Source organism: Mytilus trossulus, chromosome 8 (genome assembly GCF_036588685.1).
Source record: "Mytilus trossulus isolate FHL-02 chromosome 8, PNRI_Mtr1.1.1.hap1, whole genome shotgun sequence".
In the NCBI taxonomy this organism is placed as follows: domain Eukaryota; kingdom Metazoa; phylum Mollusca; class Bivalvia; order Mytilida; family Mytilidae; genus Mytilus; species Mytilus trossulus.
Genome location: NC_086380.1, coordinates 10,500,150 through 10,644,328, shown reverse-complemented (window position 1 = coordinate 10,644,328; position 144,179 = coordinate 10,500,150). Strand labels below are relative to the sequence as shown.

The following is a 144,179-nucleotide window of genomic DNA, read 5'->3' as shown; positions in this document are numbered from 1 at the left end:
ATTCACCAGTATTTGCTAGTATTGACAACTTATTAAACTAGGGTACTAAATACCACCAGTAAATACAGGGCTGTATGCAATGCTCAACCTTCACTTGATTGGGTGTTGATGAAAACATTAATATATTCATCTGTCCACAGTGCATGTTCTTATGGAAACTCAAACAATGAATGAACTAATCATTTATTTAAATTTAGTTAAAAGAGTAATAGATATTTAACAAATGAAAATCAGCAAAACTACATGATTTGTTCAGAAGCTTGAAAAAAAACCAGTGATAAACAAATTAATGGAAGGGAGATAAAAATGTGGGATTTGAAATTTAGACAAGTAAGTAACTGAAAAAAATTTATATTGAATAATTTCTTGAAAACAAAAGTCTAAAATATTTAATATCAAATCATATTTTTGGATGAATAAGGAAAACAGACTAGAGGCTCTAAAGAGCCTGTGTCGCTCACCTTGGTCTATGTGAATATTAAACAAAGGAAGCAGATTGAAAATTGACTACAAAGGTCAATAACTCCTACTGGGGTCAATTGACCATTTCGTTCATGTTGACTTATTTGTAGATCTTACTTTGCTGAACATTATTACTGTTTACAGTTTACCTATATCTATAATAATATTCAATATAATAACCAAAAACATCAAAATTTCCTTAAAATTACCAATTCAGGGGCCGCAACCCAAAAACAGGTTGTCCAATTCATCTGAAAATTTCAGGGCAGATAGATCTTGACCTGATTAACAATTTTACTTCATGTCAGATTTTCTCTAAATTATTTGGTTTTTGAGTTATAAGCCAAAAACTGCATTTTACCCCTATGTTCTATTTTTAGCCCTGGCGGCCATCTTGGTTTGATGGCCAGGTCACTGGACACATTTTTTAAACAAGAAACCCCAAAGATGATTGTGGCCAAGTTTGGATCAATTTGGCACAGCAGTTTAAGAGAAGAAGATTTTAGTAAAAGATATATAAAATTTACGAAAAATGGTTAAAAATTGACTTTAAAGGGCAATAACTCCTAAAGAGGTCAACTGACCATTTTGGTCATGTTGACTTATTTGTAAATCTGACCTTGCTGAACATTATTGCTGTTTACAGTTTACCTATATCTATAATAATATTCAATATAATAACCAAAAACAGCAAAATTTCCTTAAAATTACCAATTCAGGGGCCGCAACCCAAAAACAGGTTGTCCAATTCATCTGAAAATTTCAGGGCAGATAGATCTTAGCCTGATTAACAATATTACCCAATGTCTGATTTGCTCTAAATGCTTTGGTTTTTGAGTTATAAGCCAAAAACTGCATTTTACCCCTATGTTCTATTTATAGCCATGGCGGTCATCTTGGTTAGTTGGCGGGGTCACCGGACACAATTTTTAAACTAGATACTCCAATGATGATTGTGGCCAAGTTTCAAATAATTTGGCATAGCAGTTTCAGAGGAGAAGATTTTTCTAAAAGATTACTAAGATTTACGAAAAATGGTTAAAAATTGACTATAAAGGGCAATAACTCCTAAAGTGGTCAACTGATCACTTTGGTCATGTTGACTTATTTGTAGATCTTACTTTGCTGAACATTATTGCTTTTTACAGTTTATCTCTATCTAAAATAATATTCAAGATAATAACCAAAAACAACAAAATTTCCTTAAAATTACCAATTCAGGGGCAGCAACCTAACAACGGAATGTCAGATTCATCTGAAAATTTCAGGGCAGATAGACCTTTACCTGATTAACAATATTACCCCATGTCAGATTTGCCCTAAATGCTTTGGTTTTTGAGTTATAAGCCAAAAACTGCATGTTACCCCTATGTTCTATTTATAGCCATGGCGGCCATCTTGGTTAGTTGGCGGGGTCACCGGACACAATTTTTAAACTAAATACCCCAATGATGATTGTGGCCAAGTTTGGTTAAATTTGGACTAGTAGTTTCAGAGGAGAAGATTTTTGTAAAAGTTAACGCAGGACGACGACGACGGACGCCGGACGCCAAGTGATGAGAAAAGCTCACTTGGCCCTTTGGGCCAGGTGAGCTAAAAATGTGAACATATTGAGGCTTTTTAAAAATTGTAAATAGTAAATTAAGGATTATTAAGAAAATAATGAACAGTCAATCCACAGTACACTACATTATATCACTCAAAGAATAATTAACAACATAACACCACACAAGGCACAACACATAACATTATACCATAACACAAGGAACAATTTTATAACACAGCACAATCCATTACAGCATATCACACACAGTATAATTATCAAATTACATAAGGCATGCACAATCCATAAATACATAACATTATACATGTTATATCACAAAAAGCAATTGCATATGATTAAATAGACAACACCAGAAATAAGAGTACATAAAAGTACATTACAAAAAGCACAATTCATCACATAAAATCTGAGAGGGCATAATACCACATATATATAAAAAAAAAATTAATTCAATTTATCTCAGAATATTATTTCGAAGGTTGTAGTTTGTCTTTTTGACATTATGTCATAGATAACTTTTTTTTGTTCAGTGTAATATGCTTATATGCTTTTGTTAATATTTTTTTGACTGGGTTAATAAAAGCCATTTCAATTGATATTTCAAAGTGTATCTTTCTATGTTGTAATGTCACACTATCTTTCTAGCTCCTGTTTGAGTAAAGGTTGGCAATTTTAAAAACACAAGTTTAATCCGCTGCATTTGTTTGCGACAAAAAAATTGAGTTTTTCTCTTTGAATTTAATTTGATTTACACAAGCATTTTTTGTGTCCACCATAGCTTGCTGGTGTGAGCAAACATTAGCTGGTTCAAGGGAGGAGGGGTCGTACACCCCCTTTACTTGCACTTTTTTGATTTATTTTATGTGAGTTAAACAAAATAAGGTAACAAAAAAATTCGACATAAAATTATATATACACAAGGAAATTCAATATAATTATATTATTTCGTTTGAAATTGGAATTTTCCCGATATATAGATGGGAACTAGGGTAAATAGTTCTGCAACAGTACGCTCTATTTAAAAAGTTTGATGCAAGTGGCATAAGGCATGAGAAAAGTTTTGGCCGTTTCTACGGGTGGGGTTTTATGGTACAATATAAAGTTTGGCATTTAATGTATTAGTATCAAAGGTGTTCGCATATACGAAGTTAGTCACATTGGTATATACAGTTGCTGCTATGCTTATTACATGACTTTTTGTACTTATATGTTGATTGAATTGAAGAAATCTGTGCTATAAACTATAAAGCTGAATAAAATATTGTATCGCCTAAGGGTTATTGATTTCTTGTTTAGTAAATTTCTACTTTTACTAAAATTGAGAATGGAAAGGGGGAATGTGTCAAAGAGACAACAACCCGACCATAGAAAAAACTAGAATGCATTCCACGAATAATTTGAATGTCCAATTTTTAATGGAGATTAACAAGTTGAGGACCTCAGTCACTGATTAAACTGAACTTAATTTACTGATTCTGTGTGAAAAGTAATGAACATATACAATTGGTTGTAGTACATGTGTCAAATTCAAATTCAAGTAATATCTTGGAACTCCTCAGTGTTTTTATTTTGATTTAGAACTGAATGTTAATTGAATTTTGCTAAGTATATGCGAGAGCCATTACAAATAAAGCATGAAGTCTCATCATGTTTAAAACAAATACATTCAAGAACGTTCAGTCCAGCATCCTCACTAATCAGTACTTTACTATTCTGTCCATCTTTTGATATTACTATTATTCTATTAGAAGCCCGGTCTGCTACAATAATGTTACCATAATTATCGGTACAAAGTCCTAGTGGCCCTTTTATATCCTGAGTATATTTCCAGATCTGTTTACCTGATTCATCAACACAGCATACTTTTTGTCCTCCGAAGTCACTGTAGATAACTCTGTCATTGCAGTAAAGAATATTGCACAGTGGTGATTGGCTTTGAACTGGTATTGACTTCAGTAGATTTCCCTCCACGTCTATAATGCGTATTTCCTTGCTCAAACCTACAGCAAGAGAGTTGTTGGAGAATGATAAACCATAGCATTGTTTGTCTAATGTGATAAATTTGGTGACAGTTTTGTTCTCCATATTAAAGATCTTAATGGCTTTCTCTTCATAATTAGTTATGGCAATAGTGTCCTGATTGATCTGTGCTACACCGAAGGATCTGCCAGGAATAGGTAATTGTTTCTGTAGCTTGTGTGAAGTAAGTAGACTAACCTTACCGTCATATTCCACTACTATAAATCTCCCATCCATTAAACAAATCATACCACGAACCGAGTTACCCATCTTGATCGCTACCTTTGTCTCCATATTCATTGTCATGCTGTTTATGTTGGAATGTTCTTGTGATTCTACTTGTGCTTCCCTTCTCAAATTTGTTTCTCTGTTCAAGTCTGTTTCTGTTTTGACAGCCATTACCTCTCCCAAGGATTCTAATGATCCTAACTTACTTAGAATGCTTTCTATCTCATCATTTTGCTTCATTCTGATGCCAAAATCTTTAGCCCCATCATTTTCTTCTAAATCGTCAGCATATCGTTGATATTGATGCACTTGTTGTTCAATTTGGTGTATTCCTAGAAATGATTGCAGTTTTGAGGTACTTAAAATTACAGTATGTAATTGTTCCTGTATTTCCTTTAAGTTTTTCTGTTTTTCTTCAATTTCAGCTATTAAACCTGTTGCTTCTGATTTTTCCTGATTAAATATGGTTTTTGTCTCATTGCATAACTTGTTCTCCAAGTTGGTTAAATGATTGTTTACTTTCTTGCGAATTTTTAAAATAAATTCGTGAATGCTTTCACAATCTTGTTCACCTCTGCTAATGTTTTTAGATTTGTTATGAATTAATTTATCCAGAAAATGTAAGATTGAGTCAATTTGTTTTTCCGAGGACTGTATGGACTTTTCAATTTTTGTTTTTTCCACTACACTTGCTAAAGTTTGTATTGCTTTACATTTTGAATGACTAGTAGAAATACATTCATCACAGCAAGGCATTAAATGAATAGGACAGTACAAATGAAGCTGTTGACCATGTTTGCCACATTCTGTTTTAATAGCTTGGGTGGATGGTTTGTAACTTTTAATATCAATGGTTTTATGATCACGGGTTCCTTTTGATCTTTTATGATGACCGGAACATGTTGAGCATAATCCTTCTTTGCAGTTGGGACACCATAATTCAGCTTTTATATTTACGTTTTCTTCTTGACAAGGTCCACATGGTATAGGTTTAGTGGATGCCATGACCTAGACATATATAAGATATAAGTTATGTTGCCTTCATGTCAAGGTCAAAATTAAGTGACGATTATAAAATGAGATATTGTCTAATAAACAGGAATTTAACAACATTACAATTCTAGAGGTCAACACACTATTAGCAACAATGTATAAGTGTAATAATATACTAAATTCAAAGCTTGAATGGAATAAAGATCCTCCATCAACATCAAGCTTAAGATTTTTTTTCGTTTATTGTTGGTTCATAAATCAGACCTTTACATTTTGAGTTTGAAGTTGTTTGATATTTTTCATATTGGGACACCATAATTCAGCTTTAGTGTTTACTTTTTCTTCTTGACAAGGTCCACATGGTATAAGGTATAGTGGATGCCAATGAACTGGACATAATGAGTCTTTTATAGGTTTAAATAATGCCACGATATAGACGTGTTGGGTCTTTTATGAGTTTTGCTTATTGTTGAAGGCCATACAGGGACTGCTTACATCTTTGTTATTTTGTCTCATTGGCCATCTCACAAATAAAAGCACATTTTCTTATTTGTATATATTTCAGTTATTTATTCATGGTAGCTTTATATACTTGAATTGCTGATAAGAAAACATGCCTACTACACTGTAATATAGGCCACTGTGTGTTTAGTTAATTTCATACAACAAAATAAAATAAAATTGAATATTTTAAAACACACAAACTTAGGTAAAAATGGAAAATTTCATAATTGATGATAATTTTAAGTTGAAAAATAACCCTTTATGTTGCAGTCATGTATTCACAAATCTAACTTATGGCATAGGGAAATATTCAGTATGCAATTTATACATTATCAATTGGAAAACTAATGACTTTTTGAAATGAGATTATTCCTCATCATCTTTAGAGACGACTATTTGTGTTCAATACTGTCACCAACCATTAAAGTTTCAGTCTATGGAAGAAGCGTATCGATAAAAACTTTTCTTATATCAATGAGCGATATTGTCTAATATCAATTGTAAATATGCAGACATTCCATGCGGAAAATGTTGTTTTCGGCAACGAGAAATTAAGAAAATACTAACTTTAAAACTTATTGTTCAAGTATAAACAACAATTGAGTCTAAAGATACATTCAGAAGTTAGTTAGAAGCTAAAGTTTATGTCCGTGTAAAATTTGAAGTGCTGTGTTTTTCTTATATACAAAAATAAACAATGCGATGCTTTTAAAATATCAATGCGATACTTTTAAAATATCAATGCGATACTTTTAAAATATCATAGCGGTGTTTTTGTAATAGTGATATTAGTAATTATTAGTTTTAATATTTGACTGCTGTATCCATATTTTGACAATTTTACCTATTATGTCTGTTTTGTTCATGCATCGTTGTAAATAGGACAGAATTTGATGATACTGTCATACACGTGACAGGTTTAGCGCAATATAACCAGGTTCAATCCACCATTTTCAAAAAATGCCAGTACCGATGGGTTTTTATAAACAATGTCGTAATCAAATAGCTCAGTATCAATATCATTGTTCACATATATATAACATTTAGAAAATTTATAATGAACTCACCGAAATAATATGTATCAGATATGCTCGTTGAACGCATGCATGGAAGACTTTCTTTATTGAAAACAATGAAACTAACTTTTGACAAAGATGAATCATACTGTCCTCGTTAAGATTGATTCGACAAAATTTGGCCTGTGCATTTTTGAATCTCCTTTTTTTTATATAAATTAGACTGTTGGTTTTCCTGTTTGAGTGGTTTAACACTAGTATTTTTTTGGTTCCTATATAGCGTGGTGTTCGCTGAGAGTCAAGGCTCCGTGTTTAAGGCCCTACTTTGATCTATAATGGTTTACTTAAATCAAACTATTACTTTGATGGAAAATTCTCTCATTCGAACTCATGCACCATCTTCTTAATATATCTGTTAATCTTATATCAGATAAACCCCTAATAAATAACTGCTTTCCTGTCCTTCAAAGCGTCATTTGGGTGCTGAATCTTTTGTTAAGTGCAAACACACTTCTAAAGATTTAAAGGTATCGACCGTTATGATGGTACAAGACCGATTACGTCAATAAAAATACCAAATAAACAGCACTGAACGATCTAAATGTATAAATATAGAAAACATAATATACACATTTCTAACGTCAACAGACATTTAGATCTTATTCATTTGTTTTCTCAACATTTTTTTTAGTATTCCTTGAAGAAATGAATTTATAACAAGCGATACGGATTGTTATTTATACGATCGATTACTAGTCAAAAACGCAAGTCAAATCTCTGTGGTAACAAAGCAACGGAATGCCCTCACGGTCATCGCGATGTAAAAGAGCGTCCAGGCGGCGAGCTGATTATGTTCATAGTGATATAGATTTACCAACGGGGAAAGTCTTTGATATAAAAAAAAAAAAGAACTGTTTTCCTTCTCAATACTATTTCTATGTTAATAATAAATACATTTTCTGTTTGACAAGATTTTTGATTTTCGTTGTATCTGAAGTTGTTCAACTTATAGTCTGAGGCTACTCAGTAGGTATCTTCAAAGTTCGGGACATCAGCATTTGTACATTTTAATTTGTTTGGAATATTTATTCTAGCATTTGAATATTCATTGTTATTTGGAGCTGTATTGGATTGGACTGTTTAAAAGAATGTTTTTTTTAAGTCGTGATATGTATGGTCCGCAACCAAGTTGTCGTTGCCATATAGCTTTACCCTTGTTCGAAATTCCGTCATTCCGAAAATCCGTAATTTCTAAATTCCGTCATTCTGAAATTCCATCATTCCGAAAATCCTTAATTTCGAAATTCCGTCATTCTGAATTCAATCATTCCGAAAATTCGTAATTTCGAAATTCAGTTATTCTGAAATTTCGTAATTCCGTAACAAACCATTATACGGAGTTTTTTTGTTTAAACGCCCTAATATATTGGGCTTATTTTTGTTATGTGAGTTAACCATGATGAGTTACAGATCAAGTTTATTAAGTTTTGTTCTGCTTGGCTAATTTTTGCCGAAATTACGGTCTATGGACTTTGCTAAATTGTTGAAAATCTCAGTTATACAGACTTTTTTTCTAAATTCTTTCAGATATTGCACTGATTTTTTTTTTTGTATGTGAGCTAACTATGATGATTTAGATTTTTTTTGCTCCGCTAATTTTGGCCAAAATAAAGGGTTAACAACTTCAAGAATTGTTGAAAATCACACGTTATCACGGTGGGTATGGTTGTCCTGCGAGAGAACGTACTGTGCTGGTAATTCGGTCCTGACGGGTGCTGGTGGGTCCTGATTCTGTGCTGGTGGGTTTGTTTACATTGTATCAGAACGGCAATAAAACGACTGTTTTGTTGCTTAATCTTTCTCTGATGCGTCACAAGTACCATGCAAAGTATATTACAACATTATTATATTGCAAAAGTCGTGCAAGTTCGTTTAACGGAATTGTCCTGACGCGGTGCTGGTGATAAGAAAAACGGTCCTGGTTCTGTGCTACGATGTCCTGGTTCTGTGCCTTTATATTTTAGTTAAAAGTGGCATATATTCAAGATCATTGATGCTGTACTGTTATTGACTAATTAACTGTTGCCTGCTTTCTTCAAATTGATATTGTTTTGAATCCGTTTACTGTTATTATGCAAGAAAAAATACCCCTATTTTTTTTATTTTTTTTTAAATTAACTGTAATCTTATTTATTGGCCTGTTAATGGAACCCTTCTTGTCCCCTTTTAAGATAGAAAAATATGTTTACGATTTTCGGGATTACGATCATTTTGCAAGATCACCAAAATACGTTGTAATTTATACAATACTTATATAAAGTAGATGATGTGGTATGTTTGTTGTCAATGGACAAGTTTCCTTAAGAAACCAAAGGAAGTATGTGTTAATAACCATACGTCATCGTAATACCTTTAACAATAACCCATTAAATAAAAATGTAAAAGGTTACCGTTTTGCATAAAAATGGAGAGAAAAAATATAGAACAAAGAACTTTCTGAGCGTTTGAATCATATGTCTTTAGCAGCTTAAATCACATTTTTATGTGAACAATTGAGTGCTGACTATAAGAATAACGATAATATTGCGGGTTTGTTTGGGGGTTTTTTTTTGGGAAGGGGGGGATAAGTAAGAGCGAGGTTGCAGTAAAAATTTTAAGCTTGGGATAGTTTCCCGTAAGATTAAAAAGTTGTATTTTAAAAGAAAAATGTATCTTATAGCCATTTAGAATCATTTGCTGTATCTGTAAGATTTTTTCAACATAACTATTTTGTCTGAACGGTTATCAGGTTTTTTTTTCGAAAGTTCGATAGAACACTAAAACAAATCACTATTTTATGAAAGGGCAGACTAGAATATATCAGAGAATGAAGACGAGATAACCTAGAGACCACTATAAACAAAACTAAGATTTCTAAGCTTTTTCATTTCAAAATTCCAAAACAAATAAATATTTTTGATAAAGAATTAAGGGGGAGGAAGTGAACAATGTGTCCTACTTTACTATATTCAAATACTTTTATGAATAAAAATCAAATGTGCCTTAATTATAATTGAAAATGAGTAAATGGAAAAAATAATTAACTAAAATACACTTTTATTTTAATATTGGTTATATCACTAAGCTTTTAAGTTTTGTGTGTCAAACACACCATCTCTGTAGTAATGACTCCATACTAATTTTTTCACTTCATCCATTTTTTTTCTGCATCTTTTTATATTGTGAATTCTTAGTATTATTATATTTAAATGTAGCCTTAATTTATATTTAAAAAAAAACGAATCTAAAGCCAGATATATCAAACATTTTTGTTTCCATCTTTCCGTTTTCAGGACAGTATCAATCAACGTAAACACGCCTGGAAAGTAAAATGCGTACTCGGCTGTCTGTAATCGATCATTTTTAGACACCCTCTAAAAAACAAACCGGGGTGGGGGTTCAGAGATGCAAATTAAGTACTCAGATCAATATTTTATCTTTTCGTGTATGGTTTATGACCCCTTCTGTGGCTTGTCAATTACGAAATGTGCAAACTGCAAAAGTATCAAAACAGCACAGACAATGAATAATAGAGACATAATTTTGTACATATATCAAGGGGAAACTTCTTGCAAAGCATTATTATTTATAGTTCATTACTGTTTTTAGCAGAAAAAGAGAATTTGGTGGAAAGAAAATCACTATTTTTGTAGAAAATTCACAGACGTTTGTAAAGAGATTTTTGTTATGTTTAGCATTGGATCAACGCAAGGGTACATTATCCTTAAAAATCTATTTAAAAGTATTTGAAACTAACGTTTGCTTTGTTAATTGTGCATTTCGAAATTCCCCAAGGGTTATTGGAAAATAGAAATATGGTCACTTGGTCTTCTCCTGACCGGCAGTAAAACGCTTGCCGAAGTGGGGCGTCCGTTTGGCTGTGCGGGATGTATCAAGTTCGCAGTCGCGTCCGGTCAGAATGGGGACGTTAAATCCGATGTCTCGTGTAAAGAGAGTGCCACGCTCTTTGCACGTTAATAACCCTTGCAGCAACTCTTTGAGGGGTCCGTAGGTGGCCTGCTGCAAGGCAAAATTTCGGTTCCACGACTAATGGCCTCTTTTATGACAAGACCTACCTATTGCATTTATTGTGAACTTGTTCTCGTCCTGAATATGCATGACATATTTGCCACTGGACGTTAAGCAACCAACAATCAATCAATCAATAGCTTCATACTACCAATTGAGTTTAAAAAAGAAATTCTTAGATTAAACACCTACATTTAACTTTAAAAGGTCATAACAGTTTAAAACAATACAAATCTACACACACACAAAAACTGGCTTAATTTCAAATTGTTATCAACCTGAATCGCTATAAGATCATATATAAGCTCACCTGTGTCGAGGGGTCGTGTGAGGTTCATGTATTAATCTTTTTTGAAATTACTTGACCAAATGTTACCAAATGATTTTTCAAGAGTGAATCTAGGAAAAACAATATTCATCAACAAACATGACCACTGTCTGTTAAAATGTATTCGAGTTTTTAGTTTCAGCCGTTTCCATCGAGTATATAGGCAAACATAATATCTTTTGTTAGCTTGCTTGTAAGCTAAACCGTACCCTCCTTTCGAAGTAGCCTGGTCCTACAGACAGAAAGATGTGTCATTTGTCGGACTAGTATACTCTTAAAGTAGGGTAGTTTACATAACCTAACAATGACTTTTCTGTTCATCAAGCAATATAACCAAAGATATTTCCTTTGTATTCACACTCATTGAAATCGGCTTTAATATTGCAAAAGTTCAAGCAATTAGGGCAAAACTTTCCGATTAAAAAAAATCAAAATGTCTTTCCACCTTGCACATTTCAGAACATTCAGATCAGATAACGAAACTGGGTCCAGCAACATTTATAAGCAATTTAAGATTTTGACCCTCACAGTTTCCATTCACCTTCCATTCTGAACTGTAAAACATTTCTTGGTACCTTCTTAATTCCTTTATAGGTCTTATGTAAACATAATTATGACAATAACTGTTGTGAGCACAAGATTCACTGCACACTTTTAAAGTTCTGCTTCATCAAACATTAAAATGTAAACTTAAGTTTTGAGACTTTTAATCGACACGATTGAGATTTTTGTATATGAGAACATGGTTTATCTATTAGTTGAAAATGCGGCTTTGAACTAGCTTGCAGTACCTGCGAGCATTCGTTGTTCAATAATGTGTGTCTTTGTGTAATTATTTAATGTGATAAATTGTTGTGTTGGTACACCACTGTAACAATGAAGGAGGAAATGAGGAGGGTTGGTTAGGTGGAAGTGGGGAAGGGTGTGCGGAGCGCTGACAAACATGTCTATGCGGCATGGGCTTTGATCATTGTTGAGGCATCAATGTAAGGGGCATTTAATATCTTAATAAAACTATTCTTATTTTAGATACTATATATTGTTCTCTGATATTGGACGAAAGATGTTGCCCTTTTATGTAATTATGTTATACAAGTTACGATTATTTGAAAACACATATTAAACAGCCAAATGGATGCACAAGAGCTAAATAGAAGTAATAGATCCTATTGACAACAATTAGCTGCCCAATTTTATTGATTTTGTAACATTTGTTTCAAATATGACCAACTTCTAATCCAAAATCACCAGCACCGTATCAGGACCCACCAGCACAATGACAGGACCCACCAGCACAATGACAGGACCCACCAGCACAGTATCAGGACATGAGTAAATTGAGAAAATGCAAAATTTTCTTAAATTGCAATGTTTTTTTTACAAAATAGTTTTGTCGTGTGGATTGCGGTATAGAAAGCGGACTCAATGAGCATTTTTGTTTTATTTTTTCAGTTCGAGATTTTCTGAAAATAAGCATTTTTGTGTTACGCTTACTGAAACAGTTTAGAGGGTCAACTTTTCAATTGTTTATATATGAACCCATAAGAAACAAAATTGAAAAATCTCAACTGTTTTCTTCCATTTTTTATTAGTGAAAACGTCAAAAATCATCATTTTCGTCTTTGTTTACATTTTTTCATTGACCACCAGCACCCGTCAGGACCGAATCACCAGCACAGTACGTTCTCTCGCAGGACAACCATACCCACCGAGGTTATACTGACTCTTTTTCTATACGCCTCTAGATTTTGAGCTGATTTTTGACATGTGAGACTATCATCATGTTTGTGTCCACATTTGTTATTGAAATTGCAGATTTTTCAACATTTTAAGACGGGACAATTCGTGTTGCTTTGACTGTTTGACATATCTAGTTTTTGTCTGTTTCGATATTACCCATGTGGATAGGCTATAGCAGTATGACCTCAAGGGCAGATTCAGCCGTTTTCAAAAGGGGGTTCCAAACCTAGGATAAGGGGGTGGGGTTCAACCATATGTCCATATTCAAATGCATTGATCGGCCACTTGACCTATATTAGAATCTAATAGGTTAGTAGTCTATTTACAACCGCATTTAGATTCCACCATTGCATCATCACTTCAAACAGAATTAGTCGGTTAAACCATGTGATTGAAAACAATAGACTGAACAGGTTGTTAACACTTTTAAATATCAATAGGGTCAAGCAACATTTTAAAATGATAAGATCGTGTAAGCGTTAATTTTGTTACATGTACGAAGTTTTAGTGATATTGATCCCCAAACTTTAAGCCGGTCATGAACTAAGTTTGTGAATTATGTTTGCGGTTCTTTTGACATGCATTGTGACGTGTCATCGTATTAATTTTATATTAGAAAACTATAGTAGTTATATTAGAAAAGTATCGCATTCATAATTTTTTTATATTAAAAAAATATCGCTATGATATAAGACAAACATCGCATTGATATTTTAAAATATAGCATTATTTTTGACTTATAGGCGATTTTGGCTTATCCAAATATTGAATTCATCTCAATTGCATTCCACATAGTTTGCTACATGACATTAATTGAATTTGTACATCTACAAATGATTAAACGTGCATTTATGTCTCATTTATTCAACAATTCAATTTTCTCGTTTAAATACACCTTGCTTGGTATAACTTGAAATAATTCATGGAAATTATACAGCAGACGTATGTCTTGTTAAATGTCAGCCTGTTTTAAGAATAGAATCATAACTTTATACTAAAAAATCTTCGTTTCTTCATAAAAATGTAAACATTCGTCTGAGATTTCCCACAATGCAGCTCGTTGATATAAGACAATATCGCTCATTGATATAAGAAAAGTTTTTATCGTATCGCACCTTCCATAGACTGAGTTTTCAGTCCTATAAAGTTGGTATAATTAACATCCGTGATAATTTACCCCAAGTTTATTAAATAATCCTCAGTCAATAAGGGATATCAGGAACATATAAATTAACGTTAGATATACTGTTCCCAGGGGATATTAAGGGACTGAGTTCCTATCAAATATTTGAGAGAACAAAATATTTGTAATCTACTTTTATAATTTGTGTTGATGACCCTGTTACAATGAATGAAAGTTGCATGTTCATATATCTATAATACTAAAATTACGAGGTCCAATTTGTCAGCCGTCATCGGGTAAAAACGACAAATCAAAGAATTCGACTTTATATATATAACTAATATAGGACAATGGTGAAGTTTAAAAATTACACCACTCAAGACCCTTTTGTTTTCCAAACAATTAATATTGCCAATAATTAACAAGTTCCGGGTCGAATCCGACAATCAGCAAGATTTTCTAAGATAACTAATATAGGACAATGCTGTTGATTAAAAATACTCCATTCCTGGATAGCCAGAACCTTTTGCTTTCCAAATAATTAATATTACCAATAATTGATAAGTTCTAAGTCGACGGGTTCAAACAGAACGATTTGTAAGCAGAGAAAACTATGTATCTTATAATCGACATGACTTTATCAGATGACAATACCAATTACTAAAACAAGGCTTATATATATATATATATAATTAGGCATAGTTATATACTTTAAATCAGTCACGGACTCGCGATATCACGGGTGTGTACTTGTATATATATATATATAAAAGCTTTTAAATCCAAATAAGGAAAACTCTGTCACACAATTAAGGATACTTAAGGTAGATGGGGTGTCTAAATTATAATCCATAGAATTTCTTAATAATTTGCCAAAATGTAGTTTTATCCTGCTTGTTTAAGAACATTAATAAAAAGAATGGGTCACTAGACTTATTTTCACACTACAGGTTGTGCAAAATTGTCAAATTTTGTATAGATTATGCATGGAAAACCCAATTTTCGGTCATAAAACGAAATCTACACCATTGAATTTTGAGATAAAACATGAGAAGATAGCTCAATTATTATTCTTTCAGATAAAAAGAAGAAAAAATGGGGTCACCGGACTCGTTTTCTTGGTACATAATAAAATGGGTAAATTCCTAACACATTCTATTGTAAAAGTTACACTATCTGAATTATCTACCCTTGCATTTGAGTTGTCTCCCCTTATTTGGCAAATTTGAAAAAAAATGAATCAAACAAAAGTATTTGTTTTTGGTAAAATACAACCATAAATATGATAAAACATAGCATTTTCTATATCATAATGGAAAATCTTGCACATGAATTACCTACAAATTTCAAAATTTGCACATTTTATCAAAAATCTAGACCTTGTTTTCTTGTATTTCAAAATCCAAAATGGAGGACTGGTTTCATTGAGATGATGGGTGTATTCTTTTGTATCCTACATACAGTACACACCCTATGGATCTTTAAATAAACAAGAGGATCTTAAGAGCCTGTGTTGCTCATCTTGGTGTATCTGCATATTAAATAAAGGAAACATGAATTCATGACAAAATGTGTTTGTAGATCATACATTACTGATCATTCTTGCTATTTACAATTTTCTCTATCTGTTTGAACTTGGACCTTTAGTTATAGAGGAAATTATTTTGTAAAAACTTTACCAAATTCATGAAAATTGTTAAAAAAAAATAACTATAAAGGGCAATAATTTCTAAAGGGGTCAACTGACCATTTTGATAATGTTGACTTATTTGTAGATGTTAATTTGCTGAACATTATTGCTGTATACAGTTTATCTCTATCTATAATAGTATTCAAGATAATACCCCAAAACAGATAAATTTCTTAAAAATTATATACAGTTTATCTCTATCTATAATAGTATTCAAGATAATACCCCAAAACAGATAAATTTCTTAAAAAAATTACCAATCAGGTGGGGGGGGGGGGGGGAAGCAACCCAACAACCAGTTGTCCAATTCATCTGAAAATTTGAGGGCAGATAGATATTTACTAGATAAACAAGTTAACACCTTGTAAGATTTGCTTTAAATGCTTTGGTTTCAGAGTTATAAGCCAAAATCTACATTTTACCCCCATGTTCTAATTTTAGCTATGGCGGCTATCTTTGTTGGTGAGCCGAGTCACTGCACACACTTTTTTAAACTAGATACCCTAATAGTGATTGTAACTAAGTTTGGTTAAATTTGGTTCAGTAGTTTTAGAGGAGAAGATTTTTTAAAAGATTACAAAAATTTACGAAAAATTGGTAAAAAATTACTACTAAGGGCCATTACTTCTTAAAGGATCAACTGACCATTTTGATCGTGTTGTCTTATTTGTAGATCTTACTTTTCTGAACAGTATTGCTGTTTACAGTTTATCTCTATCTATAATAACTTTCAAGATAATAAGCGAAAACGGACAAAATTTCCTTAAAATTATCAATTCAGGAGCAGCAGCCCAACATTGTCCGGTTCATCTGAAAATTTAAGGGCAGATAGATCTTGACTTAATAAACAACCTGTCAGATTTGCTCTAAATACTTTGGTTTCAGAGTTATAAGCCAAAATATTCATTTGACCCATATGTTCTATTTTTAGCCATGGCGGCCATCTTGGTTGGTTTGGCGGGCGGGTCACCAGACACAATTTTTAAACTAGATACTCTCATGATGATTGTCGCTAAGTTTGGTTAAATTTAGACCAGTGGTTTCAGAGGAGAAGATTTTTGTAAAGGGGCCAGGTGAGCCAAAAATAAAATAAAACACGGCAGTGAATACCTATGAAACATTAAATAAAGAATTCATTCTTTTACATAAATAATGCCGTTAGTTTTCTCGTTTGAATTGTTTTACATTGTCTTATCGGGGCCTTTTAGAGCTGACTATGCGGTATGGGCTTTGCTCGTTGTTAAAGGCTGTACAGTGACCTACTATAGTTGTTAATGTTTGTGTCATTTTGGTCTTTTGTGGATAATTGTCTCATTGGCAATTATAACCACATCTTCTTTTTTATATAGTATGTGTATATGTGTATTGTTAAATTAAAAAAGAAGGTAAAATTTGATAATCAATGCAAATACCTGCTATTTGTATGATTCCGATGTTTTCCTTCTTAACACAAACCAGGAAGTTTATTTGGACATGTTGATACCTGATTCAAAAATTTTTAATGACCTGGTGACGTGACGGAATATACCTGACCGAGATTATGAAATTTGATAATAATATTTCTATATTTAGAGGGATTTAATTTTCTAATACAGAAAATCGGTAATATGTATATGTATACAATAATTGTTCTGAACACAGAAAATTCATTTTTAAGTAATCTGGCCGTTTTCAACTTTAAAATTTGTTTTTCAGCTGCATGATAAGTTGCTGTTGTAGATCAAATTGCTTTGTCTCTATACATAGGCGAATCCGGGGCCCTAGGGCCTGCCCTCTCCCCCTTTTGTGGGAAGATTGATTATACAGAATTATTGAAGCATGACTGGAGCCCCCTTAGGTCAGTCATTGTCCCATTGAAAAAAGTTCTGGATCTGAAATATAGCATATATTTCCTGATCTTTGTGACGATGAGGGGTATGACTGGATCTTAATCTTGTGTTAGCGAAGATTTTCTTTTTGATAGACAATTCAGCTATCGATGTAGCTGCTGATTTTTTTATTTTTTTTTATCGCAGTCCATATGTAGATACAATATTTTCATTGCAATAAACTTTGTTTCGGTTTATGAATCATAATAAATCGTTAGCACGTAGCTTCACTACTAAAAAACAAGGAAACTTTTCTTTTGTAAAACAATATATTTATGTTTTACATTATACCGCAGTCCCAATAGGCCACGATCACAGTCCCAATAGGCCACGATCACACTATGAAAAATGAAAACTTTGACGATTGTAGTGCGATCGTGTAGACAAGATAAAGATAAAGATATTTTATTTCCTAATCATAGGGCTCATAACAAGCATTTAATAACACAAAGTAAAAATAAAAAGCCTTTCTCTCCCACTCCCATACACTCACACATACAACTATCGTTCTGATTAAGTACAACATGTAAATGAAAAAAAAAAATGCATATATAAAAATACCAATTCAAATGATTTTTTTTATGAGGAAAGTCAGTTGCCTACATTGTATATATGGAACGAAGGATAACTCTTACTGGCCAGAAAAGAACAATTCAAGTACATGTATATATAATCATAATGTTGCAATGAACTGGTGAAGTCTATAAATATTAAATAAGTTTTATAAGTTTCAATTAAGTAAATATTTAGTTTCTCAATGTGCAGTAAGGTCGTGGTAAGATCGCTGTACCATCGTAGAAATAGCGAAAGTGCGATTCTTGTCTTGGAGACTGTGCTATTATCTTACAGCGACTTTACTACATCACTACGACCATCACGTTCTTACCGCGACACAAACACGCTTCCAATACGACTATACCACGTTTATACCACGATTTTAAAGATCAACATCTATAATGGATCTGGTGAAGGTTCGTCAAGTGTAGGAACAATAATTTGACGTGATCAGAGGTGCAGTCTTATTTTTTTATTTTTGTCTCGCCTGCTCAACCATCTTTGAAAAAGGTTTTGTTTTTCTGTTGATGTGTTTGATGGCAGTAGAGGTTGTAAACTGGTATATTTTTCAAATAAAATTTAATAAAATTTTTACTTTGATATCCTTTGATAATTCAATTTTGGATGTAACGCGTCTTCTGATTGGCTTACGTTATTTTGTTATCAGCCCATAGACATAATTAAGTCATGCGACCGTGGCGTTTTTTCGAGGTTTTATACGGTTTAAAATGGAGAATTGAATTATAAGAAATGACTGTAATATTTTTTCTGTCTATTCGAATTAACATAAACACATTGAATGTGGTCCACACTGTTAAATAACCCACCACGCGCGTTATTCAGTGTGCACCACATTTTTTATGTTATTTCTCCATAGACACTCACAGAAAAAAATATTACAGTCACTCCTTAAATAATACACTGTTTTGAGGATAAGTTATCTACGTTACTATTCTGAAGCACAAATCGGACCGCACCCTGTTTTGGTAGAGTCTTTTTTTCACTTTTGCACAACCTTATTAGTGTTCTAAAAAAATTATGAATTGTGATCATGTATGAGCTGTATCCAAATAGACTCATTCTAAAGGAGATGTAAGTATAAAGTAAAATCACAAAAATACTGAACTCCGAGACAAAAATCAAAATGGAAAAAATCAAACAATACAACATGCATCTAACGAATCGACGACAACTGTCATACTCCTGACTTGGTACAGGCATTCTGAAATGTAGAAAATGGTGGATTGAACCTGGTTTTATAGCTCTTAACCTTTCACTTGTAGCGTCAATTTCAATTATATTGACAATACTGCATGAAGAAAAATAGGGTCACAAAAACAACATGATATCAGCATCACTTTGGAGTCATACTGGAATCTCAGGATCATAACCCTTAAAACATAAATATAGAGAACATATGCATGCATGATACCATACTAGTCTAATAGCACTAAATGCTGTACAACAATAAATAAAATGAATGTTTGTATGCGTCATAGACAGACGCCCAACGACACTAAATAATAAAGGAACTTTGTCAGAAGGAAAACTCATATCTGCAGTGAAAAAGATATTACAAGAAAGATATGGAAATTTTTTTTTCATCATGTTTGACAGGTGAAAAGCAAAACAAACTACGCACATATTACAAGTTAAAAGAGGAATATAAACCTGAGACTTATACAAAGTTAAATATCCCAAAACAATATATTAGACAATTATGTAAATTAAGAATTTCTAACCACAATTTACACATTGAAAAAGGCAGATATAATAAAACGCCTTTGGATCAAAGAGTATGTAAACATTGTATGGATAACAAAATTGAAGATGAGTTTCATTTTATATGTGAATGCAACCTCTATCACGAGGAGAGAGAAAAGTTTTATGATGACATTGTTAATATTATACCATGTTTTTGCAATTTAGATAATTTTGATAAATTTAAATATTTAATGAACTGTTCGGAGACTGATGTTCTCACCAGATTTCTTATATATATAGACAAATGTATTTTGATTAGACATTCATCAGTGGGAATAATTGCATAATATTGAAGTTTGAGTTCTGTCTCTTGCTTGTTATATGTGTCAAAATTATTGGCTGTTATGTTTTATTGTTGTTTTGTTTTGTATATGTTTTTTATATGTGTTCACATGTTTCAGCGATGATCCTTTTGTACTTGATTTTAAACTGAATAAAATTAGTTAGTTAGTTAGTTTTACAAAGCCTTACGGTCACGGTAGAGATCAACATATTCTGTAGTATCCAACAACCGAATAAACATCAATCTAATTAAAATATTGATCTCTGATTACGTTATACTACATGTAGTGTAACGTAATCAGAGATCAATATTTTAATTAGATTGAATAAACATATGTCTACACCAAATTGCAATCTTTAATTGTCTCGACTCCAGAAAAACTTTAAATAAATTTACAGTGTATGTAAAGTGCGGATCCTAAAATATAATTTTTACTGTATATGCCATAAATGTCTAATGTAGAATGATAAATAAACAGACGAACTTTTTTTAATTATTGAAGAAAATGAAGAAAATTAGCTCAAATGTGTATGTTCAGAAATACATAATACTAATAAAAACAAAGTTAGGGGTGCGAGCGGGGTTTTATTGCGCCTAAAGCCATCCAGCTGTGAAATATATACCAAAATAGGTGAATATTTAGGACATTTCACGAACAGATCGTGCAGGTGCTTTATAACTAACAGGTGAGATGTTGTTGCAGTAAAAAATATTCATTTTAATACAATTATTAAAGTTGTATAACGTAGAATATGTTTTGTCATTTAGTTTCTTCATATTTTACTAAATTCCACTATGATGATTTCGTAATGCTAGTCATGTTTACTGTCGAATAATGATACTATTCTTTCATTTTCACTGTGGAGCGAATCATTAGTATTGTATATGCGGTGCATTTTAACTGTATAATTTTTTTTTTATCTATTACAGCTCATTTCTTTAAGCATGTGGAGCAAGACTTTAGTTGATTTGCTTGCTTTTTTTATTGGATAATCCAAGGATCTATACAAATCCTTGGATAATCATTATGATAACACCCAATTTTATTCAAATATTATAAATATAGGTTAAACTATGCCTATTCATATTGTTTAAAAATGTCAATCTTATTTACAAAGTTTGTATAAACAATTATACAAACAAAGCAAGCAAGCCATCCAAAGTTTTGCTTTTAGCCGACTTGCTCAAACAATAGATAAAGTAAGAGAAAGATTTGATAAAATTTAACTTACGGAGGAAAGTTTGGTTTTAAAACACTCTAATAAATTCAATAGAAATAACATTTATTTCAAATGTATTCCATTTAGTTTCTTATAAAGCGTATAGGGATCTTTATCCTTATTTTTTTTATCCATTTCCATGACACTTCACCACTTGTTACGTACATCTTGATATAGATTGCACCTTTGTTTTCCCGTTTAAAAGGTTTTACACTGGAACCCTTTATAACTTGCTGTTCGGTGTGAGCCAAGACTCCATGTTGAAGACCATATTTTGACGTATTATAATGGTCTACTTTTATAAATTGTGACTCGGATGGAGAGTTGTCTCATTATCACATACGACATCTATAGATGGCTCAAAACGAAACGAGACGGGATAAAAAGGGATAAAAAAATCTACGCTACTTTTTTAATATATTTATAATGGGCTTAATATGAGTCAAAATAGAGTAAAATAGTGGGTCACATTTGGGTATAAGCGTCACGCCGGATTGCCGATTTTTTGCAATCGTGACAGGTGATAGTCAAATGATTGTGTAGTGAAAAACGGGAAATGAAGTCTAGCGGGACACGGATAATTACAAAAAATTAGAACTGCATAGTATAAGCGGGATACGGGAATCTGACAAAACAATAAGCGGAATACGGGAATGTGCCAAAACAGTAAGCGGGATCCGGGATCAGAACCCCCCCCCCCCCCCCATGAGACCCCAGAATAAGATATTTTTGAATATTCATCCTATTGTTACAGTCATGCCTTCAATAACAAATGTATCCGATGCATGCATTTTTTTTTATATTTTTGGTCCCTTTTTCAATTTTGTGGGGTCCAAATTTATAGACAAAAGTCCTTTAATATAGATATTTGGCATTCGTTGACATGATGAATCTAACCGTGTATCTAGTTCGGGGATTTTTTGCCTAGTTGCTGAAATAGCCCACATAGAGTTCCAAAGGGTCTAAAATCAACAAACATGAATTGTAGCATGCATTTCGTGTACAATAACCCAAATGTGCATGGTCTTACCTCTGCGGTAGTATCCATTCGCGGATCTAGAATTTTTCACAAGTAGGGCCCACTGACTGCCTAAAAGGGCCCGCTGCTGTCACGCTCCAGTGATCCCCTATATAAGTTAAAATCAAGGAGAAACGTAATCTGAAGAATACAATATGACATTTTGAGAATCGCTTTTGTTACAAGTTTGAAAAGCTATATATTTGATGAGGAATGAATGAGGAGTTTGTATTTCAATTTGAAAATACATGTATCATAAATCCTACAGTCATCAACTAAGTTTTTTTGTCATTTGTTGCAAGTGCATTTATCACATAATTCTACAATAAAAATTCCTCGCATCTTTGAAAATTCTACATTAATAATGACTGCACTAACAGTGATAATTCATCGCATCTATAGTTAAAATGGATCGCTTTCAATAATCGATATGCTATATTATAATGCTTTTATAACACTTATTTGAACTTTAATGCTATGTTTGTATATTATAAAGACATATCACAATGAAAATATGTTAAAACTTAACTTAAAATCCTTTAACTTGATATTTTCAAAACGTAAACAAATACAGTTTTCCCATGATCCTTTATTCTACAATAGACATACCCGCATATAACAGTAAAAATTTGTAAGGGTTCCGCGGAACCCAGTGTCTCGCCTACTTTTGCTGTAAATCGCAGGCTCAACAAAAATGAGGAAAAAATCAATACAAATATTCTTCTTGATACTATCTTATGATTGTAAGAAGCTTCTGTCCAAGTTTGGTAAAAATCTATGATAGTTAAATGAATATAATAAATGTTTTAAAAACTTTAACTGCAGACTGTATGTAATGTTACCCCGCAGAAAAACTAAGTCCATTTAAAAGTAAAATACCGAAAAAATGGATTTATTTTTTAACAAAATTTACCTCTTGATACTATCTAATGATCATAAACAAGCCTCTGTCCAAGTTTGGTACAAACCAAGCATAGTTTAAGAAAGTTATTAAAATTCTAAAAACTTTAACCACAGAGTGAATGTAATGTTACCCCGCAGAAAAACTAAGTCCATTTAAAAGTAAAATACGGAAAAAATGGATTTAATTTTTAACAAAATTTACCTCTTGATACTATCTTAAGATCATAACCAAGCCTCTGTCCAAGTTTGGTACAAACCAAGCATAGTTTAAGAAAGTTATTAAAATTCTAAAAACTTTAACCACAGAGTGAATGTAATGTTACCCCGCAGAAAAACTAAGTCCATTTAAAAGTAAAATACAGAAAAAACAGATTTATTTTTTTACTAAATTTACCTCTGGATACTATCTTAAGATCATAACCAAGCTTCTGTCCAAGTTTGGTACAAACCAAGCATAGTTTAAGAAAGTTATTAAAATTCTAAAAACTTTAACCACAGAGTGAATGTTATGTTTCCCCGCAGAAAAAACTAAGTAAAATACAGAAAAAACTGATTTATTTTTTTACTAAATTTACCTCTGGATACTATCTTAAGATCATAACCAAGCTTCTGTCCAAGTTTGGTACAAACCAAGCATAGTTTAAGAAAGTTATTAAAATTCTAAAAACTTTAACCACAGAGTGAATGTTATGTTTCCCCGCAGAAAAAACTAAGTCCATTTATGAGTAAAATACGGAAAAAATTGAATTTTATTTTTACAAAATTTACTTCTGGATACTATCTTATGATCATAAACAAGCTTCTGGCCAAATTTGGTAGAAATACAGTACAGTTTAAGAAAGTTATTAAAATTTCAAAAACTTTAACCACAGAGTGAATATTTGTGGACGCCGCCGACGACGACGGAATGTAGGATCGCTTAGTCTCGCTTTTTCGACTAAAGTCGAAGGCTCGACAAAAATGAACTAGCTGGATTCGCACTTTATATACACTGAATTTAACAGACTAACAAAAAAAATAGATACGCAAATATATGAAAGCTCCAATTTTTTTTAAGAATACACATTAAAAATACAACTGCAGTGGAGACAAATGTAGATGTAAAGGGTTAATACCTGGATAGAAAAAACATACAGTCATAGGGTAATATGTCCCTCCTATTCATTTACACCAAATCTGGACTGAGTTTTTATCTTAAAAGCTAATTTCTATAAGTTTTACTTACATGTATAAATCCTGAAAATTTAATAGAGTAACTGAAATTTAAATGTCAATTTATCAATTACAGCAAAACAAGCATGATTTGGATTTAGATATAAACAAGGCAGAAATTACATTCAGCCCTTTAAATGAGTTTCCAAACTTTATCATTAGATATAAAGAAGCTGAAAACTGAAAAAAAAATGTTCAGTAATACATTTTTAGCTTATCAGTTCTATGTGAGCTTATGCACTTGGTGTCCGTCGTCTTTCATTGTAAACTATTTCAAAAATTGTCTCCTCTGAAACTACCAAGCCAAGTACCTTCAAACTTTATATAAATGTTTCTTAGGGTATCTAGTTGTATCCAAAGTTTTGATCCATCGATAATCATGGCTGTCGTGGCCAAATTCAAAATAGAACATATAAGTCAAATAGAGTTTTTGGCTTATCTTTCAAAAAATTAAGCTATTATATATCTCAAAAACTAAACTATAAGAGCAAATTTGATATGGGGGTAAAATTGGTCAATTGTTTCAAGATCTATCAGCTCTGAAATTTTCAGACAAATCGAACAACCCATTATTGGGTTGCTTATGGCAATCCGTTCTCGTCAAACCTATGTTTAAACCATTTTTTCGAGAAAAAATACACACTGTGATTTAAAAACCTAAAATAACACACTGAGAAATCAAAATTACACACTGAGATTTAAAAAAATAAAAAAAACACACACGGAGATTTAAAAATTACACACTGAGATTTTAAAAAGACACACTGAGATGAAATAAATTGAAAACCACACACTGAGAATTGTTAATTACACACTGAAATTTCAAAAATACACACTGAGATTAATATGCAAATTAATAGTGAATATTCATGAGATGAATATTTCAACAGATTAATATCTTGATCTCAAGAACTCTTGTCATCATATTGCTATGCGATCTCTTTAACCAACATTCGTAATAAATTTCAAGACTTAACATCGCTCATATTCACAAGTTTGTTGCCTTTAATTCAGATCATTACTAAACGAGTTATGTCCCCTAGTTGTTTTAAGCTTGTAATAGATTCAGATTAAGTATGCTATTTAGACATTTGCGCATAAAAAGTGCGCACAAATCTCAGTGTGTAATTTTCAATTCTCAGTGTGTAATTTCAAATTCTCAGTGTGTGTTTTCAGTTTATTTATTCTCAGTGCGTCTTTTTGAAATCTCAGTGTGTAATTTTCAATTCTCAGTGTGTGTTTTCAGTTTCATTTATTCTCAGTGTGTCTTTTAGAAATCTCAGTGTGTAATTTTCCATTCTTAGTAGTGTGTGATTTTCTCAGTGTGTGTTTTCCATTTTTGTAATCTCAGTACGTCTTTATGAAATCTCAAGGTGTAATTTTTAATTCTCAGTGCGTGTTTTGAAGTTTTTAAATCTCACTGTGCTTTGTTGTAATTCTCAGTGTGTTAATTTTTCGAAAAATGGTTTAAAGATAGTTTTGACGAGTCTCAGAACGGCTTGCCATAGTTGCTGCCACTAAATTGGTAGTTTTAACGAAATTTTGCAGTTTTTTGTTATTATTTTGAATGTCATTATAGATACATATAAACTACAAATAGCAATTATATTCAGCAAAGTAAGATCTTCAAAACAATTAATATGACCAAATTGTCAATTGACCCCTTTATGAGTTCTTGCCATTTAAAGACAGTTTTACACAATTTGTTCATCAAGTTTGCTTACATCTAAAAAATCTTGGACAGTTCTCCTCTGAAAAACAGATAAGTGATTCAGGCTTTTGAGAGACTCTTGTTTAGAATAAATAGAAATCTTAGTCATAAATTATATCAAGCCTAATGTTGGAGAGTGCATGGTCATTTTTTGAAAAATGCATTTCAACTTTTAAGTGCAAGTAAACTACACAGACTCTTAATTGCCTTTAATAAATAAGTTTAGAATAACTATCGATTAGTGAGAAGAAAAAAAAACGATTTAACAAATACACAATTAAAGTTAAAACAATAATGAACAATAAGTATTTACAAAAAACATTAAATTTACTAAATGCGATATTTGTTTTGTGGCTTTATGACGCATGGCCATTATGTTGACTTCAATACATGAAAGAGACTTCCAGGCATTTACATGTATCTATTTTAAAAGGCATTTTAAAACAGATTCATTGAGAATCATTTTGATAAAAGACGTACTCAGCAATTATGGATTTAGATTCATGGAATCCTTATTGCATGTTTGTTTTAGACGATAACTAATTGGATTACTAAATCATGTAAATGTAACTTTAGGAGCACACGCGAACGGAAATTCTAAAGGCAGTGGCTATTCGTCCGGCTAGCCGGACAAATAGTCATAAATGTCTATTCATCCGGCAAGCCGGACAAATAGCATTTTTACGGTTTTTCGCTATTTGTCCGGCTAAAAACATAATGATGAAGATATATATAGCTTTGTGTTTTGAATGTTTTAAATAAAGCACGAGTTGTTTAAAAAAAATTGTCTAACATCGTTTTATGAAAAAGAACTCATTCTAATTAAAAAAAACAAAAAAAAATATACATTTGATTCAGATTTTTTTATTCTAATATTCTAAATGAATTTGGGTAGGAGGGGGGATGATTCTCTCTTTTGAAGTAATGCCTATGGATTTCATGTAAGGTAAATAGTCAGGCCTATCATTGGCTTTAACTATGATTCCAAAAGATCCTGAATTTATTTTTTCTGTGAAATTTGGTTAAAGGAAGGTCCCCATATGATTATGCACGATTCTTCATTTAAATTGTTCGGCGATTTTTAATTCATGGGATATTAGAGAAAAGGGCAGGCACGTGACACCTGTCCCCAAAAGTTGGATTTTGTTTTCGATAAGATTGTTTTAGAAAAAAATGTGTATTAGATACAACAGAAAAAAAAGGGGGGTGTACCTAACTCTGGTGTCTTATTCACAGTCAAGGCATATCAGAATGTTCATATATCTCCGTTGTATTAGAACTTGAAAATAATGCATCCAAGCAAGTTTGATATAATATTTTTCATTCAAGCAAGTTTGATATAGTATTTATTTTCCGAATGCGTTTTGCCTCCATAAGGTAAATGGGGGTAAATCATCAATTTCACTTCGATTTCAGGCTTATTCCTCACAGTTAACATGTACACGCTATTGTTCTGGAATCACTCCTATAAACATTTGTTTAAAGCAATCACATTCTCTCAGGTTTTCTCTATGACATCTTTAAATATAAGTAACGATCTCCAATTCTCAAAACGTCCATTGCATACGCGCGTGTTTTCCGACACAGCGTGTGTTATCCGACACCTCATCCGGGACACTTTCCGCGTCACATGACACTTTTGTTGATATTGAAGATTTGCGAATCCGCAGACGGATGGCCAGACGAATAGATATTTTTAACTATTCGTCCGGCTAGCCGGACGAATAGACACTCCGAATTCTAAACAACTTCGTCATAGAGAATTTGCGTCTTTTTCAGCATGTATACACACATGCTGAATGTGAATGGGATATTTTTGTCTGGAGTGGGTGGGTTCGAAAATAGAAAACTTATCCATGAAATGAGGTCGAGGTCACATAATAACTATCATACGAATATTTACAACTTGCTGCAGGAATCCCACATACTCAAAAAAAGTCAGGGACAATGAACAAACAAACACTATAATAGATTAGACCGTCGCATGGTTTCCCTGTTTGAATGGCTTTACACTAGTAAATGTTGGGGCCCTTTATAGCTTGCTGTTGGGTGTGAGCCTAGGCTAATTTTTAAATACCGTAACTTGACCTAAATGGTTTACTTTTTTTAAATGTGATTTGGATGGACAGTTTGTCTCATTTGCACTCATACCACATCTTCCTTTATCAAATATCAGTGTATATAAAGTGCGAATCCAGCTAGTTCATTTTTACTGTTATATGCGGGTATGTCTATTGTAGAATAAAGGATCATGGGAAAACTGTATTTGTTTACGTTTTGAAAATATCAAGTTAAGTGATTTGAAGGAAAGTTTTAACATATTTTCATTGTGATATGTCTTTATAATATACAAACATAGCATTAAAGTTCAAATAAATGTTATAGAAGCATCATAATATAGCATATCGATTATTGAAAGCGATCCATTTTAACTATAGATGCGATGAATTATCACTGTTAGTGCAGTCATTATTAATGTAGAATTTTCAAAGATGCGAGGAATTTTTATTGTAGAATTATGTGATAAATGCAATTGCAACAAATGAAAAAACTTAGTTGATGACTTTAGGATTTATAATACATGTATTTTCAAATTGAAATACAAACTCCTCACTCATTCTTCATCAAAAATATAGCTTTTCAAACTTGAAACAAAAGCAAAATGAAAAATTCTAGATCCGCGAATGGATACTACCGCAGAGGTAAAACCATACACATTTGGGTTATTTTACACGAAATGCATGCTACAATTCATTTTTGTTGATTTTAGACCCTTTGGAACTCTATGTGGGCTATTTCAGATCCTAGGCAAAAAATCCCCAAACTAGATAGACGGTTAGATTCAGCATGTCAACGAATCCCAAATATCTATATTAAAGGACTTTTGTCTATAAATGTGGACCCCACAAAATTGGAAAAGGGACCAAAAATATAAAAAATGCATGCATCGGATACATTTGTTATTGAAGGCATGACTGTAACAATAGGATTAATATACAAAAATATCTTATTCTGGGGTCTCATTGGGGGGTTCTGATCCTGGATCCCGCTTACAGTTTTGGCAGATTCCCGTATTCCGCTTATTGTTTTGTCAGATTCCCGTATCCCGCTTATACAATGTTGTTCTCATTTTTTGTAATTATCCGTGTCCCTTTAGACTTCATTTCTTGTTTTTCACGACACAATCATTTGACTTTCACCTGTCAAGCTTGCAAAAAATCGGCAATCCGGCGTCACGCTTATACCCAAATGCGACCCACTATTTTACTCTATTCTGACTCATATTAAGTCCATTATAAATATATTAAAAAAGTAGCGTGGATTTTTTTATCCTTTCTTTATCCCGTCTCGTTTCGTTTTTGAGCCATATATAGATGTCGTACATGTATGTGACAATGAGACAACTCTCCATCTGAGTCACAATTTATAAAAGTAGACCATTATACGTCAAAATACGGTCTTCAACATGGAGTCTTGGCTCACACCGAACAGCAAGTTATAAACGGCTTCAGTGTAAAACCGTTCAAACAGGATAACAGAGGTTCAATCTATATCAAGATGTACGTAATTAGTGGTGAAGTGTCATGGAAATGGATAAAAAAAAATAAGGATAAAGATCCATATACGCTTTCAGTGGCGTAGCTTGCATACATATGCTCAGATGCTCAAGCATCCACATCATTTATAAAAATATAAATAAAGATATGTTCGCAGCAGTTCAACTCTGAGGTATCCGTATGAATCAAGGGTTAGGATATGAGGATAACATCCAATTATTTCCGATGAAGTATGCATGGTGTTTTATTAAGGACAATTTAGTTCATGTAATAAAACTAGATGAATAAATCGCAGAAAAGTCTGATTTTTTTTCGTAAAAAGATTACGTTGTCGGCTACAACAAGTGCAGAGGACAATGCACAGATCCTGGGACATGTTTCATCTGAAATTGAGCCTAGTGGAGCGATGGCTTCTACAACTGACTAACAACATAACTGACAACTAAACCACCATATCCTAATATTGTCAAGTTCCGGTGACATGGAAGACGACGTGAAAAAAAACTCATCTATAATAGAGTTTGATCATTCAATTCAAGGTTCTTTCTAGGTCCACATATTAATTTTATTTTCAATAAAAGAACAAAGTTCGTATGTCCCCTGCATTGCACATATTTTATGTAACCAAGGAACAATAACTAAAAAAAAATGATGTTTTTCCTTTTCCTTTTATTATTTTTATAGAGAAATAAAAGCTTCAGAGAAAATGCAATGGGATTACCGTTATAATTTATATTTCAAAAGGTCAAAGCTTTAATAGGACTTATTTTCGAAATTGTCATTGCTGATGATATAAAGATCTGGCAAGAATTGTACATATGAGAGTGCAAACAACACAAGACTGGATGTTTCGATGGTGTCCCCTGCGATGCGTTAATGGGATCACTTCAGTTCCCATATTCCGAAGTGCTGCTGTCATGGGGCCGATTTTTTAGAAATGCTAGGAAAAGGGATCACTTCAGTTCCTTTATAAAGAAGTGCTAGTGTGATGGGACCGTTTATGAGATGTCAAATATAAGATTGGTGGAAAACTTTTACATCAAATAAATAAATTTTGAATTACATCGAAAATTTCGAAAAAACATTAAAATTTTGTTTGAAATATGATTATATGGATTGGTGGGTATTTTCAAATTAAACAAAAATCAAACCAGTGTTAGATTCGGGGGGGGGGGGGGGGGGGGGGGTACATGTGCTTAAAAGAACAATTTTTTTTTTTAAATATGATTTTCTGCATAAAATAGTCCCAAAAAAAAAATTCTCGCTCCGCTCTGCGAAGGCATGCACATCAGTTAAACCCTGGCTACGCCACTGGCTTTATAAGAAACTAAATGGAATACATTTGAAATAAATGTTATTTCTAGTAAATTTATTAGAGTGTTTTAAAACCAAACTTTCCTCCGTAAGTTAAATTTTATCAAATCTTTCTCTTACTTTATCTATTATTTGAGCAAGTCGGCTAAATTAGGGCTTTACAGCTAATTTCCTAATGCATGTAAAGCAAAACTTTGGTTGGCTTGCTTACTTTGTTTGTTTAATTGTTTATACAAACTTTGTAAATAAGATTGACACTTTTAAACAATATGAATAGGCAAAGTTTAACCTGTATTAATATTATTATTATTATTATTATTATTATTACAATTTTTCTATAGCGCTAAATCTAAAACAATATTACTCAAAGCGCTTTACATCACATGTTAAACGAAATATACACACAGACAGTGATAAAAATATAAAACATGAACACACAAAATAAATATTTGAATTAAATTGGGTGTTATCATAATGATTATCCAATAAAAGAAAAGCAAGCAAGTCAACTAAAGTCTTGCTCTACATGCTTAAAGAAATGAGCTGTTATAGATGGAAAAAAAAAATGATTATACAGTGAAAATGCACCGCATATACAATAATAATGATTCGCTCCACAGTGAAAATGAAAGAATAGTATCATTATTCGACAGTAAACATGAATAGCATTACGAAATCATCATAGTGGAATTTAGTTAAATATGAAGAAACTGAATGACAAAACATATTCTACGTTATACAACTTTATTAATTGTATTAAAATGAATACTTTTTACTGCAACAACATCTTACCTGTTAGTTATAAAGCACCTGCACGATCTGTTCGTGAAATGTCCTAAATATTCACCTATTTTGGTATATATTTCACAGATGGATGGCTTTAGGCGCGATAAAACCCCGCTCGCATCTGTTTCTTTGTTTTATTAGTATTATGTATTTCTGAACATAAACATTTTAACTAATTTTCTTCATTTTCTTCAAAAATTAAAAAAAGTTCGTCTGTTTATTTATCATTCTACATTAGACATTTATGGCATATACAGTAAAAATGATATTTTAGGATCCGCACTTTACATACACTGAAATATGACAAACCGTTGGTTTTCCCGTTTGCACCTATAATGGTTTACTATTATGAATTGTTTCTTAAATGTTAAGGTGTCATAGTTGCACTCATATCACATCTTCCTATATCTATAAACCTCGGAACACAGGGTCTTCTATCTCTGATATAAAGCTTTACAGAATTATAGTTAACACCGTCGACATCGCCAACGTCGATTGATTAGAAGCCTTGTCGTGCTTCAGCAAAAGAAAAATATATATTTGAAATTAGTCCGAGATTAATCTGACGTCCGACGGCTGTTTTGCCAGACAAGCTTAGTCCCACGGCCCCAGCTTGTCTGGCAAAACAGCCGTCGGACGTCAGGGTAATCTCGGACTAATTTCAAATATGTATTTTTTCTTTTGCTGAAGCACGACAAGTCCCACGGCCCCAGCTTGTCTGGCAAAACAGCCGTCGGACGTCAGGGTAATCTCGGACTAATTTCAAATATGTATTTTTCTTTTGCTGAAGCACGACAAGTCCCACGGCCCCAGCTTGTCTGGCAAAACAGCCGTCAGACGTCAGAGTAATCTCGGACTAATTTGAAATAAGAATAGAAACGTTTCGATCATTGGATTGGAAAACAATAAGATATCAAAAGGGCAGCAACCTACCGATATATCATAAAGAGTCTTGGGGTAAATTTAAGTTCAAAAGCTCAAAGTATCTATGTTCATATAAATTAGATAAATTAACAAAAACAAAGCACGTCATTTTTATTTTCTTTTACAAGGAAACTGTTGCCATATTTCCCGTCTGAATTGCCTACTCATGGCTATATAAATAACAACATTGTGTAAATAAGAGCTGGCTGTGAAAAGCTCACAGAATGTCTGCCCTGTTCGTGACAATAACCAAATATCATCACGTGACTTACCATAAACCATTTCCAAAGTAAGATATATACAGTTTGGAATTTCTCCTGTTAAAATACTAAACATAACTAAAGCTAATAATATTGTTTTCTTTCTATGAGACGTCAGCATTGTTTCAACTCTACGAGATTGCAACTTAAATATTTTTGTATTACGTACAGTGAGAAGACAGAATCCCATACAAAATGTAATTGTAATGCTTGGGATAATATGGAGAAAAATTATTCGCCAGAAAAGAAAAACCTGTAATATTTTTCCTGACAGCATTATTGAAGAAACGCATACAGCTGTATAATCTGTTACGTCAGAGAAAGTTTCCTCCGATAACGTTTTATTATTTAATGCTGAGCAACTCCCTTCCTCAATATCAAAGTCAGTGAAACTTCTATTATACCATATAGAACCGTTTCCAAACGAATCCATATTTGAGAATGTAACTTTACGTAATGTATGCAGTCCATATATATTTGGACTCATAAATCCTATTGGAAGTATAAAGCTGATAGTTATCAACCCAATCTGTAGTTTCTTGTTACATATTCGCCGGCCTCTAAAAGGGAATGCACAAACTACAAAACGCTGCAACGCTAAACTCATGGTCACTAGTACCGAAATCGAATGAAACAAGCCGGATAGTACATGACTCAGCTGGTAAACTGGACAAAACGAACCATTATTCCATTCGTTGCTGGTAAATCCAGTTAATGCATGTGTTGTCGCACAGACAATAGATAGTACGTCGCAAATAGCCAACAGAGAAAGGCACATTGTCACCGCTGAACGGTTCGAAGGTTTTATCCATATTATTAGCACGACGGTGTCAAAAAGTAGCACTACAATCGTAAACATGATATAACGGATAACTTGTGGTAAACCTGGTACAGAGACATCCGAACACAACATTGTGTGTTATGTATCCTTAACAGAGGTCTAAAAATAAAAATATGCAATACTAGTTTATGATTAACCATGGTAATAATAATTATTTGCTTTTAAAAAAAAGGTAGTGAAATTTTCAATTTTATACAACATCTACTTAATTTATGTTCACAAACGTTTTCTTAGTTCTGCATAGAAAAAAAGTTTTACTAATTAAAAATAATACTATTATATATAAAAAGCATATTTAATATTTTCAGCGAAATAATATGTCTAATTTTAAACTTACAAAATACCCAGGACTTGTTTCTCCTATATATATCGTGTTTCCTCGGCGTGACAACTAACGTTTCAGACTGAAACTTCGATCATTGCCTGTCTGGTAGATAGATCCACCCTCTCTTAGTGACTCCAAATGGGATTTAATTTTCCTGAACACTCACAACATAAACTGATATACTTTCATGAAAACACTGGCAGATAAAGTTCAGACTTTATAGATTAAATCAATGATTAAATCTCATTGAAAAATAATATCCAACTCTGTATATTCAAATTTGTGCGTTTTGTATGCATATCTGAGAACAATGTTTTATAACGCATTCAAATTATCTAAGATTGTTGCTTTTCGATATGTTTTCTATTTGCCTAATCTTTCTAAATGATGAATCTCAAGCAATCTCTACAATTTCAATATAGTTATTGCAAAAATCCATTAGAACACTCTGTGAATACTTCTAAATGTGTCAACAGCCATCCGCATCTCATCAATTAGTTGTCGTTAATTACTCAGAAAATGCTCATAGTTTGTACAATTTAACAATATCCACTTACTAACACTCTAACGGCACGTTTAGAGTATTAAAAATGAAAACATTAATTAATATGAAGGAATTGTACTTTTAACATGTATATATAGAGAATAGGTTAGAAAGTTTATCGATTGTAAATCGTCATTATCAGATTTTAATTTGAAATATTAATTGTACAACTTGTACCTGATATTCTAGAGGGTACGTTTCTATAGATACAAACGTACAAATATTGTTATCATTCACATCCATCTTGTAACAGCAGCAGACACTGGACGCATGTTACATATGTAAAGGTAAACAATTGATGAGATCTTTACCAAGAAATAAGCCATGATTGTCAGTCTGTACCTGGATAAATAGCACGTGAAAACTTCATGATCAAAGTAGTATTATAAGTAAATATTGTTATATTCTGGACATGGTAAAGGCATTTCCTTTAAGTAGAAAATTGTTGATTATTTTATTGATTAAACATCTATTGTAGCTAGCTATATCTCTCACTTGAATGACAGTCGCATTGTTACGCTCGGAGCTAAAAAATTGAAATAATAAATAGTTTTATAGAAACTGGGGTTATAACCAATAGGACTTTATATAACAATTAACTAATCTTGTTAATGTACTTAATGTTTGGAACCTATTTTAGTTAGAAAAACTACACACTACAAAGAGTATGTTTAAATCACAATTACCGAAACATTATGTTGTTGTTACTCTCATATAGTAAAATATAGTTATCCAAACACAAATATCTTTGAGTCCTAGTCCAGGGTTCTCGAAAACATTCTGATCTCTAAAACCTTAAAAAGTTAGTAAAATTCACATCCACGTGTCAATCTTGAAGGCCACACGAAAAGCTATTATCCACATGACTAATATCCACATGACAAGCTATTATACACATGACAAGCTACTATCCACATGACAAGCTATTATCCAAATGATAAGCTTTTATAAACATGACAAGTTACGATCCACATGGCAAACAACTACATTCACAAGACAAGCTCCTATCCACATGACAAGCTCCTATCCATATGATAAGCTCCTATCTATAGGACAATCCCTTATATACATGACAAGCTCATATCCATTCCACGTGTCAAGTTCTATATAACTGTATACAAAAAGCTTACTAAAACACTAATCACATGAAATTTTCATAATTGCAAAAGGAAAAGCACACACTGACTACATGACATGTTCGAATAAACCACACGATATGTTCTGATTAACCACATGACAGGTTCTGATTAACCACATGACAGGTTCTAATAAACCACATGGCAGGTTCTAATAAACCACATGGCAGGTCCTGAAAAACCACATGACAGGTTCTGATAAACCACATGACAGGTTCTGATTAACCACATGACAGGTTCTGATTAACCACATGACAGGTTCTGATTAACCACATGGCAGGTTTTAATAAACCACATGACAGGTTCTGACCTCACGACAGTTTCTGATAAACCACATGACAGGTTCTGATAAACCACACGATAGATTCTGATTTACCACATCAAATATTTCAGCTAACCACATAACAGATTATAACTTACCGTATAACAGGTTTCTACTAATCAATTTAAAGATGTCCTTCAAATAACATGAAAGCTTTCTTTATCAACCACTTGACAAGTTCTAACTAACCACATGACAGCTTCTAACTTACCACACGACATGTTTTAACGAACCAAGTGACATGTTCCAACTAACCACATGACAGGTACTAATTAACCACACGTCAGGTTCTTACTAACTTCACGTCAGGTTCTAACTTACCACATGATAGGTTCTGGCTAACCACATGACAGGTTCTATCTAACCACACGCCAGGTTCTAACTAACCACATGACAGGTTCTAACTAACCACACGTCAGGTTCTAACTAACCAAACACCAGGTTCTAACTGAACACACCTCATGTTCTAACTTACCACATGACATGTTCTTACTAACCACATGACAGGTTCTAACTAACCACACGTAAGGTTCTTACTAACCACATGTCAGGTTCTGGCTAACCACATAACAGGTTCTAACAAACCACATTTCAGGATCGTTACTAACCACATGACAGGTTCTAACTAACCACACGTCAGGTTCTTACTAACCACATGTCAGGTTCTAACCACATAACAGGTTCTAACAAACCATGTGTCAGGTTCTTTACTTACCACATGACAGGTTCTAACTAACCACATGACATGTTATATATAACAACACGTCTTGTTTTTACTAACCACTTGACAGCTTATATATAACCGCACTTCAGGTTCTAACTAACCACATGTCAGGTTCTAACTGACCACATAACAGGTTCTAACTTAGCACATAACAGTTTCAAAATAAACATAAATCATGTTATAACGAGCAAAATGCCAGGTTCTTTATAATTACATATCATTTTCTAATTTTTCACTTCAAAGATTATACATGACAGATTCTAACTTACCAGATAACAGGTTTCTACTAATCACTATACTGGTAGGTTTTTAAAAAAAACATAAAGGTTTTAATTTTCAAAGTAACATGTTCCATCTAACCAAAAAGCAGGTTTTAGATGACTATATGACAGGTTCCAATTAACTACCTGCGGGGTTCAAACTGACCATAGAACAGGCTACAACAAACCACATAATAGATTAAGTTGACCACATGACAGGTTCTAACCTAATTAACAGGTTCTAACTAATCACAAAACAGGTTAATACTGACAGGTTTAAACCACATGACAGGTTCTAACTGACAACAGTAGAAGTTATATAACAAACCACATAACATATTCTAAGTAGCTACATGACAGAATCTCAAGGTCTATTGAACACTTCCAAACAGCATTTTCACCATAAAATATATCTATACACCAAATATAGTTGACCTATTGAATTTTGCATATAGTATCCGATAAACTGATAAAACCATAAAAACTTTACACTGAGAAATGAACAATGAAAATGATAATGAGGTCATATGAAACCTGTCTGACAGATATGTAAACCCTACAATCATTCCATACACCAAGTTAAGTGAACCTATTGCTCAAAGTATCTTAGAATAGACCAAACTACAATGTTTTAATATTTTTATTATGCCCCACCTACGATAGTAGAGGGGCATTATGTTTTCTGGTCTGTGCCTCCGTTCGTCCGTTTTTCCGTTCGTTCGTCCATTCTTCCGTTCGTTCGTCCCACTTCAGGTTAAAGTTTTTGGTCGAGGTAGTTTTTGATGAAGTTGAAGTCCAATCAATTTGAAACTTAGTACACATGTTCTCTATGACATGATCTTTCTAATTTTAATGTCAAATTATAGTATTGACCCCAATTTCATGGTCCACTGAACAAAGAAAAAGTTAGTGTGAAGCTCAGGTTAAAGTTTTTGGTCAAGGTAGTTTTTGATAAAGTTCAAGTCCAATAAACTTGAAACTTAGTACACATATTAACTATGATATGATCTTTCTAATTTTAATGCCAAATTAAAGTATTGACCCCAATTTCATGGTCCAGTGAACCTGTAAAATGATAGTGCGAGTGGGGCATACGTGTACTATGGACACATTCTTGTTTGCTCTAAGAAATAAGGTCAAAGTCTAATAAAACCTGCCACACAGATATGTACCTCTTGCAATATACATCATGACATGCATCATATACTGTTACAGCTGATCTATTGCTTATAGTATCAGAGAAACTGACCAGAGCACCTAGATATAAATTTGACCAATGAACCAGGAAAATGAAGCAAAGGTCAGTATAAACAGCTGCGCCATGAGTGCATGATACGCCTGTCGCCTTGTGTAGAATTTTAATGCAAAATCATAAATAGTTTCTGAGAAAGTTTTAAGCAATATCCATATATTGTTTTTGAGATACGGCGGTTCATGTGAAACCCCTCCTGGTTTTTTTTTTACAAAAAACTAAATATCACTAAATTAAAATTTTGAATGAAAACCAAAAAGTATACAGATCTTTAGATAAATATAACAAAGGAGTGTGTAAAGTTTTAAGCAATAATCCTAAATTATTTTTGAGATACGGGGCGACAAGTAAAAAAAAACTCCATTGTTTTTACAAAATACTCAATTACTCAAAAATAAAATTTTGAATCTTCATCAAAAAGTATATAGATCTTAAAATTAATTTTATTAAAGAAGTGTGTAAAGTTTTAAGCAAAAATCATAAATCATTTCTGAGATACAACCCAACATGTAAAATTAAACCCCTCCCCCTTTTTTACAAATTACTGAATAACTCAAAAATGAAATTTTGAATCATCATGAAAAAGTATACAGATCTTAAGATTAATATACCTAGGAAGTGTGTAAAGTTTTTAAATAATAAAAAAAAAAATTTTGAGAAAATGCTGGCCTGTGAAAAAAACACAACCCTGTTTTAGTTACAAAGTGCTATAACTCGAAAAGTTTTAATCTTATTTTTACCAAAAAGTATACAGATTATTTGACCATCATAAGAAACAACTATATAAAGTTTCATGAAATTTGGATAAGTCGTTCTCAAGTTACAATGTGACATGTTTAAGCCGGGCAGACAGACAGACCAACTGACAGATGGACAGACACCAGACATTTATATACCATAATACACCCCGTCAAAATTTTGACAGGCCTATAAAAACATTCATTCTGGACATTAACACCTTACTATAAATCCTTTTGTTCAAGCAGTCAAAGCACAATTAAAATGAGATAAAGCATAATGATCATATGGCAGACAAAAACTTCATAACATAAGGTATATCAGGCATTCTGTGATTTCCTTTGTAGGGAAGATAAAATAAACAACAGAAGCATGTAGATCAACTATAGTTAATATGTAAGGTTTGTGATTTTCAACTCTCATACCATAGAGAAGAAACAGCTGTATTTGTTGCAATTTTATTACACTGAATAAATAAATAAATGGTCACATGATAGCACCAAACACTCTGAATAGAATGTGCACAGCTAGAGACAATTTATCCCAGGAATGTCTGTAAACCTTAGTATCAATCTTCATCAGTAAGCATCATCTTTACCAGTTCTTCATTGGCACACTGTTCTTCTTGTAGTCTCTGTGGCTGTTAAAAAAATAATAATCATAAGTTGTAATTTAGGATATTTGCTTCTCTGTTTTAAAATACCAAGCTTTTTAAAAGACTGTTATGAATTGATGGTATATAAATAAAGAAACTGGAAAAGCAGAAAAGAATAATAGGTCCGTGTGCTTGTATTCGAGATATAAGCCATAGAAAATTTGGCAAGAAATTATTCTCTCTAGATTTTTCATATATTTAACATTGGCACCCTTTTTCTATCAAAAACGATGAAAAAGTAACAAGGAATCAAAAAATTTTCAAAGATGACATGTAAAACTATATTTAATCAAATTATGGAAAAAAAGTAGGGGTTAGTAGGTAAATTTTTAAAATGCTAGTACATGGATAAAACCAGAGGATTTCGAATATCTGGCAAAAACTCAAAAACAAGAGGAGCAAACATCCCCTAAATTATCAGCACTAATTTTGTTAGTGAATTAAGTGTTCTGGATTAGATTTCACAAAGAAACTTATGACTAAGATTGATTGTTAGTATACTGATTTGTTCATGACTTGAGACCAATCATTGTCATAAGTAGTTTTGTAAAACGACTCCCTGTCAGTTGAAACCTGACTGTTTTTCCTGAGCATTCTTCTTAAATCTGGTCTTCCTTAAGAATTGCTTATTTTTTTGCCATTCAGAGGCTTATTATACATGTTGATGTTTAAGGTGGTACCTAACACTACAGGGAGATAACTCTGTAAAATCAGCTAAACGTTTTCAATTTTGTTGTGTTGTTAAAGGGGCACTAGCTACGATATATATAAAAAAATAAAGTATGATTTTTTTTAGATCAATCATTAATCAAATTGGAATAATGAAATAATAATTTGCTTTTAGCAATCAATTTCCTTTAATTTTGTTGAAATAAGCGATTAAACATAATTTTTGACTGATTCGCTTGCAAGTGAAAACGTCATCATCATTCTAACCGGTATTCATGTGAACTTCAAGTTAACCCCTAGCTAGAGATTGACAACGCATGCATTGTACGTGTACTGGTTATTTAATAAAAAGAATGTCAACAATGAACGTGAAACTACGGTAAATCATTTGATTACTAATTCGATGCACATAAAATCATTCTTATATGGTTAAAAACAATTAGAAACATCTATTTTTAATCTATAAAATAAAATCAAACAGACCTATAAAAATGCAATTGCACGTGTTGTTTTAATCTATTCGTATCTTTATTTTTGTTTACATCGCTTATATGGTCATCTGAGGTCAAATCGATAGTTAATTAGATGGCGTCTGGACTAAAATACACACGAAACGAACCTATATATTATCTACCCCATGCTCTGTAAACTGTTTATTTTAGACTTTTGATAGTTTGGATAAATGTTTTACATTGTTATAAACCAAATATGAGAATTTGAGTCAAATTGGTTACAATGAATTTGACAGCTAGTGCCCCTCTAAGGGAATATTAAGCTTCTGAATGCTCAAAATTGGTGTTTGTCAAACTGTTTTATAGCCAGTGTAATTTTTCTGATAAATAGGTCATGTAGGTTGGCTCAAATTTTTTGAAATTTTTATAATTTTTTCAAAGGGTCAAAATTAATACTTTGGCAAAGGTTTATGAAAATTAAAACAAACCAAATTAATTCAAGTGAATGTGTTGTGTAACACTTTAAGCTTATATTTACTGTTCTTAACCTTTACTCTTCATTGAAGGCTGAACTGTTCACTGTTGTTTTTTCATAGTATTTTTTTGTAGGTGGATACTTTTCCAATTGAAAATATATAGGGTTTGATTGACACAATTGAGCAAGTATTGTTTCCCTACATCACTGTTGTGGAAGTCTAAGTGCTCAAATTTCTTTAAAAATCAGCCAAATTTAACTTATTAACATTCTAGAAAAAGTCATTTTCAGATCAATTCAAAGTTTTTCAAGCATTGCTTGATTCAAAATTAAGACAAATTTAGGATCATTTTTCAGATTCATTTGTGCTGCATGTTTCAAGTTGGTTAGTCCAATCAGAAAATCCAACATTTACATCTCCACAATGATGGTCAAGGGGAATAACTGTAACTCAAATTAAATCCTATTGAAACCTACCTATAATACCACATTTAATTTCCGTATATTTCTGTTTACAATCTAATGTACAATGTAATTTAGGAGAAAACTATATTGTATTTTAAGCTGGTGATTTGATGGTTGCAAATTAAGTTTACTAGCATTTGCGACCATCAAATCACTTATTTATGCTGTCTAAGCTTTACAACGTACAATATTGTTATCTGACCTACCAAATTAAGACTATTTACCAGATTTGTTATCATATAAGCAACACGGCGCGTGCCACATGTGGAGCAGGATCTGCTTACCCTTTAGAAGCACCTGAGAGATCACCCCTAGTTTGTGTTGGGGTTCGTGTTGTTTTTTCTGTAGTTTTCTATGTTGTGTCGTGTGTACTATAGTTTGTCTGTTTGTCTTTTTCAATTTATGAGTTTTACTGTCCCTTTGGAATCTTTCGTCCCTCTTTTATCAAATTCTAATGAGACTGGCAGAAAACAAGGTCAAATCATATATTTAAAATTTGCCATACATCTATCTGTGCTTGCACATAAATTTTCATAGCATCATTTGTGAACTGATGCCATGAGAATTAGTGCATGAAATTATCCAATTAAAATGAATGTTACAAACAATGTTGCATTAGAATGAACAATATCACTGTAGAAACAATGTTTACCTTGCCAACAACCATTAGTGTAGGAACACTTTTTAATTTGAGATCAGGATCTGTTCTAAACCCATTTGATTGGTCCTTCCAGCTTAAAGTAAAAAATCACATGATTAAAAATCTGGTTTAAACAGTTACAGGTTTAAAGTTACATTTGCCCAGTCTAAAACTTGGTGTTTTTCTTGTTCTGTTTTTTCTTCTTCCGTATACCAACTGTAATGTGTGCACATATTTGTTATATCAAATTGTTCCAAAATGGTGTGACCAATTAAAATAATATAACTACATGCATGTCTTGTATTATTTGAACATAAGTTAGTGTTATGAAAAAATAATTGCACTAAATTCAGTTTGACAAACATCATGAACATGTATTACACAAAATTCTACAAAATAGTATATGAAGCTTTTAATAAAAAGTAATCAAGCAATTTAGGCAATCATTCTCAAAGTTCCTGTTATTAATATGCATAGGACTTTATAAATAAATAAATTTACAATTACACTCCAATATGCCAATGATCTCTCACAAAATATAAGATATTAGTCATTCTAGTCAGTACTTACAAAGTTCTGTCCCCTACACCACAATGGATAAACACTGCATCAGCAGGTGCACTTGATAAACATTTCTTTATAACAGGGTCAGCTAACAAAAAATAATCAAAGAAATAAAAAAATTATAATCATACTATCAAACAGTCATGACAGTTACTTATTTAACATTCATATGCATGCAATGTTTATATTACATGTGTTAAAAAAAATTTCATATCAGCATGATCAGGAAGACATCAAATGGTCAACAAATTAAAAAAAAAAACAGAAAAGAGCACATGGTTTCTGATGTCAAAAATTGTAAATAAAAATTCTCCCTTGTAATTATCATAAGAAATTAACCCTGCATTTCAATGCAAAAAAAATCTGAGGCATAAAACAGACATGTACATCTAAACAGTCTTTGGTGTTCTCAAGCAATTTTTTTTTTTATTTGATGTTTCAATAAAATAGTTTAAAAAATAAAAATGACTTGCTTACTATAAAAGCATGTACATGTACTTTAAAACAAAGAAAACAAGTTGAAAAGTTGCTCAGTGTTATTTCAAATGACATGAATGAAGGTTATTTTCTCTTGGAACATATGTGAAATTTTCAATTCAGTACAGGTACATGTAGGGATAAAACTTTATTCATGGAATATGTTTCTTTAACTGAAAATGTTGAAACAAAAATAAATTCTGTACAAAAAATGTTAGACATCATAAAAAAATTGTGAATGGAAATGGGAAATGTGTCAAAGAGACACCAACCTGACCATAGAACAGACAACAGCAGAAGGTCACCAACAGGTCTTCAATGCAGCAAGAAATTTGCTCAACCTGAGGCGTACTTCAGCTGGTCCCTAAACACATGTTTTTTTTAAAACCGTTTTTTTTTCTAAAGTGAATATTGATCAATGTTTTCGAAGGGTTAAATACTTCTCAGTGATGTCTTCTTGCCATGGCTTTGTTTGAATTTGGTTGTTAGATTTTTGGTCATGAATGTTTGTCTCTAATATTTAATTAACTGTGCATTTGTATTCAGATATCGCAGATAAAATTTATTCGTTCATTGTGTAATCATACGTTTTTTGATTGAGTTAAGTCTTCCAATTGATATTTTAGCGTGTGTTTTTCTATGTTGTGATGTTATGCTATTGTTTCAGAAAAAGGGAGAAGGTTTGGATCCATTAAAACATTTAATCCCGCTGCAAATTTTTGCACCTGTCCTAAGTCAGGAATCTGATGTACAGTAGTTGTCGTTTGTTTATGTAATATATGCGTGTTTCTCGTTTTGTTTATATAGATTAGACCGTTGGTTTTCCCGTTTCAATGGTTTTGCACTAGTAATTTTGGGGCCATTTATAGCTTGTTGTTCGGTGTGAGCCAAGGCTTTGTGTTGAAGGCCGTACTTTAACCTATAATGGTTTAATTTTTAAATTGTTATTTGGATGGAGAGTTGTCTCATTGGCACTCACACCACATCTTCCTATATCTATATATATACTAGTTCAGTGATAATGAGCGCCATTCTAAACTCCAAATTGTACACAATAAACTTAAATTAAAAATAATACAAGACTGCCTCAAAGGCCCTGAGAATCTCCTGACTTGGGACAACACAAGACAAGTGCAAAAATGTGGCGGGGTTAAACATGTTTATGGAATCTCAACCCTCCTCCTATACCTATAGGCAATGTAGAAAAGTAAACGCATAACAATACGCACATTAAAATTCAGTTCAAGAGAAGTCTGAGTCTGATGTCAGAAGAATATATGTCATGACATATTTATAAATCATGACCATGATGACATCACACCTCCAAATAATAATATAACCAGGACCCCCCCCCCCCTTTTTTGGACCATCAATGTATTTGAATGGGAGCATATAGTTGGAACCCCCTTTTTAAAATGACTGGATCTGCCCCTGAGTTAATGATGTGTGCATGAAATAACTCTCCCCCTTTTCTGATGCTCACCTGCGACACAATCTGGACACCAATTTTTGCCTTCTGAATCCGTTGATCCAGAAAACTGGGCAAAGATTACTTTTCCTTTATGTTCTTCTATTTTTTTCTTGTACTCTTCCAAGCCTTCAACGTTTACTTCAACAACCATGATTTCGTTACAATGGGCAGGTGTCTTTCTGTTAACAGGAAATAAAGAGACACTTCCGGTTAAAGTGAAAGTAGAAAGTGAAAATAGGAAAAATGTAAACAACACGATATTGAGATAAACAGGGACATATTGAAAGGTTGGTATTCAGCTCAGTGATAGATTTTTTTTTAAAAGTTATCACTCGATTTTTCATGAACATTAAGAATTTTCCTAGATTATCAATCTGCTTATAGCCACTACGTTGGGAACAAACTTGGCCTCTCTATCATATGGTGTTTTTGTTTAGACTGGATTATAAACGGCCTTAGTAAATATCATTTTTTTCAAAACCACATAACAATGGAAATTATTTACCAAAATAAATTGTACATCAAACTGTTTTTTACCAAAATTAATCGTGTAGAAGTCATCATGTTAATGTTTTATTATTTTTTTATGTTTTTATTTCTTACAATTGTGACAATATTAATATACTTTTTCAGGCTTTATTTACTCTTTAAAAACGTTAACTATACTATTCCATTTCCATTTCCATTTCCATTTCCATTTCCATTCCATTTCCATTTCCATTTCATTCCCATTCCCATTCCCATTCCCATCCCCATCCCATTCCATTTCCCATTCCATTTCATTTCCCATTACATTTCCTTTCATTTCCCATTCCCATTTCATTTCCCATCCCATTTCCCATTCCATTCAAATTCAAATTCCCATACCATTCCATTTCCCATTCCATTTCCCATTCCATTTCCCATTCCTTTCACCAATCCCATTCCATTCCATTTTCAATTCCATTTCCAGTCCCATTTCCATTCCGTTTCCATTCCCATTCCATTCCCATTTCCAATTCCATTTCCAATTCAATTTTCATTTCCAATTCAATTTTCATTTCCCATTCCATTTCCATTTCCCATTCCATTTAGTTTCTAATTTCCATTTCCCATTCCATTTAGTTTCTAATTTCCATTCCATTTTCCATTCTGGACAAATCCCATTTTCAATTCCTATTCCATTCCATTTCCCATTCCATTCCCATTCCCATTTCCAATTCCATTTCCAATTCAATTTTCATTTCCCATTCCATTTCCATTTTCCATTCCATTCAGTTTCTAATTTCCATTTCATTTCCCATTCCATTTTCAATTCCTATTCCATTCCATTTCCCATTCCATTTCCCATTCCATTTCCCATTCCATTTCCCATTCCATTTCCCATTCCATTTCCCATTTCATTTCCCATTCCATTTCCAATTCCATTTCCATTCCCATTTCCAATTCCATTTCCATTCCCATTTCCATTTCTATTCCCATTTCCGTTTCCATTTCCATTCCATTCAATTCAATTCTATTTTAAAGCGTCCCAGAAAAAATAGCCTTGCCAGACGTCATAATTATTTGGACTATACTGATACCAGGTCTTTCCACTGTTGTATGTCCTTTGCAATCTTCTCCATTTCACCCAAGTCTTTCCCATGCTTTTAAATTCACTATCAATTGTCTTTCCCCATGTTTCGTTGGTCTTTTTCTGTTTGTTTCACCTTCAGATGATGTCCATTTTAGAGCTTTTTTGGTGATGTTATTCTGTTTTTTTCTTCGGGCGTGTCCAAGCCATCTGAATCTTCGTTGTTTTATGGCGGTCATTAGATCTTTTAGTCCTGTTCTTTTGTACAGTTCTTTATTTGATATCTTTGATGGCCAATATATCTTACATATTTTCCTCATACATTTGGTGTGGAATCCTCCATCATTCTGACCATACAATAAGACAGAAAGCAATTCTGGTACTTTATTATGTTTTTCACTTGTGTTGCCTGTCCGCCACATTTTATTAAGTTGAAAAAAAAATGTTCTGGCCTTTTGGACACTTTTCGTGTTATATAAAGGTTTATATAGGAAAAAAATAGCTGAGACGAGTGCCTTTGGAGTCTGTTTGAGATGTCTTTTGGAGTCTGTTTGAGATGTCTTTTGGAGTCTGTTTGAGATGTCTTTTTCTGTTGCTTTGTTTTTGCTGAGAATGCTGCCCAAATAGATAAAGTCATCTACTTCTTCTAGTGGTTCACCTTCTACTTTAATTGCACTGAAACTCCTGCTCCTGCCCAAGTTTTATTGTTTTTGTTTTCTTCATGTTGATGTTTGATCCAATTTGGTGTGTGTATTTGGCTAGATCGTAGGTTTTCTTAATTTTGTAGATGGTCAGCATTGCTTGAAAGTAGGGATATATCGTCTACAAATTCAAGACCTTCAAGCATTGATGTATAGTTCAACCTAATTTCTCATTTTTTTATTCATTACTCAACCAATAGCGACAAGGAAAGCATAGGTGACAATATGCATCCTTGTCGTTCTCCACTTGTGCATGATATTGAACCAAATGCTTGTTTTTTGTTGTTGTTTTGGATAACGCTACATGAGAAGTTGATGTAGAAGCTCTTGATGATTTGGAGGAACTTCTCTGGGCATCCCTATGGTTTGAGGATCTGCCATAGACTTTCCCTGTGGATGCTATCAAAAGCCTTTCACAATCGACGAAGTTGATGAAGTTGATCAATATGTACCTGACCATAATTATAAATGTGTCACAAATGTAGAACATATATTTGCATAATTTATCAATCAAAGGGAAGTAATTATGAGTTATTTATATTTTACAGATACATGTATTATGTTTCGGGATCTATTTCATAGTTATATTTCTCCTTTATTCTATTTTTTTATATTCATTTATATTAAAAGATGACTTAAAACATGATTTATGCAACTTTATCATATATTTAGTACAAAATACAGCTATTTTGTATATCTAATAAAGGTTCTTTTTTCCAGTCTGTATCACCTACCCTGTACCTCATACCCCGTATCGCATGGCTAAACCCGTATCGCATACCCCGTATCGTATAAAGTCAGTTTTTTAGGGGATTTTTTGCTTAAGAATTTTTTTTCTAAAAATAGGTAATTTTTTGGAATGACGTCATTTTTTGGTATGAAACGTCACGTACATCAAGTTTTCATATTGTATGTGACATCACGAACATCAAGTTTTTACAAAATATTTTTTGGCACACTCAATGCAACTATAAAAAAATACAAAACACTTAAATATATACAATAATAAACAAAATATTTTCAAAACAACAGATTGTAAGGTAACCTAGGTGCTTCGTATAAATAATTGAGCAGTTATTTTAAAGCTTTGAAACAAGAAAAAAGCAGAACTGAAGGTAACCCAGTGCTATGGATCAGAAAACAGTTCATATACTTTAATTCTCTTCTGTTGAAATATATGATAAAGCGTATAATACATGGCAAAATCCGTATCACATGCCGTATCACCCTCGACCAATATCATCCCTCGGGCCTAAAGGCCCTCGGGATGATACGACATATAATACGGATTTTGCCATGTATTATTAAGGTCTTTCCTTTTACAAAAGGGAAAGACCTTACTGTATTTCTTCTGTTTATTATTCTTTTTCCGCCAAACTTTGACGAAGTTAGCAGCCTAAACCGTAAGACGTGTCGCTTTCATGTTCTCACTTTGTATCGGTGTCATGAATACCTATCTGGAACTCACCCTGTTTGTCGAAATATTTTGTCGGTTCGGAGTAATCCCTTCGAAACCAAAAAAACTTGTTATCGTTCCAACACCATAACCGTAATAGATAGAAAAAGAATGAAGGGTGAAATTTGTTCAGGACCAGACCCCGGTTCTTCGTTACATTTAATTCGAAAAGATTCAACGACTCATTGGTAGGGTTATGCCCCTATGAAAATTAACCGGTGTCGGTGGACCACCAAAACTCAGAAACCGTAAATCGTAGAGACCTAGGATCTTCATCATTCATCAACAATTCATGAGACTTTCAAAAATACCTCAAGGTCAAATGTGTATGTTGACCTTGACCTTTGACCTAACACCTTGTTATCAGAACAACTCAAAAACCATTATACTTACAGAAGTTTTAAATGGTAAAAAATGTTTGGGTCATTACCGCGCTTTGTTACTTTGTTACATTTTGACCGAAGAGATTTGACCTTCTTTTAAGGGGCATAAAGCCTGTTTAAGGTTTCCGAAAAGGCAAAATCAGCTTTAACTATATGACCAAAGGTCCTAGACCCATGGGGTCTTCAGCAATGACATATGGGACTAATGACCTTGACAAATACCTCAAGGTCAAATGTGTATGTTGACCTTGACCCTTGACCTAACACCTTGTTATGGGATAATCTCAGAAACTATTATACTTACAGAAGTTTTAAATAGTGGGAAATGTTTGAGTCATTACAGCGCAACTTTGTTACATTTTGACCGAAGAGATTTGACCTTTTTTAAGGGGCATAACCCTTGTTTTAGTTTTCTGGAAAGACAAAATCAGCTTTTATTATAAAACCAAAGGTCCTAGACCCATGTTGTCTTCAGCAATGACATTGGGGACTTATGACCTTGACAAAGGTCAAAATGTCAAAGGTCAAGGTCATGTCCCAGATAGCAAATTTAGTGGTTTTAACCTTATTTAAAGGATTTTTAGTGTGTTTTCGAGCTTTTCAAGGTTGACCTTGACCTTTTCAATACATTCTACGTCTGTTGGAACATGTATTTTACATTATAAAAGGAAAGACCTCTCAATTGTTCAAGAACAATTGACAGTTTAATTCTCTATGTATTTCTACTTTAATTTTTTTTTAATTTTTAGAGAGATCCGAAAACACGGAAATTTATTCCCATTATACTGCAGATATTTTTTTTTATTTACTACTATAGCTTATATTCAAATACACTACTATTAGTCCATATAGTATTTTCAAAGATTAAGGGTTTTTTCAGTAACTATTCCTATTTTAATTTCCAAAATAGAATTTCACGGATGAGATTTTACCCGGATATAATTTTGCTTTACACTAATGTTATTAAATTTTCTAGGTATTTAAAAATACTATTAAACAAATGGCATATACATTTAGGAAAAGATGGCAGAAGAAAACACAGGAGAGAAGAGCAAACCAGGCGTCGGAATGAGAATGACTATTTCTATGATCAGTAAAAAGTTTTCTAAAGCAGCAAACATCAGTACAAATACTCTGTCTGACTGGATGAAGAATGAAGACGAGGCTCAGAAACTAGTGTTACTGGTAGGTATACTAAAATCATAAATATCAGGCTGGATTTTATTCCATTCGAGGTCCATGATAATATTTATTATATTGTCAATCAAAAGATAAATTTAGATGAATGAAAACCAATTTTTTTTTTTTTTTTTTTTATTAGATCTTTTGAGATCAGAAACATATTAATTGACATACTGTTCCCAGTTTGAGATATAGAGTGGGGTCCTCATTTTCGCTATATCTTTCCATGTTTTCTGCAGTTTATGTTCAAGTCATTATGTTTTTGAAGTAAACTGATATTTCTATATGAATATAACTTCAAATGCAAAATATTTCTTACCTTGAAAACTTTTTTGTTTGAAAAAAATCATCTGAAAAGTTTGATCAAATGGTGTTTTAAATTTGCTGATTTTTTGTCAAAGGGAGACACATATTCGCCGTTTTTACACATCTATTTAAAACCAAATAACTGAAGCTTTAAACAATGTTTATCAAATCAATTTCATTATAAATGAAAAGCAGACATTTAAAAGTTTTAAAGAACTGTGAAATTTGGGGCAATCAGTCAAATAATTACTAAGAAACACTTCTTTGAAATCGTGTTTTTTCATTCAGGAAATAGGCCGAAAATTGTTGTCCGTTTTTCGGTCAATTGCGGTTAGTGCCGAAATTTTGTCTCAGTTTAAAAAATAATCATATTTGTTATAAAAATATAATTTACAGTAACTGGCATATTCTTCCATGTAAGCCATCTTCTGAAGTTTTTATTATTCCTTATTATATTGTATTTTTTTGTCTTTTTTCTTTTTATTTCTTATTTTTGTTTGAAATATGTATTACATGCATTACTACTATGTTGTATTTTTTTTCTTTTTCGCCATTATCTAATGTACTTTGTGTTTATATTTATATTGGGAGAGGACGTCTCTAATGTTGTTATAACTTGTGTCCAATCCCTTTTGCTACTTTTGCAAATAAAATATGTTTAAGGTGGTACCCAACACTTTAACTAAAATTAATTTGGCTCGTTTAATTTTCATGAAATTTTGACAAAGTATTTACTTTGACCCTTTGACAAAAACATAAAAAAAAATAATATTTGAACCAACTGTTTTATCAGAAAAATTACACTGGTTACATAGCAGTTTGACAAACACTTATTTTGATAATTTAGAAGCTTAATATTCCCTTAACAACACAACGTAATTAAAACGTTTAGCTGATTTTACAGAGTTATCTCCCTGTAGTGTTAGGTACCACCTAAACTTAAACTGAAGTTTTTACACCTCAAAATCATAAAACGGCGAAATTGTGTCCACGGCGAATATGGGCACCCCACTCTACCATTTGCCGGAAACATTTTTCTTGGCATGATGAACTGACAAAACTTCTGTTGTACGTCAGAGTCATCTTAGGCTAAGTTTATTCCTCTGATTTACAAGCACAATATACACTCCTTCGGATTGTTAATACTGTCAGCTGGAACCAATATGTAAATAATGTATAAGTCCCATTAGTGATCACCCTTTACTTCTTTTAATTTGAACACAAACATGTGATATTATCAGGTGCTTGAATGAACAGACCGGTACACATCCTGGAACTTACCTTAACTGAGAGACGGATATAAACACGTAAATGTATCCTTGAATATGAAATGTTAGATTTAATCTGCTTGTAGTAAATACGATCGATGAAAGTCAAATGCTCGACGAGACATCATATTAAAAGACATTTATTATAATTTGCTTGCTTTAAGTAAAACGTAATTATGCGTGACTACAAAATATCAAAAATAGACGTGCAAATGTAAATTTGAATACAGCGGTCTTTATAAAAGCAAGATAAATGTTAAAAATTCGACCCTTTACTTGAAAATATATGTCATATACTGTTATTTTTATATGTTGGAATCGTATGGACCACCTGTAACATAAGGGAACTACCGTTTCACTTTAAGAAGGTGGGGAAAGGGGCAGGAGTAGATTATATTCTTAGAAAAACTTGGTATCTGATCCCCAATTTGATGAAAATAGTACCCCACCCTTTTTGAAGTGAAATGTTTGCTCTCTTAACAAAGTTATACGCTCTAGCCCTTATATTTATCAGTCAACAAACATATATCCCAAATGCCTATGTCAGCTGGGCTTTCGTTTCAGTACATTTCATCAGACTTTAATGTATGTCTCTGCTTTCACATTCTTCATAAAAGGTCATTTCGGTGGTGTTCTTACATTGAAGTGTCATTTTGTTACATCAAAAGCGACGAACTAATGCTCAGAATAGTTTTTTCTTATATTTTCTCACCCGTTTGCGTCCGTCGTCGTTAACGTTTTATACATTTTGAACTTCTTCTAGAGAACCACTGAATGGAATAAAACCAAACATGGCATGAATGTTCCTTATGAGGAGCTGGCCAAGTGTTGTTGCTTTGTAGCCGATCCATCACCCAAGATGGCCGCCAGCGGGGGACTTAGTTTAACATAGGACCCTACGGGAAATGCATACAAATGACTTCTTTTAAAGAATAACTGAATGGAATGAAACAAAACACCGTACGGATGCTCCTGATGAGATGCTGACCAAGTGTTGTTAATTTGTAACCGATCCATCATCCAAAATGGCCACCAGCGCGGGACTTAGTTTAACATAGGACCCTATGGGAAATACATACGAACGACTTCTTTTGGAGAACCACTGAATTGAATGAAATTAAAGCAAACATAGCATAAATGTTCCTTTCTTAGTGATGTGCTGGCCATGTGTTGTTACTTTGAAGCCAAATTTTATCTTTTGATATGATTTCAAAAACCCAAGTAGAATCAGGTGAGCGATACAGGCTGTTGAGAGCCTCTAGTTATATTATATATAACTTATTTCCGACATTGACGTAATACAAACAAGATGTTTTATTAAGTGGCACCTTTAAAAGGTTGAAAGTTAAATCTAGAAGTTAAAAGTTTCTTTAGTTTTTATATAAGTAAAACAATGAAATTCGTTGTGATGCCAAAACAACTATCAACCAAATAATAAGATATTAATAATCACAGTTTCTTTTATGGCCTTTAACAATGAACAACACTCACAACGTTATAAACAATTTAACGAAAAAACACATATGCCAAGAAAGAACCAGAACAACCGAATAACATGCACGCCCTCAACTCCGGAAAGGCACACCAACATTACACTCATGCATGTGTTTGAACGACCAACCTCCTTTAATCGAGACAATGGTATAACAACATAAACTACGAACACACTGAACATGATTATTATTCATATGATCACTATCCATATTTATTTCAAGGACTGTAGACCAGAGGAGGAGTTTGTCGTCAGTCGTATACCGGGAGCTGTTCGAGTGGACTATGAAAACGAGGCAGAAAATATTTTAGAAAAAATACAAGGTAATAGACACTATACGCATTGTAAATACATGTACTTGGTTACCATGGCTACTAGATTATTTTTGCGGTTCCAGTTCAGTGGTATTTGTTCGAAAGCTTAAATTCTGATATTTTGACGTGAAAATTCCATGCAATGATAACACACGAAAGAACTAGCTGCTTACATTTAGTAAAACTGTTAACTTACTGTTAACTTATTACGTAGAAGAATGAAATGCCTGCAACCCAGCATAAGAAAATTAATCAAGCTTCAAATGGGGCATTTATATTAATTTTCTCTGATTATAAACATCAAATGTCGCATCTGCAATGTTAATCACAAAATCACTTAATTTTAAGAATATTACTGAAAATTTAGATGTAAAGACCAATCAGAGAGCCCGTATCGTATGTTATTGTGCAGCGGGATACAGATCAAGTTTGATTGTAGAAAAATTACAGGACCATTTCAAAAAATTAGGTATGTGTACATGTAATATTATTTCCATAGTGTTAAACAACTTCTAGTAAACAAAGTTAGATAGAGGTGCAATGGTTGTGCCTTGATTTCAATATATTGTACTTTCAATTTGAATTACTAGTAATGAAATGTTAGTAACTTTACATACAAGTACATTTAGATTGTCTGAAATCAATATTTGAAATACTAATTACCAATGTTTATCTGAGATATATAACTTTAATAGTTGTTAAGCTTAATTTTCGAAAAAAAATGCAGTTGCAAAATTTTGTCACGACACATGCCACAGGTATTTAGTTGTCAATGCCCAAACATATTCTTTAATATCCGAGGTATTGTTCAATGATTTTGATGTATTTTTAAAAAAGCGGATATTTTGTTTTGCTCAAGCGAAATTTATTTTTGCCATTTATGGTATCATAGATAAGCCTACCTCTCAACAATGAACACATGAAGGAAATAAACCATTTAAATATCTAATTATTATAATAGGTACCAAACCTTCATGGGAGATGTATAACTTAGAAGGAAGTATATTTAAATGGGCGAATGAAGGCAGAACAATGGTCGATGTTAATGATAGAAGTACACCATTCGCTCATCCTTATAATGCTGTGTTTGGTAAATTACTGGAAAGCCACCTAAGAAGACAAGATGTACAGATGCCAAACGAAAAGAAAATATCCGTAGAGGACCCTCATTAGTGGCAAGTTTGTAAAAAGAACCAAGAAAAGGCGAACATGTGAAGAAAGTACTACGGAATAGAGTAAAAGTCACTGTTTTCTGGGAATATCTCATATTGTAATAGCCTTTTATTGGATAAATCTTAATACCATTCCATTGTGATATACATTTCTGATTGCTTATGTACTGTAAATATTTTACAATTAAATATATTTATTGTTTAACATGTCGTGTACAAATTATTTTCTGTCCATTTTGCGTTTTAGATATTGTATTCGTTAAGTGTAAAGTTCATTCAAAATACTAGCAAAAAGTATTTATGTTATAAATCGAATTTACTGGTATTTTAAATTTTTATTACATAAATAGAGGCAATAGTAGTATACCGCTGTTTGAAATTCATAAATCGATTGAGAAAAAAACAAATCCGTATTTGATACAAACTAAAACAGAGAAAAACACATCAAATATAAGAGAACTACGACACAACAAAAACACAAAACTAAAAATGTAACACACACATGAAACAACCTATATTTTAACAATGGCCGTTTTACCTGACCTGGTACAGGACATTTTATGAAACAAATGGTTGGTTTAACCTGGTTTTGTGGCTAGCCAAACCTCCCGCATTTATGGCATGAGTCTTAAACTTGAAACAGGCTATATGCCTTCTGCAATTGCAGATCGATGGACAGATTTTGTAATGATCTGATATTTTTTTATTGTGATTTGTACATCTATACCATTTTTAAAAGTGTTGTTCATTTGCAAAAGTCACATTACTGTCATTTGAATCAGACAGAAAGGGCATATCAAGTACATGTACTAACTTAAAGAACATTAAAATCAAGAATTAAAAAAAATGAGCTAAATCTGTCTAGGGCAATATATTCCTGGGGCTACAATAAATGAAAGAAACACATAAACTCATCATAGATACCAGGACTAAATTTTATATATACCATACGCGCGTTTCGTCTACAAAAGACTCATCAGTGACGCTCGAATCCAAAAAAGTTAAAACTGCCAAATAAAGTACGAATTTGAAGAGCATTGAGATCCCAAATTCCTGAAAGTGTTGCCAAATACAGCTAAGGTAATCTTTGCCTTAGGGAAAAAGGCTTAATATTTAAAAAAAATCAATTTTATATACCGCTGTTCATAGTTATAATTCGATTAAGCTGAAACAAATCCGGGTAACGGAGTAAAACCAAGAGAAAAACATTAATTTTTTTACGACGAAAACAATAGAATAACAGAAAATCTGAAATTCAGTTAAAGCAAACGCCAAAATTATTATATAGCACCAGACTGTCGATAACAACTGCCATATTCCTGACTTGGTACAGTACATTTTAAGAAAAAACTGGTAGATCCAACCTGGTTTTATTGATAGTCAAACCCTCTGCTTACATAGCAATGTTAAAAATCATAAAATGACGACAGTAAGTGACAGGAATACAGTACAATGAACGAAATAACACTCAGCACAGAATAATACATAGACACATTAAAGTAAAGTAGTACATTACAACATGCTAACCACTGCATTACAACGGATAACTCCAATCAATTGGCGACATCACAACAGCACATGTTGACATCAAAAACGAAATATAAACTGGAAACTTTAATGGTCTGAATGATGAACTTAGTGTTATAAAACAACACAAAACCGCTTTACTCATAATTTCAAAGCAATTATTTTGGCTCATAATAATCATGTTCGCTACTGTTGTAAGGAATATATGTTTTTGACATCAATAAATTACGTATTATCCAAGTTATATTTTTTTGTAGATAAAACAATTATTAAAAATATTTTCGGCTTTTTTATGATACACAGGATCGAAACGTTAGATATTTCGTTTTTCATGTTCTAAGTGGATGTTTGTTTAAATGGCTTATTATTATTATTATTATTATTATTATTATTATTATTATTATTATTATTATTATTCATGTATAATCATACATTTATTGTCATTTGTAGTCATTTATTACATTATATATTCATTTACAAAAATGTATATATTACACTTAATGATTACAGACGTGTTTGAGTGATCATAATTCTAATTTAGGATGTTTTGCATAGTAAACCCTTATCTATATTCACCTTTAACTGTTTTGTTGAGACGAATAACCTTTAAATGCGACTTATTTATTTGACAAAAATTAACTTTTTTCTTATCACAAAAATATCCAAGGACACATTTTAATGATAATATTAAAGTATTTGTGCCAAGAAGTAGACAGACACTTTAACTTATAAATATTATCCTAGATCGCACCTTTAATGCAGTTCATATCAGATCAATTTACCTGTCCCGTAAAAGGAAAACATATTTACATTTTGACATTAGAAATATTAAAGTAGTTGACTACAAAGGTACGAACATCTGTACTCTAATGATTATATATTACGGCTAAAGTTATCAATATGTCTTTAAAAGCAGTGAAACTGTTCTTTTTGAATATCTGGGCCGTTCGGAACATCATCATCGTATTGATTGCTATTCTGGCCCCTATCAATCTTATCAGTGACGACACCAAGGTAAGTCCTATTTATAATTTGTAACATGTATAAATACATTACGCCTGTATGGCATAAATGAACATACTTTATTATTGTGGGATATTGTTATTGTTATAAGATCAGGAAAAGACTGCAAGTGCATGTGCATGCGATTTAGAAATATAATAAATAATGTATACTGCAGTTCAATAGCCATAAATCGATTATGCGAAAACGCTATTTGTAATTGTTATTGATTAGATAAAGATTGCAAATGCATGTGCATGCGATTTAAATATATCGGAATAATTGCAACAGTTGTATAACGCGGTTCAATAGCCATAAATCGATTGAGCGAAAACAAATCCAGATCACTAACAAAAACCGAGGGAAACATGTCAATTTTAAGTGTTATTTGGGAGGGAAACACGTCATATTTAAGTGTAATTTAGGAATCCAAAAGTGCGACTAATACGCAAGAACACATAAACATATCTCTTACCCATAAGCAACTTTCACTTCGGTTTTTAAAGTTTGTTTTGTTAGCATATACAAAGACAATATAATGAGATGAGATATCATATTTAACATTCAACTACATGTATTATTCTTTCCTGGTTTATACAATTTGATAAAATGATAAGGTTGGTAATAAAATCGTTGTCTTTTCATTCAAATGAAGGAATCCTTTTTTTATTTGCAAACATCTTTTCATATACTTCATTTATGTCTTTTATTGTGTCTTTTATATGAACATTGTCTTTATCTAGTCCTCTGATCTCTATCATGACTTATATATGTATCCCACTGGCCATAAAATTTTGTTTTGTAGAGAATAGCAAAAAGGGTTTCACTAGTGGGACGGAAACCATGGTTTATATTATAAGTTTGAGAAGATGTGGTATGAGTGCAAATGAGACAACTCTCCAGTCAAGTCAAAATTTATAAAAGTAAACCATCATAGGTCAAAGTACAGTCTACAACACGGAGCTTTTACTCACATCGAACATCACGCTATAAAGGGTCTCAAAACGACTGGTGTAAAACCATTCAAACGGGAAAACAACGCTCTAATCTATATAAATAATGAGAAACGAGAATAACTCCCTCATGCAAAGCTCTGATTCCTTTCACGAATTTGACTATACTTTTTGGACCTTTTGGATTATAGCTCTTCATCTTTTATATAAGATTTGGATTTCAAATATTTTGGCCACGAGCATCACTGAAGAGACATGTTTTGTCGAAATGCGCATCTGGTGCAACAAAATTGGTACCGTTGATTTTATTACGGAACCACATCAACAAACTTGTAATTATCAGTTGCCTGACTTAAGATAGGTGCAAACAAATGAGCGGGTTTAAACGAGATAATTGTTACAACCGTACCCTTACGTATGTTTGTTTGGTATTTTTTGAATATTGTATTCCTTTACCGCCTTCTTCTGTAACAGTTTATTGGTAGTCGGTTGGTAATTTAATTATCTTCTTCCATTGGTATCTTTTTTTTTTATTTCATCATATTGCTTATGTATGTTATAATTGACAAAGAAGACATAATTAAGAAAGTATTTTTTTTATTGTATTCGTGTAAAGATATCAAACCGTAAGACGACTATATTTTCCCCGCCAAATTCTTGTAGGGGACATAGATATATCGGCCATCTGCCCGACCTTATAAGTTCATGCAAACAATACGTGACAAATGTGTACGAACATAACGAAATCATAAGGTCTTATTAGACAAGTTCAAAAATCAATTGAACAATGCCGATGAATTTTGCTTAAAAAGTAATAAAACCAATTGAACAACTGTTTCCAGAATATTATGAAATTATTTCATTGGTTTGAAGCAGCAATGTCTCGACACATTAAAAAATCAACGCCGATCTGTTATTTAAAAAAAATGCGTCCTTCGAAAGTATTATTATATTGAAAAACGTCTTTTGATTATTTTTATGTGAACAAATAAACGTATCATAGATACCAGGATTGATTTTTTTTCAAAACATGCGTTTCGTCTACAAAAGACTCATCAGTGACGCTCGAATCAAAATAAGTTTTAAAAAAATATAATTAAAGTACGAAGTTCAAGAACTCTGATCATGAGGACCAAAAATTCATAAAAGTTATACCAAATACATTTACGATAAACTTTTCCTGAACGAATCTTGCAACATATATACTAAATTAATAACACAGATTCATATGTTAGCAATGTGTCTAACAATTGTGAACATTAGTGCCCTTTTACAATGTGTTTTAAAGAATAATGCCACTTCGAAATGATAATTATATAGAAAGTGAATTATAAGAGCTTTATATCCCTCTTTTCTCCAAGGATGTGAAAAAAGGTTTGAAGGAAGAAAAAAATATAGCTATTGTCTTTGGAGAGATGAAATATGTTCAACAGGGGGACAATTTAAATCTGTTCTTTTTATTTGTTTTTTTCTGACTAGTTAGACAACTGACTTTTAAGGTTTTAACCACATAGGAAAGACAACAGTACTATACCGCTGTCCAAAAGTCATAATTCGATGAAGCAAAATCAAATCAGGGTATCAAAATTAGACCGAGGGAAACGATCAAATGTAAATATAACTGTAAAGCTAAATCGAATGAAAATTGTAACCAGTTTTCTAATATTTCTTTAAAATAAATATCAGCATAAAGTCTTCCGGCAGATATGCGTGTTCACATATTCATAAACAAATACATCTATTACGTTTTCTTTCCCAAACAAACAAGTATTCTGTTGACACCAATTTTGACAAAGATAACGTTATTAAGTTTATGAAAAGGAAATAAGGTAAAATGATATGATCATATGTTAAGACATTAATTCATCGTTATTTGATATCTGGTCGGTTTATTTATAAATTTTTCACACATAACGGTACATGTATCTTTGATAAATGTTTATATCTGTAAAAGTATTGATGAGGGATAAGTAGAAATCTAAGATATGTAGATATAAACGAAACATATAATGAAGTATATCATAATAAAAATATAGTACATTTATCTTGATTATGAATACACATGTTTTTTTTAGTTGTTTTTTTTTTACCTTACAATGTGTTGACATGTTATTGAAGCACGACAGTGATGATTTAAAACTGAGTTTGTCGATCGTCCTTTGCAGAAAATGTAAACATTGTCAGCGAAGTAGTTTTGATGACTTTTTTCACTATCTTTACAGTATGTTATAACATAGTAAATAGTATAAATACATGAATGAATTAGCTAGATAAACTTCTCTAACTAAGTAAACACTCACGTGTGCTTTTTATTAACTACTTCTCATAAAGTCAGCAAAGATTGATATTCGTGTCAAATCAATGTTGAAAATCTTAATTAATTAAAGAATTTATTGTTCCTTTTTTTTTTTTTATTAAAAAAGTAATGTTTGATAAGTGTTTGTTGAAATTGGTCTCAAATGAATATTAAAAAAATGAAAAATGATACACGAAATATTGCAATTATTATACTTTAAAAGTATATTGATTCTTGGCTCAAAGTATCATTAACATAGTGACGAGGTAAAAAAAAAACAACGAAAGCATCAATAACAGTTTCCATGGTCGTTGAAAAAATTAAGTTTTTTCTCGAAACTTTGTTGTTTTCACGCAATTTTTCTTTACCTTAAATCATCTTCTGGCGTTTTTCTCATTTTTTAAAAAGCTTATATACTGCCTGACATAAACATTTGAAGTTCAATGTATAATAGCAGTGACATGTGAAATAAAATAAGCATCATGTTTGAAGCAGTTTTTTTTATCTTCAAAATATTGCAAAGTAACGAACAAATAAATGTTCATCTTATATATTATTGGTTTTGTCTTTTTTATTGTTTTTATACCGGCACTGTGTCCCCTCATTAAAAAATTGACTCTCAAGATGCTAGTATTAATTTACTCTGATAAACTTTATACTTAACTTTATAATTTGTATGAACCATAAAAGCAATCTCTTACTTTGTTCAAAACAAAGACATCTGACACATCTTAGTTATAATTAAATAAACATAAGATGTATAAATGATGATAAAACACTTTTTAGCTTAAAAGGATCTTTAGGCCATTACATTTCTATTAGACAGACATCAGCCATTAACCGTTAACTGATTTTGGTATTATTTATATTGGTTCAGGTAGGGGTCATTTGATACAGTCTAGATGCTTTCTATCTGTCAAGAATCAGTCTTTTATCTGAAACAAAGATGAAATTTCAAAAACACTGCAAACTGCTGACTAAAAATAAGCTGCCTGTTTTCTAGTTTTAATTATGAACTAGAAATAGACAAATAAAGGAAGAAAAAAAACTACTAAAAATTAAACACAAAACTAGAAAAATTATTTTACAAGATATACATACTAATTTATTTATGATTTGCTGTCAAAATATTTTTTATATTTAGAAATGTGATATCTTTCTCAGAACAATCTATCTCAGACATGTAAAGGTAATATAAGAACATGCATTTTATTTTTCAAATTGTCATTAGATTTAAGGACGAATGAAATCATTAGTTTCCATATTCATTAAGGTTGACAGTAAGTCAGTAGCAAAAGTAGTTTAGCGAAGTACGAATCTCGAAATTAAGTCTAGGGGAAAAATAACCGGAGAAAATTGCATGATTTCATATTTATTGAAACTTGATATTCGTTGACAGGGTAAATAGTAAAAAAACAAAAATCCAAAAAAGATATCCAGTGCAAATTAAAAAGTATAAATTGCAATTTAAGAAAAAGCTCAAAACCATTAAACAAATGGAAAATAACTGTCGACTTCCTGACTTTGTACGTCAGGCAGTTTCTTGTGTAGATAATATTGATTTAAAGATGGTTTCACAGCTAGCTAAACCTCTCATTTGTTTGAGTACGTATATTAGAATGCATGCTTTACCCGTAGTTAATTTAGATTCGATCCATGGAAAAGACAGAAATCTGATCGCTAAAATTACAGATCATATGATTATTCTAGTAAAGTTAGAATTGAGACTTCTCGGTAGTGGGTAGTTATCAAATGTACCAGGATTATAATTTAGAACGTCAGACTCGCGTTTCGTTTACATAAGACTCATCAGTGACGCTCAAATCAAAATATTTATAAAGCAAAACAAGTACAAAGTTGACACCTACAATTTGTATCGTTCAACCACTTCAAGATAGTGGCCGTGAAAAATTGTAAAAAGTCAATTTCAATCGTAACGTTCTACTTTATAGCAAGGCTGTTGAAGTTTATTTCCCCATGAGCACGCTTCAATGATGCAGTTGTATTAATTTATATATTAATTGCAATATGTATAAACATCATTCGATGGTATGATACGTTCATTGTCTGTTAATTTGTTGCTGACATTATTTTTGAATTGATACTAAGGTTTCGACCCCCAAGAAAAAATATTCGTAATGATACATGTATTCAAATAGCACAATGTTTTCGGAATTTTCAGATTTCGATTTCGTATTTGATGAGGATTTTAAAAGGTTTAAATCGAGTGTATCATATGGACGAAATGCGCTTCATTCGTATCAAATTATAAGCCAGAGATTATTCCACTGGTGATGAGGACTTCGGGTAACACATAATTATAGTAGTTAGAATTTTTGTGTTGTGATGAAATATAATTTAAAGTACACTGATATTTGCATTATTGTGTTATCAAACAGGGCATTTATTCGTTCAGTGAACGTTTACTTGTTCTTGTTCATATATCTTTCGATTTGGGTAAAACATTTAAATAGATATTGTGTAGTTTTTATTTCGATGTTGAGATGCTACATTCAGAAAAGGGTTAAGGTTCGCACCTGTTTAAACTTTTAAGCCGCTGTATTGTTTGCATTTGTTCAAAGGCAGGAACCTGTTGTTCAGTGGTTGTCGTTTGTGGTTGGTTTTCATAAGTGTTCCTCGTTTCTTGTTTTTGATATAGATAAAATAATTGGGTTTTCTGTTACAATGGTTTTACTCTAGTCATTTGTGGGGGCCTTGGGGGGTTGCTGCTCGATTTGTCCCTATGCTCCTTGTTGAAGGCCGTTCTTTGACCTACGTGTATAATTTCCTTTTACAATTTGTGACTTCGTTGGAGAGCTTTATTGGTACACATCATATCATATCTTCTTATATTTATTGTTAACTGTCAACCATTCCTTTAATCTATTATTTGAGTCAAAAGAAAAAAAGATCGTACTGTTGCACTTAAAATAAGTCTCATTCATTATGGTTTTTTTTGTGTATTACGTTGAATGTCGTCAATATACCACATTTTCGTCTTTTGTGAAAAATAGATCCTGCTCACATAGTGCTCTGTGGTTATTTATTAGTCATATACATGTATATAAGAATTTACAGGTAAAATAATGTGCATATTTTAAACACCTATGCATAGATAAACATGTATAGTGTAGCATGACGTAGATAAGAAAAGTGGAATCATATACTGTAAACCAACTTTTTTTCGCGGATACTTTTTTTTCGCGTTCCTAGCTAGTCTACTTCACGAAGATTTAATTTCGCGATTAACTAATTGACTTATTAAATTATTGATGTAGTTTAATAAGGAAACATCCAAGTTATACATATTCGCGACGATTTAATTTCGCGTTATTTTTCTACTCGCGAAAGTCGCGAAATTAAGTTGGTTTACAGTATATGTAATTCTCAATTTATTGGCTGATTTGTATTGTTGATGTAATTGTATCGCCTGGTAATAAAATATATTTATATCAACATATGTAAAACAGGCAACACTTTGGCAATATATAAAAAGGGGGGAAAACGACAAACGGGTCTATGAAACGCTTCACAAAGTATTTAAAGAGACAAATCAACATAAACAACATAAAAATCCGGAGATGATCTTAGGTACTCTGAAAGAATCAGCATATCATTGTTCAACCTTTTCACGCGTGACATAAAATATATAGTTATTCTTTTATAATTGTAGGAATCAAAATGTGCCTACGGACTGATAGTAATGGCTGTACTCTGGTTAACAGAAGCCCTTCCTATACCAGTTACAGCTCTCATGCCTGTAATATTGTTTCCATTGTTAGGTGTAGTTCCAGGAAAGACCATATGTACGTTTTTCCTCAACGTAAGTTAAATTTGTTGCAATTTCAGTGTCAATCGTTTTTAGACTTATTTGTTTTTCAAAAGTTACCTTTTCGCAACAATAAAATATAAAGGAATATCGTGTTACAACAAAATGACTGCCTGATGACTGCAGTTCTTCTTGTATGATAAGATCTTATTTAAGAGAGGCGAAAGATACCAAAGGAAAATTCAAACTCAAAAATTGAAAAATAAACTGATATTGCAATTGCGAGAAAAGAAAAAGGCCAACAAATAATCAACAGTACTCGAAACATAAAAAAAATGAGATATTGAGCAACACAAACCTCACATTTAACCAGAATCTATATATAAAATCAAAGGAAGAATGATATCAAGACCCCCCAAAAAAACCTTAATTACCAAATGATTTCTAGAAGGGGGAGAGAAGATGCTTCTTCTGCTATGCATGACTTGCCCTCCTTGGAATTCCACATTCACAAAATGTCACAAAAGGGAATACGACACTATCGATCTAGGTCAAACGATTACTCGGGTATATAGTGAAATGAGACTTCGAAAGCATGTCTCTTAGGAGTTGACAAGGACATTTTATTGGTCATCTTATTGGTTATTTTAGATGGAAAACATGATGTGTAGTGTTGATTTAAAGTCGTTCATCCTTTTTGATTTTTGAACAGTTTAGTTTAAGGATCACACCGACGTCAATGAATTCTGCATACTTTTAGTATGAATATGTACAAATGTGTATCGTATAAATTGATATATATAAAGACAATACGATAGCATAAAGAAAGGAGTATGCTTTTGCTGAGAAAAGGGAAGTCCACCTTTCAATTGAACAATGATAATGGTTGTGTAAAACGAATAAAAATGGAACATTTTCAGTAGATATTCTGTTTTCATTTTACACAAACCTGCAATCTACAGAACATTGACTGTATTTTATTCCTGCAGGACACAAGCATGTTATTTATTGGAGGACTTATAGTTGCTGTAGCCGTAGAAGAAGTGGGTTTACACAACAGAATAGCCATGGGAATTGTTTCTATCTTAGGATCTAATCCTAATATGTAAATATATATTATGTCAGCGTACTACGTTTTCCCTGGCAGTGATACTTAAATTCGGATAAGAAGTTATTGATATTTTGCAACTGCCAGACTTTTTCCCGTATGGTGGTACTTTAGACAACTCAATATATTTATATCTAGTGTTCCCTTATTAACTTTGTTTTATTACCATCAAGTATTTGATGTGTGCTAAAAGTTATATATATCAAAGGTGCCAGGCTTATAATGTAATACGTCAGACGCGTTTCTAAATTGTCAACTGCACTGAACATTTTAAACCCCATGGAAATATAACGTTGATGGCAGATTAAATAAAAATAATCGTGGTGTTTATGACTGTATATATCCATCTAAGCTTTGAGTTCATGAGTCTTTGGATTCCTATTTCACTGAATGTTTATTGGCGGACACATTCATTAAAAAATATCATTCTAATTTCTATAATAAACTAAGAATACTAAATCTAGTACTGCAATGACTCAAATTGAATTGAAATATGGCGATTCAAAGTTTTCTTGTAACATCTGCATACATTATTCCATTGCTATTTTCGGTATTTGTCTTTTAATTGTCTATCTTATATCAAGTTGTACTACTCATAGCGGTAATAGGTAATACATTTACTTATTATATATAACTTTATATTAGTGTTGTCAACGATTAACCGGTTAACCGGTCGAACGACCGAATAGCAAATACCAAAAACGCTAACCGGTTAACCGGACTTTTGTTCAATTTTGATAGATTTGATATATTTTTTTATTGAAATCATTAAATGTTTGTGTTTATTCAAAAATTGTCGTCGTGGTAATTAATTTGACAGATCAATTTTTCAGTATATTGATTGCTATTGTTAATCCTAAAAACATAAAATTAATTAGAACTTGTCTCTCAGCTCGGGGCAATATCTTACAGAATCATCATTAGTATACATGTTTTTTAACAGTTACTTTAAATCAGTAAAAAGATTAAAGTTTACTATTTACTTCATTATTTCATTTTTGATCTTATATTGTGTAGAACTACATTTGAATTTGCAACCTCCGTCGTGCAAGGCTTAGTTTTACTATAAACGAAATGTTAACTTAAAAATCGTGCTTATGCAAACCAGTGTGAATGTTCTCATTGTATACGTGATAGTACGAGTAACACTGCTTAATCATTTCAAATTGAAACACTCCACATTATCGACAACAAGAGAAAAGAAAGGAATTATCGGTTTCAGACCTATTCGATTTCTACGAGATCGAGAAGTGTTTTTTTTTTTAAATTATTTTTCAATCTGATGTTGGTACAAACGCTATAGTTGGTATGGTTTTTGATTATTAAAAGTCTAACTTCGCCAGGAATCCTCACAGACAAGCCTGATAATGCCAAAGGACAAACTTCAATTCTAAAAGCGCAGACATAAAACATCAAAAGACTACTGATTGTTTTTCAGGTTGATGTTGGGTCTCATGTTACCCACGTGGTTTTTATCGATGTGGATCAGTAACACAGCAGCGACATCTATGATGATTCCTATTATTGTGGCGGTTATGGACCAGGTTAGAGAAGCAGAAAAACTCCATGGAAATACGACTGATGGTAAGTCATATGAAACCAGTGAGAAATGAATCATTCAATGTCGAAGAAAACATAATGGTAAAAGTAGGAGATTTTAACTGTAATATGTCACAGTGTTATAAGATACAATTTATCAAAGTTATAGGTTAGTTTGCAATATAAAATACTGGTATATATTTTGAATGTGACATGAACATCAGGTAGAAGAGGTACACAAATAAAGTACAAATAAAAAATTCTACAGATTGAGCTATATAAGTCTTATGTTCGATCGGGAATTGAACTCAGTTGATCAGAAAGGTAAAGAGAGGAAGGCGAAAGATACCAAAGGGACTGTCAGTTAATTCTTCACCAGTGACTCGTCCAGTTTCTATTTTAAAGTTAAATTAAAAACCTGCTGACATCAACATCCTTTTGGAATGAGATAGAAAAATCATGCCACATCTTCTTTTTTATGTTTTCTGTTTTTTAAACGATGTTTAGTGGAAAATTTTGTATTATCTGCGTATTCGACTGTTTTAACCTGTAGTTTAACATAAGTTCACGTTTCATACTTTGGCGTGAATCCGAGCATAGTTGCCAAATTTTAATATAAAAAAAATCCAATTGTATGAAAATATAGTGGAAAATAGTCAAACAAATGTTTGTGCAGTTAACTATTAAATATTTTGTAAACTCATCATAGAAAGAGACTTATGAGTTATCATTAATGTTCAGTTTGTATTGATGCACTACTGGTATAACACTTTCTTGTGATTGTTTTTTCCGCCATAAAATGTCAACTGTTAGAAAAAAACATAATTTTATAGGAATATAAAATTCAACATAATTTAGGTGTCCTAGTATTTGTAATGATATTGGTTATTCGATTAACTAAACAAAGTAACGTGTGATGCTACAATCATTTGTATAAAATTATAGGCGATAGACAAAAATTGTTTCAATCGTTTCAGGCAAAGATAATCAAGCATATACAACAGACCAATATGAATTACAGAAGAAAAACGGAACACATTCAGGCGCTAATGGTGTTCCAGTGTCTGTTGATGATATACAGATTAATGAAGGAGAACTTGACCATGGGAGAGCAGAGGAGTTGAAAAGATTTGGCAAAGGTCTGGCGTTAAGTGTTGCCTATGGAGCGAATGCTGGTGGTATTGCGACGTTGACAGGAACACCGCCAAATCTTATTTTGCAGGGTCAGGCAGACAAGTAAGTAGACTGATACTAGCCGGGCTTACGGAATATTTTACGTAAGGAACCACAAGTTAGAAGCTTTTAAAAGGCCCCTTTCTGGTGTGTGTCTACCACATTGTTCTCTACAATTGTAATAATCACATATGGTGCAATGAAACTGATACTGTATCGAGTCTCCTAAATCAGTATAGTTAAAAGATACACTGCAGAGAAGTTGTGATTATTTTGTTTCCCACTTAATAGATTATTTTAAGTTGTCTACTCAATGTAATCCTTAGTTAATTTTCAGGAATTGTAATCGTACAACATTACAATGTTAACTGACAAATGTATCAAAAAACGTCATTCAATAATATGCTAGATTTAATGCAATTTATCAAAATGTATTTTGGCTTCAATCTTACATTGAACATTCGGACAGCGGTATACTACTGTTGCCTTTATTTACTTTGAAAGATATGTTTGGTTGCGTTTTCTATCGCAATTTCCTTCATAAAGTGTTGCGTCTTGATTATAATGAAGTTATTGAACTAAGAAATCTTATTACCTAGGTTAAATGCAGTACTACGGATGTCGTTATGATTTTGGTTTTAACTTTATGTTTCGCTTTTAGTATACCCAATATAGTTCTCTTTTCCTTCTATATGGACAAAAACGAGTAACTTCAACAATACTCTAAATGAATTACCTGAATTAAAATGATATTTGCTGGTGAACACTGTATATATGTTAATGTCGTTTGCTTTTTTATCAATATCACTCTTCGAAATTCTGCCATTTTTCCTTTCTTCGTCGTTAAAATAATGTTCAATGCAATATCATTTTCATTTAAATCTAGCAGTCTTATGTATCTTGTAATAACAAAGTAACAAATTGGTGACAAATTGATTTTGTGATGTGTTTCTAAGCATTGACGGAAAAAAATAGAATAAAAAAAATCAATGGAAGAATCAAAATTCAAATATCAAATAGATAAGAATCAACCTTGGAAAAACGTGAAATAGAAAATGGTCTATAAAAGTGTGAGGACAGAGGATATTGATTAAAATCATTAAAGCTTTACTGTTCATTCAATGACACTCATTTATCTACATGTGCAATACATTGAATTCGATCATCTGAAAAAGTGACAGAAAATACATTTTGACACTCACATCTCAAAGTATTGAAGGAAAACTTACTCTAAAATAGTCTAAAATATAAACGAGGAAAAGAAAAAAAAATAGACTGAGAAAAACGAACTCATTATGACTCAGAATAATCACATGTGGTCTGCAGAGTAAGCTTAAACTATCATACCTACTAGCGACATCCATGGACTATTTATTCAGGATATATTTAAGAATAGTCTCTTTTTTCTCATTTTTTTAATAATTTATACTTTGATACTTAGATGTATTTAATATATACAATATAATACTTTTTGTTTGAATTTGACCAATCATGCATTAGCGCTTTATTTTATATTTACAGAATATATGATAAATATGAGAAAGGTGCTGATAGTGGAATAACGTTTGCTAATTGGATGGCGTTTGCCTTCCCTTTGTCTGTCTTAATATTGATTTTGTGTTGGTTGTGGTTACAGATATTCTTTCTACGATCTCTGTAAGTATATTATATTGTTCATCGAGGTATAAATTAGAGAATTCTAGTGTCTGGTGTGAGTAATTTTTTTATTCTTTACCTTCGTAATTTTTTACATTGATTAAAAATAATTCAAGTCAGCCATTTCCTGTACAGAAATTACGTTGCCGTAACTTTTAACCATTGATAAATACTAGAACACATTTACAAATCAAATTCTGTTTATATTACCAAACAAGAATATCAATGTTATTTTTATTACAAAACCATATATTTACAATCATACAACGTGTACGTATGTTAAATAAAGTTTGTGCAGTCAAATTAACTTTATAATTAATGAATGGCTATTATTTATTTTGAATTTATTGAACCATAAAACTAATTTTTGACTCTTCACATTGAATAATCCGTGAAGCGGATTATGTAAAATGTGAAGAGTCAAAAATTAGTTTTATGGTTCAATAAAATCAAAATCAATTATTGCCATTCGTTATAAATAAATTTCTATAAAAAATAAGGCTCAAAGAACTTTTTATACCATTTATCTTGACAATAACAACGTACACTCATGTTGGCGAATGAATACACAACGTCAGAGTGGGCGTGTCGCCATCAAAATTGACAACATTGAAAATAAAACTAATAATTTTAACCAATCAGAAGACAGTTAATACACAAAATTTATTTATAATAGAATAAATTCAAATCAAAATTAAAATGCCATTTTAAAATCATAACTGCACAGTTTTTGCAGACACAATTTAGATGCATGAATACAAGTCTTCGGCAGTTTTCTGCTGTTTGGTTGGGTTGGTGTCTCTTTGACAAATCCCCTATTTCTATTCTCAATTTTATTAAGGGCATATAATCAAATTTTGAACTTTACATGCAATGTTTTTAAGAGGTAAAAATCCGATGACCCAAGTATATGTTCCTTTCTTAAAAAATCAAAAATCAAATAGAATATCTTGTATAGATTATAATATCTCCTCTTCCTGCATTGTAGATGCTGTAAGAAATCAGATGAAACAAGGAAAGAGGCAATCCAAAAAGCTATTCAATTAGAGAGAAAGAAGCTGGGGCGATGGACGTAATTATTATTCATAAGCACAAAACATCGTTATTATATACGTTTTTGTATCGTATATATAACAGCAAGTTGGATTCCAATTCACTTCCTTTGCTTCTCAAATATCAACAAAACACCGGCATGAACAAAACATGTTGAACTGCAATATAATCCGAATATAAAAAACTCAGCTATGAAAGTTTTGTGAGGGAAAAATTCAGCCAATTGGGACAGCGGGCTCGCACACCCCTCCACAAATTATGTTGAAACTTATGAAAGGATTACTGATTGGATAAAAAAATCTCTGAAACTTATCAGATTTTGACTGTTATCTCACATATGCGAGTAGAATCTGAATCGTAATTGCATCAGATATTTTTAATTCTCTGAGTATCCGTCTATGAAATAACGTAATCATGACAAAATAATAAACGATAGGGTGTATATTTTCATTATACAAAATATATGAACATGATGCGGTGTTTCAGCAGGTCAATCATAAAAAAAAATAATTTAAGAGCCATCCGCCACCAATGAAAAGCGAGTAGAATCTGAATCGTAATTGCATCAGATATTTTTAATTCTCTGAGTATCCGTCTATGAAATAACGTAATCATGACAAAATAATAAACGATAGGGTGTATATTTTCATTATACAAAATATATGAACATGATGCGGTGTTTCAGCAGGTCAATCATAAAAAAAAATAATTTAAGAGCCATCCGCCACCAATGAAAATGTTCTCTTCGAGATAAAAATGTTAAGAAATAACAGAGTTATAGTCGCACCCCTTTGACCTGAATTCCTGGATATAGACTTGATGTAGATGGCGTTTATTTCATGTGTTCTTTTAGCATAAAACTATCCTGCTCAATATGGAACGGACGAACCTATCGAAATTGACTGTATCGAATTATTTTTCAGATTTGGAGAAATTATAGTTCTTGTATGTTTTATAAGTTTGGCGTTATTATGGATATTTAGATGGATACCTGGATTTGGAGGATGGGCAAACCTTTTTCAAGTTGATGTAAAGTGAGTATTTATAATGTTAAGGGTAGGTATTATACTTCAATGAAGTTTTTTGTATTATTTTCGTCGAAAATAACATTGATGTTTTGGTAAAGGTAATCTAGCTATTCTTAAACAAAGGGAGCAACGGTGGTCGAGTGGTCTAAGAAGATTGAGCTACTATATCACTAGTCAGTCGACACTGAGTCTTTGAATTCGAATCCCGAACGGGTAAGGTGCATTCGACTCTAATCTTAATTGAATTGGATTGTCAGTTTCCCTACAGAAGGTCAGTGGTTCTATCCGTGTACTCTGGCTTCCTCCACCAATACAAAATTACTGCCAGAAAATATCATAAAATTATTGAATAAAGGCAACAGTAGTATACCGCTGTTTGATAGACATAGTTCGATTAAGCAATTCAAATCCAAGTAACAAACTAGAACCGATTGAAACACATCAACTGTTTAAGGAAAACAACGGAAAAATACAAAAGAAAAGCACCCCCTAACATCCATAGAAACGGAATGTAGATAACATATTCTTGGTACAGGACATTTTCAGAAAAGAATGGTGGATTGAACCTGGTTTTATGGCTAAGTTTGGGTGGCTTTAAACACCAATCAAACCATCGATCTCTAGCAACGGATTTATCGTGACATTTAATAATTCGGATTTTAAATAATAATTAGACAAATATATGTATATTTTAATATAAAAACACTTCTTTAAAGGGGAGGTCCATATGCCAGAGATTCTACTGCTGCTATGTTGATAGCTATTGCATTGTTTGTTCTGCCAAGGAAACTCCCAAACATATTCTGTTGGAATAAGGAGGATGGTAAAGCATTATTTTCGTTATAGATATAAAATTATGGAGATCTGGTATGATTGCCAATGAGACAACTATATACCAAATGAAGTGGGAGTACATAAAAAAATATACCTTATCAGATTTTCATGTAAAACAACTACGAATTCAATACGTCTTAGTTTATCTGTTATCTTATTAGTTGTGTAGGTTATTATAATACAAAGTAGTAATTGGTTCACCAATCACCTTTATTAATAGGACTTAAAGTGAAGGAGTTGTGAGAAAAAAAAACCATTATTATTCAACTTAAACTAGCATTGTCATTTTCCAATCATCGAGTGCAACGAATAGGAACGGTGTGTACATGTAAAAATATAAATAATTATACATGCAGTGTATTGGACAATGACACTCTTAAAAAACATGATCATAATAACTGCATGATTAACACATGCTTGCATACAAAAAGTTACACCTGTTTTATATTAAGTGCTAGTCTTTGGAAGAAGCAGGCAATTTAGGAAAAAATCAAAACATGATCAGAAAAAACCCACTGAGCTTATCATGCTATTTAATACTAACCATCATCCTGAGTTACAAATTATTAGTCTTTCGTTTGTGTGTGTCTGGTAATATCAAATAACTCGGTTAGAAAAGTGGTTAGAATGATAGCAAATTACAGAGTTATCTCCCCTTATTCGATAATTTCTAGTGCATTTCAACCAAATTGTATCTTCTATTACCAGAACAGAAAACGAAAATGAATGTTATTTTTGTGCAGAAACTCCATATTATGAACTGAAATCAATGTCAAATTGGGTGGGTTTTTTTTGTCATGTTTTCACCACTGCCTGATTCTTAGGCAGACTGGCACTTAAAAACATTTTAAAACATGTATGTTTATCTGTCCCTTAGAAAGTCGATAAATCTCAACGGTCGTTCCGAAATCAAATACTTGTATATGCGACATTGAAAGTATGTTTAGAACATCTTGTAACATATGTAGCTCTTTTCAGACAAGAAACCATATTACACACCAATACTAACTTGGGAGACAGCTGTACATAAAGTACCCTGGGGTATAATTATACTTCTTGGAGGTGGTTTCGCACTTGCAGAGGCCAGTAAAGTAAGTATTTTAATATAAACCATAAGGACATACATTTGCTGCACAAAGAAAATGTTTCTTTCTATTAATTGACTATATTTGTCATAGACTAATTTAACCAATAAAGACCACCTGTTATTAGAATTGTTATCGGTTCTGCAAGTTCAATTTGTCCAAACGATATATGCTCAAGTCTTGTTAGTTTGCAGAATTTATCCTTTGTTATGTTTGACTTCAATGTTCATTGTATAATTTAGGTTACTGTGCAATGTTCATGAACATGAGGACTTTTTTTTCAAATAATACAAATCGGTGTCGATTTTAAGTGCCACTATACACATTTTTTAATTAATATATAGTAGTATGCTTCAACAAGATAAATATTTGTAGATTGTAAACGGAAATTATCCTTCATTAAATTACATGACAGTACAAGAGACCAAAAATGAGAATAGTGAACTTAAAATATGTAAAGCTCTGTCAAAGGATAAGTTTGTAGAGATCTTTTGTTATGACACAGAATTAAAAAAAAATAACTACTGTTCTATTTCAAATAGCACTGGTAAAGTCATCAATTTCTTTTCAGGAACTAATTACAACTACAAAATTGTCACCATGTGTTATTAATTTGTAATTGCTTAGAGAGCTTTTTGGTTTATTTTGTAGAAAAAAATATTAAAAAATACTGTACTCTTCAAAACGGAAAGTCTCTAATCAAATGGCAAAATCAAAAGCTCAAACACATCAAACGAATGGACAACAGCTATCATATTCTTGACTTGGTACAGGCATTTTCTTAAGTAGAAACATATTAATGCTGTGAAGAAAACGTCGCTAGAAGACGATTTTGTCAGCTCTTTTGTTGCGTTTCTCTTAGCATTTACATACGTTATAACATGTATTAGGTTAACATGAAGTCCAATGCGTAAAATAAATAACCAAACATGTGGGAATGATATTGAGAGAATTTAGAGTCCAAAAGCTTATCAAAGCTATCATAGATTTCTCTCTTATTGTTGGTAAAAACGTGGAAAAGGAGGGGTAAAAGTTTTTCAACTTCCTTTTTCGCCTTTTTTCATACAATATTTTTCTTTTTAGATATCAGGACTTTCCAAATTAGTTGGATGTCGGTTAACAGTGTTCAGTAACATGGATCTATGGGTGATGAATCTCGTTATTTGTTTGATTGTAGCAGCAGCAACAGAAATAACTAGTAACAGTGCAACAGCTACACTACTTATGCCAATCATGGCAGAACTGGTAAGTGATATTGAAGATAAGGACCGAAAATAAAATAATTCCTTGCATAGAAGCCAAGAAAACGTTCACCGTAATTAGACTGAATAAAACCATTACAATTTCATGGCTGGTCTTAATCAGAGGTAAATAACAGTTCAAGTCTAATCTCACCGAGCTTAGCTTGCTCTGTCCGATATTTGAAGTTCACACTTTTAATGCAATCCTAAATCTATGATTAGTTTACTTACTTATCATTTTTTATCTACAAATAAGATCAGGTCATTTACTACATAATGATACAATCATGAACAAGGGACAAAAATGTATACACACTTGGTTTTTTTCCGTCAAGTTAAATAACATTTGTATATATGATGCTGAGACATTTTTAGTTTGCATTTCTGTTTTCAGGCAATATCCCTCGGACAACACCCTCTCTACCTGATGATATCAACAGCTGTTGCCTGTTCCTTTGCCTTTATGTTACCTGTGGCAACACCACCAAACGCCATTGTCTTTTCCACTGGATTTATCAGAATTCCAGATATGGTTAGTTAAAACGTATAAGAAAAGTAATAAACCCTTAAGGCAAATTTGAAAAGGGGACGTCTATAAAATCCTACAACATCAAATGTTATGAAAGAACAGAACAAGTGAAAACAACTGCCATGTTATTGACTTGGTAAAAAAAAATAGTTAACTACTATGAAATTATACGACGAAACCAATAATTGTAGTCCACAACAATGCATATATGTATTATTTATTTTCATCAAGTTTTATTTAGGAAATGGTGTCAACTATATGAATAACCATCTCGAATTTGAAATGCTGCATACAAATCCAAAACATACAATTTACCATTTTATCTGATTCAAATCTGGTATCCATTTTCAAGTCAACAAAATGTAAAAAAAAAATGTTTATTGAATACTATGTCTTACTCTCACTTCTGTTTGTTAGTTGTAAGAGAACCTTTGGTAGCAGTTATTGATTGAAAGTATGTGTTCTTTTGTGATGTACTCCAGGGAAGCATGTTTTTACTTTGATGTAACTTTAAGATGATCATCTGCAACTTCAGATTTTTCACAAGCTTTTTTCTTTTTGTATATCATCTCGTTGAGTCTCTAGTATTTTTATTCATTGCTTATATTTACCGACCATGCAAGGGCTGTATAGCCATTCAAGGTCGTTAAAAACGTCCATTTGTTGTTACCTATATTTTCATAATAAAACTCTTTTGTAGGCTTCTGCAGGTATAGCGATGAACGTCATTGCTATCTTGGGATTGACCCTTGCCATAAATACATGGGCAATTCCAATATTTGGATTGGATGTTATACCAAGCATATTCAACACAACTGGTGCAAATGCAACATGTCCTTAATGTTTCTGATGAAGGTGATGTTTAATGTTAAATCAACTATATGTCATGACATTTTAATATTGTGTTCAGTATAAAAAAACATGTTTTATATTTTGAATAAAATGTACAATATATTGTTTCAAAACAAATTTTTGGATTATATGATGTACTGAATTTGAATCTATGTTGTGTCATGGAGGTAACTTTTGCTACCTTATTAAACAATATTAAATGAAATTAACAAGAATAGGAGGGGTGAAAGATACCAGATGGACAGTCAAACTCATAGACAGTAAAATAAACTGACAACATCATGGCTTAAAAAGAAAAAGACAAACAGGCAAGTCAAACTCATAGACAGTAAAATAAACTGACAACATCATGGCTTAAAAAGAAAAAGACAAACAGGCAAATAATATTACACAAGACAAAACATAGAAAATTAAAGACTTAGCAACACGAACACCACCAAAAACTGAATGTGTCCATAGAACACTGATGCCCTACTATTGCTATCATTTTCTATGTTCGGTGGACTGTGAAATTTGAGTCCAAACTCTAATTTGGCATTAATATTTAAAAGATTACATCATAGGAAACATGTGTACTAAGTTTCAAGTTGATTGGACATCAACTTTATTCACAAGAGTGCACACACTGAAATGTCTCGCCTTCTTTACTAATCATTGATATTATGTTGATAGACCTAAATATAAAGCTTTATTAAAACTGTCACATAAACTCAACATTAACCAAAGAAAACGAAACATTGATCAATGAACCATGAAAATGAGGTCAAGGTCAGATGAACCATGCCAGGCAGACATGTACAGCTAACAATTCTTCAATACAACAAATATAGTTGACTTATTGTTTATAAATTAAGAAAAACAGACCAAAACACAAACACTTTACACTAAGCAATGGGCCGTGAAAATGAGGTCAAGGTCAAATAAAACCTGCGTAACAGACATATAGATCATAAAATATTTCCATACACCAAATATAGTTGACTAATGCATAAAGTATTAGAAAAATAGACCAAAACTCAAAAACTTAACTTTGACCACTGAACCATGAAAATGAGGTCAAGGTCAGATGACACCTGCCAGTTGGACATGTACACCTTACAGTGCTTCCATACACCAAATATACTAGACCTATTGCTTATAGTATCTGAGATATGGACTTGACCACCAAAACTTAACCTTGTTCACTGATCCATGAAATGAGGTCGAGGTCAAGTGAAAACTGTCTGACGGGCATGAGAACCTTGCAAGGTACGCACATACCAAATATAGTTATCCAATTACTTATAATAAGAGAGAATTTAACATTACAAAAAATCTTAACTTTTTTTTCAAGTAGTCACTGAACCATGAAAATGAGGTCAAGGACATTGGACATGTGACTGACGGAAAGTTCGTAACATGAGGCATCTATATACAAAGTATGAAGCATCCAGGTCTTCTACCTTCTAAAATATAAAGCTTTTAAGAAGTTAGCTAAGGCCGCTGCCGCCGCTGCCGGATCACTATCCCTATGTTGCGCTTTCTGCAACAAAAGTTGCAGGCTCGACAAAAATTACCTTGACCAAAAACTTTAACCTGAAGTGGGACAGACAGACAAATGTATACAGAAGGATGAACGAAAGAGCAGATGCATCGAAAAACATAACACCGGTAGGTGGGGTATTAAAACAGATGAAGGGCAGGAGTCATTTCCATTTACATGTATCCTATACCATAAGATACTTATTAAAGTATTTCAAAAATTCATAAATTTTACAAGAACTGTAGAATTCTGATATGGACATCATGATGATCACCCACAATTTGTGATGCTAGTTGTTACATGTGTTCATTCTTGTTTTTGTCTTTTTTTCTATGTTGTTTTGTTTGTCATGTTTGCCATGGCATTGTTATTTTCTCTTTGACTCATTAGTTTTGAATAAAAGTTTTATATCTTCCACCTCTTTTTTTTTTTTTATAGGTGATTGAATTTAAAGAACAGAAAATCAAAAGTCATGTAAATGGTTCAATCAGCTTTAATAACAACATCTTTCATGAACTTTTTTTATTAAACTTATGTTCTCAGCTTTTCTTAACAAGAAAGGATTTTGAGCTGGACAAATGGCACTAACTTTTGTCTTTTGTTGAAGACCTTGAGCTGTTGTTTATGTCTTCAGTAATCTTATTTTGCAACTGGGTTACTGTTTAATTGGCAAATAGCTTGGTTCAATTCTGTTTTCAGTATTAATAACATATAATTTAACAAACAAGAGGGTCCCAAGGGCTGAATAGATCACCACTATTCTTTTGTTTTGTTATATAGAAAATGTTAACCTCTAATATCCAAGTTTATGGTGAATGTAAATTAGTTTTCCAAAACTATTCAGTTAAATCTTGGTAGTCTTCTTCTGCATTATCTTCCAAAGGAGGAACACCACAGCTCTCTTCTATTGGTCTTGTTACTATCAATTCTGCTGGGTTCACACCTGGTTCATAAAGTTTTCTTCTAGCCTCCATATATTCATCAAAGCCTGTACCTGTTTTTACAACCTTTTCATGTAATTTATTAATGGAGACAATCTCTAGTTTATGCATATTCTTCAAATGACTGTTCAAATTTCCTTTTAATTTACAACTGTACTCACATAGATGACAAGTGTATGGCCGTGCCTCCTGTAAAAAACAATATACATACAAAATAAATTGATAGATTGATTATTTAACACCACTTTCAGAACTTTTATGCTATGGTGCAGTGGTAAGTTATTATTGGTGGAGGAAGCCAGAATGCCTCAAGAATCCACTGACCTTAAGTATGTAAACTAATAATCCTAGTCAATCAAGATTGGAGTTTAATGCACCTGCCATTAGCAGGATTCAAACTCAAAACCAGTGTTGACAGACTAGTGGAACAGTAATTCAACTACTTAGATCACCCTGCTACCAAGACCCATTTGAAACAATTTGTATACGCCCGTCAAAATGTTGACGGGACGTATTATGGTATACAAATATCTTGTGTTCTGCTGTCTGTCCGCCTGTCTGGCGTCCACATGTTGCACTGTAACTTGAGTACCACTTATCCAAATTTCATGAAACTTAATTCAATTGTTTCTTATGATGGTCAAACCATCTGTATAATTTTTGGTGAAAACAGGATTTAAACTTTTAGAGTTACAGGACTTTATAACTAAAACAGGGGTGAGTATTTTTCACATGTTGCACTGTATCTCAAAAACAATTTATGATCATTGCTTTAAACTTCCCACACTTTTTAATTATATTAATCCAAAGATCTGTATACTTTTTGGTGATGATTTAAAATTTCAATTTAAAGTTATTGAGTTTTTTGTAAAAAAAGGGGGTGGTTTTCACATGTCGCGCCATATCTCATAAACGATTTAAGATTATTGCTTAAAACTTTACACACTTTTTAGTTATATTTATCTAAAGATCTGTATACTTTTGGTGATGATTCAAAATTTTATTTTGGAGTTATTGATTTTTTTGTTAAAAAGAGGGGGGGTTTCACATGTTGCATCGTATCTTAAAAACCATTAATGCTACGCGCCATATCTCAGAAACTATTTATGATTATTGCATAAAACTTCTCACACAAGACGAAGGGGGTATCATGCCCTCATGGTGCAGCTGTTTATTATTAATTACATGTTAGCTTTTATAGACATTATGAATGATAAATTATCGTTTGGGTGACAATAATCACCAACAACATTAAGTTCCTGACTTCTTTTAAAACATGTCATTACATTTTCACGGTTTAAATTCATCATAAAATTTGTAAGAGAGCATAATTGTTCATAGTTTTTAGGATATTAAATTCACAAAGGTGATAAAATTTTACGGGTACACTAAATTAAAGAGATTTCTGGTATTTAACATAGATGACATGCATACATGTATGTAATTTCAAAATCAATGTAAACTAATTTCTCTTTAAATACCTATTGCACCATAAAATTTTGGTTTGTAACTTGTTCCACTAAAAAAACAAATCAATTTATTAATTTCATGCATGTTCCTATTTCAATTGATTCTTCTGACTACTAAAAACAGTACAAATGATAAGTTTTGTCATTTCATTAAGGAGGTTTGTTACTCAGTTTCAAAATAGCAAGCTTTTCATAACACTAGTATACATTGATAGGGGATTAATAATGGAACCTAAAGAGCAAAAATAAAATATAGGGCTTGATTTTTCATAGCTTTACCATTGATAAGTTAAGGTGCTCAAAAACTATTAAAAAAATTACAACGATTTTATAAGACTTATGCAGATGGCTTATAATGATACATGTAAAAGATTTATATTAAGAAAAATATATTCAATGATCAAAATTTTCTAAGGCATTCAAATGGATAAAACCAGAGGATTCCCAAAAATCTGACAAAAATTCCAATACCTGACAAGCAAACGTCCTTAAATGGCAACATTCTCAATTACACTTCAGAGATCTGCTAGTATGAAGTTAAACATGTCATGAGCAGTAACAATGGAGGATACTGAGCATTTAATGGTGCAAAAGCCATGATTCTGTCTGTCTTGACTCAATATATGCTTCAGGAATTGAAAACTTCAATCAAAGTATAAAATTAGACAAGAATAATACTTTTAAAATCAAAAACATTACAGGCCAATCCCAGACAAACTCAGTACAATTGCTCATTCATTTGCAATTCACAAAAGCAAAAACAATCTTGCCTTGCCCAGATGCCTCCCATTTTAAAGTAAATGGCTTCTTTTTCTCTGATAACAGACTGCATATTTAAAGCTCCAAATTGTTCTTCTTTTAAGGAAACAACCATTTAACCTAAAGGGGGATATAGTTTTATAAGTTTGTCTGAGAAAATTTCGACAAATGGACACTTTTAAAAAAAAATTCAACTACAAATATACCAAATTATTTTTTCTTACTTAGATGAAACATTTTTCAATGCTCACAAAGAAAACAGTGTCAACACCTCATTTAGTATATTTTTTGGAATTGAATTAATTAAGATTATAGTTAAGCTTTGCAACCAATCAATTTCAGCTAAAAAGTAAAAACACAAAAATACCGAACTCCGAGGAAAATTCAAAAAGGAAAATCAAAAATCAAAAGGCAAAATCAAAAGTCCAAACACATCAAACGAATGGGTAACAACTGTCATATTCCTGACTTGGTACAGGCATTTTCTAATGTAGAAAATGGTGGATTGAACCTGGTTTTATAGCTAGCTAAACCTCTCACTTATATGACAGTCGCATCAAATTCCAGTTTATTAGATTATTATGAGAAGCTATAATATATGATTGTAACCACTATAATATCAATACTTACAGAATGTGTACTCTGTTGATGAACTTGTAGTGTCGTCTGTGATCGTGTTGTGTAACTACACTTGGCACACTTAAAAAAGTTTGCTGAAAACAAAAATTGAGAGCTTAAGGAGGCTCACTGGTATAAGATTTTCAGAAAAAAATCAAACATTTATTTTTCATTACAAATGTTATTAATTACCTTAAGTAGTTGTAACTTTATCATATGGTACAAAAATCATTCCAAAAAAACAATTAGTGTTGGCCCCATGTGACTTATAAAATGTAGATATCATTGAAAAAGCTCCAAATTATCTCCCTTTGGTGCAAAATTGCCATTATTTTGGCATTAAAATTGAAATATCTTTTTTAACTCATTGGTGACCTATATTTTTTATTGTTGTTTACGAATAAGCTGTACATGAATTAAATAATTGTAAAATTTAAGCGATTTCTGTAATTTAGTTCTTTTTTTATTTCGATATTACCGCTTTTTCTACTATTAATTCAACAGAAAAAAAGGACATTAACAAAAATGTATGCTTCTTTCGAAGGCAAATTGTGAGTGCAAATGAACGGTGACCCCATTTTTTTATTTCATTTTTCTATTAAGTATAAGATAAAGTTTATTCATAGAAAAATATATTGAAATCCTATATTAAATAAAAAAATTGATTTAGGCTCTTAAGAAGGGATAGCCAAATTGTATTCATCAAATTTATAATTTTGTTATGGCATTTAAAAGCATATATGCACCCTTTTCTGACTGCATGATTAATTATCTACACATGATACAATGTAAAAGATTCTGTGTCTGCCAATATTTGATTGAATAAAAAAAATATGAAACTACTTATAAATTCAACAATATTAACATGATTAAGTTTAGGTTGTCTATATTATTGCAGTTACAATAAAGTCTTCTTCATTCATCTGAATTAGTTGTGCTTGTCCAAATATTGTTCTTTATTTCTTTTAGCATTTAAAATTCTTTATAAAAGCAACTAGGAGCTGAAATTCCTTATTTTCCCAAGAGAAGATAACTCCTGACAGACTTAGTTTTTGGTAGCATTTTTTTCATCAATAGTTTCTTAAACATTTTTTCACGTTATTTTCAGAGAAGCAGATATTTTAAAATTGGTCGATAAAGCCTTTTTCTGGCAGCTAAGTTTTTGATCTTATCTTTTCAAGTAAGGATCAATTATAGATTCTGCCATACATTTTCCCTACAACTTTAGGTAGAAGTTGGCTAAATAGTTTCAGACAATAAGATAAAAGTGAAATTTTTGATACTTCTTTTATTAATGAACTGAATACATCTTTTTATAATCTTATTGGGGTGTAAGGAAGCACATTTTGAATGAAGTGTATAAGAGCTTCATTCTATAATTATGTGTGATGGATCAACGCTTTTACAACCCTATAAAATTATAAAAGGGAGCATTTAATGCTTGTAATTATATTTTTAAGCTACAATCATGATATTAAGAGTTAAACTGTGGATTCATTAATTTTTGTGGGTACCATTTTTCGTGAATAAAAGAAATCTTGTATGTTCATGGATATTTAATTTCGTGGTTTATCTGAACCCACGAAATCCAAGAAAATTGGTATCCAAGGAATATTAATGAGTCCACAGTATCAAGCTTTTCCTTTCTTTTTCTCTATAATGTTTTAACATTGTCAGGAATAGCAGTTATACCAGGTGTTGTATGTTATACAGAAATAAAATTTTATGTTGGAGCCTGTACGAACTGTGACGCCCGTATATGACACGGAAACCAGGCGTAAAAATCATACTTTATCCTGGCGGCATTGCAGTGTTTACAAAATGCATGTCCAGGCGTCAACCAGGCGGAAACCAGGCGTAAATTAGGCGTAACTAAGGCGTAAACCAGGCGTAAAATTAAACATAATATTTAAATGAGTACGCCTGGTTCACAAAAAAATAGGCGTAATATGCAAATGAGTACGCCTGATCAATAAATAAACCAGGCGTAATATCCTTACATAATACTACACTTATTTAAGTTCAGTGTATTAACCTTGCTGTTTACTTTTGTGTATTTGATACAAACTTCTGTGCTGTTGCTTTAATTTCTTATTGTTTGACAAAAAAAATGAAATATTAACCATTGAAGAAGCTTATATAGAAATAAATACTTTTATGCTCAAATAAGTTTAAGTTTAAATAGCTAGAATTATGACAATTACTTTTTCTTGAAATAAAATTATCATTTTAACTAAGTTGTTTTTGAAAATTATTGTCGTTTGAACTAAAATATAAATGACAATAGTGAATACTGCAATTTAACTTAAAGTAAAAGATTTTAGTGTTATTATCCAAGGATAAAGGTTTTGGGATTTCAAAAATTCTGATAGAACATAATACTAAATAACTAATAGTTATACTCACATTATTATTATTTACCATGTATTACTACTTTCCTTTTATTTCACAATTTTCATTTATTTATTTGATTCAGTATTTCCAATTTCAGAATCTTTCAAAAAGCACAAAACAAGCAAATTATAACTGAATATATGAAGCTGCCATGTGTCCAACTCTTGCAAACTATAGAGCCTAATTTTGAAAAAAAATCCCATGATCCTTTAAACAAAGCATTATGGGTATTTTTATTTACGCCTGTAAGAAAATTTACGCCCGTAAGAAAACTTACGCCTTGCGTATTTCAATTTACGCCAGGTGTATTGCTTTTTTCTACGCCCGTAAGGACTACAAATTTACGTTTCCTGCTCCCTTACGCTTGGATCTAGACACGTAACTACCACTTACGCCTGGTTTACGCCTTATTTCCAGGCGTAATACGCCTTATAATTTCGTACGGGTGTGCACAATTGTTGTTAGCCAATCAAAATTGCAGATTCGAATGAAAATAACATAATCTAACCCCTTAATTTATTGATTTTGTATTTACATTATCTTAAAGATCAAATTTATTCGTTCTGAGTTTATTCACTTGTTTGTTTTCATGTCTTTTAATTGAGTTAAGCCATTTCAATTGATATTTTATATTGTGTCTTTCTATGTTGTGATGTTACACTATTGTTCCATGGACAGGTAAGGGTGAATGTTAGTACCTAATACCTATTAAAACGTTTAAATCCACTGCATAAATGTTAGCACCTGTCCTAAGTCAGGAACCTGATGTTCAGTGGTTGTCGTTTGTTTATGTGTTTATAAATGTTTCTTGTTTTACACTAGTTATTTTTTTTGACCTTTTTATATCTTGCCTTTCAGTGTGAGCCAAGGCTAAGTTTTAAAGACCGTACTTTGACATGTAATATTTTACTTTTACAAATGATGACATGGATGTAGAGTTGTCTCATTGGCACTCATACCACAATTTCTTATATCTATAATTACATGTAATGGTATTGTTATCATTTACAGTTATTGGGTTTGTTCTATTGTGATTGTGAAGAGAAAGAAAACTTTAAATACTTACAGCCATGTGTATTGTTATAGTGACCTCTTAAACTCTTTTTGGTTTTAAACTTTTTAGGACAAATAGTACACTGGAAATCTAAGGAATCTGAAGAAAAAAATATGTATAAAGCAAAACTTTTGAAACCTAATCTAAACAACTTCTGAAAAATATCTTTTACTATGCATACAGGATGACATATTGCACTTAGCTATTAGATTCCAAAGTTCATAATGGTGTAAGCATGCACACACAATTTTAAATTTGACACACTAAAGAAAGAGTCAGTTCTTTGCAAAATAAACTATGAATCCTGAATTTCCTCCCTTACAATGAGGCATACTTTCCAAAATCAAAAATGTTTATTATTAAAAAAGGCAAAATATCACTTTATTATATTAGCACAAATATCATGAATATAACAGTCTTAAACACAAGCTTAAGCACTGTCTCTGAATTTTGTTTTTCCTTTAAGCCTTTATACACTGTTATATTTAGGTAGATAGGGGAAAACAATTCCAGAGACAAGTGCCTGTGGTCTAAAACTACTGACATTTTGTAATGTTCTTAAAATACCTGAATGATTTTCTTGTTGGTGTGTCTTTAAATAACTTGGATAAAAACAATAAAAATCACATGCATCACACTTAAATCTGAAAAAAACAAAGCATTAAAGACAGTGTAACAGCAGTGTTTGTCATAATTTTGATACAATATTTTGACTCAAATAAAAAAAGAAGATGTGGTATGATTGCAAATGAGACAACTCTCTACAAGAGACCAAAATAACACAAAAATTAACAACTATAGGTCACTGTATGGCCTTCAACAATGAGCAAATCCCATACCGCATAGTCAGCTATAAAAGGCCCTGACCATGCATACTGTGTATTTCATTGAAATTGATGGGATACCAAATTTTGTGGATTTCATGGATATGATCTTATAATTTAATTTTGGATTTAACGCGTCTTCTGATTGGGTGACGTTGTTTTGGTTATTAGCTCATAGACATAATTTTGTCATGTGACCGTGACGTCATCAATGTTTTTTCATGGTTTACTTCGGTTTAAAATGGAATTTAGAATTAAATTATAAGAAATGACTGTAACTTTTTTTCTGTCTATTCGAAATAACATAAAAAATGTTGTGCACACTTTAAAATAACACACTACACGGGTTATTCAGTGTGCACAACATTTTTGATGTTATTTCTTCATAGACAGAAAAAATATTACAGTGATTCCTTAAAAGGTTTGTATGCAGACTATATGGAAGAACAAAAACAAATATCCACAAATACAATTTTCTCTTAATCCACAAAAATAAAATTGATCCACAGAAGGAATGTGGACAAAATTTTTTAGATTATGCTAGCAGTGTTTTTTTTCATCATTATAATCATGATTATATATGTGTGTTATTTAGACAAAAACAATAGCTTTTTCTTTGTTTCATCACCAAACAAGATTAGGATTTGATGGATAATGGTCAAATTATTAACGTGAAATCAAACATCATGACATCCCTAAGAAGCCTAAGGTTTTAATTATTAAGGCAAAGTCTAGCATAATCATAATATCTCAAAGCTGTCGTACTAAATGTGCTTTTAATATACTTATTTCACCTGTGTGAAATACTTGGCTGGCTGACATAAAATTTGTGAAATACTTGGCTGACCGACATATATTTGTGAAATACTTTTCTGACCGACATATATTTGTGAAATACTTTGCTGACTGGCATATATTTGTGAAATATTTGGTTGACTGGCATATATTTGTGAAATACTTGGCTGACCGACATATATTTGTGAAATACTTGGCTGACTGGCATATATTTGTGAAATACTTGGCTGACTGGCATATATTTGTGAAATATTTGGTTGACTGGCATATATTTGTGAAATACTTTGCTGACCGACATATATTTGTGAAATACTTGGCTGACCAACATATATTTGTGAAATACTTGGCTGACCAACATATATTTGTGAAATACTTGGCTGACCAACATATATTTGTGAAATACTTGGCTGACCGACATATATTTGTGAAATACTTGGCTGACCGACATATATTTGTGAAATACTTTGCTGACTGGCATATATTTGTGAAATACTTTGCTGACTGGCATATATTTGTGAAATACTTTTCTGACCGACATATATTTGTGAAATACTTGGCTGACTGGCATATATTTGTGAAATACTTGGCTGACCGACATATATTTGTGAAATACTTTTCTGACCGACATATATTTGTGAAATACTTTGCTGACCGACATATATTTGTGAAATACTTTGCTGACTGGCATATATTTGTGAAATACTTGGCTGACTGGCATATATTTGTGAAATACTTTTCTGACCGACATATATTTGTGAAATACTTTGCTGACTGGCATATATTTGTGAAATACTTGGCTGACCGACATATATTTGTGAAATACTTGGCTGACCGACATATACATGTATTTGTGAAATACTTTGCTGACTGGCATATATTTGTGAAATACTTGGCTGACCGACATATATTTGTGAAATACTTTTCTGACCGACATATATTTGTGAAATACTTGGCTGACCGACATAAAATTTTTCACCTGAAACATGTACCACTTTATAAACCTCTAAAGTTCATTGTATTTAGGGAATCTGTATTTAGTTGTTAATTCACCAGGATTCTGATATTAAATCAGGAATTTGGAATTCAGTTTTATGATGACATAGGAATGGACACCATATTTTCACTGTAAATCATTACTTGTTACTTCTTTTCCAGGAATTTTGGTTAAACGATCTCATAACTCCTACTTACGTTTTCATATTGTCTGGAATCGGTTCTTTATGTCTATTATGCAGGTGTACAATCAGTGATGTTTTATTCTTTGACTTGAATGAACACAAGTGACATAGATTAAAATTCTTGTGTTCAGCAGCCAAGTGTTTCTGAAAATAGATAAAAGCAAAAACTATGCATCTAAATTTGAAAACCACACCTGTTTTAAAAAGGTTTTTGGGTTTGTCATAAAACTTTACTCAATTCTAAGTACACAATTTGTGTTTGAAACATCAAATCTAGTATGTTTATTGTTTGATTTCTGAATATGAGTACACAAATGGTTCTCTAAATTTCTATGACTACCAGGCAAGATTTATAGTAAAGAGAGCATAATAATGCAAGTACAGGAGACACTTCATGAAGATGACAGAACAGATATAGATATCCTGTTGTAGAAACTTTGCAGGCAACACAAAAATCAATCAACTTGACTTTTCTTACTCATATACTCACCCTAAGTTCATGTTTCCATCCAAACACTTTATCACATTCTTTACATTTAAACTTCATTTCCTCTTCTTTATGGTGAGATGAGTGAGCTCTCAAGCCTCCTTCTGATGTGAACTCCATTCCACAAACATGACATACTAACTTCTCTTTTTTATACTTATGACATCTCATATGATCCTTCATATTTCTACTTAAACTTTTATATGTGCATCCCTGCAAAAAATTATAAAAAACATTACATTGAACCAATGTCAAATGAATGTATATATCTCGTTGGGTTAAATAACTACTGTAAACCAAATAATTTACTGGAGCAATTTATTTTTCGTAATAACGCGAAATAAGGTATCCCGACTAAAACTAATTGGTCATGTTGGTTAAAATATGTTTTGATTACATGTGACAAACCTGGACATTTCATTGAACCAATGGATATCTTTACCATCATGACCATTGTTTACAGGTAAATATCAACTGTATGTTGACTGAGCATCCGCATGTGATGGTCTAAACATAACATTGAACCAATGGATATCTTTACCATCATGACCATTGTTTATAGGTAAATATCAACTGTATGTTGACTGAGCATTCACATGTGATGGTCTACACATAACATTGAACCAATAGATATCTTTACCATCATGACCATTGTTTACAGGTAAATATCAACTGTACTAGAACACACCCGCGAAATCGCGGTTATATACAGCTTATGGACTGTTGTAGGATGATTTTGTATGTAAAAGATAGTATGTATGGAAAATTTCATAAAAGGTGTAACATAAAACAGCCTTCTTCCTTGTTCAAAAGTCCGATATTTGTTTCCTATCTGTTGAATTCAAATATTTTCGTGTGTCTGGCCTCAGACCACAATTATTATTCAGATCTCCTTTGCTATACAATGCTGCTTTTGGTAAAAGTCAAATAAAATTAATAATTTGCACAGTTTCAAACACGAAATAAATCTAACTGCTTATATATTGACCATTATTAGTCTAATAAAATATGCTTCTAGGACAATCTGTTAGTGTCTTTTTTTTCTTTTGAGAGCCTTATTAAGATGTCAATGGTAGGATATGCATCATGTATAAATGACTAAGGCTAATTTGAGGGGTGGTCGGAGGGGTCCTGATCACGAAATCCCGCGCTTAAAACCATGAAATCCAGAGATGCAGAATTAAAAGAAATGCATATCCCGAAATCACGAAATCGAAAAATATATTCCCGGATCCAGTAAGGATCAATCCCCAAATCCCGAGCTTAAAAACACACGATCCCGACGCCCCGAAAAATGCTCGCCTACTTTTAATCTCTACCTTACTTTCATTTTTGCCAAATCACTATTTTCTCTTTCAACAATAAATTTTTATGCCCTATTTATGGCATTATGTTTTCAGGCTAGTCTGTCCGTCGGTCCGTTCGCTCGTTCGCTCGTTCGTCCGTCCGTTCGCTCGTTCGTCCGACCGTCCAGGTCTGTCCTGCTTCTGGTTAAAGTTTTTGGTCCGAGATAGTTTTAGATGAAGTTAAGCATGTTTTACTTATTTTAATATATATGCAAGTGGTATGACCCCTTAAGTAGTAAACATTTCAAGGAAAACAGTAGACAGAATCAGGGCCGACATTCTATACTAACATAGAAAGTCCCTGACAGAATACAGATAGTCTCTATATATTAAAGTAGTATAATCGTAGTTAACATGTCGATAAACGCGAAAAAAATAATTATCTTCTCTAAGGAGGTATAATAGTTGTGGTTCTTGCGATCTTAACACCGTGATATGAAACGCGAAAAATAATTGTCCTCTCTAAGAAGGTATAATATTTGTGATTTTTGCGATCTTAACACCATGATATGGAGAACGCTCTAAATGGCTTATTTTTTTCTCCATTTTTGTTATCCATCATACGATTGGTTGTACTTGTGTCAAATATTTTACTTATTTTAATATATATACAACTGGTATGACCCCTTAAATAGTAAACATTTCAAAGAAAACAGTAGACAGAATACACAGAGTTGCTATATATTAAAGTATCATAATCGTAGTTTACATATATATATATATAAACGCGAAAAATATTTATTGTCCTCTATAAGGAGGTATAATAGTTGTGGTTCATACGATCTAAGCCCCATGTTATGGAGAACGCTCTGATTGGCTTATTTATTTTTCATATTTAGTTATCTATCATACGATTGGTTGTATTTGTGCATCTTTCAAACCGGAAATCTAATCTATGACTAAAAGTTAGTCCGATGACTGAATCATATCCGGACTCCTTTTTTGTCGTTTTTCTCCCAAAATAACTCAATCTGAATAATCATAAGAATGGATGACAAATGCGACTATGCATGTTACCTATAGGACACAGAGGCATGATGATTGATTTACTGTGGAAGGAAGAGAAGCGACACCAAAAATGAGGTCTTCTCGTTTAATAATATAGATGTTGACTGAGCATCCACATGTGATGGTCTACACATAACATTGAACCAATGGATATCTTCAGGGTGAATGTTATTTGATATAAACCATGTATACCTGGACATTACACTGCACCAATTAAAATCTTTCTTGGTCAATAATGACTCTACATGTATCTAGACTGAACATGAACATGTACATGTACATGAACGTGTGACATACCTGTACATTACACTGAACCAATGGATATCTTCAGGGTGAATTTAATTTGATATAAACCATGTATACCTGGACATTACACTGCACCAATAAATATCTTTCTTGGTCAATAATGACTCTACATGTATCTAGACTGAACATGAACATGTACATGAACGTGTGACATACCTGTACATTACACTGAACCAATGGATATCTTCAGGGTGAATTTTATTTGATATAAACCATGTATACCTGGACATTACACTGCACCAATAAATATCTTTCTTGGTCAATAATGACTCTACATGTATCTAGACTGAACATGAACATGTACATGAACGTGTGACATACCTGTACATTACACTGAACCAATGGATATCTTTTAGGGTCAATAACAACTCTATGTTGACTGTACATGATACATACCTGGACTTTACACTGGACCAATGGATATCTTTTGGGGTCAATAACAACTCTATGTTGACTGTACATATGAGAGGCATACAGACATGGCTCTACACCAATATAATCACACAGTTCACAGGGATAGGGCTTATGAAGATTCCTCATATGATCTGCCCATTCTGCAAATGTAGGATAAACTAAGTTACACTTGACACACTTTCTCCATGAAGGTTTAGGCGTCAATGAATCTTCTGTGATGTCAGATTCTAGGTCTTTAGTCCTATCATTACTGTCATCGTTTACATCAAGTTGGTTTTTGTTATCAATCACATCTTTTTCCTTTCTCAAATTCCTTGTTGACGTCCTTTTCTTCTTCTTTGCTGGTGTCTTCTCCTCAATACCTGAACTTACTAAACCAAAAGATCGCTTATTACCACTCTTCACCATGTTCACTGAAGTCTTTTTGTTTTGGCCTTTTGTCGAGGTCTTTTTTGAAACACTGTTGGATTTCTTTGTGCATATCTCTTCTTTTTGAGTGGTTTCTTCATTGTTAACATATCGTCTGACAATTTTTTCAATATGATTTAAAAACTGTCCACCAGGAGAAGACCTAGAGGGTCCTGAGTTGTCAGTACTGTCATTTTCAAATGAACTGGTTTCCATGTCATTTTCATCACTACTGGTACCCTGATCATTTTTAATATCAGTTACCTTCAAAAACAAATTGTTCCCTTCACTGACTGTTTTTAACTGTGCTGCTTTAATGTTGTCATTTCCTCTGGATATTGCACTGATACTGTCGTTTTCGAATGAACTGGTTTCTATGTCATTTTCATCACTACTGGTTCCCTGATCATTTTTAATGTTGGCCATCTTTGGATAAAGATTGTCCTTTTCACAAACTGTTTTGCTTTGTGTAGTTGGTACATTAGCATTTCCAATTTCAGGAATTGTATGTGTGCTTTGAAAAGATCCATAACTAAGACCAGAAGGAGAACATGGCTCTTTTTTAATAATTGTTACCTCCTTAAAACTGTCATCACCTTTATTATTTGAAATTACATGTCGTTCTGTAACAGGACATTGCTGTTTAAGGGTGTCATATGCAGAGCTTAAATTTAAATCTTTACAAAGTTTCACAAGATCATCATAAAATCTCTCCTCAATAACCAATTCTCCAGAGTATAAAAATATCACCACAGCTTCAATCACATGAATACTGAATTTCGTACAGTCTATTTGCAGTTTTTCATTTGTTTGTGATATCTTGCTGCAGATGTGTTTTTCGCTGTTGGCTGCTAAGATAATGCTGTGTATATTTGCAGTGCCATCACATGCTTGTAGTGTTACATCACAGTTAACTCCCCTTTGCTGTAACTGATGAAGCGAGTGAAATACTTGATCTTTGTATCCCGGTACAGAAACACTGATCACTTCATCCATCTTATACTATGTTACCTACAAAACAAATGCTTGCTTAATTAATATGATGCAACAAATTTATAGTGTTATTATCATTTTTATTGCAAACTAAATCAAGTTTGAACCTTAAACTAATTGCAACAGAAAATGTTTTAGTTCTAATCTATACCATTGAGTTCCAAATATACACAGAAAAAAATCCCATCAAATCTAACTTGAAGTAAACTCAAATTTTGCATTTTTTTTTCATATGGAAATTAAAACATTAGAAAGGGAGATAACTCCGCAAGAATGATAATCTACCAGGTCTTTTACTTTTATTAGACTTTGAGAAAGCTTTTGATACTCTTGAGTGGTCATTTATAGACTTGGCTTTGTCTTTTCTAGGATTTGGTCCTATTTTTTGTAGATGGGTCAAGACCTTATATTCAGATTCTCAGAGCTGTATTATAAATAATGGACATTGCTCTCAATTTTTTAATATTGGGAGGGGTGTTAGACAAGGTGATCCTCTATCTCCATATCTCTTTATATTATCTTTAGAACTTATGAGTGCTGCACTTAAAAATAACCCAGATATAAATGGTATGAAAATAAATGATTCTGAGTATCTACTAAGCCAGTATGCAGATGACTCATGTCTCTTATTAGATGAAGATGAGCAATCTTTAGAAAAATGTTTATATACTTTAGAAAAATTTTCTGAGTGTGCGGGACTTAGGGCTAATTTTGATAAAACTGAAGCCATATGGATTGGGTCAAAGATTCACTCAAGGGATAAATTAACAACTACAAGAAATTTAAACTGGAATCATTCAGGAAAATTTAAACTTTTAGGAATAAAATTTGATCTGTTCAGTGAAAATAAAACGCTTGTAAATTTTGAAGAAAAAATTCAAAAAATACAGAGCCTGCTAAATTCCTGGGTTTATAGAGATTTAACATATATGGGAAAGATCATTGTCATTAAATCACTTGCTCTACCTATTCTTATTCAATCATTGACAGTTTTGCCAAACCCGCCGGATGATAAAATAAAAGAAATCCAAAATATTTTTTTTAGTTTCTTGTGGTCAGGAAAACCAGACAAGATTAAAAGAAAAGTTATGATAGGGTTATTTGAAAATGGGGGGTTGAAAATGCCAGATATAAGATCCTTTTGTTATTCATTAAAGATGACATGGATAAATAAACTTTTAGACCCTTTGAATATATCCCCATGGAAAACATTGTTAATAGATCAATACAACAGATTAGGAGCAGACAAAATATGGTTGATGACCCCTGATGGTATCCAAAAGATTTCTTCAAATTTTAATAATTTCTGGAAAGATATTTTACTAAACTGGAATATCCTAAACACTGCCACTAATGACACTGCTGAAGGGATCATGAAACAATCCATATGGCTAAACAAGAGTTTGAAAATTAATAATAAAACTATCTTTTACCAGAGGTGGGTTGAATCAGGAGTTTTCTTTATAGGTGATTTACTTGATGAAAACAGCAAATTTTTTACTTTAAAGGAATTCTGCGAAAAATATAATCTTAATATTAATTTCTTGGAATACCACTCTTTGCTGCATATGATACCAAAAGACTGGAAAAATTTAATCACTACTTCAGAGAAAATTATGCACATATCTAACGATAAATTTGAATTTATAAAAAACAATAAAAAGTCATGTCAGTTCTTTTATAAAAAATTCTTGTCAATGTATACAGAACGTCCTACAAAACAAGAAGACAAAATGTGTAAGGAACTAGGCACTCATATAGAAAATTGGGATTTCATCTATAGTTTACCCTTTTGTTGCACTAAAAACAACAAATTTAGTATGTTCCAGTTTAAGATTTTACATAGAACTCTCGCTACAAATGCATTATTGCAGAAATATGGGTTAAAAGAAACTAATTTATGTAGTTTCTGTAATGAAACTAAAGAAACTATAAGTCACCTATTCTGGGAATGTAACCTAGTTAGAAATTTGTGGTTAGAAATTGCAGCACTTTTTCAAGTTGAAAATAATATAACTTTAATTCTAAATGTGGAAAACATTGTTCTTGGGTCAGAGTCTTGGGATATTTCCCTAAACTTATTCACTATTCTGGTTAAATATTACATTTATACATGTCGCTTTAATAATTCATTACCGACTCTTACGGGTGTCATAGCTATGATTAAAAATTCCTACCAAATAGAAAAAATATCTACCTCCTTTTACAGATCCCCTAGAGCAAGAGAGAAATTTGATTGTAAATGGGAATTAATTAAAAACATAGTTCACATGTGAGGAGAGATCTTTCTATTTTGTACTTACTTAAGGCTTTATAATAGTTCATGTAGAATTAATTATATGTTGATGCACATCACAACTGGACAGTGATTTGTGTGCATCTTAAAAGTACTATCTATGTTTATTGCTATTGTTATACGTGTTATATATATTGTTATACTAATTTTTGTTTGATTGTATTTGAATTATCTCCCCTTGACTTAGGTTGACATTTGTTTATGTGACTCTGTCCAACATGTTGTCCAATATGTTATTTGTTAATGATCTCTGGTGGCCTCTCCTGGTACCTCTCATGTTCAACATCATTGTATAGGGAGTGATGCATGTGGCTAGAGGAGAAGGCTGATGCCATCATTAACCTTATCAACATATTCCAGTATTCTAATCCAGAGTGATAAAAGATGTGTATGATCTGGTAGAAAATTTAGACTAATTAGCATAGCATAACTAACTTTTTAATTTTAGACTGTTATTGGAAAATTTAATATCAATATGTGTATTATGAAATAACTATATAACTATATATCACAATATATACTTGGTGTATTTTCAGATGAAATAAAAATAAATTACAAAAAAAAAAAAAAAAAAAAAAAAAAAAAAAAAAACTCCGCAAGAAATGAGTCTTTGTTGTCAGTTTTTGGTTGATTTTCTTAAAATTCATGTAAATGTGATACTTTGATGGGGTTATAAGTTTGTATATATGACTATATTATGATAATCTTCAGCTAATGAAATGTACAAAACCGAGGTGTTATGAGTATTTTGATTTCTTTAGCACATTTTTCATTTAAGAAATTGCAAATTTATGGCTTTGTGACCATTTTGAAAAAGTAATGTGAATAAGTTGTATTGTTTATATCTGTAAATTATATTTGTTCAGCATCTTCCTTGTTTAAAGAAACTTTAAACCATAAAAAGAAGAATATATATATGCTTAATTAGTTTTATTCAATTTGAGATTCTTTACCTTGACATGCTGAAAAAATTAATGAATTATGAAATTTAGGTTGCACATGTACATGTAGCTTGATAAAAGATATGAAAACACCTATAGAGTTCTTTGTTATACTCTAAAGACAGTAAAATATCAAGAATCAATACATTATTTGGAATAGAAGTGGTAAAGTTATATTCCTGTATCAAATATTATTGATATTTCTGCCTTTTATGCATAGTTATCTCCCATGTCAATGCAAATCTCCTTAGGAATTTAAAATCATGATGTTTTAGTTTTCCTTGAGTTAGATTTTATTGGACTTTTTTCTGTGTGTATTTGGTGTATGATACTAAAGATTAAAACTTTAATATCTGTTGTTGCAATTACTTCAAGGTTAGGGTAAAAGTTATGCTAGACTGACTAAACTTGCAGAAACACAATCAATGACAATTGGGTCCATTCATATTTTTTTTTATGCGCTGATATTTTTTGTCAAACAATGGAAAATTCGAACATTTTACATAAGTACAGTCTAGCAATTGCTACATGTGATCGTGTGGGGGTAAGATCGATAAATTCTACAGGTGCTGAGTAAGAAAAAAATGTATAAAAAAATTTAAAAAAAATAAATTGGGTTGGTTTTTTTAGTCATTGCCCTTGAACTTTGGATAAATAAAACATGTGCAATGATGGGGACATTAGAAATCTGCTCTTTTATTTATTTTGTGGATCTGAACAATCATGGCAATATATATTTATAATACTTATCTCTTAATTGGCTAAGTGCTAACAAATCTGCTTTCATGAGTTGAAATGCCCAATGTGACTACATGTACATTATGTTCTTATTCAAATTTAGGGATATCAATACTATCATTATGACAATGCAATGAATAATGAAGTATAAAAAGAAACTTTTGAATCTAGAACCTTTAACCTCAAAATAGGAATTTTTTTCTTACTCAGCATCTGTAGAATTTTTTATCTTACCCTACACGATCATATGTAGCAATTGCTAGACTATACTTTTGTAAAAATGTTTGGATTTTCCATTGTTTGACAAAAAATATCAGCACATATAAAAAAAACAAGATGCTCTCAAGAGCCTATATCGCTCACCTTATTTTTTTTTGGTTAAATCTCTCATCAATGATTATTTTGGCTATTCAATTTATTTAAATGTTTTTTGAATCGTCCTATTTTCTTCAAAAGCAAAAAAAAAATCATTTTCTCCTATGTTCTATATTAGCCATAGGAAATATGTTTCTTGACATACAAGGAAATGAAATATAAAATTTATACTAGATACTCTGAAGCTCATTTAACCTAAGTTTGACTGAAATTGATACAGCAGTTTCAAAGGAGAAGATTTTTTAAAGTAAGTCAACATGATGAACAAATTGTGAAAAAAAGTCTTTAAAGGGCAATAACTCCTTAAGGGGTCAATTGACAATTTTGGACAAATTGACTTATTTGTAGATCTTACTTTGCTTAACATTTTTGCTATTAACAGTTTATCTTATCTATAATAATATTCAAGAAAATAACCAAAAACTACAAAATTTCTTTAAAATCATCAATTCAGGAGCATTATACCTGAAAAACCAGTTACCCAATTCAGCTGAAAATTTCAGGACAGGTAGACCTTGACCTAATAAATACTTTAACTTCTTGTCTAATTTGCTCTAAATGCTGGAGTTTTTGAGATATAAGCCAAAAACTGCATTTTACCCTGTGTTCTATTTTCAGTCATGACGGCCATGTTTTTTGACGAAATAAAAATCGAAGCACAAATTTGAATTTATTCACCCTACTTCAGTTGAAGTTTGATTAAATTTGGTTAAGTAGTTTTAGAGGAGAAGATTTCTTAAAGTTAGCAAATATGATGAACAAATTGTGAAAAATTGTCATTAAAGGACAATAACCCCTTAAGGGGTCAATTGACAATTTTAGTCATATTAACTTATTTGTAGATCTTACTTTGCTGATCATTTTTGCTGTTTACAGTTTATCTTTATCTATAATAATATTCAAGATAATGACCAAAATCTGCAAAATTTCCTTAAAATTACCAATTAAGTGGCAGCAACCCAACAATGGGTTGTTTGATTCATCTGAAAATTTCAGGGCTGGTAGATATTGACCTAATGAACATTTTTACCCCCATGTCAGATTTGCTCTAAATGCTTTCGTTTTTGAGATATAAGCCAAAAACTGCATTTGACCCCTATGTTCTATTTTAAGTAAAGGCGGCCATGTTTTTTGACGGATCAAAAATCGAAGCACACACTTTGTGCAGGATAATCTAAGAAACAATCATGCTAAGTTTCATCCAAATCCATTCAGTAGTTTCAGAGAAGAAGATATTTTAAAGTTAGCTAATATGATGAACAAATTGTGAAAAATTGTCATTAAAGGACAATAACCCCTTCAGGGGTCAATTGACAATTTTGGTCATATTAACTTATTTGTAGATCTTACTTTGCTGATCATTTTTGCTGTTTACAGTTTATCTTTATCTATAATAATATTCAAGATAATGACCAAAAACTGCAAAATTTCCTTAAAATTACCAATTAAGTGGCAGCAACCCAACAATGAATTGTTTGATTCATCTGAAAATTTCAGGGCTGATAGATCTTGACCTAATGAACATTTATCCTATGTCAGAATTGCTCTTAATGCTTTCGTTTTTGAGATATAAGCCAAAAACTGCATTTGACCCCTATGTTCTATTATAAGTAACGGCGACCATGTTTTTCGAAGCGCAAACTTTGTGCAGGATAATCTAAGGAACAATCATGCTAAGTTTCATTCAAATCCATTTAGTAGTTTCAGAGAGTTTTAGTCTTTTAGGCCAGGTGAGCTAAAAATGAATGGACCCAATTGTCATTGATTGTGTTTCTGCAAGTTTAGTCAGTCTAGCATAACTTTTACCCTAACCTTGAAGTAATTGCAACAGCAGATATTAAAGTTTTAATCTTTAGTATCATACACCAAATACACACAGAAAAAAGTCCAATAAAATCTAACTCAAGAAAAACTAAAACATCATGATTTTAAATTCCTAAGGAGATTTGCATTGACATGGGAGATAACTCTGCATAAAAGGCAGAAACATCAATAATATTTGATACAGAAATATAACTTTACCACTTCTATTCAAAATAATGTATTGATCCTTGATATTTTACTGTCTTTAGAGTATAACAAAGAACTCTATACATTTTTGCTATAGGTGTTTTCATATCTTTTATCAAGCTAAGTTTTATAATTCATTAGATTTTTCAGCATGTCAAGGTATTAAAAGAATCTCAAATTGTGGTTTAAAGTTTCTTTTAACACGGAAGATGCTGAACAAATATAATTTACAGATATAAACAATACAAATTATTCACATTACTTTTTCAAAATGGTCACAAAGCCATAAATTTGCAATTTCTTAAATGAAAAATTTGCTAAAAAATTTAAGAAAAGAAGTTAAGAGCATTACTTTCTGTTTGGTGGAATAGTGAAATAGAAGTCAATATGTTCTTGCTAAATCCTGTGTCGCTTTGAAGGTGTCATGATTGTCATCCTCAGCATAAGCAATGTGTTACTGTAATTTGAATTTCAAAATGACTGAGAGACGTTTTATTTGACGCACTGCAGGTCAACTCCACCATATCGAATCACATGACTTTGATAATCAGTAAATTCCAGCAAAAAATATCTTTATAAGTCAAGAATTGTCATATAAAAATTAAATAGTAGTACACGGGAAATGGCAAAGTTCTTCATGTTCAAGAAGTCGTAAGGCTGATTAATCATTTAAAAAAAACAAAAAAATCCGAGCAGAAAGGGGGGGGGGGGGGGCGGCGAGGCATACGCCCCGCCACTGAATTTAAAGTCCGAGTAGAAGTATCGGAGAAACCAATTCACATTGAATGAATCCTATAGTCTGTTATCACGAAACCAAAAAAGGTTTACCAAGTTTGTTTTCACTTTTATCATATTTTTACAATGATAATTTTCTTTAAATTTTAAGAATTGAAAATTCTGTTAACAGTTAATTTTTAGCGTTTTCTTTTATTAATCATTCAATATTCATTATATTTTTAGACCATGCATTTCTCTAATCTTTTTTTTTTTGCCCGTTATTCTCTAATCTTAATTTTTTAAGGGCATTATAGAACTCTAATCATTTAACCCCATCCAAACCCTCATTTGTTATAGTAGTCTCAGATACATGTTATATCCAAGTAAATATCTTTGAACAGGAATATAAGAAGTAATACAGTATAAAAAGTCTTAAAAGCTAGGCTCATGTTTTAAAATTTGTTTGTGACCTTATTTATAGCCTTTTGAATTCATAATTATTTGATTTGGACCATCAGTTTTTATAATGAGGGGTATAGGACCTTTATCGGGACTCCAGTATCAAGTGTTTTTAAGTCCAGGATTTCGGGATTTCGTGTTTTTAAGCCTGTGATTTTGGGATCAGGTTCCCTCCTACCCCTGCCCTATAATTAATTATTTGATTATAACTAGCATGACTAGACCAAATATATATATATATTCATGAGAATATTTGATTATTTTTCTATATGACTATCCTTTTTATTACTTGATTAAAAGTTAAATCATTATGTGATTACAAATGTATATTGGCAATATATTTGTGATTATGTGATTACTTAGACACCCTATGAGGGGCCTCATTCTCCATACACTAACAAATAATATACTCAACTAAAATACACCACTGAAATTTTTCGGCACAAATGGACTTTAGCTAAACATATATATGATTAAATCTATCGATAGCTGCCATATCAAGTTATTATAATCTTTGTTTTGTGGCGGAGAACACCTCTCTGTCAATATCACACAACATAAACATACCGTGAGTACACTAATCAATATATCTCTGAATCACAATGGTCTATTTATACTCCTTCTAACCGATCTAACAATTGCAAAATAAGAACAGAAATGAGTTTTTTATCATAATTATTAAAACAGCAGACTAAATAAGCGTAAAGTATTATTCTTTTGTTTGGTAAATACAGTATTTTGGTTAATTTTTACTGTTAAATAGGAATTTTGTACTTACGAACAATCACCTGTAATATCAGGGTCGACTTTCAATCCTGATGTGATCAACTCGTCCCAAGTAAACATCCTCGTAGTTTCGTCCCGGTTCCTGTTTGCACTAGGTCGTTTTGCCCTGATTTTAATAATTTCGTCAAGTATATATTACACTGTCAATTTTATTAAAGTACTTTTAAGTGTTTTTGAATGTGTACTCAAGGACTTTATAGAAGTTACTCAGTCTTTGATTTTAGAATTATTTCAGTCAAAAAAATAATGCAACTGCATGCACATCATCACTCAGTTTAACGTACTGGTTCGGTATGCTCTAATTGGCGGATCATTTAGGAAAAGGGGGGGGGGGGTTTGTAGAGGGCTCGGGCTCAGTTTAAGATCCGCCACTGTGTCTATGATATAATTGTTTCCCGAAAATTGCCAACCACCTCAGTTAGCATAATATTTTCCTACAAAATGACAATTTAATTATTGTGCTTAATTTTTTTTTCTACATTTACTTCCACTCATCAGCTATAAAATTTCTAAACCACATTGTAAACTCGCCTAAAACTTTAGTCAATAAAACATATAATAATGTAGAGAAAACAAGTAAATGGGTTAACATTGTAAAAGACTGGTTACGTTAAAAAAAATTAGGCCTTGGTCATCTCACTTTTGATACTTTTAATTTAAAATATCACATAAGTACTATCCAACAAAGAATCTATGACCATGCTTGTCAAATTATGAATTGTTCTATCAATAAATATGAAAAATTAAATTTCTTTTGTCATACTAAAAGAATTAGAAAAAGGCCCCCATATATTGATATATGTAAATGACCGATCAGTTTTCAGTAAATTTAAACTAAGTGCCCATTCCCTAGCAATTGAAAGAGGCCGTTATACCAACATTGAACGCATTTGCTTATCCTGTAACAGAAAAGAAATTGAGGATGAATACCATTTCTTCTCAATCTATCCATGCTATACATCGATCATTGAGGGATACCTATATACAAAATATTAATAAAAGTCTTAATTTCAATGTTTTTAAATTGCAGTCCACTATAACACTGAAGCATTTGACTGTACTTTTAAATAGCAGTCTACCAGTCATTATAAAAATCACCATAAAGTATATTAATGATTGTTTTTTATTGAGAACATCTGTATAACTTGTATTTCTTTTAATATGCAATCTATTTTTTGCTTGTGTTCTTTTTTTAATTGTTCATGAACATCAATAATGTGTTAACTGTTGATATTCATAGTCTTTTTCTTCTTCGCTGTGAATACCACTGTCACTCTAATATAATTATAATCAATTTAACTATTGTCAGTTTATTGTTTTAATTTTGTATGCCATAACCATTTAATGTAAATGTGTTTGTGCTAATAAAATATTGTCTATATTGTCTATGAAATTATTTTTTATATATTCTTCTAAATTTCGTTAATGTAAAAATATATCTGCTAAGGATATATAAAAACGAGTCAATCTGTTCTTCGAATTCGTTGTTCGTTGTTCGTATATTGTCAACAATATTACTAGACTGCTACATGGTGAATGGTCAAGTTTTAGGACTCTGCAAAAAGTGAGATATTTAGATCAAGAGAATATGACAAATAAATTCTACCAAGTATGAAGATTTGTTTTGGTAAACTCAGATCTCTCCACTAATCATACATCTGAGTTGTAGCTTATATATACAAAAAGAACAAAAGTATGTCCAGATGCGGATTTAGGGAGGGGTAGTAACTGGATTTGACCCCTCTTAGGCAGTAAGTGACCCCCTTTTCTTACATTGTGAATCTGCCACTGATGTTCCCGGAGGGCCATGTGGTAGTGAACAATAAAACCGTTACCCATAACCTGAAAAGGTTTAGCTTGCAAACTTGGAATAATTCAGGATGGGTAAATATTTTGATTTAAACGACTACAATAAGGAATATTTTAGCATTAAATCCTTCTTTTTATAAATTTAGATTTAAAAAAATCTGACATTTAACAAAGTTTTACACGTTTGGCCCATTTGAACTCTTTTATCTAATAGTGAAAAGAAATTAGAAGACTAAATGTTTAATGAATGTACCTGAAACTTCGTATATGAGTTGGAATGGCTCTTTTCCTGTTTTAAATTTAGCACCACTAATGGACCTTATGTAGGCAAAGGTCTGACATACTGAGTCATCAGCCTGGTATCTTGACTGGGTTTTTTTTTCGAGTTTGCTTATGTAGGTGTTAATGTTTCCTTGACCGTCAATAGACCACGTTTCGATTTCGTAGCAAAAAAAAGAGGTAGGATAAGTTTTCCCTGTATGTTTTCCCCTCTCAGAAGGTCAGAATCTAAAACCTGCCAAATCCTTTTAAAAAAACTTTAAATTTGGTTATCTGTTTAGGATAAAACGTACAGAAATTATACTGTTGTACCTAGAATTATTTTTTTTGCCATATACTAGCATACTATTTCAAAATGCATATTTCTGATGAGTTCAGCTTTTGTCAACTGATTTGTATTCTTTATTTATAGTTTATACTGGTACACCATTTTCCCATGTCAGGGGAGGGTTGTGCGCCTGATTACATGTTTAAACCCATCATTCTCATTCAGTAGTTGCTGTTTATTTTTGTATATCATATTATGTATTTCATTCATTTCGATTCTTTTATAGTTGACTATGTGGCATGGGTTTTGTTCATGGCTGTAGGTCGCATAGTATGTCATTTTGGGTTCTGGTGGTGAGTCGTCTCATAAGCACTGAATTATACCACATCTTTTTCTTTTTATATTTGTCCACTTTGATGATGGAATATAGTACCTCCAAGTAAATTTATTCCTCGTAAAAAACACTATATATCCCAAAAATTACCTAGCTCCTCTATACGCTGTAGGTAGTAGTACATTGGTTTACTTATGAGTGAAAGCATTGTACAAAATATCACCAGATTTATGGAAGTGTATGCATAAACAAAGTACAAAGTTCATCGTCTGTAAACTTTGGGTGATATTGCATATCTATTTTTGTAAACCTAGAAACCTATTCTAGTTAAGGTTCTTTTCACATCATTGAGGGGCATAACTTAAGAACAAAATATCAAAAACCAATGCAATGTGTACTAGCTTGACCTGTGTTTATTAAACCATAAAATCCTTCCAAATTTTGTAATGATTTGGTGTTAATGCTTAAAAGAGGGACGAACGATACCAGAGGGACAGTCAAACTCATAAATCGAAAATAAACTTACAACGCCATGGCTAAAAATGAAAAAGACAAACAGACAAACAATTATAGTACACATGAAACAACATGGAAAACTGCAGAATAAGAAAAACAACAAATGGAAGTTTTTAACGACCTTGACTGGCTATACAGCCCTTGCACGGTCGGCCCTGGCTTGCGCCTTTTTGGGCATTAAATAATTTATATTTTTACCATGTGGTAATTTAAATAATAAGAAAAAGCAACACGAACCCCAGTTATATACATACCTGTCAACTTTTCAAAATGCCCATGGGGGTTTGGCCTGCCAGATGGCTGTCAGAATTCTAAAAAAAAATTCAAGACGGCCTTTAAATACATTTTAATGTTGTTTTTTTGCTTCTTCAAACTTTTATAAGCCTATTGTCATGGGAAAATTAATTGTTTTGTTTAAAATTTTAGACAAAATTGCTCTTTTACAATTTCAATTTGGGAGCCTCCATGGGGGAAATCCCCCGCAAATAGTGACAGTTGGCAGGTATGTATATAAGACAAAGCAAATCAAAGATATTGGAATTAAGTACATATGGAGAAAAGATTACAATGGTTGATGTCAATACTTTGGTTCAAAAATAGTTTTGTTCCACATATAATCTTACAAGAAATAAATTATTCTCTATATTTATGATGATTCAATTTATTAAGTAAGATTCAAAACAGCACCTTTGATTCTGCATTTCATATGAGAATGACAGACAGGCTAACTATATATCTCAGCACCTAGCTGTATTGTGTAGATCTTCCTTCGCTGTATTAGATACATTAGTGTCCTTATACAAACAAAGTTATATTGTTAGGTTTTCCAATTGCTTCAAGAAACTTTTTTCTAAATCATGAACATAAATATCCTCATCAATTAATCAAAGTCGGGCTTTAGGGAGCTACCATTTGATTTTTATTGGGGGGGGGCTAGGATGAAATTTGAAAAAAATAGGCAGGACAGGCACTTGTCTCAGAATTTTTTTCCCTATATACTTTATTATAACACAAGGTGTTATAATAAGGTATATAGGATTTTTTTTTCTGAGACAAGTGCCTGTGGTTTTGAGTAAAAAAAAAGGCAGGATGAGACACTTTAAAAAAAAAAAGTCAGGATGACAATTTATGTAAAAAAAGTCAGGATAAACTAAAATAAAAAAAGCAGGACCGGATAGAGTGAAAAATAAAAAGGCAGGACAGAGATTACAACTAAAAAAAATGCAGGACAAAATTTTTCATCCTAGCCCCCCCCCCCCCCCCCCCCCCATAAAAATCAAATGGTAGCTCCCTTAGAGTTAATGTGAAAGTATACCTACTAGTAACTGTATGGATAATGCCAAGGGCGACGTGGATCAGATGTGGATACTAAATGAATCAAAAGATCTTTTTAGAGTACATACAATCAGACTCTTTCACCTTGATATAGTATTAAAACGTTTGAATTTTCTTCACTCTATACAAATATTCCCATTCCAAACTAACAGACAAACTGAAAGAGTTGGTCCTGTTTTGTTCAGAACAAAGAATGAACAAACGGTAGAAACAAGTATCTCATCGTAGGTATCGGGGGCTAAATTGTACGTACGTACTCTGTAAATATAATGTACTTGTTTTGTTATATAAATATTTTGATATGAGCGTCACTGATGAGTCTTATGTAGACGAAACGCCCGTCTGGCGTACTAAATTATAATCCTGGCACCTTTGATAACTATTATCTCCGATTGAAACAAAAATTACATTATCAAGATGCTAGTTTTCTTGATTGACAACATATTTGCTACGTTTGGAGGCCATGCTTTTATTCATCAAACAATTTGCATTCTCATGGGAACAATTAAACTGTGCACATCTTCTTGCCTACTTATAACTTTAATCATACGTGGCTGACTTAGGATGAGGAAAAAGAAGTAAATAGTATTCTTTAACTTTCACATTTCAGGTACCAGAATTGAAATTTTGTATTTACGTTCCTAAAAGTTTTACAAAATACGGCCAAAGTAATATATTAAAGGATTCATCAGATACAATTAAGCCACGGTCTGTTTCATATCTTGACTTGCAACTAGAAATTGACAATGAGGTTTACAATGGTTTAGTTGGAAACAAAACATTTCGAGTAAAGAGATGATTTCATCTTCCCGATGGTGTAATGTCCCTTTCTATGTAGCAACAGTGAAGGAGCACCTGCATACGGAGCATATATTTATCAGTTGATATGATTTCCAGGCTGAGGCCTTGTATTTCCTATCACACTGGCCTCAACAGAGAATTACTGCTCATAAGGAAGCTATTTAACCAAGAGTTTCAAGTAGTAAAATTGAAATCATCCCTTCGTTAATTTAATCACAAATTGTTTATCTGTTGTGAAATATCTGCTTCACAGATGACAACAGATGTTCCAAGTGTCGTAATTACAATTTCACCGAAAATGATGTACTTATTAGACTTATCACAGCGTGTGTGGTACTATAAGTACACCGTGACGGGGTACCATATGTGGAGCAGAATCTGCTAACACTTCTCGGGAGCACCAGAGGTCAACCCCAGTTTTTATAGGGTTTCGTGTTGTTCAATCTCCAGTTAACTGTTTTGATTTTGTGTACTGTTGTTTAAAATTGTCTAGTCTATGTTTATGCTTTTTTAGCAATGGCATTATCAGTTATTTTTTTACTTATGAGTTTGAATGTCCCTTTGGTATTTAATTTGACTCTCTTTTTATTTATAAAGGACGATGACCCAAAGGATATAAAAAAGATAAAATATCAAAATTCATTTGAGAGGATTTTTTTTTTAACCCAAAGTCGCAGAACAATTCAGATCATGGTATTTTGGACAAGTTTGCATTCATGATTCGACTTGTAATCTAAGATCTAACCTAATATCCATAGAATTTTGATTATTCTATTGAATGATTGGTCCATAATTTTGGTCAATAGTTTTTAGACCAACGGTCTTCGCCTGGTCAAGCCATTATGGACTGATCAAACCACACCTACATCAGTGTGTTATGATATTTTGTCTTCTCCTGGGACAAGCTATTATAGACAGACCAAACCACACCTACATCAGTGTGTTATGATATTTTGTCTTCTCCTGGGACAAGCTATTATGGAGAGATCAAACCACACCTACATCAGTGTGTTATGATTTTTTGTCTTCTCCTGGGACAAGCTATTATGGAGAGATCAAACCACACCTACATCAGTGTGTTATGATATTTTGTCTTCTCCTGGGACAAGCTATTATGGAGAGATCAAACCACACCTACATCAGTGTGTTATGATATTTTGTCTTCTCCTGGGACAAGCTATTATGGAGAGATCAAACCACACCTACATCAGTGTGTTATGTTATTTTGTTTTTGCCAGCCAATCAATTATGGACAGATCAAACCAAACCTACATCAGTGTGTTATGATATTTTGTCTTCTCCTGGGACAAGCTTTTATGGAGAGATCAAACCACACCTACATCAGTGTGTTATGATATTTTGTCTTCTCCTGGGACAAGCTATTATGGAGAGATCAAACCACACCTACATCAGTGTGTTATGATATTTTGGCTTCTCCTGTGACAAGCTATTATGGACAGATCAAACCACACCTACATCAGTGTGTTATGATTTTTTGTCTTCTCCTTGGACAAGCTATTATAGACAGATCAAACCACACCTACATCAGTGTGTTATGTTATTTTGTTTTTTCCAGCCAAGCAATTATGGACAGATCAAACTACACCTACATCAGTGTGTTATGATATTTTGTCTTCTCCTGTGACAAGCTATTATGGACAGATCAAACCACACCTACATCAGTGTGTTATGATTTTTTGTCTTCTCCTGGGACAAGCTATTATAGACAGATCAAACCACACCTACATCAGTGTGTTATGATATTTTGTCTTCTCCTTGGACAAGCTACTATGAACAGATCAAACCACACCCACACCAGTGTGTTATGTAAATTTGTCTTCGCCTGGCCAAGCTATTATGGACAGATCAAACCACACCTACATCAGTGTGTTATGATATTTTGTCTTCTCCTGGGACAAGCTATTATGAACAGATCAAACCACACCCACACCAGTGTGTTATGTAAATTTGACTTCGCCTGGCCAAGCTATTATGGACAGATCAAACCACACCTACATCAGTGTGTTATGATATTTTGTCTTCTCCTGGGACAAGCTATTATGGACAGATCAAACCACACCTACATCAGTGTGTTATGGAATTTTGTCTTCTCCTGGGACAAGCTATTATGGACAGATCAAACCACACCTACATCAGTGTGTTATGATATTTTGTCTTCTCCTGGGACAAGCTATTATGGAGAGATCAAACCACACCTACATCAGTGTGTTATGATATTTTGTCTTCTCCTGGGACAAGCAATTATGGACAGATCAAACCACACCTACATCAGTGTGTTATGATATTTTGTCTTCTCCTGGGACAAGCTATTATGGAGAGATCAAACCACACCTACATCAGTGTGTTATGATATTTTGTCTTTTCCTGGGACAAGCTATTATGGACAGATCAAACCACACCTACATCAGTGTGTTATGATATTTTGTCTTCTCCTGGGACAAGCTATTATGGAGAGATCAAACCACACCTACATCAGTGTGTTATGATATTTTGTCTTCTCCTGTGACAAGCTATTATGGACTGATCAAACCACACCTACATCAGTGTGTTATGATATTTTGTCTTCTCCTGGGACAAGCTATTATGGACAGATCAAACCACACCTACATCAGTGTGTTATGATATTTTGTCTTCTCCTGGGACAAGCTATTATGGACTGATCAAACCACACCTACATCAGTGTGTTATGATATTTTGTCTTCTCCTGGGACAAGCTATTATGGACAGATCAAACCACACCTACATCAGTGTGTTATGATATTTTGTCTTCTCCTGGGACAAGCTATTATGGACAGATCAAACCACACCTACATCAGTGTGTTATGATATTTTGTCTTCTCCTGGGACAAGCTATTATGGAGAGATCAAACCACACCTACATCAGTGTGTTATGATATTTTGTCTTCTCCTGGGACAAGCTATTATGGACTGATCAAACCACACCTACATCAGTGTGTTATGATATTTTGTCTTCTCCTGGGACAAGCTATTATGGAGAGATCAAACCACACCTACATCAGTGTGTTATGATATTTTGTCTTCTCCTGGGACAAACTATTATGGAGAGATCAAACCACACCTACATCAGTGTGTTATGATATTTTGTCTTCTCCTGGGATAAGCTATTATGGACAGATCAAACCACACCTACATCAGTGTGTTATGATATTTTGTCTTCTCCTGGGACAAGCTATTATGGACAGATCAAACCACACCTACATCAGTGTGTTATGATACTTTTGTGTTCTCCTGGGACAAGCTATTATGGAGAGATCAAACCACACCTACATCAGTGTGTTATGATTTTTTTGTCTTCTCCTGGGACAAGCTATTATGGACAGATCAAACCACACCTACATCAGTGTGTTATGATAGTTTGTCTTCTCCTGGGACAAGCTATTATGGACAGATCAAACCACACCTACATCAGTGTGTTATGATATTTTGTCTTCTCCTTGGACAAGCTATTATGGACAGATCAAACCACACCTACATCAGTGTGTTATGATATTTTGTCTTCTCCTGGGACAAGCTATTATGGACAGATCAAACCACACCTACATCAGTGTGTTATGATATTTTGTCTTCTCCTGGGACAAGCTATTATGGACAGATCAACCCACACCTACATCATTGTGTTATGTTATTTTGTTTTTGCCAGCTAATCAATTGTGGACCGATCAAACCACACCTACATCAGTGTGTTATGTTATTTTGTTTTTTCCAGCCAAGCAATTATGGACAGATCAAACTACACCTACATCAGTGTGTTATGATATTTTGTCTTGTCCTGTGACAACTATTATGGACAGATCAAACCACACCTACATCAGTGTGTTATGATTTTTTGTCTTCTCCTTGGACAAGCTATTATAGACAGATCAAACCACACCTACATCAGTGTGTTATGATATTTTGTCTTCTCCTTGGACAAGCTACTATGAACAGATCAAACCACACCCACACCAGTGTGTTATGTAAATTTGTCTTCGCCTGGCCAAGCTATTATGGACAGATCAAACCACACCTACATCAGTGTGTTATGATATTTTGTCTTCTCCTGGGACAAGCTATTATGAACAGATCAAACCACACCCACCCCAGTGTGTTATGTAAATTTGACTTCGCCTGGCCAAGCTATTATGGACAGATCAAACCACACCTACATCAGTGTGTTATGATATTTTTGTGTTCTCCTGGGACAAGCTATTATGGAGAGATCAAACCACACCTACATCAGTGTGTTATGATTTTTTTGTCTTCTCCTGGGACAAACTATTATGGACAGATCAAACCACACCTACATCAGTGTGTTATGATATTTTGTCTTCTCCTGGGACAAGCTATTATGGACAGATCAAACCACACCTACATCAGTGTGTTATGATATTTTGTCTTCTCCTGGGACAAGCTATTATGGAGAGATCAAACCACACCTACATCAGTGTGTTATGATATTTTGTCTTCTCCTGGGATAAGCTATTATGGACAGATCAAACCACACCTACATCAGTGTGTTATGTTATTTTGTTTTTTCCAGCCAAGCAATTATGGACAGATCAAACTACACCTACATCAGTGTGTTATGATATTTTGTCTTCTCCTGTGACAAGCTATTATGGACAGATCAAACCACACCTACATCAGTGTGTTATGATTTTTTGTCTTCTCCTGGGACAAGCTATTATAGACAGATCAAACCACACCTACATCAGTGTGTTATGATATTTTGTCTTCTCCTTGGACAAGCTACTATGAACACATCAAACCACACCCACACCAGTGTGTTATGTAAATTTGTCTTCGCCTGGCCAAGCTATTATGGACAGATCAAACCACACCTACATCAGTGTGTTATGATATTTTGTCTTCTCCTGGGACAAGCTATTATGAACAGATCAAACCACACCCACACCAGTGTGTTATGTAAATTTGACTTCGCCTGGCCAAGCTATTATGGACAGATCAAACCACACCTACATCAGTGTGTTATGATATTTTGTCTTCTCCTGGGACAAGCTATTATGGACAGATCAAACCACACCTACATCAGTGTGTTATGGAATTTTGTCTTCTCCCGGGACAAGCTATTATGGACAGATCAAACCACACCTACATCAGTGTGTTATGATATTTTGTCTTCTCCTGGGACAAGCTATTATGGAGAGATCAAACCACACCTACATCAGTGTGTTATGATATTTTGTCTTCTCCTGGGACAAGCAATTATGGACAGATCAAACCACACCTACATCAATGTGTTATGATATTTTGTCTTCTCCTGGGACAAGCTATTATGGAGAGATCAAACCACACCTACATCAGTGTGTTATGATATTTTGTCTTCTCCTGGGACAAGCTATTATGGACTGATCAAACCACACCTACATCAGTGTGTTATGATATTTTGTCTTCTGCTGGGACAAGCTATTATGGAGAGATCAAACCACACCTACATCAGTGTGTTATGATATTTTGTCTTCTCCTGGGACAAGCTATTATGGACAGATCAAACCACACCTACATCAGTGTGTTATGATATTTTGTCTTCTCCTGGGACAAGCTATTATGGACTGATCAAACCACACCTACATCAGTGTGTTATGATATTTTGTCTTCTCCTGGGACAAGCTATTATGGAGAGATCAAACCACACCTACATCAGTGTATGGAACGCCGTAGCTGCCTTATGTGTACTTTTTAGATACACTTATACTTTTCAATATATGCACATAGTTTTTCTATATATGCACATACTTTTTCTCTATATGCACATAGTTTACTTTATATGCACATATTTTACTTTATATGCACATAGATTTTCTATATATGCACATAGTTTTTCTATATATGCACATAGTTTTACTATATATGCACATACTTTTTCTCTATACGCACATACTTGTTCTCTATATGCACATAGTTTACTTTATATGCACATAGTTTTTCTCTATATGCACATCTGTTACTTATTCGTTTTAATGCGCGGAGTATACGGTTGCACTTTGAATTAAATCGTTTTTCAATTGTGGTCATGTCTCTGGTGGTAACAATGTGTTCTTACAGATGAAATGACCCTATAAGCGCGATTGCAACCGTTCCAGTGCTCGATTAATACCCTGTAACTTATTCACTTATAATACGTTTGTTGTACGTTGCACCTTTTAAAAAAAATATTCAATTGTGCCCATGTCTCTTGGTGTAACAATGTGTTCTAGAGATGAAATGACCCTATTAGCGCGCATGTACCCGTTCCAGCGCTCGGTTAATACCCTGTTACCTATTCACTTATAATACGTTTGTTGTACGTAGAACCTTTTAGAAAAGGATTTTCAATTAAGTTCATATCTCTGGTGGTAATAATGTTTTCTAAGAGATGAAATTACCCTATTAGCACGCATGTACCCGTTCCAGCGCTCGGTAAATAACCTGTTACCTGTTATATAAAATTAAAGTATTTACATGTTTCTGCTTTTGCACATATTTTCCTTGGAGAACCCTGACAAATATGGTTGAAAATCAAATATGATGAATAAAAGACGAAAATTTGCTCTTCTTAATGAACATTTATCATTGTCATAGAAAATTGTAGATTAAAGCAATGTCCCTATTTTTTGGTGGCAGCTTTGTGACAAGTACAGCTTTCTCTTAAATGTTAAATTTACTATTCTAATAAATTCAAACTCTGAATGTTTACACTGCCATTACAGATGGAATATTTAAACAAAATCATCCAAAACGTACAAACAAAAATAAGTCTGAACATACTACACTACACATAAAAAGTATTACAAACGTATTATAAGCGAATAAGTAACGAAAAGGTAACAGGGTATTAACCGAGCGCTGGAACGGGTACATACGCAGTAATAGGGTTATTTCATCTCTAAGAACACATTGTTACCACCTGAGACATGAACATAATTGAAAATCCTTTTCTAAAAGGTGCAACGTACAACAAACGTATAATAGGCGAATAAGTATCAGATAGGTAACTGCAAATATTGCGGACGCCTGACGCGTCTAGACGCGTTCCATTTTTAAACACAATATGTTCAGTTATTAACATTCGTGTTCCACATTGAACGCCAGCGTTAAAGAATATAACACATTTTGTTCAGTCTTTGAACGCACATGTTCAAGACAAGTGTTCTAAATTGAACACTAGAAATGTTCTAATATTGTAATGGGGAGTGAAAAAATATTTCATCGCTTCAGAGTCAAACAGACGATGAATAAGTGTGATTCGCACTATAATTTGACGATAAATGTATTTTAGCTGTATCAACATAAGCAAATTATAGTTTGGTAAAAAAAAAATGAAAGAGCGTATTTATATAAGCGTGCAAATGCTTGATTTTTAGTATAAATCTTCTTTCTAAAGGACTTAAGTTCTTTGGGTATATTTTTTTACAATGTAAATGTGTAAATGCTCATGAAAACGTTGCTATTGTAAAAGCGTTCTGGCGTCGAACATGATGCGTTCAAATTTACCATTTCCCCCCGAACGCCATGTGTTCGAAACATGCCCGCGTACATAACAGCGCGTGACGTATTTAATGTACCGGAAGTTTGGTTTTTGATCGTGATTGAAGAAGCTTCACTGAAGAAAATTACAGCAAAGCTTGATTTAATAGCTATGTTTAATTAAGAAATAATTCATGGGGGCTTGAATATATCGTGATTTTACCACGGGTTGGCCCTTTATGACAAATATTTTACCCTGAGCGATAGCGAGGGGTAAAATATCGGCATAAAGGGACAACCCGTGGTAAAATCTAGATATATTCAAGCCCCATGAATTATTTCGATTCTAATAGGACAAATACGGCAATTATTTAGGATCGAAGCGCTCTAGGTGATGGCATTATTTGCCGTTCCAATATATAAACGCACTATTAAATTGACGTAAAATAACGGAGCAAACTGAATAAATGTTGATGCTTAAACTATTTATAATAACATATTTAGATAATTTTAGATTAATCTAATTATTATTGTACTTATATGTCTCATATGTATACAAAAACTGCTAATATAACTCATTTTAGCATCATTTGTTAACGTTTCCTTGTTGTGATGATTTTCCGTTTCACAGGCGTGTATTTTCCCGTAAATTGCTTATATTCTGACGTCATTGTTCTATGACGTCGAGTCGCTCATTCATTAAAAAACATATGACGTGGGGGTACAATGGGAACAGCCCATGAAATATATTCATATTTTACCACGGGTGTGTACTCAAAGCGTTTGAAGGACGTCATGTTAGAATTATCTATATTTTTCACACATTTTGTTTTAGTATTAAATCAACAAATTTCTACTTTCACAGGACACACTGAAGTATAAATGGAATTCTAACATGACGTCCTTCAAACGCTTTGAGTACACACCCGTGGTAAAATATGAATATATTTCATGGGCTGTTCCCATTGTACCCCCACGTCATATGTTTTTTAATGAATGAGCGACTCGACGTCATAGAACAATGACGTCAGAATATAAGCAATTTACGGGAAAATACACGCCTGTGAAACGGAAAATCATCACAACAAGGAAACGTTAACAAATGATGCTAAAATGAGTTATATTAGCAGTTTTTGTATACATATGAGACATATAAGTACAATAATAATTAGATTAATCTAAAATTATCTAAATATGTTATTATAAATAGTTTAAGCATCAACATTTATTCAGTTTGCTCCGTTATTTTACGTCAATTTAATAGTGCGTTTATATATTGGAACGGCAAATAATGCCATCACCTAGAGCGCTTCGATCCTAAATAATTGCCGTATTTGTCCTATTAGAATCGAAATAATTCATGGGGCTTGAATATATCTAGATTTTACCACGGGTTGTCCCTTTATGCCGATATTTTACCCCTCGCTATCGCTCAGGGTAAAATATTTGTCATAAAGGGCCAACCCGTGGTAAAATCACGATATATTCAAGCCCCCATGAATTATTTCTTAAGTAGAACATTTTGTGTCAACACATAACGGTGCTGTTATGCCATAATTCGATTTAAAAAGTAGGAGGTTCGTTGAGAGAATATATTTAGATGATCATGCTATAAAAAAAAATAACCAATGTAAATTTATACGTAAATGTTTAATGATATCGTTGCTATTGTAAATGTGTTCTAGTTTCGAACATGAAACGTTCCAGCTAATCGTTTTCTCTGAACACCATGTGTTCCAATGTCAAGACAGAAGTTTGTAAAAAGGCATACTGCAACACTAATTTTAAATTTCTTATGTATATGTTATATTAATAGCTTTCTCATTCTTAAATACTTAAATCTTAGTAATTCATTTTAGCAAATGTCCACCGTTCATACATGTATTGTTATGTATTCTTATGTTCCTTTTATAGGGTACAAACACAACTACAGTACGGAGGGGTAATTGTTCGTGCATACCTCGCCGAGAATGAAGAGAAAATTTCGCAGTTCAAGAGATGACTACTTATCCTGCACCATAAAAGTACTTTCATATGTAAGTTTAAGAATTTTAGGAGTGCCCATTGACTTCTAATACAAGTTTTGTTATTGCAGATTTATCAATAAAATGTGCACCATTCACTGGTGTACATTATAATCAGAAAACTATTTGAGCTAAATTCGATATAATAATATCAATTTAAATTGGAATTACCGTATACAGATCATAAGTGAAATTACTACATATCTTAAAAAAAAAAGAGGCAAAAGGTAGTTAGTTTCTAGAAATGTGAGCAGTTAGTTTAGTGACAAGTCTAACGACAACGTTTTGCCTAAAACACCTACTGTATGAGCATTTGCTGGACACTTCCCACCATCTTTTTTTAAAAGCTATAGAACACGAGAGCCCATATACTTGAAAATGCATGTATACCACTCTTTAACAAATGTATCTTATCTAATAATGCTGACAAGTATAATGGAATTTAAAAAACGAAATAAGAGTTTAATTCTAATTCTTAAGGAATATCGACATGATCCATAATTTGTTTACTCATACACTTTATATTTCATATTCTAGAACTCACAGTTGATGGATAACAAGGTTAAAGAGTAGTTATAACCCAAGGAGACGAATGTTCTAAAAAATGGAAGCTCAAAAGACGAATGTTCTAAAAAAATGGCAGCTCAAAATCAGTTGTAAACGACTCAAATCATGTTCAAAACTACCTAAGGTAGCAGTGTTACATGAACACCGACTCGACTAGTAGCAGCATATACACAGGGTATTTTATGTTTGATGTTGACCATCTGAGTGCTATGAAAGCTGTGGATCATCGAAAATATTGGTGATAAACGAGTCATTGACATAAGTATTTTGTAATTCAGGACAGTGCTTGACTTGAGAAGTTGCAAACGATGAGTTAAACTGTGTTCATAAGTCACTAAACTTTGTTGTTACATACTAATTTTAAATATGACGAACAATTTGTTTATGGTTAAATATTTGGACACATTTAATTTTTGCAGATTACAAATGTTATATTTTTAATTTGTCTAACTTGTCATTTTAAAGTTGCTTCAATATTTCACATTGTATTGTACTTTTTTTTTTTAATTTTGCCTCTTTTAATCAATTAAAGATGTTTTTAATCAATTTAATTATTTGTTTTACAAGACCACAATAATGTTTCAGAGAATAGAACACTTTTTTCTGGAAATTGTAAAATTGTGTTCCACTAATACATGCATATGTATACACTATGTGTTCTGGATATTAACACATACTTCTGGAACACAGTCCGAGCGTTCCAGAAGTGTTACAAGGCTTGGAACGCGTAACGGCATACAATTTTGCTCACAAGGTCATGTTCCAGATTCAAACACTAGGCGTTCAAGGAGTACACACTATCCGATCAAGAATAAAACACATAGCGTTCGAAGGATGCACACATGATGTTAAAAACTGGAACACCAAAGTTAATATTTAGAACACTGTTACGCGTTCCAGATTCAAACACTCGGCGTTCAAGGAGTACACACTATCCGTTCAAGAATAACACACATAGCGTTCGAAAGATGCACACATACTATTAAAAACTGGAACACCAATGTTAATATTTAGAACACTGTTGCGCGTTCCAGAAGTGTTACAAAAGGGTGTTCAAAAAGTGTTCAGATTCTTAACACTTTTATTTACAGTGAGGGTATTAGCCGAGCGCTGGAAACAGGTACATACGCGCTAATAGGGTTATTACCTCTTTAAGAACACATTGTTTATACCATCAGAGACATGAAAACAATTGAAAATCCTTTTCTAACAGGTGCAACGTATAAAAAAATGTATTATACACGAATAATTAACGAATTGGTAACAGGATATTAGCCGAGCGCTGGAACGGGTACATGCGCGCTAATAGGGTCATTTCATCTCTAAGAACACATTGTTACACCAAGAGACATGGGCACAATTGATTTTTTTTTTAAAAGGTGCAACATACAACAAACGTATTATAAGTGAATAAGTAACAGGGTATTAACCGAGCACTGGAACGGTTGCAATCACGCTTATAGGGTCATTTCATATGTAAGAACACATTGTTACCACCAGAGACATGAACACAATTGAAAAAAGATTTAGTTCATTTAGTGCAACGTATACTCCGCGCATTAAAAACGAATAAGTAACAGATGTGCATATAGAGAAAAACTATGTGCATATAAAGTAAACTATGTGCATATAGAGAACAAGTATGTGCGTATAGAGAAAAAGTATGTGCATATATAGTAAAACTATTTGCATATATAGAAAAACTATGTGCATATATAGAAAAACTATGTGCATATAAAGTAAACTATGTACATATAGAGAAAAAGTATGTGCATATATAGAAAAACTATGTGCATATATTGAAAAGTATAAGCGTATCTAAAAACAAGTACACATAAGGCAGCTACGGCGTTCCATATCAGTGTGTTATGATATTTTGTCTTCTCCTGGGACAAGCTATTATGGACTGATCAAACCACACCTACATCAGTGTGTTATGTAATTTAGTCCTCCCCTGCCTAAGCTATTATGGACAGATTAAACCACACCTACATCAGTGTGTTAAGCATTTTTTTTATATTTGTGTCTCTTGTTTATGCTAGTGTGCTTTGTCTATATGTATTTTTTTTACTTTCTTTGTTTGTTTAAAGTGTTTTTGATTTTAACACATTGATTTTTGCTGTAACCCTATTTTAAACTTTTTTATCTTTTTTTTTTGTTAACACATTGTTGTCAATATAATAGAGTTTTATGTGAGAGGTTTAGATAGCTATAAATCATTAGATTTAGTGGACTTTCTGTTTTGATATGTCATCAAAGTTTGGTATTTTGTCATTTAACTTTTTTCCATACAGTGAGTGTGTTCACATCAAATGATTTAGCATTTGAGGAAGATAATAATGAAATAATATAAGAAATGAGATATAATTTGAATCACTGCAATAGTAAAAAGTTCAAAACTGTTGCTGTGAGAGCTTTGTTACTTGATTAGTTACGTGTAGTTCATATAACTGCTTGAAAACCATTTTCCCCCAGAAATTAGAGCTACTTCACTACAAATTGCAGGAGATCATTCTTGATCTACCAAAGTGAAATTGGTCAAATCTCAATCAGTGTTTAGAGGCCCTTAATACCATTTCCAAATGGTGGAGAATACAAAAATGGGACACAGATGATGCTCCTGCTTGCATATATAAAGTTATAAACGGACACAAATGAATAATGGTTAATTGACACAAACCAAATTCATACCTGATCTGAGTTTTGTGTATAAGTTTCATAACATTTGGTTGAGATAAACTTAAGTTAAGAGAATGGAACCGAAAAATTCAGAATTTTTTGCATAACTATAGAAAAGTAAAAGTAACACCAGCAAAATTCAAACTTAATCTGTAATCAATTGTGCATAAGTTTCATATCATTTGATTTGGGCCTTCTTAAGTTACAGAAAAGACACGAAAAAATCAGGTTTTTTCAATTTATAAAGGGGCATAACTCAAGAACGTTTAAAGTAAGGCCAGCAAAATTCAATCTAGATCTGGGTTTTGTGGTAATAAGCATTGTGTACAACTTTCATTCCATTGATTGAGGCAAAATAAGTAAGAGATCAGAAACCAACTTTGGCACATACAGACATGTGTACGGACAGAATTACAGACCAGTAAGGGTAAAACTTAATGCATAGAAACACAAAAATCATGACTTTATCAAAGGGCATTACTTCAGATCAGTGTTTATTGGTCCATAACATCATTTTCAAATTTCAAATGATTTGGTTTTGACTTAATAACTGAAGTTAGTATCTGTAAACCAAAGCTTTGCCTTTTTTTTGGATCATCATCATTAAGGAGTTATTCTTTCAAATGATAAAAGTTACCACTGTCCAATTCAAGCTGATAGGTTCATTATGCCTCGGAAAACTACAACAGGAATTTTGAAGTCACATCAAACAAAGTGTGAGTTGCACAAAGATTCAATCAAAACTATTTATATTGTAAAATTTTGATAAAATGTTGACACAGATTTATCTTTAAATCTCTACTTTCCTTTTGACCGATACTTTAATGTTCTCAATGATTTTTTGTATATATTAGTTTGCTTTGAATGAAAAATGATAATAGCAGTTTCATAGACTACTGACAAAATGTACTTGAAGAGCTATGAAATGGGTGGATCATGCCCTTTTTTCCAACCCAGGATAAAAGGGGGGGGTTACAACTATATGTCCCCATTCAAATGCATTGATTGTCAAAGAAAGGGGTGTTCCAACCCCCAGAACCCTCCACCTGGATCGGCCACTGTATGAGTACCCTCTTGGCATGTCAGAAGTTTCTCATCAGACCAAATCTATGGATCCCTTAAATTATTGATGAAAGGTTTTAAAGGAAGATGTTGATTATAATAATAGTATACCTTTAAGCAGCTTACAAAACCACACATACAAACAAAATAGTATTCTGAAAATAGCTACAAATGACAAACAAAACAAACAAAACAAAGGTCATTTTCCGATACACAAAAATACTTGTGTTAAACACCTACAATTTTATTTGAAGTTGTTTTCATTAAATTCACATTAATTCTCACATTGTGAGTTACATGATTATTACATCAACAGCTTACAATAAAATAATAAATAGAAAGACAGGTTTGGAAACCACCATGCAATGAGTATATTATGTCAATCAATTGGACATTCAGCAGTTTGGAGAATCTTGATTCTTGAGAACAGACACACTGAAGTATGTTTAAAGTAGTTCCAACAAGTTAATGCTATACCAAACGAATATATTGGTGGCCTTTGACTGTTTTCTGCTCTTTGGTCAGATTGTTGTCTCTTTGACACAATCCCAATTTCCATTCTCAATTTTATGGTATTACATAATTAATATGTGTTTGATGTATGCATTAGTTATGTCAGAGTAGACTATATTTGATTTACATACAAGTAATAAATTATTACTTATCATTTCTCACGTTTTAAAAAGAGCAATTTGTTTTTAAAACATGAATAGCATCATTATCGCTAATTTTCAAGGTGCAGTAACACTTTCAGAGGATTTTTCATTGATATGGATTAGAATTTAGAATGAAATCTTAATTGCAGCTATTTTTCTGTCAACTAATTGATACTTTCACTGCTTTTCTAGGCTAATCCTAAATAATTGCAGACTTTAGCAAAACCTTATATCCAGGTAGATAAATTTTCTCTCTTAATCCACATTTATAAAAACCAGTGAGATTAAATTAATTCACAGTACGGTATAGCATAGTAACAGATTCTGCCTGGTGTCCTAATACTCCCTCGTTTTTGGGTCGAGATTGTCCTTGTTAATATTGTTGTAAATATGTTAGTGACACATCTCCATTAATCCCTAAAGGGAGTGTATACATATTCTACTGTACCCTCACAGCTCTTGAGGGGTGCTCCATAAACGGAGGGATCTACATACATATCATCTGTTGACATGTATTTTGTCATTATGTTAGGACAAAGGTAAATTACAGGTTCTAACAATGTTAAGTAAATCCTGATATTGTTCTCCAGTATCATCCTCTGCTATAGTAGCACCACAGCTCTGATCAAGTGGTCTAGTTTCTATTAATTCTAATGAGGTCTTGTCTGGTTCAAAAAAACGTTTTCTTCTAGCTTCCATATATTCATCATATCCTTTACCTGTCTTGACAACTTTTTCGTGTAATTTATTTATAGAAACTATTTCTAATTTGTGTATATTTTTCATATGACTGTTTAAATTTCCTTTCAATTTACAGCTGTACTCGCAGAGATGACAGGAAAATGGTCGAGCTTCCTGCAAAATAAAAATAATGCATTTATGAAAACATAATACTAGATCTTCAAGACTATGAGATGGTTTGTTGATTCTGAAACAACGCCCAAATAAGCATATTCAACATGACAAAACATTTGGCATTTTCTTTAAGAAATTTGAAGAATTTTAAATTGTCAGTCCAGCAATTCTGGGACAACAAATAAATAAATCTTAAAAATCAGATGGGAGCATTAATTTTTTTAACTACTGTCAGTACTGCGAAGAAGTTACCCATAGATCAAAAGCAAATTAGGTAGCACTAGACACATTTGGAAATTTTGTAGAAAAAAATCTGACTTTGGCTAAGGTCAAAACAAGGTCTTAGTGCTTCTGTAACTGTAACTTCACTAACCACCATCACCGAATGATCAAATACTGTAAACCAACTAATTTTTGTGGATACTCTTTTTTAGGTTAGCCCTTTCTAGCTCATCTGGCTGTGATTTAATTTCAAGATTCTCAATTTACATGATGGAAATTTTTTCCAACAATTTATGTTTACCTGAATAAAAATAAGTTTTCTTGGAAGATTTATATTCAAGTTATTTTTCTACTCACAAAAGCTGCAAATATTAGTTGGTTTACAGTACTCTCAGAATCTGTATTTCATTGATCAATATTTTGTGTTTTCTATTGATCAATATTTTGTGTTTTCTATTGATCAATGTTTTGTGTTTTCTATTGATCAATGTTTTGTGTTTTCTATTGATCAATATTTTGTGTTTTCTATTGATCAATATTTTGTGTTTTCTATTGGTTTTGTGTTTTCTATTGATCAATGTTTTGTGTTTTCTATTGATCAATATTTTGTGTTTTCTATTGATCAATATTTTGTGTTTTCTATTGATCAATGTTTTGTGTTTTCTATTGATCAATGTTTTGTGTTTTCTATTGATCAATGTTTTGTGTTTTCTATTGATCAATGTTTTGTGTTTTCTATTGATCAATGTTTTGTGTTTTCTATTGATCAATATTTTGTGTTTTCTATTGATCAATATTTTGTGTTTTCTATTGATCAATATTTTGTGTTTTCTATTGATCAATATTTTGTGTTTTCTATTGATCAATGTTTTGTGTTTTCTATTGATCAATATTTTGTGTTTTCTATTCATCAATATTTTGTGTTTTCTATTCATCAATATTTTGTGTTTTCTATTTATTAATTGAACTACATTAAATGTCATAACAAAACAAGTAGATATAGAATCATGTATGTGCAGAGTAGTCTATGATTTTGTAGTGATCTCCTGATAAGAAATCCAATTGCAAGAGATTATTTTAAGTGCTGTTTCCATTTTGATAACCCTTGTATTTATATTTTACTTAGTAATTTGTACTTTACTGATACACAACCACAAAACTGGTTGTGATGTTTTTGTTCTTGCAGAGTTACTGCACTTGTTGTCCCTAGCAACTTAAATACTTACAGAATGTGTACTCTGTTGATGAATTTGTAGTGTGGTCTGTGATCGTGTTGTGTAACTACATTTGTCACACTTAAAAAAGTTTGCTGAAAAACAAAGACAGGATTTAGATTTTATTGTCTCCAAAACTCCACTGACAATATGGATTGTTTCAAATCTATCTATCCTAACCATTAGAACAATTAAAATATTTTTCCCATCTTTTTATCGCTGTTGAATTTTTTTCATAAATACCAAGATTGGATTGTGTAAGTGGATTATTCTGGCCTGATAATAACTGGTAATATATATGCTTTACACAGGATGAAAATGAATATTCTGCCCTAAAAATTTAAGAACAATTTTAAGTAGCAAAATAAACTCAGACTTGCATCATGTTAAATTGAACATTCCATTCTCCCCCCCCCCCTGAAATTTTATTGGCCATACCTCTATATATATGTCTCACTATAACCATAGTAGAAATAGGCCTACATGTACTTACAACTATGGGCACAGTCCCAGTGACTTCTTAAAGCTTTCTTACTTTTAAACTTTTTTGGACACACATTGCATTGGAAATTCATGGAATCTGCAGAAAGAAAACATGAGTTATATATATTCATTACTAAAACATGTTTATCTTTCATTGCTAGAAGTCAAACAGGAAAAGTCTTTCTTGTATTTGTTGCTGACCATATCATATTCTTTTTTTCCCATTGTACTGTACAAATAAAACTCATTTCTACTTTCGATCCTGTTTTGATAACTTTTATATAAACCAATAAAATCTCTGCCTCCAAATTTGTGAAGGTGTGTACCATTGCAACAATCTTGAGTAAACTAAACATCGTTAAAACAAAAAGTAGAATGGAGCGTTTTCACATCCAGGAAATATGGAAACAGGAACTGAACTTTTATCAAATTAAATGATTTATTAAAATTGTTTGATAAAATGTATGTTTCAACCCCATCAATTTGTGTATTTAGAAAGATATTCACTGTTAATAATCAATGCGAGGTGCTCATATGACTAAATTAATCTAAGTTTACCTGAATGACTTTCTTGTTTGTGTATTTTTAGATAACTTGGATAAAAACAATAGAAATCACATATATCACATTTATACCTGAAAAAACAAAAATATAATGTTAAAACATTGTGATCATTCACCAACAAATTTATATATAATCTCAATATTTACATCATGATATCATTCATGATTTCAGGTTCATCCCACTCAAACTTTGCAATTTTAAAAGATAAATAGGGCATGCACGTATCTATAATATAAAATGACACAGTGCCATAATTCAAACTATCACAGGGTGTTCTGACTCTTAGCATTGTGTCTTCGTTTTTATAAAACTTGCAGACAGACAGACAGACAGACAGACAGACAGACAGACAGACAGACAGACAGACAGACAGACAGACAGACAGACAGACAGACAGACAGACAGACAGACAGACAGACAGACAGACAGACAGACAGACAGACAGACAGACAGACAGACAGACAGACAGACAGACAGACAGACAGACAGACAGACAGACAGACAGACAGACAGACAGACAGACAGACAGACAGACAGACAGACAGACAGACAGACAGACAGACAGACAGACAGACAGACAGACAGACAGACAGACAGACAGACAGACATTTCCCAGTTCCATTTTACTTACCTTGTAGTGGATTTTTAAAATTCTTGTAAGGTTACCTTTCCAATAGCAACTGTCCCATTTAATTAACTTCTTTTTTTAAACTTACGTTTTCATTTTCTCTGGAATAGGTTCAGCATGTTTATTATGGAGGTGTACAATCAGTGACGTCTTATTCTTGGACTTGAATGGACACAGGTGACAAAGATTGTGTGTTTTATGTTCAGCAGTTAGGTGTTTCTGAGAAATTCAATAAGGAAAATACATGCATATCACTGGCATGATTTATGATTTTATACAATTTATACAATTTATACAATTTAAACAAACAGCAATATTCTGTGCAAATAAATTCATTATTTCATGTAAATTAGTACAAGATTGTAGCCAGGGGTTTAATGGGAGCAATTTCATTCCCTTTGCAGAAAAAAGCATACATTGCCATTGTATAAATTTACTGCTTGTTTAATGAGTGAACTGTCTATATAAATGTAAAACTTGTCAAAGATTAACAAAAGAGTAATTAATTTAATGATAATGATGATAGTCATACATGTAATATATGGACCTACATAAATTAACAGAAATTATAGCACTTCTTCTTTCTTGTTTTTTTCTTTATTATATAATTAGCTTGGGACATTTGAGCATTACAGCAGAAAATTTATTATATAATTAGCTTGGGACATTTAAGCATTACAGCAGAATGCATTGAGTGTGTAGGTAAAAGTATAATTTTTTGTTAGCTTTGCTTGTTAGCTGAACTGTGATGTCATTAATAGTTTAGGTATACTACCCTCCTTTCAGAGTAGTCTAGTCCTTCAGACAAATAGATTGGTTATCTGTCGGACTTATAAGTCTTCTCTTTAAGGAGGGTAGTTTACCTAACCTAATAATGACTTCATGGTTCAGCCTACAAGCAAGCTAACCAAAGATATTACCTTAATCTACACACTCAATGCATTCAAATTGAGTATTTTATGTCAAACTTAGCTTGAAAACCTAAGGCTAAATATAATTAAAAATAATTAAGCATTGCTGTGAAACTAAAGCTAGGAAACTCATGCATCAAATGTACAACTAAGAATTATTTGTTATTTGCATTAACCAATGTAACTTTATATGCAATCAACGTGAAGCAAAACAATTCATGCAGAAAATGTGAAAATTGAAGAAAAAACTGTTCAATTCATAATTGAGACAAAACTAGGAAACTAACACACTAACAATGAAACCTAGGTATGGAATTGACTAAATCATGAAATTGTAAACTTAGACAAAGGCTGTTCCATATAACAAATTGTGGGTGGTTGCATTTTCTTCAGAATTTTTTTTCAGTATCAAAGACTTTGAACTAGGACCAATTATGGAATATATATCCACAAATATATTATAAATGTTTTTGATGCATGTGGTATATATGGCTATATACTCAAGTTGACCTCATAATAAAGAGGAGAATTAATTTCATTATTTGTGACTGACCCTATGACCAAATTGGGTTTTAACTCAACAACTATCTTGTTGAATTCTTTTTTACATCACTGATTTGTTTATTTTCAGTTTTTGCAACCTTGACCCTAAAGAAATCTACCCAAAATGGTTATAGAAACCATCTTGAAATTTTAGTAAGGTGTGAATGCAATTCTCGATGTTGAAGACCAACATGTGACTTTGAGATGTAGAACAGCAAAGTACTGTTTGCTTTTGGGTAAAAACGGCAAATGCGTTTGTATTCATTTGGTGTTTTCAATTCATATATCACAATGTATCATTATCCTTTCTAGTCCACTTTATTAGAGGCAGATTTAGGGTGTTTTCCAGAGGGCCCAGCACAGGGTTCTCACTAAGACAAGACAAGTCATTTTTGGTCATGGACGTCCAACAGTAAGAAGAAGATATCTAATTGCAACTTGATAAAATTTATAATTTTAGTCTCCATGACCTAATATAGAGCAATGAAATGACATTAAATTCAGATTACTTTTATACTTTTGGCTTTGCTATAAAATGATGATACACATCGGAGGTGGATTTAGAGGGGGTGCCCAGGCCCCTTGTTTTCTAGGAAAAATTTGGTTGAATATATAGGGAATCACTGAAGCATGACCAGAGCGGGCTCCCTCTCAAGAGGATCAGTGGGCCTCCACTTATGAAAATTTCTGGATCTGCCACTGCACATATGTATGTATCTATTCTCTGTTTATACAAAACAAATTGTAAATTGTCCATAAAATAGACCCAAACAATCAATTGATTCAATGATATTTACACTTACACTTAGTTCATGTTTCCATCCAAATACTTTATCACATTCTTTACATTTAAACTTCATTTCCTCTTCTTTATGGTATGATGAATGAGCACGTAAGCCTCCTTCTGATGTGAACTCCATTCCACAAACATGACATACTAACTTCTCTTTCTTATACTTATGACATCTCATATGATCTTTCATATTTATGTTCAAACATTTATATGTGCATCCCTGCATAAAAAAAACAGAGGGAAAAATAACTTCGTATATGTTAACTCAGTAACAATTGTAAGAATATTTATATTCATTTACGAGTATAGCCAAAATATATTGAGGTCATGTAATTTACTGGCAGCAGCACATCAAAGATGCCAGGCTTATAACTTTCTACACCAGATGGGCATTTCATGAACATGAGACTCACCCGTGAGTGGCCCTTAAATTAAGCAATTTTTGTATATCCAAACCAAATCAAGATATTTAGTGAGTGAATTTGGACAACTTTTTCCCTCCCTGATGCAATTCACAGACGGACAATAACAATTAAGGGATGACCAAATTTGGACCATCTTGTACGAATCTCATAATGGTTTCAGAAGAAACCTTTTAAGGTATTTTATGAAGTTTAGAAACAGTCATGATTACTACAAACAGATGACTAACATTTTAGCATCAAGTAGTATGTTTTAAAAAGCTTAAAACATGACACTAAATGTCCCATGTAAGCTGAAAAACCCTTTACTTAATTCAAATATTTTGTACAGTAAAATAATTTTATGAATTGACCTCATATGTATGAACATGCAGGAGGTTCTCTCTGCATTGAAGACCTATTGGTGACCTTCTGCTGTTATCTGTTCTATGGTCAGGTTGTTGTCTCTTTGACACATTCCCCATTTCCATTCTCAATTTCATGCCTAAACATCACACTGAACCAATTGATTACAAAAACTTTATAATGACCCCACTCGTTTGAATCTTTCCAAACTATCATACTGACCAATGACTTTCCTTCTAGGTATATAATAACTTTATTTTGACCTCAAATACATACAAGAACATCACACTGAACTCATGGATATCTTTCTAGGTACAATGTATATAATAACTGAACTCATGGATATCTTTCTGGGTTTATAATAACTTTATGTTGACCTCATAATGAGTCATATGTATGAACATATCTGACCATCACACTGAACCAATGGATATCTGAGTATATAACAATTTCATGTTGACCTCACATGTACATGTTTGAACATACATTATTATAAACATTGTACCTAGAAAGATATCCACGAATTCAGATTCTTGTAACAAGAACATCACACTGAATTCGTGGATATCTTTCTAGGTACAATGTTTATAATAACTGAACTCGTGGATATAATAGATATCTTTCTGGGTATCGTATATGTTACAACTTTATATTGACCTCACATGTATGAACAAACCTGAACTAATGGATATCTTTCTAGTTTTATAATAACTATATGTTGAACACACATGTATGAACATACCTGAAAATCACATTGAACCAATGGATATCTTTCTGAGTATATAACAACTTTATGTTGACCATACATATGTGAGGCGTACAGATGTGGCTGAACGCCCACCCAATCACACAGTTCACAGGGATATGGTTTGTGAAGCTTCCTCATGTGCTCTGCTCGTTCTGAAAATGACTGAAATATAAGATTACACTTGGTACATTTCCATTGTTTTTTAGGTTTAAGGCTTGTTGTGTCATCAGTCATATCATAGTCCTGATGATCTTTGGCATCTTCATCATTGTCATTATTTCTCTGGCGTTTATTACTTTTAATAAACTTTGTTACTTTTCTCTTCTTATTCAATGATGTCTTTTTCTGTTTTCTAGATGGCTTTTCCTTTGTATCTGAACTTAATGATCTAGAAGGTCTTTTAGTAGCCTTTCTACCTAAAGATGTATTATTTTGATTAAAGCTTGGACATTTTGTCACTTCACATTTTGATTTACTGTCAGATTTTTCAGAATTTTCAGGTGAGCTATCATTATCCATTGTTAACACTGGAAATACATCCCCTTTTTTTTCTTTTTTTTCATTATCAACACATTGCATTACAATATTTTCTATTTGATTTATAAGGTTTTCACCAAGTGAAGAACTGGAGGGTCTAGAGTCATTGGTGCAACCATATTCAACTGAGCTGGTTTCCATGTTATTGTCATCACTACTGGTTCCCTGATCATTTTTAAGATCAGTCACCTTCAGGTACAAACTGTCACCTCTGCTGACTGTTTTCATTGGTGTAGCTGGAAGATCATCATTTCCTAAAGGAATTGTACTGGTGCTTTCATAAGATGAATTACTATTATTTGAGTGAATGTATAGTTCTCTTTCAAAAACTGTTTTCTCTTTGACACCATCTTTATCATAAGTACTAGGATGTACCTTTGTAATTTGATACTGGTGATTAAATGAATCACATGCAGAGCTTAAATATAAGTCTTTACAGAGTTGTACAAGATCATTGTAAAAACTTTTTTCAATAACTAATTCTCCAGAATATAAAAATATCACGACAGCTTTAATTACATGAATTTGGTATTTTGTACAGTCAACTTGATGGTTTTCATTTGTTTGTGATATCTTGCTGTAGATGTGTTTTTCGCTGTTGGCTGCTAAGATAATGCTGTGTATATTTGCAGTGCCATCACATGCTTGTAGTGTTACATCACAGTTAACTCCCCTTTGCTGTAACTGATGCAGTGAGTGGAATACTTGATCTTTATATCCCGGTACAGAAACACTGATCACTTCATCCATTCCAATCTATGTTACATGTACCTAAAAATGTATGGTTATTTTACTATCTATTATACACTCATAACATAAAATACAGTGTTTATTATTTAAAGATATTTATTGAAAAACATGAATACTATTTAATGGAAAAGTAAAAAAAAGAATAAAAAAATGCAATGAGGGATGGAACTACTCATGAATGAATTTGTGAATGCATTTAGGACATGAGTTAATTGTCAGTGGTGATGGTTGTGAGTTGAATATTCTTCATTATTCAATATTAATAAAACTTGAGTGGTTGTTTCGATATATATGAATAATAATTTGAATAAAACAGCATATTCACCTTCAGAAAAAGTATTGTGAAAAACATTGTTTGCTTTTACTTGGATCATGCAGGAACATGCATATATATTAGTATACTGTTCCTAGGTGAGCTTATATGTGAGATTCACACATAAACTCATTTGAGGTGAAAGGAGTACAGGCAATAAGGCCTGATTTTGGCCCAAGAAAATCAAATGTTTGATAACTATTTCAAATTGGCATATAATGTTTAGAAATGCATAGGGTCAAGAAATATAAATGAAAAACATAAGGATTTTTACCTGATGACGTCACAATTACCTCATAACATGTACTGTTTTCACAAAACCGATGAAAAATACAGAATATATACATGATATATGCAGTTTTCTATCTTTATTTCCGTTGAGGAAACACTGTGCGCAGCCAAAAAACAACAAAATAATTTAACAGAAGCTTTATTATAACTATTGACATAATCTCACCAAATATAAAGTTGTTTCTTGGGTGCGCACATACTTTTTCAATCTAAAATATACTTAAAATTCGATGAAAATCAAGGAAAATATGGAATTTTACAAAATATGCAAATTAAGTCATGATTTGTTGCCATGGTCACTTGTTCAATGACAAATTTGTTTTGTTTTTTTGAATACCTTGTACCTTAGTCAAGTTTTCAGTAATTTAAGAAAATGTAAGATAACTTTTAAATTTGCAGTAATTTTTGGGCCAAATACAGGCCTTTTTGCCCCTACTCCTTTATATGAAATTTACATTTTTTGTATATATGCGAAATTGTCTTGTGTAGATTGGAGCATTGTCATCTTCTTCTAAGATAAATCTTGCCACCTAATTTGTTTTTAAATTTGATTGTAGATTCATTTAGGATTGGTTGGTGTTGAACACCGGCATTCTTAGTTTAGTCATTGTGGCCAGCTTTTAATGACAGAAAAGGCCAAGTGCTTGGAGAGAACCACAGACTAGTCAAAGTAAGACAAGAAGACTTTCATTTGAGATATGCTATAAACCACAAGGGAGACAACACATTTGCATCCATAATTTTGTCCATTGTCCAAATACCATAATTACAAAATGTACATAATACATACTATTATATGGTTAGTATTGATATATACTAGTACAAAGGTCTTCTTTTAAACTTCTAACCATTATAACCATGCTGTCCTTGTATTGCATATTGATATTCCCTATATTGCAATTTGCAAAACTGAAAAAAAAAAATAATGATATATAAATGTATAGATGGAAGTTTGTTTTCCAGTTTGAATGGTTTTACACTTAGTCTAGTAATTTTTTGGGGCCATTTATAGCTTGCTGTTCGGTGTGAGCCAATGCTCCCTGTTGAAGACATACTTTGACCTATAATTATTGTAAGTAGTGATAATGACAAGGTTCAGAATCAGCAGTCATAAACTTCATTTTGAAATTGGTAGATGCATCTATACCAAAAACTCCTATATAAATAAATTCAGTGGAACAATGTTGAAGATGAGTAACATTTTCTATTCCACCTCCTGAAATTTTCTATTTGAAGGAAGGACTTATATATAATTAGTGTACAACTGTTTAATTAGAAACATTACTATTTAAAGCTAAACTTATTACATTGTAATTCTCACTTTATGTGGTTTTTAAGTAATGAATACACTAATTTAACCTATAATGGTTTAATTTTTAAATTGTTATTTGGATGGAGAGTTGTCTCATTGGCACTCACACCACATCTTCCTATATCTATCTATAAGTTCCTTAAAATGTATTTTTTACTTAGAGCAAACGATTTCAATGTTTTTTTTTATTGTTGTCTATTTATAATGTACATGAATATCTACAGTGATAAACTGATTTTTATTTCTATGTAATACTAGAGTTACTCCCCTTGGAACACAAAATATTTTGATACTTGTTTAGTAATAATTGTAGTGAGATTTTTAATAAACAGCTGTGCCATGATCGCATGATACGCCCGTTGTCTTGTGTGTAAGTTTTATGCAATAATCATAAATAGTTTCTGAGATACAGCGCGACATGTGAAAACACACATTTTTTAACAAAAAATTCAATAACTCATAAATAAAATTTGAATCATCACCAAAAACTATACATGATGAAATCATAATCTTTCAATCAGTTAAATTGAAGTCTAGAGCTGGCATGTCAGTTAACTGCTAGTAGTCTGTTGTTATTTATGTATTATTGTCATTTTGTTTATTTTCTTTTGTGACATCTTCTGACATCAGACTCGATTTCTCTTGAACTGAATTTTAAATGTGCATATTGTTATGCATTTACTTTTCTACATTGGCTAGGGGGAGGGTTGAGATCTCATAAACATGTTTAACCACGCGGCATTTTTGCGCCTGTCCCAAGTCAGGAGCCTCTGGCCTTTGTTAGCCTTGTATTATTTTTATTTTAGTTTCTTGTGTACAATTTGGAAATTAGTATGGCGTTCATTATCACTGAACTAGTATATATTTGTTTAGGGGCCAGCTGAAGGACGCCTCTGGGTGCGGGAATTTCTCGCTACATTGAAGACCTGTTGGTGACCTTCTGCTGTTGTTTTTTTTTCTATGGTTGGGTTGTTGTCTCTTTGACACATTCCCCATTTCCATTCTCAATTTTATATCTTAAGATTAATACAACTAAGAAGTTTGTAAAGTTTTAAGCAATAATCATAAACTGTTTTTGAGATACAGTGAGACAAATTTTATTATTATTGTGAGAAAAAAAACACCCCTGTTTTAGTTACAAAGTCCCGTAAAAACTCAAAAAGTTTTAATCTAATTTTCACCAAAAAGTATACAGATTGTTTGACCATCATAAGAAACAACTATATTAAGTTTGATGAAATTTTGATAAGTTGTTCTCAAGTTAGGATGCGACATGTTTACACCGGACAGACAGACAGACAGACAGGCAGACAGAGGTACAGACAACGGACATTTGTATACCATAATACGTCCCGTCAAAATTTTTTCGAGCGTGTAAAAAGTTATTATTTGTTCTATCTATACTAATATTGACTTATGTTCATAATTGAGCTTTCTTTAATAAGATGTTTCATATTTCATGTATTTGTATAAGCAAATACAAATTAGGAAATGCTTGTACATGTATCTGCAATAATTTTCAGTCTACCACTTATACAGTGTGATATTGTGAATATTACATGCCCCTGGACTTAATAACATTATCTGTAAATTCTTTTTCTAACTGCATTCTTCCACTTGATAAAAAAGAAAACTGGAGAATGTGCCCATGGGACACAGATGATGTCACTGCTTGTAGATAACGATTCATAACTAGAAAACTGTTCAAGTGATGCCACCCAAATTCGACACTGATCAGTGTTTTGTGGTAATAAGCATTGTATAAATTTTTTAACATTTGTTGAGGCAAACTTAAGTTAAATAACTTTTCCATATATAAAAGGGACATAACTCTAAAAGAGTGAAAGTGATCGCACACAGACAAACTAAAGTTGGAGAACAGAAACTTTCAAATTCATCCATTTTTGCTCTATAATTGATCATTTCTTAAGAAAGATAAAAGTGACCCCAACCAAATTTGAAAATCTTTTACCACATATAAAGGGACATTACTCCATAAGGGTAAAAGTGAACCCACACAGGCAAATTAAAGTTTGAGAATGGAAACCATTTATCATGTTTATAACAGAGCATTTCTCAAGAATAGTAAAAGTGACCCAACTCAAATTTTAAATTGATAAGAGTTTAGTGGAATGAGCAGTGTATAAGTTAAATTGTTTTATAACATTTGGTTGAGGCAAACTAAAGAAAGAGAACGTTTCCCATATGGACCATAATTTGGTATTCGGCCTTTGGTTTCTTTTGGTATCCTTTTTTATAAGTTCTAAAACTTTAACTCTTATTTATTCCAAATCATTGGCAATGTAAAATTCTTTAAATCCAGTTAAGAAAAAAACTTTTAACTTGGAATTAAAATCTTTAAAATAGGCATCATGTGATATTTGTGACCTGTACACCATCTACATGGTTTCCACATTTTAACCTACTTTAGTGGGCTAAAATCAATAAAGTACTTCCTTTCAAGTCATGCATGGTAAAAGTTTACTTCTCCTTTGACAAGTTTAAGTGTTTGCAGAACATGAATAAAAAAAAAAAAAAAAAAATTTTGACAAGATACCAACTTTGTACATTCCAAGTGTAACGGTATATTAACATGCATTTTTCATTTAATTATCTTTATTCACCTAAAATATCCAGTAATATTTACTGCTGAAGCAAAATCAATCCAACGAACATTGGCACCATGATAAGAGACGTAATTTCGATTGAATTTTCCAAGGACCCTTTACGTCGTTATTGGGAAACGTAGTGTGTTTAAACGTCGGTCAAATCTGAAATCGATTTTGTCAAGTCATTGGGCATTTATTTTCACACAAGATCGTTTGTAACATTATGCACATAGGAAAAATAATAGACCCCCGGCGCAATCTCTTTGAAAATTGTATTTTCCTTTTTTAAACAAGTCGAAACAAGTGTACAGATTATGTTTGCTAACATCCCGTTGGAAACAAAAACAATGTTTAGAACTAGTATATCGTATGTCGGGCTGTAATGGCGTGATCACATGTTAGTCACATGTTTCACGTTTGACCGGAAATGATTAGAACTTAAGGACAAAAACAATTTTGAAGAACAGTGGCGTGATTTTTGTGTCCGATATCATAACGCAATTTTTAAATGATGTAATCTGCTTTGTTGTAATAGAATTCTTAAAAACAATATGCAAATATGAACTCTCGCGAGATGTTCAAACAGGTAAATCCGAGATGATTTACATTCTTGTTTTGATCTTCGTAATAATTAAGTAAGAAAATTATGTTGTCGTTATGCGTTACATTTCACACAAAACAGAAGTCCAGTTATTTATTAAAATTGTTTTTGTCCTTAAGTTATAACCATTTCCGGTCATACGTGAAACATGTGACTTCCATGTGATAACGCCATTACGGCCAGATGTACGAAATACTAGGTCTAAACATTGTTTTTGTTTCCAACGGGATGTTAGCAAACATAATCTGTAGACTTGTTTCGTCTTGTTTAAAAGAGGAAAATACAATTGTCAAAGAGATTGCGCCGGTGGTCTGTTATTTTTCCTATGTGCATAATGTTACATACGATCCTGTGTGAAAATAAATGCCCAATGACTTGACAAAATCGATTTCATATTTGACAGACGTTAGAACACACTTCGTTTCCCGATAATGACGTGAAGAGTCCTTGGAAAAATCAATCCAAATTACGTCTCTTATCATTGTACCAATGCTCGTTGGATAGATTTAATTTTAGCAGTAAATATTACTGGATATTTTAGGTGAATAAATATGATTTAATAAAAAATACATGTTAATATACCGTTACACTTGGAATGTACAAAGTTGGAATCTTTGTCACAGTTTTTAATTAATATTTTTTAATCATGTTCTGCAAACACTTATCAGAAACGCAATAAACTTGTCAAAGGAGAAGTAAACTTTTACCATGCATGACTTGAAAGGAAGTACTTTATAGATTTTAGCCCACTAAAGTAGGTTAAAATGTGGAAACCATGTAGATAGTGTACAGGTCACAAGTATCACATTGTGCCTATTTTAAAGATTTTAATTCCAAGTTAAAAGTTTTTTTCTTTACTGGATTTAAAGAATGTTACATTGCCAATGATCATGATGATTTGGAATAAATTGTATATAACTGGAATATCAAAACCAAATATAAATACATTTTTTTGGCTTAAACATCAAGATACAACGATTATGGTATCCTGTATCAATGAAGAAAATATGGAAAATTCTGAATAAATTGTACTAATTGTTTTCAAAACAAGCACATATTTAGGAGTTTTATAATACTGTTACATTCAAGATGGATTTTAAGAAAAAGTATACTGTTCAGATTATTTTAAGCAGATTTTGCAATAAAATAAAACTAAAAAAATGCTTTTGGTTTCTTATGGTTTCCTGTCAGGTTTAAAAAAACCTTTAATATAACATTGAAAATAGATTTTAAATATTAACATGAAGCAAGTTACACTAGTAATGATGTTTATTTATGCCTTTTGAATTATATTGTGCAAAATAAAGAAAAATAAGATTGGTTTCCTGTTTGGTTTCATGTCACGTAAACGGTGAATCAAAATGTATAAATTTTTTCTCGAAAAACTCAATTTTTCCATTCATACTATTCTAACACCAACACAACCCACAAAATAAAAGTTAAAATTAAAGAACTTATAAAAAAGGATACAAAAAGAAACCAAAGGCCGAATACCAAATTATGGTCCATATATAAAGCAAAGGATTGTTTTTGGAGAAACACAATACAGTTAAATTTATCAATAAAAAGTAAGCATTAAATGTTGAATGGTTTGAATTCAAATATTCATACAGAGAGTTAATAAAAATCAAATTTCAAACAAGGTTTTGATGTAACATTGTGTTGCTTTTAGAAAAAGGAAATCTAAGGATACATAAGTATTAAATTTTACCTGAAGCCGAAGAAAAACAATTTATCCTTCACAAACTATGTCAGTGCTATTTCATTTCATCCATTGAAATGATCATTACTTATGTTTTATACTTAGTTCATTATAAAACTAGAGGCTCTAAAGAGCCTGTGTCGCTCACCTTGGTCTATGTGCATATTAAACAAAGGACACAAATGGATTCATGACAAAATTGTATTTTGGTGATGGTGATGTGTTTGAAGTTCTTACTTTACTGAACGATTTTGCTTCTTACAATTATATCTATCATGAACTTTGCCCATTAGTAACAGAGAACTATATTTGGTAAAAATTTACATAAATTTACCAAATTAATGAAAATTGTTAAAAATTGACTATAAAGGGCAATAACTCCTTAAGGGGCCAATTGACCATTTAGGTCATGTTGACTTATTTGTAGATCTTACTTTGCTGAACATTATTGCTGTTTACAGTTTATCGCTATCTATAATAGTATTCAAGATAACCAAAAACGGCAAAATTTCTTTAAAAATTACCAATTGGAGGGCAGCAACCCAACAACCAGTTGTCCAATTCATCTGAAAAATTCAGGGCAGATAGATATTGACTTGATTAACATTTTTATCCCATGTCAGATTTGCTCTAAATGCTTTGGTTTTTGAGTTATAAGCAAAAAACTGCATTTTACCCCTATGTTCTATTTTTAGCCGTGGCGGCCATCTTGGTTGAATGGCCAGGTCATCATACACATTTTTCAAACTAGATACCCCAAAGATGATTGTGGCCTAGTAGTTTCAGTGGAGATTTTGTAAAAGATTACTTAGATTTATGAAAAATGGTTCAAGATTGACTATAAAGGGCAATAACTCCTAAAGGGGTCAACTGACCATTTTGGTCATGTTGACTTATTTGTAGATCTTACTTTGCTGAACATTATTGCTGTTTACAATTTATCTCTATCTATAATAATATTCAAGATAATAACCAAAAACAGCAAAATTTCCTCAAAATTACTAATTCAGGGACAGCAACCCAACAACCGATTGACCGATTCATCTGAAAATTTGAGGGCAGATAGTTCTTGACCTGATAAACATTTTTATCCCATGTCAGATTTCCTCAAAATGCTTTGGTTTTTGAGTTATAAGCCAAAAACTGCATTTTACCCCTATGTTCTATTTTTAGCGGTGGCGGCCATCTTGGTTGGTTGACCAGGTCACGCCACACATTTTTTAAACTAGATACCCCAAAGATGATTGTGGCCAAGTTTGGATTAATTTGGCCAAGTAGTTTCAGAGGAGAAGATTTTTGTAAAAGATTACTTTAATTTACGAAAAATGGTTAAAAATTGACTATAAAGGGCAATAACTCCTAAACTGGTCAACTGACCATTTTGGTCATGTTGACTTATTTGTAGATCTTACTTTGCTGAACATTATTGCTGTTTACAGTTTATCTCTATCTATAATAATATTCAAGATAATAACCAAAAACAGCAAAATTTCCTCAAAATTACCAGTTCAGGGGCAGCAACCCAACAACCGATTGACCGATTCATCTGAAAATTTTAGGGCAGATAGATCTTGACCTGATAAACATTTTTATCCCATGTCAGATTTCCTCAAAATGCTTTGGTTTTTGAGTTATAAGCCAAAAACTGCATTTTACCCCTTTGTTCTATTTTTAGCTGTGGCGGCCATCATGGTTGGTTGACCAGGTCACGCCACACATTTTTTAAACTAGATACCCCAAAGATGATTGTGGCCAAGTTTGGATTAATTTGGCAAAGTAGTTTCAGAGGAGAAGATTTTTGTAAAAGATTACTTTAATTAACGAAAAATGGTTAAAAATTGACTATAAAGGGCAATAACTCCTAAACGGGTCAACTGACCATTTAGGTCATGTTGACTTATTTGTAGATCTTACTTTGCTGAACATTATTGCTGTTTACAGTTTATCTCTAACTATAATAATATTCAAGATAATAACCAAAAACAGCAAAATTTCTTCAAAATTACCAATTCAGGGGCAGCAACCCAACAACCTATTGACCGATTCATCTGAAAATTTCAGGGCAGATAGATCTTGACCTGATAAACATTTTTATCCCATGTCAGATTTGCTCTAAATGCTTTGGTTTTTGAGTTATAAGCCAAAAACTGCATTTTACCCCTATGTTCTATTTTTAGCCGTGGCGGCCATCTTGGTTGGTTGACCAGGTCACGCCACACATTTTTTAAACTAGATACCCCAATGATGATTGTGGCCAAGTTTGGTTTGATTTGGCCCAGTAGTTTCAGAGGAGAAGATTTTTGTAAAAGTTAACGACGACGGACGACGACGACGGACGACGACGACGGACGCCAAGTGATGAGAAAAGCTCACTTGGCCCTTCGGGCCAGGTGAGCTAAAAAGTGAACTCTTATTAACGTTTGAATATTATAATGGGACAGGATAGTTTTCTAAGGTCACTTGAAAGTGTGAATATGCTCTAAATTGGTCAGACAATACTTGGTCATGTTTTATGAAGATTTAAGCCTTCATAAAACTTGACCAAGTATTGTCTAACCTATAAGTAGGGTATGCCCACATGCCCAGTTTGCTGCCTATCTGACTAAATATAAAATCTATTGTTCACCATGATTGAAAGCTGTGATGATCAGGTAGATTCCACTCACTTATGCCTCACTGAACAGAATTTCTATTGTTAGATTTAACATGAAATTTAAAGGTCAACTATTCCTTTTGTTGTTGATCAGGTGTTCAGATAGGTATACAATAGATTGCAAGTTTTGTCACTTTAGCAGAAAACTGGTCATCCCTATTTTTAGTAAAGTGCATATATATGTTAATGCATATAATGCTAGAGATTATAGCCAATATAACCAGAAAATGCCATTCAGCCCTAATTTGCTTTAAATCCAGTGTAAACAAAAATACCCCTCTAAGAGGGATAATTTTATCCCTCTAAAGAAGGATTAGTTTAAACATATTTATTTAGAGTGGATTGGGAAACAAGTTTTGCAACTTATATTAATCCCTTTCTAAAGAAGGATTATCCCTCTATACAGGTATAATCACCATACAGGGGTTTGTTCCCAGGCTGATTAAAGGGATAGTCTTTGCATTTAATAGTCCAAATAATTATGACGTTGAAAGGCTATGATATGTTTTGGCTTTGACACCTTACATCGACATATATATATATATGTAAGGCATCAAAGCAAAAAAATATCATAGCCTTTTAAGACTTTATAAATTTTAGACTACACATTTAGGGGTTATCTCTCATTTGAGGAGTTGTTCCCAGCCTAATTTTAAATACTAAAATGGGGAGAGAAATGAGGTGCAAATAATGGATAGTCGACCTGTCAATGGCTGTGCAGCTAATGCATGCAGTGAGTTGTTGTGAAGACGTATGCAGAGATGAGCCTGTGACTGTGTACACAAAATATCAGAAAAAATAGTTAAACGTACCATATTAAACTATGGACATATATTTGTGTGTTTTTTTGTGCATATTATTTGTAGGACAACTTGATAAATGTTTAGTGACAAGACTATCATGACTGTTATTATTATTTTGCTATCAAGGTCTGCTCCAATAACCATCACACCAAATGGAAACGCCCACTGCGGCATATCATTTTGTATTCACACTACAGATTAAATTATGGGTAGAATAGAATTAAAATCATGTGACCTGATATATATTTATTGTATCAAAATTTATTTAAAAGGATATTTGATTAGAATTTTTATTTGATTAACCCTTTTTGTTCTGGTTATCAGACTCTCCTTACGAACAATAAGACAATTCGGCCCAATGCATTTCGGCCCAATGATGTTCAGACTATAGAGATAGACTATTCATTTGTTATAACAAAGCAATGTTATAATTGACAGAAAAAAGTTATTGCTTTCACCAAAATTTCTAAACAGATTGGCTTAATATTCGGAAAATGTCAAGATTTCATTTTTTTTTTTAAGAATACAAGTGTGGACACAGATCAGTGTGGATAGTAGGTTAGATGTTTGTATGGACTTTCTGTACTAACTAGTAGAGGAAGTCCCTGATGTTTGACAGTGTTTTCTGACAAAAAAGAGTTTCCTGAAAAAAAATCATTTACCCCAACCTGAACCAAACACTTAACATAAGCAGTGTTAATTGTTTATCTAATATTTAGTTTTAATGCCAATAGTTATCAAAGATACCAAGGACTTAAAACCTATATACGTCCCTGAAGATACCAGGCGCTTATAATTTAATACGCCAGTCGCGCGTTTCGTCTACTTAAATATTTATAAAGTCAAACAAGTACAAAGTTGATGAGCATAGAGGACCCAAAATTAAAAAAAAAGCCAAATACGGCTATAGCCTAAGGTAATCTCATGCCTGGGATAAGATAATCCTTAAAGAATTTTTAAAAAATCAAACTTTTGTTAACAGGAAATTTATATGTGTCATGTAGGAGACACTGACTGTATTTCGATATACGCCTGAGGCGGCCTATGGTTATCCATAGGTACCCTTGGGTACCTATCTTTTGATTTTTTTTTGGTTCTACAGATACAAATATAAGTTATACCGGTACAGTTAGCTATTTTTGTTGTGGTTTGAAAGTGGACAGTGCTGAAATTTATTGTTAATTCACACAAATTAGGGAATTTACGAATGAATGAATGATAAATGTTGAACAGTGAAATATGATTTTAGCATTCATTATAAGGCCTAAATTGTGGCAATCACTTCCTGCACAAATAGATATTCGCTGAGTGATCGGTTTTTTGAGAAAAAAAAACATACTTCCACCTAAACATAGTAAACTGGTGAACAAACATTCAAAACTGTAAAATGTTATCAGACTAATCAGTGTGTATTTACCATGACAACAGAAATAAATCAATAATAAAAATTAAAATCTGAAGTCCATCATTCAAGAAATAAAAATTTTGTGTTTTTCTATCGTCAGGACAAAAATGACTCCTGAAATGGTTTAGTGGTTACAGAAGAGAAGAGGAAAGTTTTGAGAAAGTATTATACGACGACTTTACAGACGACAGTCGGGCGATATTCACATGTGCCAAGTAATGACACGGTTAGCTCACATGGCCCACAAAGATTAAAAAGGGATATTCTATTAAGTAATCTTGTGATAGAGTTATGAACGTTCATTAATTAAGTGACCTTTCACCACTCTACAACGAATGGACTTCTTTTATTGATACGCAAGTCTACATTCATCATAGTATGACTCTTTAACATTACTCACAACTCATGTACCACAATATTATTCGTTATATTACCAATACCTTTGTATACGGATAAACAGGTATTATAACACATAATAATGGACCGGGTCCTCACCATATATTATAACAAATGTATTTGACTCATTACAACGATGTGAATGGTTTATGGATTGTTGGTATATTGTGAAATTAGCCGTTGTGTTGATTCCCGACAGACTCTCAACAGACGAACTACATATGTGAGAGCTGGTTCTGGGATCTTTACACGTTGTGGGGGAAAACTAGCTATGACAATGCCAAGGATGGTACATGGTATTGCTGCCGATATAGAGGCAGGCCGGGATCGACTGACACCTAGAATATCAAGAAACTCGCTATTAATATCATAGCGGCTTGATCAGTTTATATACTAAGTTCTGAATGTACTAGTAACCCTTAAAGGGAAAATTCACGATTTTTTACTTATGGTTTAAATATGTTCATTATGACATAATATATATATTCACAAAGTTTTATCGCTATTTGTGCAGTAATAAAGGAGAAATTCAATATTTAATGAAAAAATATTAACTACTTCCTGTAGGTCGTGACGTTTTCTCCTGGTTTTTGCATGCCGGGATTTAAAAAACAATCATTAAAAGTCTTGGTTTTTAATCATATTTTAACGTAATCGTAAGCGCGCCGATGACTTATGCTTTATCTAATAACCATCCGATAATAAGAAGATAAAACGCACATACGTTCAATTGTACATATTCATGAGATAATTTTTCTGTGTTAAACGTATATATTCGAATTATTTTTGTAGACAACACAAAAAGTTATAAATTGATTTTTAATTAATGTATTTTCGGACTGATAAGGTGAACAAAGTAAAGTACAATAATCTGTTGGTGTACTCTTATTGACCTTTTACTATCTCTGCTATGACTTGGTTGATACGATGTGTGTATTCACGGTTCTGTAGCAATACTCGTAGATGGCTTGTTGAAAGGTAAATTGTTATTTGCACTTCGGTATTTAACCACGCCTCTCGGGCACACCTTGCCAGGTGTGACTGTCTATTCGGATCAGTGAATTATAAGACAAGGGGAGCATCCAATACACATATTTAAAATATATATTCAAGTTGGTGACAAATAAAAATTGATCGCCGTGGAATTATTTAATTATGTTTGGTGCTATTATTTATTTTAATTCAAATAAGTTAATTTACTAAGAAATACACAATTTTTGGTTAAAGACGGGAAACTTAATTCATATGTCCGATTGAAATGATTTACACCTTTTGTCCTTGATTGATGTCTAATAAAAAGGAGAACTTAGAAATTATAAATAGCTTTACCAAAGTATTTTTATTTGTCTTTATTAGGCAAATAAATGAATGAGAACACTTAGATTTAGACTTTTTAAAAGCCACGTACAAATTAATAACTGGAACTCACTGAAGATAACTCTACCGAAGCGGAATATAATATGAACGAACAAAGAAAAAAATACTTTTGTACTTGAGAAGTCTTAAAACATTGACAGCAAATTTAAGGTCTTCTTGGAATGGAATCGAAAAATTACGAATAGATATTCTTTATCAAGTGTGAAAAACGTCAACCAAATTTAATCATAATCGGGGACGTCCTTATTAAAGTAGTCTTCGTCTCACAACGTATAATACTTAATAACTATTTGACCAAAGATGTTTAAAAACAAAAGACAACGAATTTAATGTCATCTTTCCCTATTTTTGAATGTAATTATAAGTCTGTTCAACTGGCAAGAATACCCCTAAAGCGGACAAATATCTGACAAGCAGTTTATTCTTTAAATTTGCTGTCATTGAATATCAAGAAA

General features: G+C 32.4%; 7 protein-coding genes across 8 annotated transcripts; 2 read left to right on the top strand and 5 right to left on the bottom strand.

Moving 5' to 3' along the window:
- Positions 1 to 3,613: 3,613 nt before the first annotated feature.
- LOC134727326 (uncharacterized) lies at positions 3,614 to 17,245 on the bottom strand. The gene is made up of 2 exons (XM_063591704.1): positions 17,148 to 17,245; positions 3,614 to 5,281 (listed from the first exon to the last, which is right to left on the bottom strand). The coding sequence occupies exon 2, from the start codon at positions 5,276 to 5,278 to the stop codon at positions 3,614 to 3,616; it is 1,665 nt and encodes a 554-aa protein (XP_063447774.1). The 5' UTR covers positions 5,279 to 5,281; positions 17,148 to 17,245.
- Positions 17,246 to 32,961: 15,716 nt separating this feature from the next.
- Positions 32,962 to 34,908, bottom strand: LOC134727325 (uncharacterized). Its single transcript, XM_063591703.1, has 2 exons — positions 34,289 to 34,908; positions 32,962 to 34,050 (listed from the first exon to the last, which is right to left on the bottom strand). The coding sequence occupies exon 2, from the start codon at positions 34,021 to 34,023 to the stop codon at positions 32,962 to 32,964; it is 1,062 nt and encodes a 353-aa protein (XP_063447773.1). The 5' UTR covers positions 34,024 to 34,050; positions 34,289 to 34,908.
- Positions 34,909 to 39,679: 4,771 nt separating this feature from the next.
- Positions 39,680 to 45,326, bottom strand: LOC134728265 (thioredoxin domain-containing protein 17-like). Its single transcript, XM_063592810.1, has 4 exons — positions 45,133 to 45,326; positions 43,179 to 43,260; positions 42,621 to 42,702; positions 39,680 to 39,892 (listed from the first exon to the last, which is right to left on the bottom strand). The coding sequence occupies exons 1-4, from the start codon at positions 45,269 to 45,271 to the stop codon at positions 39,821 to 39,823; spliced, it is 375 nt and encodes a 124-aa protein (XP_063448880.1). The 5' UTR covers positions 45,272 to 45,326; the 3' UTR covers positions 39,680 to 39,820.
- LOC134728264 (uncharacterized) lies at positions 45,315 to 55,081 on the top strand. The gene is made up of 5 exons (XM_063592808.1): positions 45,315 to 45,407; positions 50,230 to 50,397; positions 53,684 to 53,783; positions 54,142 to 54,243; positions 54,736 to 55,081. The coding sequence occupies exons 2-5, from the start codon at positions 50,236 to 50,238 to the stop codon at positions 54,945 to 54,947; spliced, it is 576 nt and encodes a 191-aa protein (XP_063448878.1). The 5' UTR covers positions 45,315 to 45,407; positions 50,230 to 50,235; the 3' UTR covers positions 54,948 to 55,081.
- Positions 55,082 to 57,206: 2,125 nt separating this feature from the next.
- Positions 57,207 to 76,696, top strand: LOC134728263 (solute carrier family 13 member 2-like). Its single transcript, XM_063592807.1, has 13 exons — positions 57,207 to 57,487; positions 64,398 to 64,547; positions 65,483 to 65,598; positions 67,040 to 67,185; positions 68,118 to 68,376; positions 69,835 to 69,969; positions 70,958 to 71,041; positions 71,946 to 72,056; positions 72,767 to 72,873; positions 73,863 to 73,975; positions 75,053 to 75,214; positions 75,605 to 75,742; positions 76,440 to 76,696. Exons 1-13 carry the CDS (start codon positions 57,374 to 57,376, stop codon positions 76,578 to 76,580), a joined length of 1,776 nt encoding a protein of 591 aa, XP_063448877.1. The 5' UTR covers positions 57,207 to 57,373; the 3' UTR covers positions 76,581 to 76,696.
- A 1,918-nt stretch (positions 76,697 to 78,614) lies between these two features.
- On the bottom strand, positions 78,615 to 101,484 carry LOC134728260 (zinc finger protein 37-like). The gene is made up of 8 exons (XM_063592804.1): positions 101,422 to 101,484; positions 91,689 to 93,125; positions 88,636 to 88,845; positions 88,159 to 88,289; positions 85,916 to 85,992; positions 85,361 to 85,447; positions 81,913 to 81,995; positions 78,615 to 79,243 (listed from the first exon to the last, which is right to left on the bottom strand). Exons 2-8 carry the CDS (start codon positions 93,108 to 93,110, stop codon positions 78,950 to 78,952), a joined length of 2,304 nt encoding a protein of 767 aa, XP_063448874.1. The 5' UTR covers positions 93,111 to 93,125; positions 101,422 to 101,484; the 3' UTR covers positions 78,615 to 78,949.
- A 19,333-nt stretch (positions 101,485 to 120,817) lies between these two features.
- Positions 120,818 to 140,691, bottom strand: LOC134728262 (zinc finger and BTB domain-containing protein 41-like). Of its 2 annotated transcripts, XM_063592805.1 has the most exons (9): positions 140,556 to 140,691; positions 131,657 to 131,775; positions 128,970 to 130,283; positions 127,471 to 127,680; positions 125,302 to 125,432; positions 124,580 to 124,656; positions 124,032 to 124,118; positions 123,551 to 123,633; positions 120,819 to 122,102 (listed from the first exon to the last, which is right to left on the bottom strand). In XM_063592805.1, exons 3-9 carry the CDS (start codon positions 130,260 to 130,262, stop codon positions 121,776 to 121,778), a joined length of 2,208 nt encoding a protein of 735 aa, XP_063448875.1. In that variant the 5' UTR covers positions 130,263 to 130,283; positions 131,657 to 131,775; positions 140,556 to 140,691; the 3' UTR covers positions 120,819 to 121,775. The 2 variants fall into 2 exon arrangements, with proteins under 2 accessions (XP_063448876.1, XP_063448875.1); XM_063592806.1 differs by lacking the exon at positions 131,657 to 131,775 and having other exon boundaries at positions 120,818 to 122,102; positions 140,556 to 140,677.
- Positions 140,692 to 144,179: the final 3,488 nt, after the last annotated feature.

What these genes read in the sequence shown, in the direction of transcription:
- LOC134728262 (XM_063592805.1), bottom strand. Translation starts at nt 130,262, where the DNA reads ATGGATGAAGTGATCAGTGTTTCTGTACCGGGATATAAAGATCAAGTA. An exon ending in TGGTTCAATGTGATTTTCAG is followed by an intron (nt 127,681 to 128,969) that starts GTATGTTCATAC and finishes TTTTTTATGCAG; the next exon opens with GGATGCACATATAAATGTTT. An exon ending in ATCAACAGAGTACACATTCT is followed by an intron (nt 122,103 to 123,550) that starts GTAAGTATTTAA and finishes TTTATTTTGCAG; the next exon opens with GAAGCTCGACCATTTTCCTG.
- LOC134728260 (XM_063592804.1), bottom strand. Translation starts at nt 93,110, where the DNA reads ATGGATGAAGTGATCAGTGTTTCTGTACCGGGATACAAAGATCAAGTA. An exon ending in TGGTCCAGTGTAAAGTCCAG is followed by an intron (nt 88,846 to 91,688) that starts GTATGTATCATG and finishes AATTTTTTGCAG; the next exon opens with GGATGCACATATAAAAGTTT. An exon ending in CCAACAAGAAAATCATTCAG is followed by an intron (nt 85,448 to 85,915) that starts GTATTTTAAGAA and finishes TTTTTTCTTCAG; the next exon opens with ATTCCTTAGATTTCCAGTGT.
- LOC134727325 (XM_063591703.1), bottom strand. Translation starts at nt 34,023, where the DNA reads ATGTTGTGTTCGGATGTCTCTGTACCAGGTTTACCACAAGTTATCCGT.
- LOC134727326 (XM_063591704.1), bottom strand. Translation starts at nt 5,278, where the DNA reads ATGGCATCCACTAAACCTATACCATGTGGACCTTGTCAAGAAGAAAAC.
- LOC134728263 (XM_063592807.1), top strand. Translation starts at nt 57,374, where the DNA reads ATGTCTTTAAAAGCAGTGAAACTGTTCTTTTTGAATATCTGGGCCGTT. An exon ending in CTGTTGGAATAAGGAGGATG is followed by an intron (nt 72,874 to 73,862) that starts GTAAAGCATTAT and finishes AGCTCTTTTCAG; the next exon opens with ACAAGAAACCATATTACACA. An exon ending in TGCCAATCATGGCAGAACTG is followed by an intron (nt 75,215 to 75,604) that starts GTAAGTGATATT and finishes TTCTGTTTTCAG; the next exon opens with GCAATATCCCTCGGACAACA.
- LOC134728265 (XM_063592810.1), bottom strand. Translation starts at nt 45,271, where the DNA reads ATGGTTGTTGAAGTAAACGTTGAAGGCTTGGAAGAGTACAAGAAAAAA. An exon ending in GTGTCCAGATTGTGTCGCAG is followed by an intron (nt 43,261 to 45,132) that starts GTGAGCATCAGA and finishes ATTTTTTGTTAG; the next exon opens with CTGACCCTGTTATAAAGAAA. An exon ending in CACTAATGGTTGTTGGCAAG is followed by an intron (nt 39,893 to 42,620) that starts GTAAACATTGTT and finishes TTTTTTTAACAG; the next exon opens with CCACAGAGACTACAAGAAGA.
- LOC134728264 (XM_063592808.1), top strand. Translation starts at nt 50,236, where the DNA reads ATGGCAGAAGAAAACACAGGAGAGAAGAGCAAACCAGGCGTCGGAATG. An exon ending in CTCAGAAACTAGTGTTACTG is followed by an intron (nt 50,398 to 53,683) that starts GTAGGTATACTA and finishes ATTTATTTCAAG; the next exon opens with GACTGTAGACCAGAGGAGGA. An exon ending in TATTTTAGAAAAAATACAAG is followed by an intron (nt 53,784 to 54,141) that starts GTAATAGACACT and finishes CTGAAAATTTAG; the next exon opens with ATGTAAAGACCAATCAGAGA.